The sequence below is a fragment of the Typopeltis vanoorti genome, chromosome 9 (assembly GCF_054136105.1).
Source record: "Typopeltis vanoorti isolate ZY-2024b chromosome 9, IOZ_Tvanoo_1.0, whole genome shotgun sequence".
In the NCBI taxonomy this organism is placed as follows: domain Eukaryota; kingdom Metazoa; phylum Arthropoda; class Arachnida; order Uropygi; family Thelyphonidae; genus Typopeltis; species Typopeltis vanoorti.
The window spans coordinates 107,379,327-107,523,505 of NC_143557.1; the positions used below are offsets into that span (position 1 = coordinate 107,379,327).

General features: G+C 35.8%; 2 protein-coding genes across 3 annotated transcripts; one reads left to right on the plus strand and one right to left on the minus strand.

Moving 5' to 3' along the window:
- The first annotated feature begins 24,027 nt into the window (after positions 1–24,027).
- On the plus strand, positions 24,028–94,466 carry LOC150103396 (ganglioside-induced differentiation-associated protein 1-like). 2 transcript variants are annotated; one of them, XM_090397624.1, is made up of 5 exons: positions 24,028–24,465; positions 35,455–35,647; positions 64,969–65,142; positions 73,621–73,821; positions 89,706–94,466. In XM_090397624.1, the coding sequence occupies exons 1-5, from the start codon at positions 24,400–24,402 to the stop codon at positions 90,020–90,022; spliced, it is 951 nt and encodes a 316-aa protein (XP_090253750.1). In that variant the 5' UTR covers positions 24,028–24,399; the 3' UTR covers positions 90,023–94,466. The 2 variants fall into 2 exon arrangements, with proteins under 2 accessions (XP_090253750.1, XP_090253751.1); XM_090397625.1 differs by having other exon boundaries at positions 35,455–35,641.
- A 45,958-nt stretch (positions 94,467–140,424) lies between these two features.
- Positions 140,425–142,903, minus strand: Fitm (acyl-coenzyme A diphosphatase Fitm). The gene has a single exon (XM_090397796.1). It carries the CDS (start codon positions 142,901–142,903, stop codon positions 141,914–141,916), a length of 990 nt encoding a protein of 329 aa, XP_090253922.1. The 3' UTR covers positions 140,425–141,913.
- Positions 142,904–144,179: the final 1,276 nt, after the last annotated feature.

The following is a 144,179-nucleotide window of genomic DNA, read 5'->3' on the forward strand; positions in this document are numbered from 1 at the left end:
TTCTAGCGTGTAATGTATTGGACAAAACACACCAATCTCCGGTAGACGTACACAGTGGAACATGGTGATTCGATTTATCGGAAATAAATAGTACCAAAAGTCGCCAACAGGAGATATTTTAGTGCTTCAAAATTAATTTATTAGGTGTGACTAATGAATGACTAAATGGCAAATGAGAGACAGCACACATCAATTTCATGACGTTTATTGTTAATTACAAATGCGAAGACAAGCACTAGCATTATTGTTCCACTGATAATATAATTTGACTAACAAAGCACGCTCACGTAAGGTAAGAGGCATCGGAAAGCAGTTCGTCTACGAATGATAAGAAATCTCACAGGCTTTCCTTTTATTGCATGATCGCTCACAACAAACTGGATAATGCAAATTAATGCATTTTACTCGGTAAACAGCGCCAAAATTTCCCTGTTTGCGACTTTTAGTACTATTTTTTTTTCGTTAAATCGAATCCTTATGTTCCACTGTGTACGACTACCGAATATTGGTGTGTTTCGTCCAATACATTACTCGCTAGAGGGTTCTGAACACTTGACGTTATTTTATAATCACCCGGTATTTCTCTATATTCTTGAAATGAATAAGCTTACTTACTTGCCAGGATCTTCTGATACGCTTTCTTCTTTTCCTTGACTGCCCTTTTAATTTCCTGAGTCCATCAAGAAGTTCTGAGTTATGTTTGCAGATAAATAACCACACCACATGCCTCTCTGGCTTAATCCCGGAATGCTTTCTTCAGAACTTTCTAATGAATCCATAAGGACTGGCAATCGCTTTTAAGAATTGACAATCACTTTCATTTCTTCTTGAATAATATTTGTCATATTTGTATCTACAGTTCACTTTTGAAAGCTGCTTAACCTTTACTTGTTTTAAAAGCTTCTTACACACTTTCAAAAGAAAAGTGTGTAAGAAACTCTTTAAAAATTTATTATAAATAAAATAATCAGCTGATGCCGTTTATTCCCTTATATGGAGTAGGCGAGGCCACTTTATCCTATCTAACATTTGGAGACTGAGTGGGAAGTGCAATCTCCACTAGTAGCTAAACAGATATAGCTGGCCCGAGGCTATGACTAATTTACACGGAAAGCAGAGAAGAGACGGCTAACAAATGAAGCCATCTCGCGGTCCCTAACACTAGCCTGGAAGTGGTATTCACACAGCACTAGACTGTCGGAAGAAAGCGCGCCGTGAGTTCGATTCTAGTCACCAACTAGAATTTTCCAGCGTCATAATCACCATGCTAATGATCCTGATCAGTTTATAAATTGCTACGCATATCTTATAACTTAATATATGGTTGTGAAACATATGAAATTATTGACAGAAGAGATAGAAAGGAAGAGTACTACTTATGATATCAGAAGAGTTAAGTCCAGTTTGAATAGAAACACAAGAAAACAATCATGGTAACAATAACCCATGCAGCACTGAGTTTACGTCTATCTGGTGTGAAGTGGAGGTTAACAGAATGAAATATATACTGGAGTGTTGCTACAGACTTGGTGGCTCAGTTCCATGGGACAAATACATGCATCGCTAATTTAGCCTTATAGGTACAAAATGAGCGATCATTATGGGTGACTTTAATTTTCCAAACATTGATTGGGTAGAAGAGACATCTTCTGATAAGAAAGAAGAGGAATTTATTGAATTCATGCAAGACAACTTTCTCAAGCAGCATGTAAAAGAAGAAACTAGAGATCAAAACGTGTTGGATTTACTCAGAGCGTCAGAAGGAGTGTTTCTATCAAGAATATGGCAATTTTACCACCAGTTAGTGATAGTGTTGATACTGTCATTTCTTGGTAAGTATCTAAATATTGATGCTCCGATTAGAAGAGGTTACATGCTGACCTATAAAGCAGGAAATTATGATCAACTTAGAAGAATACTATCTTCTGTCCCATGGTATCAGTTACTAAATGGGAAAAATGTCAGCAATGCATGGGAATCTTTGTAAAAGTGCTTAAATTAGGCGGTATCTGAATATATCCCTAGTGTTCGAAGAATAAATAAGTTGGGAGTGAAATGGATGTGCAACCTTATTAAGCAAAAGATCCACAAGAGGAAGATAATGTTTAAAGAATATCGCGAGAATAAGAGTGAATGGAGTTATGAAATATTATTATTATTCGTGACACCTCCAAGGAGTCCGAAAACTCATCGCGGGAGGACACCTACTGTACAACTCTTTGTTTCCACTACTGCACAGAATACCAATCGCCTACATCAATGCCATCTACTTCCCACAACCACTACCACCACAACTAGTATTTTTTGTCTGTAAATTGCGTGTGTTCTGAAGGACCAATTTGTCTGTATGGGGGATGAAAAGCCCTGCTACATTTTACCTCCTTTGCTTCTTTATAACGCTTTAATGAGATCACACCTGGATTATTGTGTGCAGATTTGGTCTCCCAGGTTCCAAGAGGCTGTGGAAAGGGTGCAATGATGAAAAGATTATAAATATATGAAGCTCAGTCCAGAAAAGTAAAGAGCATTGTGAGGAAAGCTAAATCAGAGTATAGAAAGAAATTGGGCATGCCAGCTAACGGCAATCCAAAGGAATTTTATCGTTATGCGCCAAGCAAAAGAAAGAATGAATTTGGAACAATAACTTTACTGAATGCAGATTATATTCGAGTGTCTTAAGGTAACGAGATTGTTCAGTTAATGAGTGCGATTTTTTGTTAAGATATATCAACGTGGTTTATGCAACATGGTGCACTGTGCTACTTTTACATTGGGTGAAGAGTTAGAGGTTCATGAAATGAGATTGAAGAGCTGTTGCATAATCTAGATAATAATTTGTCTATAGGGGAAGATGGAATATCAGCCCATTTGCTAAAGGAATGTTCAACCGAATTGGCTACCCTTTCACATGTTTGTAAAACTTGAGTCTCAGCTCAGAAATGATACCACAGGAATGGAAGGAATGTATGATAATTCCATTGTATAATGGTAATGCAAAAATTGATGCGTCTAACTAAAGACCTATCAGTATCTCTGGTTTTGTAATGAAGATTTTATAGAAATTGGTAAAAACAAGCATAAAGAAATGGGTAGGCAAACAAGCTATACTCTGCAATGAAGGAAGGTCACGTAATATTGTTAAAAATATAGCAATTTGCTTATATTTTTAACGATATTACGGCCGAGTTAGATAAATGGAATGGATACAGTATTTTAATGGTGGATTTTTCTAAAGCATTTGATGATAACACACGAAAGGCTGTTGCATAAACTGGAGAATATGGGATTGGACTATAAACTCTTGACTTGAATCAGGGGATGGTTGACAGACATATCAAAAAGCGGTATACAGTGGGTGTGAATCTGCCAAATTTAAGGTGACCAGTGGTTTACCTCAGGGTTCAGGTTTGGGCCATTATTGTTCAGTCTAAATATTAAAGACGTTAGGCAGGATCTAACATCAGATATGCAGTTGTTAGCCGTCGATGGGAAGATAGGCAGGGCAATCAGGTATGCTACTAATATTCAGCAATTACAAAATCATTTAAATAGACTGGAAATTTGGAAAAACGAAAATGTCTATAAGTTTAATGTTAGTAAGTGAAAAATTATGCACTTTGGCGTGATTAGAATTCCTGTGGCATATTATATTTGGGGGTTATGCTACAAGAAACTGAAGAGGCAAGGGATCTTAGCATATTAGTGGAGAGGAATTTAAAGTTCAAAAGTCACATAGCAAAAGTTGCAGATACAACTCATACGATAATTGCGATGTTGAAGTGAACCTTAATATGTAAAGATAAGGAAGCCATTTTGCTTCTTTACAAGGCTTTGATAAGACCACACCTAGGTTATTGTGTGAAGATTTGGTCTCCCGGCTTCCAAGATGATAAAGAAGCTGTGGAAAGGATGTAAAGAAGAGTTACAAAGATTATATCCAGATTATGGAATTTAGATTTTGAGGAGAGATTGCGAGTATGTGGATTGTAGACCCTACTTAACAGGAGAGTGATATGATAGAGATCTATAAACTTTTGAATAGGTGTTATAGGATATAAAATGATGAAATTTTTCGTTATATGGAAGGTGGGGATATAACATGGGGTCCATGGAAATTAAGTTTGTTCACAGTCAAGAAAGAGAAAGGGATAAGAGCTAGATTTTTCTTCTTCTAGGTTTTTCTGTTAATAATAATAAGTTTTTAATAATAATAATAATAATAATAATATTTTTATTGATCTCTCAAATGTTTACATATACACAATAATCATCTTGAGTAACATTCAGTATATTATTTTACAAGATTCAGCACTAAGTGCTACATATAATGAGATTTCAATAATACTGATGATAACATAGTTTTTTGGTATTTCTTTAAAATAATAATCACCGTAATAATTTACAATTATATAGTTCAGAGTTAAACAAGTTAAATAATATTACATGTTGTAGTTTACTTTTTTTTTTCCCCAAACTTTGAGAAAGCGTGATTATATACACAGTGTTTACACATATGCAATTAAAATATTATATTTCCTAATTCTCATTAACGTATAATGTAAACTCATTATTTACATAAAAAAAAATCAGCTAACGCCCTTTTATTCCCGTATACACGGAGTAGGCGAGGCCGTTCAGCCCTATCTAACAATTGGAGACTGAATGGCCAGTTCAATATCCATTGTTACTCAATCAGAGATAGTTGACTGAAGGCTTTCACTAATTAAATGGCACGCAGTGAAGAGAGACGGCTCAACAAGTGCCGCCATCTCGCGGTGCCTGACCCTAACACTCGTATTTAATGTTTGAAATAATGTGGGTTCTACGGTCAATTTTCTTGAGTTTACGGGAAGAAAAACCTGATTTTCCGGGAGTAAAAACCCGCTTGCCCGTGCTAGAGATCGACTAACTCGGAAACGGTCGAAAAAGGCTTAGAAAAATTTCTCCTAGTTGCCGAGTGCAATAAATTGTAATGTAAAAGTCTTCCTTTGTATGATCAAATCGCCTTGGTGTGCAAAGGCCACATTCACTGAGCTACATAATTTTTCAATAATAATAATGTTTTATTACATTATTTTTTCTTGTTACATAGTAATATTATATTAATGATATTATCACATAATAATAATAATACTTTTTTTATCATATGTATTTATTTTATTGATTGCTAAAATATTTATACATACAATGAACATCTTGTGTGACATTGCACCTTATAATTTTACAGAGTTCATCACTAAGTGCTGCAATTCCTACATTGGTTTTTCAATTAAAATTTTTAATAATACTTTTTTGCCTTTACATTATGTATTTACAACACATGTTCTTCTAATATTAACAATGAAGCTTGTACAGAATTTTTTGTATACTTTTTTATTTTTTATTTAAAATTTTTTTTTTTTTTAAAGATTGAGAAAGAGTGATTATACACACAAATTTCTGCATTTGCTTATAAGGATTACTTGTAGATGAGCGAGGCAAGTTAATCCCACCTACTTCGAAGCTTGGGTTAGCTTTTATGAAGAGAATGGGATTTAGCCTTCACTATTTGTGTTGTTGCTACTGTTTATGTATGGGATGTAGGAATTGGATGCTAATGATTTGTGATGTGTATATTAGCGTTAATGGTTTCTTAACTTTGTTGGTATATTTTCCAGAGTTGGTTTTTTTTATGTTCTGTAGTTATCTACGTGTTTTAATTTTCTTGTAGGTTGTTGAATTGCGTGAGTATCTGATGTGATCTCATAAAAGAACCGTATGAGTTGTTGAAGGGTGTGGGGATGTAGAGACTTGTTGTTGTAGGTCCTGTTATACGATATGTGTCTCTGTTGTTTCGATAGATGATGTAGAAGTAATTCCTTGTTAATATCATGTAATGTTTCAGGTTTTTAATGCTCAGAATTCTGTGTATCGCCATGTGCTTGTCGGATATTGGTTGTTGCGTGTAAGGTGTCTAGATCACTGTTGACACGATTTTCCTGTGTAGTGTTTCTAATTTTGTTAGGTGGCTGTTTGATGTATTTGTATAGACTGTTATTCCGTATCTGAGTAGGGATTCGCAGATACCGTGATATAGGAGTTTTTTTATGTTGGGTGGAATAATGTCTTTAACTTGGAAGAGTTTTGCTGCGATGATCTGGAGTTTGGTGTGTAGGTATTGTATATGTTTTGTCCATTTAAGTCGGTCTCTATATTTGGAATCTATATAGAGACCGAGGTATTTTGAGTGTGTTACAGGTTTGATTTCGGAACATTGCCAGGTATTTTTGTTGTTAATGCAGCGGTATGTGTGACAATGTATCGATAGTGATGCAGGGCGTATGATTCATGGGTTGTGTATTATCAACATTTGTGTTTTGGTGCCGTTGATTAGAATTGCGTTTTGGTGGAAGTACTGTATGTTGTGATTTCGTTTAGGTCTTGTTGTGCTTTGAAGAGAGCTGTGTTAATGTCTATGTGGATTTCTAGTTGTGCAGTGTCATCTGCGTATTGAAATATTTGACTTCTTATGGATATGTTATGAACATCGTTAATGTATATGTTGAATAGAATGGGTGATAATATGGCACCTTGAGGTACACCGTGTTTAACTTGTATACTCCGACTCTGACATGTACCTATTTTTGCTACTTGTGTTCTGTTTGAGAGGTAATTCTTGAACCATGTATGCAGTGTCCCTCTTATACCTATTGAGTATAGTTTGGTGAGTAGTATGTCATGTTCAAGTGTATCAAATGCTTTGGTTAGGCCCAACAGTATAAGGACGGCGTACTTGTTTTAGTCGAGAGCTTTCTTTATTGCGTTGGCGATGTCATCTAATAAAGTGATGGTGCTTTTTGTTTTCTGAAAGCCGTATTGGTTTTGTGAGATGATGTTGTACTTCTGTAAATAGTTCTGTAGTCTGGTGTGTGTTATTTTATCTAGAATTTTTGAGATGACTGGTAGTGTAGCTATTGGTCTTTTCATTAATAATAATAATAATAATAATAATAATAATAATAATAATAATAATAATAATAATAATAATAATAATAATAATAATAATTATTATTATTATTATTATTATTATTATTATTATTATTATTATTATTATTATTATTCATACTATAAATAAGAAACACGCACCCTAAATACCATACGCACCCTAAATACCATACAAACTTAATGAAACACAATACAGTATATTACTGTGACCTGGTGTGACCTTACATTTACAAACATTGAACTGTTGGGCGTTTTCACATGCCCACAATTCCAGCATATTCAAATCATTTGGCTAGTATTGCATGTCAGCAGCATTCCTGATTATCCTTTCTATCTTTGCATCATCGGTAGATAAATGTACACCCTCTGTCCATAAAGAAACCGAAATTTTCGAAGATAGAAGAAACTAGTAACGCCACCTTTTGTATCTTCTTTGTTGTCGAAAGCGGCAACCTTCATTAGTGTTGTGTCAGCTGTTCATGACATTTGTTTCATTAGAAGCCGAGATATAGTGCCAAGAGTGACAGTGTGTTTTGACGAATGGTCAATCGTCACGATATTCATGCCGTACGCGAAGAATTCTCGATATCAATCGCTTCAAATCCTTACAGATAAAACTCACCATTGACCGTTTAGCCAGGAGGAACGAATTCTTTGTGGATAATGCCCATGGAATCGTAGAAAGAAATCAGCATTGTCTTTACTTTTGACTTCTCCAAGCGACTTTTTTTCAGATGCCCCTCTTCTAATGGTCTCCACTCAGCATGGCGGTTTGTTTTTGACTCATACTCAAAAGATCACGTTTCGCCCCCATTAACGATCGTTTCAAGAAAGTTTGAGTGCTTACGAGCGGTTTTAATGCGGTCTTTGTAGTGTTCAATTCGATACATTTTTTGGTCGTCGTCGGTCAACTTGTAGGGAACAAATCGCGAATTCAATTTAAGAAGGCCCAAACTCTCGGTCAAAATGTTGTGCACAGTTGATTTTGGAATCCCCAAATTCATCTTCAATTAATCTCATGGACGATTTTGCGTTTTCTTTGTTGAAATCACTCACCTTTTGGATGTTAACTTCGCTCAGTCCAGTTTTTGGATGGCCCGGCTTTTTCGTTGTCATCAAGCGTCTCATGACCACTTTGAAATCTCTTAAACCACTCTTAAACTTGAGTACAAGATAAGCATTCATCACCATATGCTTTTTAAAAAATTTGATGCGTTTCGGTAAAACTTGTACCAATTTTAACACAAAAGTCACTCACAGCTCTCTGTTTGAAACTCATTTTCCGCCCGTTCGTTAAAACACACTGTCACTCTTGGTGCTATAACTCCGCTTCTAATGAAACAAATGTCACAAACAGTTGATACAACACTAATGAAGGTTACCGCTTTCGACAACAAAAAGATACGACAGGCGGCGCCACTAGTTTCTTCTATTTTCGAAAAGTTCGGTTTCTTTTTGGACAGGGTGTATGTTTTTTATCAAAACCTTCCCAATGTCATTAATGATGAATGACTTCGGAAAGAATGAATCACAGATTGATTAACAATAGTCGAAAGACTGATAACGCGGTACTTACGCAATGCGGTTTCAATATAAAGCGGTTTACAAATTGTAGTAATCCTTTATCTTTTCATATATTTTTCACTGAGCGACTTAAAAATCAAATTTTATCTTCATTAAATTTGCGTCTGCCCGTATTGCGCATGTAGTTATAAATAGCGAATTTATATTATGGGAAATACTCTTTAGCACGCATGTACTTCAATTGTTTACTGTATAACGTATTTATTGTTTAAAATTTTCTTCGCTTGCTGCCAGGAAAGCGCATTCAAAATCATAAGTGTGTTAATCTCAAGCTGAGCACTGTATTTTCTGGTAACAATATGTAGTGTTTTTTTATGTAAAAAAAAATTATTATTTTTATAGTAATGGCTACTTAAAAAACGAAATTAGTGAATTGATTGATGGAGAAATAGATTTAAATTAGGAGGAACTGGTACAATTAATAGTTGACGTCGAATCGAATGGCGGAGAAAGTTCTGCCGAAGATTCTAATTGTGATGAATCCGTTAAAGAATTCAGTTTGAAGAAATTAGAAGGATTGGACTTGGCAAGAAAGTTGGGAAGTTATTTTACGAATAATGATCACTCAATGGAGCGCTCCGGAAAATTCACGAGACAATTGCATATTTGTTTAGCTCCATATTATGAACTTCATAAAAAAAAATGCAGCATAGTGTTAAGCAAGGTCTTATTACTGACTTCTTGATAACTAAACCAGCCAAAGTATGCAATGAGAATTATACAAATTATGTCCAAGAGATATCAAATGATGACGACGTCCAACCACTCATAAATAAAGGACATCTACGAAATGTTCGTTTTGAAGACAGTGATGATGATGACGATTAAAACATGCACTTTATTTTGCCTAAACATTTGTGCATTATTTGCGATGAAGTTTACGTACAATTTATAATTTTACAAGTTTATACTATGTATTTGTTTCATGATTTATATGTTTTGTAAACTTACATGAATTACTTGAATTAAATAAAATATATTTTAATGAGTATGTCATTAGTGTTTATATAATTAAAAAAAAAACGATTTCGGAACATAACCTTACTTTTTCTATGTGATCTAAGTCTCGCATAACGCGATTTATATAATGCGACATTTCTATGTAACCTAACATCCGCGTTATACGAGGATTACGTGGATATATCATAAGCCATTCTCTTACCCATGCTAATATTTCATAATCCAATCCCATATTCTCCAATTCATGCAACAATCTTCCATAAGTTCAAAAGTATCATATCGTATCCATTCCCCTTGTTTAACTGAATAGTAACCTTAATATAGAAACCTTGAACAATCATCAACATCACTCCAGTGATACCGATAGGTCGACAGTTTATACATCACTCTTAGCACCACCCTTGTGCAATGGAATTACCATACATTCTTTCCACTCCCGTGAAATACTCCCTGTTCTGAGACACATGTTATATAGTCTGTTCAAAGGAATTGCCAGTTCAGCTGATACTCTTAGAACCCGTGCTGATATCTCATCATTCTCTATTGACGAAGTCTTATTCGGTTTGTGCCACAGCTGTTGTACCTCCTCTTCTCCTCACACCTGAGTGTCATTATCCTGTGAAGCTGTAGCAGTGAGTTCAGTGTTTCATATACCAGCTTTTGGCATAATGGGCAGTCATTAGCTGAAGAATCTCTTCTGCATCTATCACCAGCATATGATCTGCATTAAGTAGAGTTATTGTTTCACATTCATTTTTACTTTTATTTGGGGCATAAAAATAGACTTCTTTTGGATGGCCTTTACTTGGCACAGCCAGTTTCTTTTCATACTCAACTTTCCGTACAACAGTTACAACTCTTCTAGACTACTCATTATAATTTTCATAACTGACATTATCCGTATGCAAGCGGTATTCCTCCCAGATCATCTTTTTCTTACGAATTCCTTGCGTAAGAAGATCATTTATTTATTTAACTTCGTACTGAATGAGCAGTACTACTCTTACAATAGTCCTAAAAAGGACTCTAAAGAAGGCTGAAGCCTGTACAAAAGAATTTTCAATAGTATTATCCGACGCCAGTTCATGTTATCATATTAGTCACGCCACGCCACTAGTGTGCCTTGCAGGGCCCTCAAGAAAATCACTAGAAAGTCTTTCTTGGATAAGCCTAATGAATATAAATATAACTTTATAACTAGTGGCACTCCATACTCTGCATAGAGAAAGAGAGAGAGAGAGAGAGAGAGATGGTGGCGCTGTAAAGCGGGGAGCTGCCCCAAGCTCCTCTATTATCTGGTTTACAAGGTCTGAATTCCGCTCATGGTATTGGACCTTGTTTTTATGGCAATGGGTAAGTGAGCGCCCAATTCACTACCTGAGCATCAATTACCCAAACTTCACCATCTGTTCTCATTATAATATCTGGCTTTCTAAACACCAGTGTTGGTTCTGTAATGAGGTTCAACCATGGTCTCTCAACCTTTGTTCTTAAAACGATTATCAGTATGGAGACCACGGCATCATGCCTCTACACTCGAACACCATTAGTGCGAAAGCAACATTGAGATATATGAGATAAAGTCTCACTGTAGTGGCAGACAGCTCTACACTAATGTCATCTCTGCCCCATCTGGCTGTACAGGCCCTAGTGGGCAGGGTATTTATTCTTGTTCTAATTAAATCAATGTATTCATAACAGGAGAGTAATCTGGTGCCATCCCTTACCCACTGATGCTGGGGAGGCACCAGATATGATTCTTTGAAGCGAACACCATCTACAGAGCCATGAAGTAATAACGCCCATCTGTTATGCTCTGCTGATGCAGTCTCAATCTGGGAGCCCTAATATTGTGACCAGCCTTTGGCATGTCTATAGTTCTCTTGAATGCTAGGGCTAAGAACGGCCTCCCTGCAAAAAATTGGGAGGATGATGTTTCAAGTTCTGATATTTTAGATAAACAAAGTCGTGGGAATTAGCCATCTTAGTGATGGAACACTTCAACCCTGCTGTCCTTCACTCTCGCATGAAAGTACGCAATTAGAGTGTCTGGCGGAAGCCGGAGCCACGATCTAACAGCGGAGCGGACAGCCCTGTCCATTTGAAACAGTACCAAGATACAGGTCTTACCAAGGACCAACTTATGATAGTAACGGGATAGAAGATAATAGGATAGAATAAAGAGCCTTTGGTGAGGCTTAAGAGAAGCTTTCCTCAAAGAAGTAAGCCCAGACTCCAAGGCAGAAGGGATAGAAGACCTCCCCTTCAGATTAAACATAACCCGAAGGTATCTCTACTCCTCCCAGAATGGTTAAAGAATGTAATAGCCTAGCATACAGGGTAAACTAAATACTCTCAACCTTTAGCTTCTTGTCACACCCAGAAGGGATAAAGCCTAATTAGCAAGACTTCTCTGCATTAATGGTAAGGACTCGAACACGAAAGAAGTCAACTGCCCAGTCGAGGAGTTCCTGCAAACCTACGAGGCTACGAGAATCAGGCGTCAGCAAAGGCCATGGCATTAAAGAAAGAGGCACCTAGAGAGTAACCAATGTGGTTAGGAAGAGAGCGAAGAAACTCATGTATGATGCAATTGAAGAATAGAGGGGGAAGAGAGAGAGAGAGAGAGAGAGAGAGAGAGGGTCACCCTGTCGTACACCCCGCAACGCGGGTAGGTTGGTTACACAGGCCCCTGTTGTAAGTAAGAAAAAGTTCTGGACATCCCGCAATGGATAGAGCTCGAAGAATAGCAGGAAGGGAGACAGTATCAAAGGCCATCTGGAGGTCCAGGGACGCCATGTCTAGAGGCCAAAGGTGGCGTCGGGAATTAGAAAGAAGAGAAGAGAAGAAAGAAGATAGATGTTCTCAGCACAGCCATCCAAAGGGACAAAGGCTCTCTGCCGGTAGTCATGCTGAACATATTGCTGAAGTCTCCTGACCAAAATTTTATAGAAATTGTCTTAGAATCACTGGAGAAATAGTAATAGGTATATAATGCTGCAAATTTGTGGGTTTCCTTCTTAGGTATGAAGATAGTTCTAGATGCACGGAGGTATGGTGGAATAACTCTGGTGGAAAGGAGAATGTCTATTAAATCTTGCGATATAGGAAGACGCACTCTGCGAAGTCTCGACACTGGAAAACCATCAGCTCCTGAGTCTGATGAATCTGCAGGAAAAGCTGATTTTAGATCTTGGAAAGATACAGGACTGTAGAACTGTGATACAGGGATGGAAGGCAGTACCGAGGGTCAGTCTATTTCAGGAAAATGTGGAGGTGGAGCAGAAAATATTGACCTCCAGAACTTCACAAAAGTCATCATGCTGATGACTTTGTGAAGAAGGTGGAGGAGAAGCACCATCTAAGATCTTCCTGGCACAAATCCCTCTGTTATTCTTATAGAGGGCCTGCATTACTGCATAGGCCATCTTCCTCTGTTTTTCTTGGAAGTCAATATAGGTGAGTGGGTCTCAGGCCGATATCAACGAGGCATCTGGTGCTGGGAGAATTCTTCATAGAGATATTGATCCAGCCCATCCGTAACATCCTGACCCAACAAATGGGCTTGCATAAGATCTTTGAGAGAACTATGACTGTATTCAGAGAGAGGAGAGTGATCTAGAGATAATGCCACTCTAGTGATCAGAGCATCCTCAGCTGATTCAAGATGCTCTCTAGGGGGAGTGATAGACAGAGGTAGGAGAGGAATGGCCAGGAGATACAGAGATATTATCCTCCTCTTCCTCAGGTGGATGTTCAATTATTTCCTGGATCAATAACTTGTAGCTGGCCTTTCTTCTGTGGCATTTGATGGCATCCAACGATCTATGTGGAAGCACCTGAACCAATGTCTCATTAATGTTTCTAATTCCTTTCATCATTAGTTGGACTTCATGGGCGGCGAGAATCTTCTCTTCTTCAGCATTCCAACGCACTTTCTTATGGTCAATGCCTATAGCGGCGTTGGCCTCTACAGGATATTTGGAGGTACGATGAACTCCTGGCCTACCTTGGTGGAAAATACAGGATTACAGTCAGTACAGACGAAGTGTCTTAATGCAGATGTTGACAAACCGATGGCGCATTGATGTCTCTGACTAGTGATCCGGGTATTGAATGTCCATAATCAATGTATTGACGTCTCCTTCTTTTTTTGATGGCAGAGCTAGGACGGGTGACTGGCAGACGACCAAACAAGTCCCGGACTTCGGGATCTACTCTTGGAAAGTTTCCTGTCTTCATCCAATCAGAGTCGGAGCCATCTTCATCTGTAGTATTTTTGCCAGCGGGAAACACAAACCCTACCAGGGTTGCTAGCCTTGGAAGGGAGTAATAGTGTAATGAGCTAGTTAGTCACCAAAGGGTATCCGGGAAACACCACGAGGAGGCCGCTCACTGCCGCACTTGTGACGCATCTCGGACCGGTCAGGGCATAGCCCATTAGGTGTGCAGCCAAGACAACAAGGCTTGCATAAAATTTCTTACCAGAAGATTACACACCTATTTCCTTCGTACGCTATTTAGTCTTCGAATTCTAGGGACAGATTTCTATATTTTATCATTTATGTATTTTTTTAAACGCTTCACATACATTTGTAAAAATTCGACTGTAGCTTAAATATTCCGACCAAAGCACATTACATCGATTTTTTACTTAGGTTAAGTCCCATAAGAATGATGTAAAATTAAACCATGTTTGTCTTTGCATATTTTGTACTAGATGATTTTGTAAATAGCCCTTTGGAAATTAACTGTATATACTCCTTTAATAAGAATATTTCAGAGTATTAAACAATAAAGGCAATGTTTTGCCGCCAGAGCTGTATGTAATAGATCTACATGGCGGCATAAGAAAGGTTGTTTATAAACTTTGTGTATATGAGAAAGGCTTACAAGCGCTGCACCTAAACACCTCCAAAGTCAGTCAGAAAGGTTCAAACAACTTTCCGATGGCCAGCAAATTACAATCAACAGAAAGCTCGGAAGAGAACATAGAGCTGACTGAACTTGAAACTTAAGATGAAAGTATCATGCCGAATTCTTCGGGGGTTACAAACTTCGTGCGAGGTCTCAGAGAAGGCATAATAAAAAGGGACGGAGCCAAGCATATGGGATTTCCCGGATCCAGAAGTCGCTAGAGAGAGTAGGCTGCCTGGTTCCAGACATCGCCAGAGAGACAGAGGTCTGTCCGGTTCCAGACGTCGCCAGAGAGCTTCCCGCTTCCAGCAGTTGCAGAGATAGAGCTTCAAGGCTGCAGATAGGGCTTCAAGTTGCCGAAAGGAGAAGTTCCAATCGCCGAAGAAAAGTTTCCAGTCCAGAGAGATGGATCCTGGTGAGATAGTTGGCGGCAGTTCGAGTTAGTGGAAGTGGCAATTCGAGCTATTTCGAAATGGCAGACAAAGCAGCAGTCATCCAGGTATTTTCGGCTAGCCTAAGCAGAGGAGAAAAGGCGAGGCAAATTACCCTAAGCACCTTCGCTCGGAAGTTTTTCTTTTCGCCGTGGGAAAGCAACCTTTTGCCAGAGCTGTACGAGTCCACAGCCCGGTATGTTGCCGATGAGACACTGCGGATGTCAGATTTCCTGAGGAAGCTCGAGATCTGAATTGAAAGAATTGCCATAGAACTTTTAGTGAAAGACTTTTTGACTGAATGTGCAATACAGAGCCTTTGTAAGTTATATACCTTTGTACAATTCCTTTTATAATGTGTTTTAGTTGAACACTTAAAATTTAGATACTTAGTAACAAGAAGTGTCATTAAGAGAATCTATTGACATTTTTGAAGTTGATATAAAGCTTATAAAATTAACTTAACAGAGAGTTAGCTAACCTCTTTACAAGTAAACTAGGAGTTTAATAAGTTGAATTTGTAAGCAGAGAGTTAATAGGTTTTTGAATTAAAGAGATTAATTAATGTTGGAGTAAAAAGGTTCTAATTTATGCTAAAGAAATGTGTTTTGATTTTTTGTTAAAAGAGTGCTGCCTGTTTGTTTACTGTTCCTAGAAATATTCCTAGAAATATTTTACTTAACAATTGCACTGTTCTTAGAAATATTGGACTTGTGAGCGGGAAACTATGTGAGATAGCCGAAGCGTCAAGTTAAGTAAAAGAATAGATCACGACTGTTTGTGTAAAGTTTTATTGAAGGAATTTGTGTTAGAGAGAGAAATCTGCCGGCCGTATTATTGAGTTTTATGCTAATTAAATAATATTAGTGGCGCAGTCTAAATTAAACAAATTTTCTAGTATCTTAGGCATAAGACTCGTAGTGCGAAGGGTAGATAAACATAGTACGTAATAATATAAGCAAGAAAGATACAGAAAGAGAAAGCGCGCACAGCAAAATTAGAATAATGAAATATAAAGTATATAAATAGAAAATAACAACACACTTTATTACTTTAAACTTTATTTTATTACAATAAAGTGTGTTGTTATGTTGTTGGTGCATCATTCGTTTACACATTGTCGATATCCTGTCCCTGCAACAGCCGATACCGTGGCAAAGAACCAAGCATGCTCCTAATTTGGGCATAATCTCCTGCTTTGTACCTCAGCATGTAACCTTATTCTGAATGGAACATTAGCCACTTCAAGTCACATGATCACTGTCATCACTTGGAGGACGAATAGTGATGTGTTTAACTGAACTTCGCTCTTTGACATTATAATGAGATCTAATACTCTGACCTCGAGTATATTCTGTCACATGCTGCTTGAGGAAGACGCCAGCGCTAAAAGACAGCTATCACGCAGCATGTGCGCAAGATTTGTCCCAACCAGCTGCATTCTGCCGTTGAACAGAGTGTGCAAAGTATGCAGTTTGTGTCCTACTGGGGAGGGCAGCACACTAAACAGTACAGCCCACGAATGCATAATGGCAGTGAATAAAAATGTGTTATTTATGCTTGTATAGTTTTTCCTCCTTAAACATACAGAAAAGATACTACATCTACATTCGGTACATCACATTGTGCCTCCTGGTGGTGAATTTTGGCACTTTCCCCCCTCAGGTATTTCTTCCGTGTGACAAATAATCTATTTCTGCAAAATTTCGCAGCTTTGGATCACTGGGTGGCGTTCTTCAAGGCCTTTAATAGGGATACTTTAATTTTGATACTCTGTATTTTTATTATCACATGAAAATAATGACATGATTCTCATTACATTGTTTACCATTCAGTCTTAATTTCATCTTTAAAAAGCAGAAAAGAAAAGAAAAAAGAAAGAAAGAAAAACGTCCATTTTGCACTGTATGCATAAAATGCAGTTGAGACTGTTCTCACCCCTTAAAGAATGTAACACAAACTCAGACTACTTGTTTTCTGACCCAACCCTACGAAATTATGGACCCAATCTATTCCTTATTCTTATTTAGTTCATTTGATATCGCTCTAAGCATCAACTTCTGCTTGTAAATTGGATACCCTTTTGTTCTTTCTCCGCTTTCTCAATCTTCCAATAAGAAGGTCACCTTTCACTTTCTTTCTTCTCTTAAAACGCTAAGAAAAACTGCTCTGCTATACAAAACCTTTGGTGTTGACAGTTTCCTTTTTCTACTTTAATGGCGTAGCAATACATAATGTATAACGCATTGTGTATCGCGGCACAAATACAGTTACAGTCAGTGGTGAGCTATGGACATTTTAACAAAGGACTCGCATCGTTGAGCAAAAAAAAAAAAAAAAAAAAAAAGCCCTAACGTTGCCCTAATAATACTTATATTGCGACTTTGTAGAGCTTCTGACAGATATGATAATTCCTGTGCGATATCAATCATTAATGCTAGATCTTTTAAAAATTCCAAATTGAGTAGTCGGTTTAAAAAGCCCTTATATTTATCGTTCGATGCAAAATGCTTGCATAAAGCTGGGTAATTTCTCCACACAGCAAGAGCCGTTCGTAAACTGCAAGGTGCCAATCATGGTCCAAACACAGGGCCAATCTTTAAAATTTCGATACCAAGGTCTTTTGCAATTGTATTTAATTCTCGTTGGTTTTTTGGTGATCGATGATGAAAAGCATATAATTTATCCATAAATATTTCAAAATGATTTATTTCTTTAATGTTTTTTTTTATCGAATCGTCTAATGCTAAGTGTAAACGATGAGCGCAATGCCAAATCACAACGTTGGAAAATTTTTGTAGAAGTTTGATCGCAACACGTGATTTGTTTCCTAATATCACAATAACTCCATCAGAACAAAATGTAATGAAATGATTTTTGTATAGTTATCAGAAAACCCATATGAATTTAAAGTAGCAATTACAGCAATTATGAGTCCAAAAGTTAAATAGGGCTAAACGGCCTCGCCTACTCCCTATATACGGGAATAAAAAGGCATTAGCTGATTTATTTTTATTTTTTTATTATAGTATCTGTTATAGCATGTATACATTCCACGGTGGTATTTTCTAGTTCTACAAGATTATTAAACAAGAAGAACAAGGAGCTCGCAAATTTTAGAAAAATTTAAAAAAGGGTTACGCGAACCCCCGCGAGCCCCTTATAGCTCACCACTGGTTATAGTTACAGTTAGCAGAACTACTAGGATTACACTGCACTGCCTCAATAGGTCATTCCAAGAAGTATATTTATACTATGTATATACCGGGTGATTACAAAATAATGTCAAGTATTCAGAGCCCTCTAGCGAGTAATGTATTGGACGAAACACACCAATATTCGGTAGACGCACACAGTGGAACATGGGGATTCGATTTAACGAAAAAATAGTACCAAAAGTCGCCAACAGGGGAAATTTTGGCGCTCTTTTCGAGTAAAATACATTAATTTGCATTATCGTGTTTCTTGTGAGCGATCATGCAATAAAAGGAAAGCCTGTGAGATTTCTTATCATTCGTAGACGAACTGCTTTTCGATGCCACTTACCTTACGTGAGCGTGCTTTGTTAGTCAAACTCTATTATCAGTGGAACAATAATGCCAGTGCTTGTCTTCGTGATTTTCGGCGTAAGAAAAATTTACGAAAATGACCGATTAGCGTAACAAACTTATGAAAACTGATTCGGCGATTTGAAACTACTGGAACTCTAGCAGTGCAGGTAGGCAGGGGACGCAAACCAATCAATCAGTCATGCTCAAGAATTGCACCCTGGTGATGCAGCCACACGAATCAACTTATTTTTGAGATTCTTAGCGAGCATGGAAGTGGATGATGCATAGCCATGGCCATCGCAGATTTTATGGAGTGACGAAGGGCAGTTGCATTTGACCAGTGATATTAACACGCGCAACTGTCGTTTGGGCTGCAACTAATCCGCACGTGTGTCTGCAGATGCCTATCCACTCGCCCAAAGTCACAGTGTGGTGCGGATTTATGGCATCTTTTATCATCGGTCCATACTTTTACGAGGAAAATCGCCAAAATGGACCAGTATCGTCTTCCGTCAATGCTAAGAGGTATGCCAATATGCTACAGAACTTTGTGGTTCCACAACTGCAGCAAAGAGGATGTCTCGATTCGACCATCTTCATACATGGTGGTGCACCACCACACATCGAACTTCAGGTACAGCGTGTTTTGCGACAACATTTTTCTGACAGAAGAATCATAAGTCATGCATTTCCCACGCCATGGCCATCATGATCACCTGATCTCAATCCCTGTGATGACTTTTGGCTGTGGGGATTTCTTAAAAGCCAATGCTTTTAAGAAATGTATCAAAGACATGTACCCGATATTCCAACTTTGAAAGATTGAATAACGTTACACGTGAGACAAATCAATTCCGATAAGTTGCGAGCCACTGTGGAAAATGACGTCCACCGTATGCAGTTCCTGGAACATCACAATGGTGGTCATATTGAACCTCATTTGTAATTAACAATAAACGTCATGAAATTGATGTGCTGTTGTGCTATCTCTCATTTGCTATTTACTCATTCATTAGTCAACCTGCTTAAATTAATTTGGCAGCGCCAAAATTTCCCCTGTTGGAGACTTTTGGTACTATTTTTTCCCGTTAAATCGAATCTCCATGTTCCACTGTGTACGTCTACCGACTATTGGTGTGTTTCGTCCAATACATTACTCGCTAGAGCGCTCTGAACATTTGAAGTTATTTTATAATCATCTGATATGTAAGGCAAAGCAAGGTGTAAAATATAGCTAAACAAAATTCATGTGAAAATTTTGGTAATAACTTGGAAAAATCAATATCTGAAATGTTGCAAACTATTCTCTAGGCTAGGGGTTCTCAACCTGTGGTACCCCTTGTGGGTACATGGTAAAATATTTTGGGGAGTACGCTCTAAGAGCTCAAAAGTCTCTAAGCACTGATACTGATTAATTTCTGAGAACTGAGTGATGAAGCACGGCGCTGTAGTTCATGTCTATACACTTTTGTCAATCCTCCTTCCCCTTCTCCTACCTGAGAGCTGAATCTACCCGAACAACTGATAGCCCAATTAAAACATCCATTCAGTGAATGCGACTTCTTACTGCACTATGTATTTGCTGTGATTTATTTCACTTGCTCTGCCTAAAGTAACTTTTAGTCTTTCTACTTTCAGTTTACTGTAAAGTTAAATGCACGTGTTTCTAAAGTCTTTATCGATATATGTAATTTATGAATACAAAATTTAAAGTGAATATATACATATATGTTTTATATTATTCCAATTGTTATATTATAACTATAGCTTTATCTATCTATACAAGGTGTACGCCAGTTACATACACATTTCCAGGCAGTACGTGAAGCATAAAATGTTGAGAGCCACTGCTCTAGGCTATTGAAACAGCTTAGAAATGAAGGAAAGCGTTCTGTAAAAGGAATCAGAGGTTATGAGTGTAACATGCAATGTAAAGATTAAGATATTCTATATGTCTGGACTGAATACCTTTGAAAGATTGAAATCAAGCAAGAATTGACAGCATGGTGGTAGAAAACACTGAACCAGATTGTAGTCAGGAATCAATATCAATAATCTACTGGAGTAGATGGCATTCTAGCAGAAATGTTGAAACATGGAGGTATAAATTCTGGTATTCTGAATAATGCATAAACTGTATAATTCAGAATGTCAGGTCTAGGTTCTACAGGGTATTCCAAAATTCACGCAAGAAGAAATTTGATAGAAAGCATAGGTTTTTAATTAAAAATTGTAATTTCTTATTGATTCATAAAGTATACAGTATAGGGTTATGCATGGAATAGCATATCGGGCAAATGGCCTCCACGGCTTTGCTGGCACCTACGCACTCTTTTGTCGAAATTTTCCATGACCGTTTTGCATATATGTGGCTGAATTTCGTTGATACAGCGCTCAATTTCCTCCTTCAAGGCGTGGGCTTGTTGGCATAAACCTTAGACTTCAAAAAACCCCAAAGAAAAAAGTCCAACGGTGTTAAGTCACATGATCTGGGCGGCCAATTCCGATCACCAAAACGGGAAATTACACGACCAGGAAATGACTCATGCAGTAAGTGAATTGTTTCTCGGGCTGTGTGGCATGTGGCACCGTCTTCTCGAAACCACATGTCGTCCACAGCCATATCTTGCAATTTAGGCACAAAAAACTGGATTATCATGTCGCGATAGCGAGCACCATTAACTGTTATTGCCTTACCAGCCGCATTTTCGAAGAAGAATGGACCGATGATGCCTCCAGCCCAAAATCCGCACTAAACAGTGACACGTTGTGGATGCATTTGTTTCTCAACAATCACTCGTGGATTTTCTGAACCCCAAATGCGACAATTTTGTCGATTAACGAAGCCATCAAGATGAAAATGAGCCTCATCGCTGAAGATGATTTTGTTCTAAAAATAAGCATCCACTTGTTGTTGTTCCATAATCCATTCAACGAACTCTCTTCGCTGTGTGTAGTCAGTAGGCTTCAGATCTTGAGTCAATTGAACTTTGTAAGCATAAAGATGCAAATCTTTCGTGGGAATACGCTGTAGAAAGCTTCTCGAAATGCCCAATTCAAGACCACGGTGCCGAATTGATGTTCCTGGACTTTCAGCAACACTCGCACGAACTGCTTCGATGTTTTCTGTTGAACGACTTGTTGAAGGATGGTCAGAGTGTATAAGATCACTAATTGATCCAGTTTCCTTGAATTTTTAAATTAATCTTTTCACAGTTCATGAAGTTAAATCACTATTCCGACCATATTTTGTACGAAAATTGCGAACTGTAGCTGCCAAACCTTCATTATTTTTAAAATATTGCTCAACAATGAAAATGCGTTGTTCTTTCGTGTAGCGCTCCATTTTTAATAGGCTGCTGTCTTTTTTTTTTCTCGTTGGCAACACTTTACCGCACAAATGGCGCTAAATTTAAATCTTGCGTGAATTTTGGGACACCCTTTAGTTCCAGGTGATTAGAACTAGACTGCGAAGAGGGAAATAAAACAGAATGTATGAATTCCAGAGAATTTCTCTACTGAGTATTCTGGGTAAAATTCATGTAGGCATATTCGTAGAAATCTGTACTTGCCAAATTATATTCTTATTATTCAAGTGTAAGGAAACAAAGTTCTTCCTTGAAGTAACTTCACTATTAGCTCATTCTACATAGAAAATTTGATTTTATATTATTTGTTTCAGTATCCAGTAATTCAAGCACATTTCTCTCTTAAGATAAGGGTACATACGGAAGTACATGGTAGATAATTATAACAAGCTTCGGAGTCAGCTTGCAGCCGTCCCATGGCATAAGAAATTGCAGGAGACAGATGTTAGCAGTGCATATAATCAATGGGTATAAGAAGGAAGTAATATCGGAATGTATTCATGTGGTCAGAAAGATAAATAAGGTAGGTGTTAAATGGATTAGTAGTAGTATTAAGTGTGATCTTTAAAAAAAAAAAAAACATTATGGAGGATTTACAATGAGAAAGGTGATCAGCACACTCACGAGCAGTACAAAGCTTAGACTAGAAAAGTTAACAGCAGGTTAAGGAAGGGCTAAAGCTGATTATGAGAAGAAGATGAAGAATTTAGACAAGCAGGTCAAAGAAATTCTAAAGAATACTTTTGCTACATGGCAAGTAAAAGGAAGTATGACTTTGGAAGGATAACTTTAGTGGACGCTGATGAACGTGAGGTGGCTAAGTCAGATGTAATAGTAGAATTATCGAGTGACTTTTCAAGAGTCTATCACCCGAGCGAGGATATTTCTGTGTCTTATGTAGCAATAACTGATATGAGAATTGAAGTTAATGAATCAGAGGTACTTAGGATATTGCAGGATTTAAATGCAAGTACTGCTGTACGTTTTGATGGGATAACAGCTCAGGTATTAAGTGAATGTTCATAGGAATTATCAATGGCTCTTATTTGGCTATTTAAGTCTGAGCTTTGATAAAATCCCTAGGGACTGGAAGGAAAGTAAAATAGTTTCTTTGCATAGAGGTGGCTCTAAGACTGCTGCAGAAAATTACAGGCCAATCACCATATCGGGAGTGGTGGAAAAGTTGCTAAAAGGCAGAATCCAGGAATGGGTGGAGATGAATATGATGCTCCATTGAGGCAACATGGTTTTGTTAAAGGTCGGCCTTTTCTTAATGATGTATTAATTTTTTTTATAATAGAGTGACAGCTAAGTTGTATAAGGGGTATGGCTACATAGTGATGCTGCTGGATTTTGCTAAGGCTTTTGACATGGAATACTAAACACAAATTAGAATAAATGGTGATGGACATTCAACTAGTGATGTGGATACGTGAATAGCTCATGGACAGATACCAAAAAGTGATGTATGGAGGAGCAGTGTACGATAAATCAGGTGACCAATGGTGTGCCACAAGGCTCTGTACAAAATATACTATAAACAATTGTAATTTAATTTGTACATAAATCACATAGGAAATGACTTGAAAGGAGATATTCGGTTGTTTGCTGATGATGCAAAGTTGGGTAGGCAATACTTAATCAAGCTGATTTAGAGAACTTGCACGATTAAATTGCCGGACTTAAATAACCTAGCACTATGGGCAAAAGATAATGGACGTCAGTTCAATGTGGAAAAGTGTAAAGTTATGCCCCAATAAATTATTTGGGATTAAAAGATTACAAGCTGTGTTCCGCATTGACGGAATTTATTCCAACAGATTGATGAGATTAGGGACTTGGGATGGGGGAGTGTTGATCTTGGGAGAGTTGAAGTTCAGAGGATATATTGCTAAGGTGTCCAAGATGGCTCATAGGATTACTTGATTATTGAAGAACACACTAACATGTAAATATAAAGAAGTTATTATTCATCTTTATAAGGCATTGATACGCCCACATCTGGATTACTGCGCTCAGGTCTGGTTGCCTGGATTCCTTGCAGATGAGGAAGTGGTAGACAAGATTCAGAGGGGGAGTGATGATCTTCCGCGATGAGTCTACTGACTCCACGGAGATGCTCGTATAATAATAATAATAATAATAATAATAATAAAGTACTCTACAGTATATACCGGTATCACCTAGAAGTGAGTAATCGGAGCGATAACTGTTCAGCAATTAAATGTTTAATACCGTTAAGTATTTGTATACAGGTCTCAGCCAATTATTATTTTGATATTTTTTGATTATTAAAGCATTAAGTATGCATTTAATCACATAATTTCACATACGAACAACTTCCAGATAAAAATACAGTAGACATTTTGAGTTTTTATCCCGCTTTTGGCCTATGAAAGATATTTAGGCTGGTTTATGTAAAGATTAATTTGATTTTCTGATGTATAAAACGAGATGTACGGAATTAAAATCATAAAATTAATTAATCATAACTTTAATAAACTTTTTATCGAAATATTATATTAACAGTCTGTTAACAATTTGTTGTACATTGGTGTCCTTAAAAAAAAATCATCCCTGGGAAACAGCTGATCTAGCGGTAACATGGCTGGAAATAACGATAATGATCTACTGCTTTATTATCATCCTTGGTCATTCTCTTCGCAAAAGGTAAACGTATTAATTAAAAACCTTCTTTGAATATTCTACAGTATTAAATGATTAATTCTATATTGCTGCGCAGTTTGCACGCTATGTAACTTTCTCTAGCCGGCGACAAGTTCAGATTTAGTATTTTGGTTGCAATGTGAAGTCAAATGCAAACTTTAAATTTCTGGTTTTGTCTTGATGTGAAAGTAGATGAATATGATTAACACGGACGTGTTGAATTCGAGTATGAGCTTAAAATTGTCATTTCACCCTTTAGTATTTTAGGGATTAGAATTACGTATCGACATGCCAATGCGGTTCATTTGAACTTACGGTATATGCAAATATTCTTATTTTTTTTCATTAAGATCAATAAGAAAGCTGAAAGTTTCACTTCACAGACTATTGTTTTCCCATGTTTTTCTATGTTCATCATTGATATGACCCACATTAGGAGGAAAGCAATCGAAGTATTATTATTATTATTATTATTACCATGGGCTACTCCAGGAGTCCTTAGACTCATTGAGGGAGGCCCTAAACATCATGTTCACGCAGCTGTTCAACATTCTCACAGTATCTATCATACCTTGCCTTGAACTCACTCACTGTCATAGCACCCACAACAGACTCTGGCAGCTTATTCCACTCATTTACCACTCTAAAAGTAAAGAACCCAGCTCTAACACCCTTGCTAACCACGCTCTTGCCCAGCTTCCATGGGTGCCCCCTAGTTCTCCCACCACCAGTCCTGATCTCAAAAATATCATCTGAATTAATCCTATAGAATCCTTCTAGCAATCTGAATGCATCCGTATTTAATTTTTAATTTAATTTTTGCATCCCTACTCTTGCGAATTTTAAATTGCATATTTAATTTTTGCATCCCTACTCTTGCAAATGTGCCCTTCAACTATTATTTATTTTTCTGTGTCAGTCTGGTCTTAAGGTGTTAATCAGTCTGCATAAAAAGCAAAAATCTTTTGTAACTTTAAGTTCCATGTCCATTAAAATTGCAATCATGGTATTCATGGCGGGTAATGTTAAAAAAAAAACAAAAAAAAACATATTATTATAGGATTCCTTCATATGCAACTAATATAGAAGGATATTTACTTCTAGTACATGGAATCATGACCTTCAAACTGATCTTGATTCATCACTAAACAAATGCTATTTGTTGGGATTGTATTTTCTTCCCATCCTTTTAACCATTCATTTGTTAACAAAAACCTGTGACACCAGGTGGGGGGGGGGGGGGAAGAAATGTAGAAAAAAAAATTTCTTTATTCAAAATTTTCTGCCACATTTGAAATAAGATAATTTTCATACTCTTTTTTTTTCAGGGTTGCAATTTAAACTGAGATTTTACCATGTGTTTCTGTAAAGATTCAAATTTCTCATATGATCATTTGACCCTGCTTGGGTTATCAAATGAGATGCTTGCATAACTGATAGCTGAAGATCTGCTTCAAGTGTTTGATACTTGCCAGCCTGGCTGGCTGAGCGGTTAGTGTATCCGCTCTCCAGCCAAAAGGCTGTGGGTTCGAATCCCGCCATGGGCATGGATGTTTGTGATTGTCTGTGGAAATACTACTGGTGGTAGTTGGCAGTAGATGGCATTGGCATAGTTAATGGATTGAGTGGTGGAGACAGAGTTGTACAGTAGGTGCTCTCCCTCGATGAGTCTTTGGACTCCCTGGAGGTATCAAATAATAATAATAATAGTATACTTTCTGTTCCATTAGTAGAAATATCTTCATCCACATTCTAAGTTTTAGATGATATTTAAGAACTGACAACAGCATACTCTCATAAGGTACCTGTTTCATGGCTGATGGCAGGTATTTTATGATATGTTTTGAGTTTGAACAACAGCTGGAAATGTCAATGAATAGAAGTACAAGCTCTTTCATGGTCTTAGCTTCTCTATACCAGTCAGAGAGTAGCAGGAGTATTCTTTCCAGGAACTCAAGTTTTCACCCAACAAAACAGGACAAACTTGCCGAAAACATGCAGTTATGAGACATAATATTACTGGGCTTGTAGCCTTAATTGCTTTGGGCATAATTTTAACTAATAACTAACTTCACCAAAAGTCACCCATCCTGTAGGAAGCAGATGTTGTTGATGAATGTGTATTACCCTTTAATCATCTTTTAAATATACTGCAATACATGTGGGAGTCAAGTTGTGTTTCTGATCTTCTACACTATATCTGAATTATAAATGATATTTTCTTGATTACAGGAGTGGATGCTTATTTTGTTGCATGTAATTAAGTATTTAAGTTAATGTTTTTATGCATGTTAATTAACATGTATTACACATACATATTGAATAATAATCAAATAATAAAAATAAAAAAGCTTTATTTATCTTGATCTTGTACATGCTAAGTAATGGAAAGGTGAGGCAGAGAAGAATTACTGTTAGGTTAGGAAGCCTCATGGGAGCATCACGTGAGCAATACATGGTGTTAAATGGAGTAGGTGACGAAAAACGAACACATATACATACATGTAATAATGAAATTGTTCACTTTTCTCTGGATTTGTTTGTTTGGAAACTAATAATATACATTAAAATGTCTTAATAATACAAAATGTTATATTCAGGCAATGACAATGAAGGAAAAGAAAGAGTAGCCATAGTATTCAACACAAAATACAAGGCTAATCTTCTTCAATGGCAGTCAGTCACAAGTAGAGTAATGTGGGCAAATATGAGAATGGGGGAACTGGACAATGAGACTTATTTGTGCCTATGGTCCCATAGAAGGTTCTACTAAGGTAGAAGTGGAGGAATTTTTTGAGGTTTTAGAAAAAGCAACTGACACAATGAAAAAGGAAAAGTTGGTCCTTGTTGGGGATCTAAATAGCAGAGTAGGAAATGATTATGAGATATACAAAAATATTTTGGTCCTGAGCAGAGTTGGATTTCTGCTCAGGATATGGACTATTATTACTAACACCATGTTCCAACATAAAAATGTGCACAAATTCACATGGAGAGAAGAGGCAAGGAATATGAAAAGTCTCATTGACTATGTTATTGTTGATAGTGATGTTTTCTCCCTGGTGCAGGACACCAGAGTGTACAGAGGATTTGAAATTGGAAGTGATCACTATTTAGTCTTGAGCAGGATAAAATTGAATTTCATATTGAAAAGAATAACATGTAAGAAAGTTTTAAAGCGAACAAAAGTTGAGCAGCTCCCAGATGTGGACTGTAGACTAAAATACACAAAGATTATTGAAAAAAAAATGATAGAGTTTGAGAACAGGAACCAAACCTTCGAGATTCAGTGGCAAGCCTTGAAGAAAATCCTGATTGATTCAGCCAGAGAGGCATGTGATGAGGTTGTCTGCAAGGATAGAAAAATCAGAACTCCATGGTGGACACAGGAAGTTAAAGAGGCAGTGAAGGAAAAGAAGAAAGAATATCAAAAGTTCCTGTCAAATAAGTTAGCTTGTGCTCTTAGAGAATACAGAGACAAATGCAAGAATGCTAAACACTGTGTAAAACTAGCTAAACAAAAGTCATGGGAAGACATTTTGGCAAGAATATAGAAAATAAATATCAAGAAGATGGCAAAATATTCTGGAGGTTGTTGAAGAAGCTTAGGAATGGAGGAGAGAGTGCTGTAAAAGGAGTTAGAGATGATAAAGGTGACATGAAAACAGGAGAAAAAGATATCCTTGAAGTATGAAGTAATTACTTTGAAAAACTGCTAAATGAAACAAGCAGTGATGACAGCACAGTGATAAAAAACACTGACCAGGCATGCAGTCAGGAATACATGTCCATACCTTTATTATTATTATTATTATTACGGGCAACTCCAGGAGTCATTAGACTCATCAAGGGAGGCCCAAATCATATTCATCACAACTATTTGACATTCATACAGTATCTATCATACCTCGCCTTAAACTCATTCACTGTCACAGCATCCACTACAGACTCAGGGAGCGCATTCCACTCATTCACTACTCTAAAAGTAAAGAACCCAGCTCTAACACCTTTACTAACCACACTTTTGCCCAGTTTCCATGGATGTCCCCTAGTCCTCCCACAACCAGCCCTGTTCTCAAAAATATCTTCTGAATTAATTTTATAGAAACCCTTCAGTAATTTGAATGTCTCAATCATATCTCCCCTCCTCCGCCTATCAACCAATTTTTGCAACCCACAAATCCTCAACCTGTTCTCATACGGTTCATTCCACAGACCTGCTATCATCATGGTCACTCGCCTCTGGATCCTCTCCACCTCCTCCCCATCAAGAAGAAACCTAGGTGACCAAATCTGAGCACAGTAGTCTAGATGGGGTCTTATCAAGGCTCGATAGAGAGGAACAATAACCTGCTTGTCTCTGCTTGTCAACGTATTCTTCAGCAACCAAGTGATTTGATGAGCTGTTTTGGTCACTTTTGCAATGTGTCCCCTAAATTTCAATTCCTTATCTACCAACACTCCTAAATCTCGTGCCTCATCAATTTCCTGGAGCAGGGTTCCACCAATGCAGTAAACTGCCGCCAATCTTTTCACCCCAAAATGCATAACCTTACATTTTGCCACATTAAACTGACATCCATTCTCCTTAGCCCAGACCTCCAATCTATCCAAATCATCCTGCAAAATTTTGACGTCATCTGCATTCACTATTGCCCTACCCAACTTCGCATCATCCGCAAACAAATGAACTGTTCCTCTCAGATCATTTCCTATATCATTTATGAACAAATTAAACAGCAGTGGTCCAAGAACAGATCCTTGTGGCACACCACTAGTCACAGGCCGTCTTGTGGACTCTACTCCCGAGTAAACCACTCTCTGATATCTCTCCGTCAACCACCCTCCTATCCATCTCACCAACCCTATGTCCATTCCCATATGCTGCAATTTACTGATTAGAATTCCATGTGGAATCCTGTCAAAGGCCTTGGCAAGGTCCAGTAGAATCACCGTAAACCCATTACCCTTATCCAGTTCACCCGTCACTGTGTTATAATACGTGAGCAAGTTACTGAGGCATGACCTACCCTTCACAAAACCATGCTGTCCCCGATACAGTATCCCATTTTCTTCTATCCAATCTTGTATTTTCCTCTTGACTATTTTCTCTAAGACCTTGACAATGATTCCTGATATGCTAATCGGTCGGTAATTTACAACAGCAGTCTTAGAACCACCTTTATGCAGTGGAACTATTTTCCCCTCTTTCCACCCGCTTGGGACTAACCCAGACCCGAGACTCAAATTAAACAAAATGGTCAAGGGTACTGACAATTCTTTAGCTGCTTCTCGTACAACACGAGCTGGTATACCATCCAGCAGAAAAAGCCATCAAAGGCTTGAAATGTGGAAAGGCAGCAGGAGTAGATGATATTCGACAAGAAATGCTGAAGTATGGTGGTATAAGAGTCTTACAGTGGTTGCACTGCATAGTTCAGAAAGATTGGACAGAGGGACGAATTCCCGATGATTAGAGTACAGCTCTCAATAGTACCATATATAAAAAGGGAAATAAAACTGAATCTGAGAATTACAGATGTATTTCCCTACTGAGTGTTCCTGGCAAGATCTATGCAAGTATACTTGAGAAACTGTTGAGAAGAATTGTGGAAGAAAAGCTTGGTGAAGAACAAGCTGGATTCAGGCCAAATAGAGGCTGTCAGGATCAGATCTTCACTTTACGAGAAATAGTTGAGAAAGCATGGGAATATAACAAAGATCTGTATTTAAGTTTTGTCGATTTGGAAAAGGCACATGACAAGGTGCCAAGAGAGAAGCTATTCAATACGCTACAGTTATATGGTGTCAATGGGGCATTATATCAAGCAATACTTAGTCTTTATTTGAGTTGTAAGTCAGCAGTTAGAATTGAAGGAAGTACAGGAAGATGGTTTAATATTAAATCTGGTGTGAGACAAGGATGTACATTATCCCCTCTGTTATTCATTATCTATATGGATCACATTATGAAGGAAAGTGGTATTAAACATGATATCAAAATTGGAGATGTTAATATCAGCTCTTTGCTTTATGTGGATGATGTTATACTTCTAAATAAATCTGCTACAAAGTCTGCAAGATTCTCTGACTAAATTGAATAGTTGTTGTAATAGATATGGTATGAAGGTCAGCAATAAAAAGACAAAGACAATGAAAATAGGCAGAATCATTGAAAATGTCAACTGTGTTGTGAATGGAGAACCTGTGGAAGAAGTAAAACATTTCAGCTATTTAGGCATGATTTTTACTGAAGATGGTAAATTAAATATAGAAATAGACAACAGAATCAGCATAGCTGGTATGGTGGGAAGTCAATTGAATAAATTCATATGGAATAAGAGAGAAATTAGTCGGAACACTAAATTAGCTGTATACAAGACAGTGTTCAAACCAGTTTTAACTTATGGATCTGAGAGCTGGGTCAGAAGTAAAACACTTGACCAAAGACTAGAGACCGCAGATATGAAAGTTCTGAGAAAGATTATAGGTGTGAATAGATGGTATCAATGGCAATATCATATTAAAAACGAAGATATTAGGAAAGAACTTGACATTGTCAGCATTCAGGAATGCTTTATCAGAGCTTATCTCAGGTAGTATGGTCACTTAAACAGAACGGGCAAAGAAAGATTAGCAAAACAAGTGTTCGCTGCCAGGTTGGCAGTAAAACGACCCAGAGGAAGTCCAAGATATAGGTGGATTGATACGGTACAAAGTGCCTTAGACGATAGAAATATAAGATCTAATAATGTTGGAGTCTTGACAAGTAACAGACTGATTTGGAGGAAAATTGTAGATAGGAAGTTAGTAACGATGTAATTTTTTTCTTGTAGTACTATCATATCCTGTACACCTCTTGATGGTACATGGCAGGAATTTGATGATGATGATGATGACATATTTGTTGATGCTTTTATCATGTCTTCATTTTTGAAAAAAAAAATTATTTATTATAATTTTATAATTCGATTCCAACCTGGGAATGGTTGTCCAGAACCCCTACTCTTGAAACCAAGCATGGAATTTTATCAAGTCTCTTCCTTAATTCCAAACAACATGTGTGTGCATGTTGTTTGGAATTAAGGAGTTGTTATACTTTTAATAGTCAAAGTGTGAAGTATGCAGGAAATTATTATTTTTTTTTGGGGGGGAGAAAATGTGTGAGCATTGTGTATGGTTAGTTGTCAGACATTAGGAAATGCAGTCATTTTCTAACGCTGGAATTTATGAATAACGACTAATAATCAGAGATTTGTTATTTATGTTGCATTGTAATATTTAAAATGTTCATGATGAACATGGCCACTTGAGAAATTACAATAGGATGTGTTAAGATGATGCATGCCGTGTTCCAGGTCTGCACTTGTTAGATTTTTTGATTAAATCAGACCAAATTTGGTGTAGGATTAAGACTTGGTTTTTATTACATCGTATAGGGATCGGAAGTATTTCTGAGGTTTCTTCCTTTGTGCTATCTTCTTTTTTCAAAGTCTTTTACATGTTCAACATGCGAATCTCTCCAAACCTTCCCATCTGGCCTACATAGCAAATACTACAAGAGTAATGAATTTCGTAAAGTCCTGGTGTTTTCTTGGAAGGATGTGAAGGTTTTGGAGGATGTAAAAACCTTTAAATGTTGGCCTAAAAGCCAATTTAATGTCCATTTTCATGAAGTTGCAACTTTATCCGTAACGTCCTGATGTAAAGTAACGTGATTGCATTCTTGAAATCTGGTTTATATAAAGGGGCTATCAGAGGTGCATTAGGAATTTTGTTAGTTGTCTTCAGTTTGTACCATTGAGGTTGAGAATATGTTTCAGATAGTGCAGTTCTTCACTTTATTTTTTGACGTACTGTTTGAATAATCAGATGCAGTTTGACTATTCAAACACTGCATGGAAAGCACTTTCTTCACATTTCAGTATAAATATTTGTAACAAACAGGACTAACCATGGGTTCCTTCCATATTACCAGCCTAGCAAATCTCTTTATGAAGAATTTATAAAAGTATACTATTGAAGATTATCACCGAAAACCAAAAACTTGATTGTGTAATGTTGATAACATTTTCATTGTTTGGTCAGGAACAAAGAATGACTTAACTCAGTTTGAAGATTATCTGAACAGCTTGAATCCCAACATAAAATTTACTCTTGAACTTAGAAGGTCACAAAAAATTACCATTCCATGGCATTCTTCTTGAAGTAAGCAAAGAAGAAAAAAAAAATTGATGTTTTCAGTATACTGAAAATCTACTGCAACTGGAAGATTTTTACTTGCCACTTCACATTACCATCCATTACAAAAGATAGGTATGATTAAAACATTATGAGATAGAACCTACAACATTTCCTGTACTTTAACCTCTCTACTGGCCAAGGTGGATGAAATAGGGTATGACAGGGAGTTGACACCTGCTTTGACATATTTTTTTAATACGGGTCTAGCACTTCTTGGTCAAGTTCCTAAGGAGTGGAAGGAGGGCAAGATTGTGCCACTTCATAAAGGAGGTGATCGAACTCAAGCATCAAACTATAGGCCTATCTGTGTGTCAGATATTGTGGTTAAGTGTTGGAGAAGCTTGTGAGAACTAGGATCCAGAATTAGGTTGACAGCAATGGTGGACAGCATGGATTTGCTAAAGGGAGGGTCATGTTTTAGTAATGTACTTACTTATTACAATAAAGTGACTGCTTCCTTGGACAGAGGAGAAGGATATACACAGTAATATACTTGGATTTCGCAAAGGCTTTTGATAGATTACCTCATGATAAGTTGACAGTCAAACTATAGCAGATGGGGTTGGATATTAGATTAGTGCATTGGATTGTTGGATTGGAGACTGGCTATCTGATAGGTATCAACAAGTTGTGTATGGAGGAGCGATATCCAGGAAAAGGAAAGTCACTAGTGGAGTGCTTCAGGGGGTCTGTTTTAGGGCCATTACTGTTTAACTTGTATATTAATGATATTGGTGAAGATTTGGATGGAGATATTCAGTTGTTTGCGGATGATGCAAAGTTGGGACGAACCATGAAGAGTAGGGAAGATGTTGTTGTGGCCTTACAAGAAGACTTGAATAAATTGAATGATTGGGCATGGAAATGGGGAGATGAGTTCAATGTTACAAAATGTAAGGTTTTAAAATTTGGAAAACAAAGATGGGATGCAGAATTAATGCTTGGTAGGATATATTGTTGGAGGTGGAGGAAATAAGATATCTGGGGATAATAGTGGATAAGGATCTGAAATTTAGGGGGGACATAGCCAAAATTGTGAAGACAACACAAAGGCTTCTGGGAATGATGCGTAGGACACTGACGTGTAGTAGGGAGATTCTTGTTCCTTTGTGTAAGGCTTTGATTAAGCCACACATGGACTATTGTGCCCAGATTTGGTCACCTGGTTTTTCAGAAGGACGAAGAGATGTTGGAAAGGGTCCAGAAGCGACTGACTAAGGTAGTTTCTAACCTCTGGAATGTCGAGTATGAGGAAAGATTGAGAAGATGTAATTTGCCAAGTCTGGTGGACAAGAGGAAGTGGGGAGATATGATAGAGACCTACAAGTTAATAAGGGGTTGTTATAGGATCCATGCTGGAGAAGTTCTACAGAAAAAAGTGGGAGATCGGGGGAGAACCAGAGGTCATCCCTGGAAACTGTTTAAAGAGGGTGTGATTAGAGGGGTGAGAAGTAGGTTTTTTACGTGCAGAGTTGTAAATAATTGGAATGCCTTGCCTGAGAGTGTGGTGGCTGCAAGGAGTTTGAGTGTGTTTAAGACATGGTATGATGAGCTGTGTGTATGATAAAAGGACCTCCCAGATGAGTCAAAGACTCATCTGGGAGGTAATAATAATAATAGTGAGACCAAATTGCACTTCTTATTCATGTTATTCAACTGGTATTATCGAATCGTATCCAGATTTCGCTGGATGCCTATAGACTTCATGGACGGTTGGGGATTAAAAAAAAAAACAGAGTAAAGAACCACGATATCTTAGACATACTCTTTCTCTCAGTAAGTACGAACTGAAGATGATTGACAGAATTCTTAATACACCTCCCACAACTCCTTTACATAAACAAGATTTCAAGAATGATCATGGTTTACGAAATTCACTGCTCTTTTGGCATTTGCTATGTAGGTTAGACCGGAAGGTCTGGGGAGATTCACATGTCTGAGCATGTTAAATATATTGAAAAAGAAGACAGCACAAATCAGGATTAGCCTTCTGTACAACAAACACAGGCCACTAAGTACTTTGACAATAAACAGTGGCATATGCCATATATTGATCATAACTGTTTTATAAGAAAGTTCAAATAATCATCAGAAATGTTTTGGATCTCCACACAATATAACAAAATCCAAAGCTTAATCATATACCAAATTTGGTTTGCTTTCATTAAAAATCTAACAACTGCAGACCTAGGATATGACATGCATCATACTACAGAATATATGAGTGACAACTAGCCTTTTTTCAGTGCATATAGAGCAATTAATGAAATGTTTTTCTGGTTGCTTGTTTGTATGTACTAATTGTGAAGTTCTGATAACATCTGCTATGTGTAATTAATTTTTGTAGTCTTTGTTTATAAGTTTTGGTACCTCAGATGATGTAAGTCCAATGCCTTATGAAACTTGTTTGGTTACATTGTTCATTTTATTAAAACCGTTATATGTTAAGAAAATTGGTCTCAATACCAAAAATTAACTAAATAACTGCTAAACCACAGAAACATTCATGTTCATGTATAATTTCTATATTGACTAAAACTGTGCATGAATAGTTTTCTGTAGTTAGCCAGTTGCATTCTGTGACTTAAGCTGTACATGCAATTTGGTGATTAAATTATATGTTATAGAATTAAAAAATAAAATTTTAAAAATTCTTTTTTATTTTTCATAAGATTTGTTCCACTTAAATATTAAGTATTAGTTGAAATATTTGTTTATAATACTTACATTTTGTATTACTCATTTCAGGTTATTTTTGCTTTGTATGAAAAAAAGCTGAAATTCAATCTGAAGTTAGTAGACACTTTGAAAGGGGAAGAATTTGAGCCATGGTTTTTAAAATTAAACCCAGAAGGAGAAGTGCCTGTTTTGCAAGATGGTGTGAAAATTATACCTGGATCATCACGCATAATTGATTATCTAGAAGATAATTTCAGTAATGGTAATTTTTTTGATGTATAGTAATTGATATTAATTGTATGTTATTAGTAGATATGTACAGAAAAAGCTTTGCTATTTTAAACAAAAAAATTGTTCTGCAAAGCAGTTCACTTTTATATATATCAGTATTTTTGCTAGTTCCTAAAGAATAAGCATTTGTATCATGAAATTTGCTGTGTGTGTGAGAGAGATCTTTTATTGCAGAGTTAGTGGCTCAAGTTATTCTAGAACATTTATTCTTGCAAATAAATTTATCAGAAATTACATTTTAAGCACCAAATAATTCCGTATTGGCATAATGACTTCATTCTGACAATCAAAGAATATTTAAAAAATACATTATTTTTCCTGCTAACTATACGGGATTAAAAGGCATTAGCTGATTATTTTTATTTTATTCCTACTAAACTTAACATGAGAGGTTTTTCCATTCTACACAGCCGTATCTACCATATCTCACATTGAATTTTCTCTTTCTCTCTCTCTCTCTGTATCTCAGTATCAGTGTTCTCGTTACCTATTCTGGTAATGCATTCCACTAACCCATTGTCTTGCATGCAAAGAATCTACATCTGACATCTTCTGGGGGGGGGGGGGAGTAACCTCTTTTGTCATCACCCACTGTGCTGTGACACTGCAAACAGGTAAAAAGTATGTTTGCATCTGTTTGCAGAGCTAAGCCATGGCATAATTACATTCTTATCCATACTGCTTGTTATTGTCCTCAGCAGGGGCGAATTCTCCAAGCTTCCTATGCTTGCTGCGCAAGCTCATTACTTGAGAAAGAAGTAATATTTATTTGTTAATAAATGCATGCATTTATAAGCATTCCGTTTAGGCTTTTATTTTTGTAGACAGAAGACATCTTAAGCTTGCGCGGCAATAATCAAGCTTTGTGTTGTGTATTGAAGGTCGATGCTTGCTCATCTAGTCAAAGCTACCTTGGCTTGCCCGGTTGTGGGAGTTTCCAGGTCCTCACTGCAGCACTGTGATTTCATGCACATAGCCATTTCCGCTCCCTTCACGTCGTCTCACTCTGTTGCTTAAATATAGGTCATATGCAGTCAAAGTAACTCTAGCCAGTGAGCTTCAGCCAGCCTTTACCATTGTGCATGTTGTTTGGGAAAATTAAGTTGCAACCAACTTTTTATGACGATGTTATTGACCAGTTCATAAAGAATTCTACCGTAGGGTAGAATTTGTATTCAAGTAGGTCAGCTAAATTGAAAAAGATAGAATATCATTTGTAAAATAAATGTTGTATTTGTATGATTAAATGTGCATTTTCTAAATATATAGTTTTAAATGGTCAGTAATTCATTATTCTGCTAATCAGACTTCAATTCATTCTGACAACACTCACACCTCTCACTCCCTGAATGATAACAAGAGCAAGTGTAAATTTCAAGACCAGCATTTGCCCCTGGTCCTCAGTATGGTGGTAATCTTTTTGTTGACTTTCACAATTATACAGGTCAACTAGAAGATTAAACTGCACACTCAGTTTCACAAAGAATTGGGTATAATTAACTAATGTTATAGTACGGTGAATTCCATTGCCTTTGGCCAAAGTGAAAAATGTGATACTTCACAACATTAAACCAACACTAGCCAACAGAGGAAAATTGTTCATTAATGAGTCTTGAAACTAAAAATGAAAATCATTTTTACTGTAGCATATACATTTGGCCAGATACACAAATGCAAAAATTTAGAGCTTAAAGGTTTTTTAAAATTATTTTTAAGTAAGCATTTGAATTAGAAGATGTATTAATATAATGTCATATCAACAGATTTGTGGAGACAGCTACCATTTTTAGTAAAATAATTGTAAAGGTAAACTTTATGTTGGTATATTTAAAATTGTTTTAAATTTATATTCAGTCTTGTATGTCTTTATATTTAGGTCATCATCAGAATAAAAAAAAAAAAAAAATCTAGCATATTTGTTGGTGATATTAATTTTATGTTACTTCTACCCATGAAAGATTGCAAACCTATAGTACTGGGGATGGGCTAAAGTTTTTAGTGTGTATTTTATATTTTACATAGACAAATGTAAGAAAGTTAAACACTGTGTAAAACTAGGTTAGCAAAAGTCATGCGAAAACTTTGGTGTGAACATAGGAAATACCATATTTGCCAGCATATAAGACGCACCGGCCTATAAGATGCATCCCCTTTTTTGTACACATTTTTTAGGGAAAAAACTTTATCCAAGTTCTTATCATTTTCTCAGTTGGGGTGGCCGAAATGCCTCTCTGCAGTCCTGTCACATGTAGCTTGTATGCAATATTGTAGCAATGCCAATGTTTTTCAGCCATAATTTGCCAAGAAATTAGAGAAAATTTAATGCAGAAATTTATCACTGTTCACAACAACCGCGACAACAATTGGAAAGTTTAAACGAACAGGAACACAGCTGTGATCGTCGATGACAGCGCATGTGCATCCACTGAACTCTACGTAACTGAAATGCTCTCACACACTGCAAGGAAGCAAGAAAGAAATTGCATAACTTGGAACAGAGAAAATTTCCAGAAATGAAAGTAATAAAAAACTGAGTACTGGCGTATAAGATGCACCCTGCTTTACAGACCTATTTTCAAAGAAAAAAAAGTACATCTTATATGCTGGCAAATACGGTAAATATCAGGAAGGTGGCAAGACGTTCTGGATGCTGTTGAAAAAAACTCAGAAATAGAGGAAAGAGTGCTGTAAAAGGAATCAGAGATAATAAAGGTGACATGGAAAATGGAGAAAAAGATGCCCTTGCTGTAATGGAGTAATTACTTCAAATAATTTCTAAATGAAACAATCAGTGACAACACAGTGGTAAAAAAAAACACTCAACATGCAATCAGGAATACATATCCATACTTGAAGTAGAAAAAGCCATCAAAAGCCTGAAATGTGGAAAGACAGCTGGAGTAGATGAAATTTGACTAGAAATGCTTACGTATGGAGGTATAATTGCCGTGGAATGCATTGCCTGATGGAGTGGTGGGAGCGAGAACGGTCAGTGGGTTTAAGGAGTGGTATGATAAACTTTGTGTTTCTCAGGGGGGGGACTTCCCCTCGATGAGTCTTGACAGACTTTATGTCTTAGAAAGGACCTCCCTCGATGAGTCTTTTGACTCCTTGGAGGCCTGAATAATAATAATAATAATAATAATAATAATAAAAATCTTACAGTGGCTGCACTGCACAGTTCAGAAGGCCTGGACAAATTCCAGATGAGTAGAGAGAGAGAGAGAGAGAGAGAGAGATGATTTCAGATGATTGGGAAGATGGTTTGACATAGTACCCATATATAAAAAGGGAAATAAAACTGCATGTGAGAATTACAGAGGTATTTCCCTACTGAGTGTTCCTGGCAAGATCTATGCAAGTATACTTGAGAAACGGTTGAGAAGAATTGTGGAAGAAAAGCTTGGTGAAGAACAAGCTGGATTCAGGCCAAACAGAGGCTGTCAGGATCAGATCTTCACTTTACGACAAATAATTGAGAAATCATGGGAATATAACAGATCTGTCTTTAAGTTTTGCAGATCTGGAAAAGGCAGAGAAAAGCTATTCAAAACACTACAGTTATATAGTGTCAATGGGACATTATATCAATCGATACTTAGGCTCTATTTGACTTGTAAGTCAGCAGTTAGAATTGAAGGAAGTACAGGAAGATGGTTTGATATTAAATCTGGTGTCAGACAAGGAAGTACATTATCCCCTCTGTTATTCATTATCTATATGGATCACATTATGAAGGAAAGAAGTATAAACCTGATATCAAGATTGGAGATGTTAATGTCAGCTCTTTGCTTTATGCTGATGATGTTATACTTCTAAATAAATCCACAAGTCTGCAAGATTCCCTGACTAAATTGAATAACTGTTGTAATAGATATGAAGGTCAGCAATAACAAGACAATGAAAATAGGCAAAAGCATTGAAAATATCAACTGCATTGTGAATGGCGAACCTATAGAACAAGTAAAACATTTCGGCTACTTAGGCATGATTTTTAGTGAAGATGGTAAATTAAATATTGGAAATAGGCAACAGAATCAACAAATCTGGTATGGTAAGAAGTCAACCGAATAAATTTATATGGAATAAGAGAAAAATTAGTCAAAACACTAAATTAGCTGCATACAAAACAGCTAATTTAGTGTTTAAATCAATTTTAACTTATGGATCTGAGAGCTGGGTTAGAAATGAAACACTTTACTCAAGACTAGAGATCACAGATATGAGAGTCCTGAGAAAGATTAGGGACATGAACAGATGTCATCAGTAGCAATGACATATTAAAAACGAGGATATTAGGAAAGAACTTGACATTGTTATCATTCAGGAATGTGGACATTCACTACTTCAACAATTTCATCTGCCTCCATTACCTCTCTACTTGCCATGCATTGAAAAAACTCTTTGGCCTTTTCTTTGGCCTTTTGGGCTAATTTCTTCTCATAATCTGATTTTTGCCTTTCTTATCATGCTGGTTAGCTTTCTTGCCTGATCCCTGTATTGTTCATGAGTCAGCTGGTCACGTATCTCCTTATATACCCTCCATAACATTTTCTTTGTTTGCAGCTTATGCTTAATGATAGTACTGATCCATCTAACTCCTACTCAATTTACCCTCCTGACCTTGGGTTATACAGTGTGATATTGCTTCTTCCAGATATCCCTTAACTATTTCCCCATGCACCATGAACATCCTTCCCTTGCAGATCTTTATGCCATGGTACTGCTTCAGGCTGCCTCCTAAGGATATCAAATACCACTTTTTAACTGAATTTCCACATATTTTGATATCTCTCAAGTCAGGAGCACATGATCACTTTCCTTAATTGCAAGCAATGGGGCCACCTTAGTTATGGTCTTCTGATCCGATAACAAGATCCAGCACTCTTGTCCCATCTATCAGATTCTGCTTCAAGTATTATCTCTCGGTAAGTGTATAAATTCCATCTCCTTCCTGCTATGTGATCTTTCCTCCTTGAAACCTGTATCTCTGAATTTGAAGTCCTCATAACTTGACTTGCATCATTGTACTAATGTGCTGATGCATGTCTTCCACATCATCCCTGGCACCCCCAATGCCAGATTGTTAAACAACTTCTAATTTTTTATTTTGTCCTATTGGCCTCAATCTCACACTAGATTGAGTCTCAACTACTTGACTGACTCCTACTCTTGTTGACTGCAATACATCTGCTATCATCAGCAGTACCCTATCTCTTGTCCAATCTATTCTCTCCTCCCTGAAAATACTAAATCCATCACATTCTGTCCCTGTAACTACATCATCAGCTGTTAGCCAAGTGTCATTGAGGCCTATAACATTTGGCAAGGTTGCACTAACCAATGCCAAAAAATCCTTCTCCTCCTTGTTCCTGATACTTCTGACATTAGTATATAGAAACTGCAGCATCCCTGTAGTCCAACAACTATCCTTACCTCCTGAATTGACTACTTTGTTCAATATTTTTGCTTGAGAGATTAGACTGCACTTGTTGTTCATTCTGACACTCATTTGCTTCATCAAGCTTTCATACATTTGTTTGCATCTGCCCTAATTTCTTTAGTTTTCCTGACTTTGTGCTTCCACATGCTTAGTAAACAACTCTCTCTAGACAACTAACTCTGAATCCAATTAAGTGCAGTTCATCAGCATTATATAAATCTTTACATCCCTCAAACTCAGGCCATAGGTCCAGAAACTCTACATCATTCCTTCTGCAACCTGTGTATTGATTTATTAGCTATTATTGCCCCACCCCCCCTTCTCAGTTTGCATAATAATCATAGTGTTGCAGCAGACTCACAAACTTCACCTTTTTGCTATTCTTTCTCACTTCAGCTATTTAGGGCACAGTTTTTAGTTTAGATGGCAGATTAAATTTGGAAGTAAGCAACAGAATAAGCAAAGCTGGTATGGTTGGCAGTGAGCTGAATAAATGTATATGGAATAAGAGAGAAATTGGCCAAAACATTCAACTAACAGTATACAAGACAGTGTTCAAACCAGTTTTAAAACTGGTTTGAAGAGTTGAGAGTTGGGTTAGAAATAAAGTGATTGATCAAAGACCAAGATATGAGCGTTCTGAGAAAATTAGAGGAATGAACAGATGCCATCAATGGTAGGATTATATTAAAAATGAAGATATTAGAAAGGAACTTGACATTATTAGCATTCAAAAATGGGTGAGAGCAGAGCTAATCTAAGGTGATATGGCCACTTAAATAGAATGGGTGATGAAATGTTCGCAAAGCAGGTGTTTGATGCCAAGATGGCAGGAAAGAGACTCAGGGGAAGACCAAAGTCTAGGTGAATTGATTCAGTCAGAAGTGCATTAGAAACACGGAATGTTAAATATGACAGTGTTGGAATGCTGATAAGTAAAAGACTAATTTGGAGGAAAATTTTTGATAGGAGATTAATTGTAATGTAAACTTAGTGTCATCATAGTAGCCTGAACACCTCTAGAGGGTACATATCATGAAACTGATGATGGTTATGCAGGTTCCTTTGGAGAGTCCAAGAAATTTGAAATGAATGACTATCTTATAATCATTCATACCAAAATATCTATTATATTTTTTCTTGAACACATTCACTGATGGCATACTCAATGTCTAATTTTAGTCCATTAGGTACACATTCATTGCATGTAATTAGAAGCATCTTAACCTTTCATTCTTTTCAGCCTTAGATTTCAGGGATAACCCTGAGTTCTTTCTCTAGCTACCATAAGCTGCAAAATGTCAGTTGTATATACAGTAAGATTTTGCAAGTGTAATACACGTGAAATCCCCCCACCTTTCCATTCCTCAGACTTTGAAGACCACAATTCCATTGTTAAATAATTTATTTATATGATTTCTTGACTTATACTTAATTAGTTGTTTGATTCAATCCTTTCTTATTTAAAACCTTATTCAATTAAAATCCTACCGGCTGTTTTATCGTTATGTCGTTGCTTTGTCTTTATTTTACTGCTTTATATCATCCTTTTCTATCTTTCTATCTCTCTTTTACTTCTTCAGATATTGGGCTTAATATGCTTACATCTAGGATTGTTTCCTCTTCGGATACTGGCAAATTTATATTATGCTGCGCCAGCCAGTATCCTATAGTAGAAAAGATCCTTACTCAGGGAGACAATACTAGATTATGAGGCGTTCTTACACAATACTTTACTTTAACACTGCCGTATAGATTCAGATTATTGCAGTCGTGACCTAAATCCATAATTATATACACTTCCTAATTCCTTCCCGCCAAAATAGGTTCTATTTTTATAAGTGGTAGTTTGGAATCGTAATCAGGCATGACTCAGGTTTAGGAAAATATGACATGTTTATTGGAATATCTAAACAGAATACACAAAAAATTCATACACTCAATTTGACTCAATACTAAATAAAAAGGACTCGAGTTAAGAGGTTAACATATTCTAAATTAAATCAAAGCTTATGAAACATCTTAAAACACGGTAATTGAAAATTGGGATAGATTGCAAATGATATGAAGTTAAGCTAAATTTCCTTTCTGCAATGCTATTCATATAAAAAATTTAGGCAAACATTCTTATGTTACTCAGTTACTAAAAATCCACAATTCTAATCTCGTTAAGTTAATCCTATCACATACAACACAAGGATCTCTTCTAAACAATTCTTCTTATTCTCAAAAGAGGTTAACTTTCTAATTAGAGACTGTCCACAAAGTTCCTTAGAATAATGTTCTTAATTTACATTCACATATAATCTTCTCTCTTCTAAGGAATTTTACACACAAAATAGAAATTTTACTGTACCGAACTTTTTCCCGCATCTCTCAGCACCACGTGGACGTCTGGTTACTTCTTGTCTATTGCCTGTCCTTACGGCAACGTAAGGACAGGCAATAGACAAGTGTTTCAGGATACATTTTGATGGGACTTTTCAGCGATGGCTTGATTCTGCTAGGACTGGAAATTTTACCTTCAGCTATGCGTAGAATCCTACTCCATTCTCAAGAAAGCTCGCTGTCCGACATCTTATCTTAGCACAGATGCTTCATCCTCCCCCCCCCCCTGCGCTTTATGCGAACTGGCCGCTAACTTCTGAACCACCAAGCAGGAAAACGATACAACAAGAGAGAGGCCCCGATACGGCGCTCGTCCCCTTATATTCTTCGTTAGAGCGCCTCCTTTTTCAGAGTCCCTTTTGCACACGACCTATATCTTTTCATCCCTTGGGTTCATCTCTTGCCTTCCCGACGCTGTTATGCTCTTGGATTCATGGAATACGCGTCGACATACATTCTGTGTAAGCTACTGCTGCCGGCATTACGCTGGACACATGTATTTTTTTTATACTTTCTAAGAATTATTTTTTTGTATACTTTCTAAGAATTATTACTTAGTAACTATCTGGTGACTCACAGTTATTCTATACAGCTTAAGTGAGGCTTAAAATTAATATTAACAAAATTCCTCCTTTAAAACATTCTCTAATTCGATCTTAGTATAATCACAACAGATTAAAATACATGGAACATAAAATAAAAATTGCAATTTTATACATAAAGTGAAGAAGTTTCACTTTTAATTTCAGCTGATGTGCAGGGTATTTCTCTTTGTTAGTAAGTTTAGTATGTTAGATTCTGAATGAATGATTTCTTTGCAAGATTCCTTCGTTCAGGATCTAACACCATGGACCAGTTATCATCTGTTACCTACCCCTAGATTTCATTTACTATCCCCCATTTCCATGAAATCTGTGTGTCTATATCTCTACAGTAGTTCAGATGTGGTTTTATCAGTGTCTTGTAAAATGAAACAATAACTTCCCTTTTCTTAGAAGTTAAGTAGTGCATTTATCTGCTGCAATGGTAAGCAATGCCCTTAAACTTTGACTCTCTGTCCCTCCCCCCATAAGTTTCTAACTTTATTGACTACTAGCAGCAAATTCTCATTAATATAATACATTTACATTGTCTTTCATCCAAAATGCATATTCTTTTACTTGGTAATATTGAACTGATGTGTAGCTCAGTAGAAGTGGCGTTTGCACTCTACAGCGCTTGACCGCACGAAGAAAGGATTTGGTGGTTCAAATCTAGTCGCCGACTAGAGGAAATTTTTCTAAGCCTTTTTTCGGCCGGTTCCCAAGTTAGTCGATTTCTGGCACGGGCTAGCGGGTTTTTCGTCCCGTAAACTCGGGTTTTTCGTCCCGTAAACTCAAGAAAATCGACCGTAGAACCCACACTATTTTCAGACATTAAAAATATTGTGTTAGGGTTAAAGACCACGAGATGGCGGCACTAGCTTGCCGCCTTCTTCACTGCATGCCGATGAATCAGTGATAGCCCTGGGCCAGCTATCGCTCTTATTGGCTACCAGTGGAGATTGAACTGCCCACTCAGTCTCCAAAAGTTGGATAGGGTAAACGGTCCCGCCTACTCCCTATATGGGAACAACATAGGCGTTAGCTGATTTTTTTTTTTTTTAATTTTTTTTTTATTTGTTATCCTTTGTGCATAATTATTGATCTGTTTCAGTCAACACAAGTATTCTGAATCACCTATGTCCAACTTAGTATCATTAGCAAATAACTGGATATTACCCTATATACCAGGCCTTCTCAAATGGTAGGTATTTTACAGGCTGCCATTTGAGAAGCCCTGATCTAGAGGATGATTAGTCTAAATCTAATATGATTACTATTCATAGAAGTTATTTTGAATTTGTCACCAAGCTGAGGGGATCTAAATTATAGTAATAAGTAATATAACCAATAGAGTGTAGCTTCTTGCTGTCATGATGAAAGTCGCTTCTTGAGAGAGTAGAGAAAAGAAGAATAGAAAATTTGTTTTGAATTCTTGAATTTGTGTCATTTGTATGGTAGCAGCTTATTTAAAATAATTGTTCACATAAATGAAACAAAATGAAATATGCTTTTTTGTTATACTTAATCATTATCATGTGTTAATTTATGACACTGCATTCTAGCAAACCTTGATTGAGTTTCATGAACTGTATCATAATTATTTTATTTATGATTTTATGCAGAACATGCAGTTTAATTTAACTGTGCACCTGTTTTTTTTTTTTTTTTTTATATCTGAAAGTGTCACTTCTCCCACTGACTGATAATTGGCCTGCCAGTGATTCAGCAATCAAGGTTAATGGCCCTTACTTAATTTAATTGAGATATCCTGCTCTAGACCATCCCAGCATCATTAATATACAAGTTAAAGAATAATGGCCCAAAGTCAGAATACTATGGTTCACTACAGGTCATCCACTTTTTTTTTTTTTCAGACTAAGAGCTTCTCCACACAACACTTTAATACTTCTCAGTCAATCACTACTGACTGAGACGTGTTTTAATAACCAGTGGCGGCCCATACATAAGCACTGCGACACTGCAGCACCCCGAAGGAAAAAATGAAAAAATTAAATTTTGTTTGTGTTTATAAATAATAACAATGCTTACAACATTATATAAATGCAGTACAACATGTTAAAGGTTACAGCTTATGTGTTGACATTGATTGAATAGTTAATAATTGGAATTGTTCGATTAACGCTTTAGATTACGAAACAAATGCATTTTGATCTAACGGCGATATTCATTTGCTCTTGTCATTGCACATTACGTCATTCCGAACTGTAACTGCTCAAACGGCAGTGTATTTTTAATATGCTTACGCACCTTATTTCTGTGAGATATGAAACGTTTATTATTGGTGCGTGTGCGTGGTGAACTATTTTTTACAAATCTTATTTTATTTTGTTAAAATAACATAATTATTTATTTATTATAGATACAAGGCTGAATTATGACGAGTATCACTGTTGAAAATATGAAAAGAATTATATTTTTTCAATTATCGTTACACGAAACAAATGCACTGCGATCTAACGCCAATATTCATTTGCACTTGTCATTGCTATTGATATGAAACTTTTATTATTGGTGTCTGTTTGTGGTGAGGATGAAATATTTTTAATATTGATTAGGAAAAAAAATTTTTTTTTTTTTTTTTTTTTTGTATATGCAGCACCCCCCACTTAAAATTTTCACCGGCCGCCATTATTAATAACATGGACTTGTATTAATAACCATTTTCAGAATCCTGTCAGATGGCATGGAAAAATCCAGAAGTATCATGTTATATCCATTCCTCTTATCCAACTTGTTATCACCACTCTTTTCTACAAAAGAGTAGTGATTACAAGTTAGAACCTGGTAACAAGATAACACCTGGGCCGATTATGAAAATCAAGACCTACCTTTAACAAAATCTTGCTGTTCTCTTTAGATGTGATTCTAATCAACCATTTCTAGTACCTTTTCATCAGATATACTGCCTGGTATGCAATTGATTACTTCTGTCCTAGTTTCAGCTTTGAATAATGGATAATCTTGCCTTGACAATCTTGGTTCTTTTTTCAAATCATTAGCAATCAGATGCTGAAACTTCATCTAGTCTGACTGCTGTATTTGAATTAATTGTATTTGAATTTTATTAGTTTTAATACTTCTAATTCTTCTATCTTTACTCTTTCTTCCATGTCCTTGAGTTAATGGATCACTCTGGAATGAACTGAACACTTAACAACTCAGCTATTTCTAGGGCATCTGAAAGTTTCCTGCCTCCTTCATTCACTATGGTTATTCTTCCACTTGCTATGTAGTGATAAAATTCTCAGATTTCCCTTGGCTTGTTTGGCTAACTTATTTTCATAATCCAATTTCACCTTCTTCATGATGGGCATGACTCCTGGCTTGCTCTTTATTAATACTCTTTTTAAGTCTTGTCCTCACTCTTTCCATAGCATCAGATCCTCTACAATCTCTCTCTCTCTCCTTTTTTTTTTTTTTGAGAATGCAGTTAGATATAGCTTCCTTCAGACAATCTTTGAGTACTTCCCATTCACTGTTGATTTCTTTATCATGCAGTTTTCATGCCAAGTCAGCTACCTTTTCACTTTATTATATCACTTATAGTTTTATATTTTCACAAATGTCCTTTCTTAGTAGCCATCATATGCATTGTACCTCCCAGTTCAAACTACACAATCACTTTAACCATTAGGAGGCATAATGGTCGCCTCATTTATAAACGCATTCTCAACAGAAGCTACCATTCGATCCACTGTTCTTGTATTGTGAGCCCCTTCCTTCACATGCTGTTTAAGGTAGCTGTTTATCAGCAGTTCTCCAAATTCTTTCTTCTGTCTTGTCTACATCCTCATAATTGGAATCACCCATAATAAGTCCTCCTTGTATTCAAAAGATTCATGTGTTAGGCATTTTATAGAAGTGATGTCATTATTCTAGGAAGGGTTAGGAGTAAGAGTCATTCCAGTAAGATAAGAACCAAGAAGAGAGTGCTTGTCTTGACTTTTAAGATGAGTACTGTGAAAGATAAGAGAAGAATTTTTGCAGGGAAAAAAACAAACACAAAACTGTGTTGTGAAAGCATTGAGGTGATTAGGTTGTTATTGCCACATTGCAATGGTATGGAGAATAGTATTTAGGACACTTATTATAGATGATCTTAAAATTTAGGTATATGAGGAAAACGATGGGCAGAATCTCAGAACTCTGAGGAACTGCCATTTTGCATATATGAATGACCTAAGATGCCGGGATTCCAATTCCAAAAGGAAGGAGGCAGACCATAAAATGGGAATTTTCTGAGAAGCCTTCAGTGTCAAAGCCTATCAAATTCCTTTGAAATGTCAAGTGCAACAGTACAGATTTCCCTAAATTTTTCCAATGCTCAGGTTCAGAGGTGAGTAGATCTGCTATGGATCTTGATTGTCAAAATCGGGGTTACCGATTAGCTGAGAGTTCTCTAGGTGTTGAAGAAATTGGGTATTGATGACCTCTGAGGAAAGACCAGTTGAGTACTGGTCTTTAGTTTTACTCAGTCAGTAGTTTAAAGGTAGACTGCTTTTTTTTTTTTTTTTTTGGAATTGGCTGTATATGGACTTGCTTCTATGCTGTAAGGTGAATGCCAATTGAGTATAATATGGTATAGAGATGAAAAGAACAGTGCTGTTTCAGGAATATATCCTTTGAGCACAATTGGTGATATTCCAGGACCAGAAGCTTTTCCAATATCCAAATTTTTCAAGATTCTTCTTCTGACTTTCTGGTGGATAGTCACAGGAGGCATACTATGCAGTGTTTCAGGTAAAGAGAGAGGTGATTTGCCTTGGTCATTTATTCTGAAGTTGGATGAGAAGAATTATGCTAGGAGATTTATTTTTAGGTGATGCTGCAGTAGTACCCATTTTCTGCATTTAGCCCTGTAATGTGGACTTACAAATGCTGTAAGTTTCCATGTAGGCTGTGAATGAATTTGGAGTTATTTTTTCTCAAGCCACTTGAGAAAAAAATATGATAAGCTGTTTTCTTTCTTGGACTGCCCAGGCATACTTTCTGAAACATGGCTAAGACAAGATAAGAACTTTGAACAGTGTGGGAAATGAAGACTTTCATTCCAATGTTGATATCTTCTGTAACAAGATTACAGCAAGTATTTGAATCTCAAAGAACAGAAATGATTGTGTGACCATGGAAAGGAGGAGTAAAAATCTCTGAGATCTTTCCACTTTGCATTGTTCTGTTGCCAGAATACATGAGGTTGTGAATGGCTGAGAAGGGGGGGGGTTCCACTGGATGATACTTAAATGTGAGTTTGATCTGAGTTACCAAAAGGCGTGGTCACCTCAACTGTATATATATATATCTATATATATATATATCTAGAAGGAAAACTGATTAAGAAAAGATCAAGAGTAATGGATGAGTGGAGAGGATTGTCAGGGGATGATAGGTCAGTGCTTACAACAAATATCTCTGCTTCTTCTTTCTGAGTGGTCAGTGGAGTTGGAGAAATGGAGCCAGTTAGAGTTGTGGACATTAGTACCAAGGAGATCACTTCAGTGTTAGGGAATTTGGATTGCATGAAATGAAACTTCAAGGATAAGAAATCAAAGGTGTCAGCATTGTCTTTCAAAATTGGAAGAAACTACAGAAACAGCAGATGAATGATACATATTGAGGAAAGGAAATCTTAAGCTGCTGAAAGTGAAAAAGGAGAGATTCAAGATCAATTATCCCACAAAGAATATCAGATCATACAAAAGCACCTCCCTTGTGGCAGAAGGAATCACACAGGATGTAGTTAAGATGGGCAGTGGTGGTTGTGACAGAAAGTCAAACAGAGAAGGAAAGGTATGCATATATGCAAGTGATGTGCACATAATTTAGGTTGGTGTTTATACCATGAATGTTGGTGAGTAAATCGGGTACAATTTTTTTTTGTAGTTTTTAATTTTTGGGAGTAGTTCGTCTTTTAACTGCAGTGACTTTATACTTATTTAGATTTCCAATCATATTAATATTTTAAAGGAGAAGAGATGAAGAAAGGAGAACATACAGTCCAAGGAGAGAGAGACTCAACATGTCCCTCATACATAGAGCATCTAATCTCTATGCCATGCAGTGACCTTGGCAGTGTCTCTTGCATACCACAGCTTCCCTCCAGGCTTAACCATGCAGTGTAGATGGTGGTAAGATTGTGTGCCAACTGATCGGGAAAACTTCTAGATTGTTATTATTGCATAGGCACCTCCACAGAGTCTGAAGACTCACCATGGGTGACTCAAATCATCCATACACATACAAGGTCTATTGTACCTCTCCTTGAACTCATGAACAGAACATAATACATACAACTGACTCTGGCAGCCCATTCCATTCATCACTCTTACATAGTTTTGGGGGATGATCTCTTGTTTGCCCCACCCCCTTCAAGCCAAATGCTGAAATATTTTCTCTGCATGAGTCCTATAAAACTTTTAAAAGTAACTTAAATGTTACTATCACACCCCTCTTTTCACCTAACAACAAACTTTTGCAACCCATAAATCTTCAATCTATTGTCATAGAGTGCATTCTGTAGATCAGGGTTTCTCAAACTTTTTCTACGATGGAACACTTCACAAATCCTGATATGTTCACGGAATACCTTGATTAGTTTGTAATGTATTAATTAATAATTAATTGGTAATTTAGCTCATTTTATTGTTAATTAATAATTAATCATTAATGATTGATAATTAATTATTAATTAATTAAACATCAATTAAACCAACATTCAATTATTTTGTGCTGATTTTCATTGACATATCCCATTCTGATCACCAAAAATTTAGTGAATGCAGATTTTTTCTCCTGTGTGCTGGTTTTGTAGGTTAGGTAAATATAAATAAAATAAATGAGTAAATCTAAGCGTTAAGAATAAACAATCATTTATTGTCAAATGTTAATTAGTAAAAACAAAACACGTAAAAATAGTAAAAGTATGTTGAATTTTTTCTTGACAATTATTCATAAGACTATTACACTTTTTTATAAAATCTTTATCAAGTAGCTTTATTTTTATCCTCCTACATGTTTCGCCAATCTGTTTCTATTGGCATCCTCAGGGAATACAAATCAGTAAGCACAAAATGAAGGTTACAAACTAGGTTATAACCGATGGTTCTAAATCATACAAAAATTGGTATTGTGCGTGTCTCGTTAACGTGATTTATTCGTGATGACTCATGACGTAATTGTTATGAAAGTTCATTTCTTTGATGTTTAATGATCTGACAAAAGTTTTCCAAATTTCTGGTAAAATTAGACCTTGATTCTTGTTTAGGTTTTCAGTTTTACGGGCGACTGTAGCTGCTTCTTTAAAGGTTCTTGAATGGTAGTTATCTTCTATGTATGGCATAAGGCTCTTATCCCACTCAATGTGATGGTTAGTAGAGGCAAAGTGGCATGAAAGGCCTGAAATGTCTTGTCTGTTATTTCTGACATATCCTATGTGTTCTTTCATTCTCGTTTCGAAGCTTCTAGATGTCTGACCTACGTAACTAATACCACATGAGCAAGGAATATTATATACTCCAGAGTATTTGTAGAATGGGTGAGGATCTTTCGGTGATCTTAAAAATTTCCGAATAGTATTGATTGGTTTGAATGCCACTCTGATCTTGTATGGTTTTAAAAGGTTAGCTAATTTTTTGGAAAGGTTGTTGACAAAAGGAATTGTAATTGTACTGATGTATTGGACGTCATCACGTTGTCGATTTGGTATATCAGTAAATAGAATCTTGTTATAGAGTCTTTTAGGGTAACCATTTAAAGAAAGTTCTCTGGATATTGTGGTTAATTCTGTTAGTAGGTCATCCTTGTCTGTCGTATACTGTATAGCTCTTTTCTTGAGACTATGGATAATGCTAAGTTTCTGAGCTATGTGATGAGCTGAGTTGAAATGGAGGTAACGTCCAGTATTTGTAGGTTTTCTGTATACAGATAGGTTGATACTATTATTGGATTGTTTCTTTATTAAAATGTCAAGGAATGGCAGTTTTTTATCTTTTTCCATTTCTAATGTGAATTTGATGGTATTGTGGAAACTATTGATTTGGTTGAGGTAATTCATTAGTTCTTCTTTTGTATGATCCCAAATGATAAAGATGTCATCTACATATCTGTACCAAATTTTCGGTTTTGGAAAGATCTGGGTTAAGATTTTTTTCTCTAGATCTTCCATGAATAAGTCAGCACAAGGAGGTGAGAGGGGACTACCCATAGCTAATCCAGTGAGTTGTTTGTAGATCGTTTCTTGCCAAATGAAATAGTTAGAAGTTAAACAGTGATTGAACAAAGTAGTGATGTTTCTTGGGAACAATTTGTCTAAGATGTTGATGACTTCAACCACTGGAATGTTAGTAAACAGAGATGTGATGTCCAGGCTTGCTAGTATATCCTCTTCAAAAATAGGGATGTTTTTTATTTTATCTATAAAATGTTTTGAGTTTTTAATATAAGTATCCGAGACGTGAATGTGTTGTTGTAAAATCTTCGCAAGATACTTGGATAGTTGGTAAGTGGGAGAATAGATTCCATCAACTATTGGACGTAATGGAATACCTTCTTTGTGAATTTTTGGAAGACCATACAATCTAGGAGTAAGTGGGTGCATAGATTTTAATTTTTTTATAATTTCTATAGGCCAATTATTCATTCCACGTAATAATTCATTGGTGTCATTATGATTTTTAGTGGTAGGATCTCTACTGAGAACTTCATATACAGACCTATCAGATAATAGATTTTTAATTTTTTCTTTATAATCTGAAGTATTTAATATAACTGTATTATTACCTTTGTCGGCTTTGAGTATGATGATATCTTTATTATTCCTTAATTTGAGAAGCGTTCTTCTTTCCATTTGGTTAGAGTTGGTGTTAGGAGATCTTGACTGAGCTGAAAGGATTATGCTGCTTTTTAATCGCAAATCATTAGCTGTGGGAGCTGGTAGTAATGAGAAGGCTTTTTCTAAGTTGCAGATGAACTCTATTTTAGGAATGACAGTGGGTTTTAAAGCAAAGTTGAAACCTTTTTTGAGGATAGAGATCTCAGGTTTACTTAAAACGTGTTTTGATAGGTTAATTATCACTTGCTTATCTGGTAGAGAAGGTTTGCAGTTGTTATGATTATCATACAGTAAATTAAATTTATCAATTTGTGTCCTTTTGCTGTGATTAGATGTTTTGGTAAAACTGTGGTTAATCATATTGTCTAATAGTTGCCATGTCTCAGCGTCAAGATTATTAGAGATATCTGTGAATAAATTATAGCACTGTGAGTCTATTTTGCTAAGCATGAATCTCGTATGGCAAATTCTTTCTCTAAGAAGAGCATACGAAGTTCGTTGGTAAATCAAGTTGGCCTGTCTAGTTTTATAAAATTGTTTCAAACGAAGAAATTTTGGGATCACGCTATTGTCTCTACATCTTTTTAAAAAAGTCAGATGGTTTAAATACCTAGCTTTTTTGCATTTTAAACCTTCGAGATTGCGTACCTTTTGTTTGGTGAACTCGTTGATCCTGTTCATTATGTTGAATTTTTTCTTGACAATTATTCATAAGACTATTACACTTTTTTATAAAATCTTTATCAAGTAGATATTATCTTTATTATCAAGTAGACTTTATCTTTATCAAAAATCTTAACCCAGATCTTTCCAAAACCGAAAATTTGGTACAGATATGTAGATGACATCTTTATCATTTGGGATCATACAAAAGAAGAACTAATGAATTACCTCAACCAAATCAATAGTTTCCACAATACCATCAAATTCACATTAGAAATGGAAAAAGATAAAAAACTGCCATTCCTTGACATTTTAATAAAGAAACAATCCAATAATAGTATCAACCTATCTGTATACAGAAAACCTACAAATACTGGACGTTACCTCCATTTCAACTCAGCTCATCACAAAGCTCAGAAACTTAGCATTATCCATAGTCTCAAGAAAAGAGCTATACAGTATACAACAGACAAGGATGACCTACTAACGGAATTAACCACAATATCCAGAGAACTTTCTTTAAATGGTTACCCAAAAGATTCTATAACAAGATTCTCTTTACTGATATACCACATCGACAACGTGATGACGTCCAATACATCAGTACAATTACAATTCCTTTTGTCAACAACCTTTCCAAAAAATTAGCTAACCTTTTAAAACCATACAAGATCAGAGTGGCATTCAAACCAATCAATACTATTCGGAAATTTTTAAGATCACCGAAAGATCCTCACCCATTCTACAAATACTCTGGAGTATATAATATTCCTTGCTCATGTGGTATTAGTTACGTAGGTCAGACATCTAGAAGCTTCGAAACGAGAATGAAAGAACACATAGGATATGTCAGAAATAACAGACAAGACATTTCAGGCCTTTCATGCCACTTTGCCTCTACTAACCATCACATTGAGTGGGATAAGAGCCTTATGCCATACATAGAAGATAACTACCATTCAAGAACCTTTAAAGAAGCAGCTACAGTCACCCGTAAAACTGAAAACCTAAACAAGAATCAAGGTCTAATTTTACCAGAAATTTGGGAAACTTTTATCAGATCATTAAACATCAAAGAAATGAACTTTCATAACAATTACGTCATGAGTCATCACGAATAAATCACGTTAACGAGACACGCACATTGTCACGCACAATACCAATTTTTGTATGATTTAGAACCATCGGTTATAACCTAGTTTGTAACCTTCATTTTGTGCTTACTGATTTGTATTCCCTGAGGATGCCAATAGAAACAGATTGGCGAAACATGTAGGAGGATAAAAATAAAGCTACTTGATAAAGATTTTATAAAAAAGTGTAATAGTCTTATAGTAAAAGTATATTGCAAATTAAGTTCTTAATGACTCCGATGTTTTTGGGTCTTTGAATTACAAATTCTTTTGATATCAGACACAATATTAGAAAGTTGAATTCTCATATTTGGTGTAGCGTCGAATCTGTTCCTGGACTTTGATTTGGTTGCAGCATAATATGAAAATCCTGCCTCGCATAAATATGTCGTTGTAAAAGGAAGTAAAACAAAAATAGCTAGTTTTGACATGCTTGTCCAGAAATCATTTATTGGCAGTTCCTTGTATTTTTGTTTTAAATCAGAGTCACTAATTAAATCAATTAGATTTTCATAGTCACTTGCGCTGAAGCCTGCTGGCTTAGCTGTCACTGTAAATGGATTCAGAACCCAGGAATTGTCCTCACTGGATTTTGGAAAATATTGCAAATGGGTTGATTGCAAGTCATGCAAGTGTTCTAAAATTACATTAGATATTTCTTCATTTACTTTAGAATTTATTTCAGTCAAAAATTCATGCAAGGTGGGAAAACAATCAAAATTATTCTGTTCAACTTAAAAAATTATTCCTATCAAAAGATGCAATTTTATCTCTTGTATTAAAAATTGTAATATTCTTTCCTTGTAATGATAAGTTAATTTCATTGCACTTTGTAAAAATATCTGCCAGATACGCAAGACTCATCAATCATGAAGAATTTGTTAATAATTCAATAAAATTTTGTCGTAAATTAAATGACATCAAGAAGACCATTAATGCACAACGAAGTTCAAAAAGCCTCAATAATGCTTTTCCTCTGGATAGCCATCTCACTTCGATATGTAATAAAAGTGCGTTATGGGCACAACCCATTTCATCGTACAAAATTTTAAATAATCTGGATTGAAGTGGTCGAGATTTTACATAGTTGATCATTTTTTTGGCTTCATCCAAAATAGTTTTTAAATATGTACGAATTCTTTTTGTTACTAGTGCTTGTGTATGCAAAACACAATACCTTTTGGTGGCTCTTGTAGCTACTTGCAGGATATGTGTTACAACTCCCTTCCTCTTTCCTACCATTGCTTGAGCACCATCTGTACAAATATCAATACTTCTCCCAACCGATTTCCTGTTTTGCAATATAATTATTAATACAGTTGAATATATCTTCTCCGGTAGTTTTTTCTTGATGATATTCGAACATGAGTAAATCTTTTTCAATACTTTTATCAAATATGTAACGAACAAACACTAGTAATACAGCGAGTCTTGCGACATCTGTAGATTTATCCATTTGCAGTGAATATTCACTGCAGTCTAAGTCGATGAATTAGCTCTTTTTCTATGTCAGCAGAAAGATCTTTGATGCGGTGTGAAACAGTATCATTTGATAATTGTACTGCATCTATTTTTTTAGCAACCTGCTCGTTTAACATGCATGATACAATGTCTTTCACACAAGGCTTAATGAGTGTCTCACCAATGTATGAGCTTCACCATGAAGTGCAATGCGGTAACTCACGCGAAAAGACGCCTTTGTTGCATTTTCAGTTGTGGCAATTGTAGCCATTTGAAGTTTAAATTTTTCTAGCGAGTCATGTCATCTCTTAAAAAAATGTATATATTTTCCTTTGTAATCAGTGTGTTTCGTTTCGAAGTGCCTACGAAATTTAGCTGGAGCCAAAGAACTGTTTACTAGTATTTTATTACATAAAACATCAGGAGCATGTGTATTGCCAATACACGTAAATCCATAATTTAAATAACTTTCATGGTACTTCCGTTTTGGTCCCTTCTTATACGACACTTGTTCTTTAATATTAGCTTTTGAAGAAACCACAGTTTGTAATTCCATATCTTCTCCAATCATATGAGTAGATGTATCAGCAGAAGTACTTGCTCCTCCTTGTGTTAAAGTTTGTCTTTAAACAAAGAATCCATGGCTATGTTTTCAATAATATTCAAATTCCAATATTTGTCAGAGCTATAATAAAAACAAATAGAATTTTGTTGTAAAGGTAACTTTAGTATAAAAAACAATAAGATTATAAATAAGAAATGTCGAATAATATAAAAGTAAATGAATAATGCAAAATAGTGAAAAAAGACTGCAACACACAAAAGTAAATATATGAATTGTAACAATACTTTAATAGATTTAGTTTAATCCTTTATCCCAGTGAGAGCAAACAAAGTTTGCGCCTGAAAATATCTTCAGGACTAAATATAGTGTTGTACTATCTTATCCAGTAAGTAGTGCAACACCAAGGCAACTCGTGGCAAAGGTGGAGCAAGCTACCAGGCACTTCTAACCCAGTATATCTCCCATAATGCAAAACACATTTCCTATCCTATGTGGATATGTATACTGTTATGCATTAAAGGGATTGGCCATCTACCCAGACTAGTTTCGACCTTTATTGAGGTCTCTTCAGTGGGAGCCAGGCCCAGAGCTGGAGATACCAGGCAGAAGCAGTAGCAAGTCATCTGTGCCTATGGGAGTTGCCAAAAGGTTTATCACCTTTTTTAAAAATTACTCTGGATTTAGAGAAAGATGTTGAAAATTTATTTATCACTAGGTTAGACTATAATAGATTTAGTTTAATCCTTTATCCCAGTGAGAGCAAACAAAGTTTGCGCCTGAAAATATCTTCAGGACTAAATATAGTGTTGTACTATCTTATCCAGTAAGTAGTGCAACACCAAGGCAACTCGTGGCAAAGGTGGAGCAAGCTACCAGGCACTTCTAACCCAGTATCTCCCATAATGCAAAACACATTTCCTATGTGGATATGTATACTGTTATGCATTAAAGGGATTGGCCATCTACCCAGACTAGTTTCGACCTTTATTGAGGTCTCTTCAGTGGGAGCCAGGCCCAGAGCTGGAGATACCAGGCAGAAGCAGTAGCAAGTCATCTGTGCCTATGGGAGTTGCCAAAAGGTTTATCACCTTTTTTAGTTGTATCACCTTCTCCAGCTCTGGGCCTGGCTCCCACTGAAGAGACCTCAATAAAGGTCGAAACTAGTCTGGGTAGATGGCCAATCCCTTTAATGCATAACAGTATACATATCCACATAGGAAATGTGTTTTGCATTATGGGAGATACTGGGTTAGAAGTGCCTGGTAGCTTGCTCCACCTTTGCCACGAGTTGCCTTGGTGTTGCACTACTTACTGGATAAGATAGTACAACACTATATTTAGTCCTGAAGATATTTTCAGGCGCAAACTTTGTTTGCTCTCACTGGGATAAAGGATTAAACTAAATCTATTATAGTCTAACCTAGTGATAAATAAATTTTCAACATGTAACAATACTTGTAAGAAAAGTACTAAACCGTATCAAATAATGTAAAAGCAGTTGTTCAGTAACAAAAATTAAACAGTTCGAAATAAATCATATATTAATTATAAAATTAGTTAAAAGAGTAAGAAGAATTCTTTTATTTTTTAAAAGTCGCATCGCCTACTCCCTATATACGGGAATAAAAAGGCGTCAGCTGATTTGTTTTTTTTTTTACGAGGGCCCGATCCCAAGAAATTTACTCGTAAATACCTTTCCAAATTTTTTTAAAGTTCATACATTAACATAAGTATTAATAATTTATTATGGCATAATTATAAAGAGTATTAGTACACTTATGTATATGGTGTGGCATGTTGACAAATATAAATTACATTTAAATTAGTTATCAATCACTGGATTAATGAAATGTTGTAGCATGTCGCAGTTTATTCAGGCAAACATCATTAAATTAATTTGTGCTGATTTTCATTTACATTTCCCATTCTGATCACGAAATATATTTATAATATTATTATAAGTACTTACGAGTGAATGCAGACTTTTTCTCCTGTGTGCTGGTAGTTTTCCCCTCCTTTTTGTACATCCTGGAGATCGCTTTGTAGGCTTCAGGTGGATGACTCACTATCTGTTCCGTCACAAACACCTTCAATAAGAGATTTCTCAATACCAAAATTAAACAAAGTGCGTTGTCTCTTATTCATATCAGATTTTAACTCTGTAATCCTATTACTTTTAAAAAAATCACAGCACTCCGGTTTCAGAACAAGCACTTACACACTGCAATACGAACTTGCGAAGAAATTATTCAGTAGTAATAGATTTGAGAACCAGATACAGACTACCTTGATCTTCAATTTCAGTGGAAAAATTTGCTGATTAGTCACTGATATTTGCAACGCAGATGTTATTTCGTTCAGTTTTGAGAACACGCCACCCATTGTTGTAATCGGCTTGTAGGCAATTTTTATGATCGGTCATAAACGGCGGTATTCTCTTTCCCGATTGTTGAAAGATTTCAATGTGGGAAAATTAACAATAATTCATGAATACTTCCATGTTTAAAAATATGCTGCTTGGTCACTGACATTTGCTACATAGATGGCATTTCCTTCATTTTTGAGAACAGAGGATATGCCATCACTGTTATAATCCGCTTGCAGGCAATTTTTATGACCCGTCATAAACAGTGCTATTCCCTTTCCCAAATGTTGAAAGGCTTTCTATGTGTGAAAATTAACGATACACAGATGTTATTAAGTGTTCTGGGTCTGAGCTTTTCGACATATTCACGAATATTATCCTCCTCGGAATATTTTTACTATAAAATATTTATTCGTGAAAAATGCTTAGAAAACTAAAATGACAAATTTCAGAACTTCTCGCGGAACACAGTTTGAGAAACCCTGCTGTAGATGATTCATCATCTTGGTCGATTGCCTCTGACTCCTTTCCACTACTTCCTTATCACCAAAAATCCCAGATGATTAGCCCTGTGCACAGTAATCCAGATGTGGATGTATCAAGACCTTATAAAGAGGAATGATAACTTCCTTATCTCTGCTTGTTAGTGTGTTCTTCAATAACTAAGTACAGTAATGCCCTGCTTGCAACACTTTGCTTTACGACAGGAGACAATCCACTTATACTATGCCTTTGAGCAGCCAAATTATATGATACTGCATATGCTTATTACAATGGTTTTCGTGAAATGATGCTCTCATAGATCAACCAATACCCAGTTTTAGTGAACTGTTGTTTTTGATGTCATTGCCCACTACATTTCTGTCTGTTTTGGTGTTTCACTGAAAATTATAAGATGATTATAACTACAGTCAACCCTTCAACAATGTGGAGTTAAGGGGCTGACCTCCCCTCCCCGAACAGTTGAAAATCTGCGTATAACTTTTGACTCCCAAAGATTTAACTACTAATAGACTACTGTTGACTGGAAACCTTACCAATAACATAAACAGTTCATTAACATATATTTTATATGTTATATGTATTTTATACTGTAATCTTACAATGAGCCTCCGTAGCTCAGTCGGTATAGGCGAAGTCCTTTGGTCGGAAAGACCTGGGGTCGATTCCCGTCAGTGACGAGAGGAACCTTTATCTGATCTCTTTCAACTAAAGGTGAGTTTAGTCGGTCTCATATGGAGGTAGAGGGTTTTTTCACCCCGAAACTCGGGTTTTTCGTTCCTCAGAACAGGCAAACCAGCCCAGTGAACACACACTTCTACAGACATAACACTCTCCTGGAATAAGGAGTATCCAACCTATTCTGTAGGGATTTCAGTTTCGAATGCCTACATGGTAAAGTGTGGGTCTATGCGAGAATGTAATCAGGACAATCTTACAATAAAGTAAGCTAGAGAAAAGAAAATGTTAATAAAAAAATCATAAGGAAGAGAAAATGCATTTACAGTACTATACTGTATTTATTGATACCATAAGTTTATCTATTTATAAGCTGAATCATCTGTTTGTCAGTACCTACATCAATGTTGTCTTATATGATACAAAACACTGTAGATGTTGTATGTGTTATTAATACTAGAAATGAAAAGATAATGTGCAAAAGAAATTCATATTTATTTGCAGGTATAACGATTCATGCATTAATAATGAAGAAGCAGTGGTATGATTGCTTTATGGTAGCCTAGTGTAATCAATATGATTGCTTTGCAGTAGCCTAGCTTATATGTTGAAAGTTTATTTTTCACTTGGTTAGACTATAATAAATTTAGTTTAATCCTTTATCCAAGTGTGAGCAAACAAAGTTTGCACCTGAAAGTATCTTCAGGACTGGGGTAAGGTGGTACAACACCTTGTCAGTATCCTGAAGTAAGGTGGTACAACACCTTGTCAATATCCTGAAGATACTTTCAGGCGCAAACTTTGTTTGCTCACACTTGGATAAAGGATTAAACTAAATTTATTATAGTCTAACCAAGTGAAAAATAAACTTTCAACATCTTTCTCTAAATCCAGAGTAATTTAATAAAAAGGTGGCACACCATTTGGCAACTCCTATAGGTGGAGATGACCTTGCTAATGCTTCTGCCTGGTATCTCCACTTGGGCCTGGCTCCCACTGAAGAGACCTCAATAAAGGTTGAAACTAGTCTGGATAGTGGCCCTTCCCATAATGCATAACATTATACATATCTGCAAGGAGATGTGTTTTGCATTATGGGAGATACTGAGATAGGAGTGATGTTGGCTTGCTCCACCTTTGCATCGAGTTTCCTGGTGTTGTACCACCTTACCCCAGTCCTGAAGATACTTTCAGGCACAAACTTTGTTTTGCTCACACTTGGATAAAGGATTAAACTAAATTTATTCTAGCTTATATGAATGAATTATTATAGGAATGAATTGTTATAAAATTTTTATTTTATAATAATTAATAACAGTTAATTTTATGCAGTTATGATTTAACTACATCTTTATGTTTGCTTACATTTCTTTTGACTGCGAATGCACCATGTATGGTCTGTAAGTTTTGATAAATTTTGACTTTTTATAATTGTGTATATTTTATAGTAGTAAACAATAAAATAGACTAGTATCTACATATATTTTATGCATTCATGCCATACCTAACTTTTTCTTAAATGTTTTGATATTTCTAGGCCATGCAGTTCATCTGTAAGTTTTTTTTTTTTTTTTCAAATTGTCACAAATCTCCAAAACATTTTCCAATATATTTATCGAAAAAAAAAAAATCGACATATAAGTGGACCCACTCTGTTCAAACCCATGTTGTTCGAGGGTCAACTGTATTATTTTATTTTATTGCTGTTAATAATGGCAGATAAAATTCAAAGTAAGGACGCTGTTGCTTCCAGTGAAAAGAAGATGTATATCCTATTACATTACATACCAGGATTAAAGTTATTAAATTTAGTGATGATCTGTTTTGAACACTGAGATAGGCTGCAGGCTAAACTTTCATTTCACTACTGTTGTTATAGTTGTTAAAAACAAAGATAAAGGAGTTGCCTTAGTGAAGTGAAAAGTACTACACTGGTTAATACTACATTTGCCTGTAAACATTACAGTCTTATTGCTGAAATGGAAAAGCTTGTAATGGTGTAGACAGACAATCAAACTGGTTGGCACATGTGCCCTTAAGCCAAGCTTTTTCGAATAACTTTTTTCATTTGCAAAAGTTATTCAAAATATTTTGATTGTGTATGTGACGTATAAATGCTTTATTTATGTCATTTGTGCATATACTCTATATGACATTTTTAAAAATGTTATTAAACCATTACATGCATCTTTAAAAAAAGGCAATGAATTAGGTGGTCACTCGAAACTAATGTGTTATATGACTGTAATCCTATAAGCTACTTTGGCAACCTTAGCAATATCCTCCTCTAAACTTGAACTCTAGTTAAAATCTGCAGAACTGTTTTAGTTTCGGTGATAAAGAAAGTGATGGATCTTCATAGTATGTAGGCTTCCCCTTGAATTATTGCTTAAAATCTGATTAAACAGAATGTGCTGAAGTTGATCCTGCACCAAATCCTTTACCATATTTCTAGTATTTTAACATTTCTTTCTTGATAAAACTAGTTCTACGATTCCTGGTGCCATTCAAATATACTGTCTTTCTCTCTCTCTCTCACTCACTTCCTGTTTCCCATTCCATCTCATCCTTCCTTTCTTTTTATGTCAGGTTCAGTGGTGACAGGCCACTTAACCTGATAGTAGTAAATCCTGTCTGCTGTCTGTATATTATGTGTGTTCTTCTGGCCAGTTTAGCAGGATAGAAAATTCCCTTCCAGGAAGAGAAGCTATGATAAAGTATTTTTTTGCATCATGTTAGCAGCTTAATTAATACATTCTTCATGCTTTAATGAACCTTCCAGGTGCGTGTAGTTTCCCTGACTATTCATTATTCACTCTTTCATTGAACAACACTTTCTCCAAGAACCATTACTAAACTCATTCAAGTGCACTCTATCTTGATTACAGGCGAATGGTTTGGTTATATTCATTTGGTTTACCAAAATCATCACATTGATCTACTTACTTCACACTATATCTCCTACATTCTGTGAACTGAATCACTCACAATCACAGTTCTGTGCCTGAACTCATTCCTGTTGTATAGTGACAAGATGCTCACCATCTTGGTTCCATTGCCCTTTTTTTTTTTTTGCCTTACTGAACGTCTCTTTCATATTTATCATAGTTTCTTTCATACCATACTTATCTCCTTTCAAATTATTTATTTATATTTGCTGTTATATCCAACCAACACAGTCTTATCGCCCACTCCTACTTACATATAGCTTATTGTGATATATATATATAGAGAGAGAGAGCTCTTCAGTTGTCTCACTAATTTGGCTCCTGGAAAATACACCTGTTTTTGCTTGTTTGTTGCCCAGCAAATATAATCTTAGACATAACTTTACAAATTATATAAATTAAATTGCCTTATTTAAAAATCATTAATGCTCATTAATACTGACTCCCAAATCTATCTCTGTGTTGTGTAATAGGAACTTCAGTAACTCAGTCAGTTTAGGTGATTCCCTTTGGTTGGAAAGACTTGGGTTTGAATCTTATCTGGGACAACATGAAAAACCTTTATAAGCATTTTTCAAGTGATAATGAGTTTACTTATTTTATACAGAGGTGACAAGGTTTTTTTACTCCTGGAAACTTGGATTTTTCATCCTATGAAACATACAAACTAGGCAGTAGAACACATGCAATTGATATCCATGGTACGCTATGCAAATAGGATTAACTGTCCTATCAGAGCATTAATGCGTATTTTTGTGCACACACACAGATTGTACATATAAATACATCCTTTCCTATTTGTACTAGATTCTGCATATATCAGTTTATTCATGGCATTTCATCACCAAGTTGACTTATCTTTTCTGAATCTTAATTCTAGCATTTTAACCACTTTGTTCAATCATACCTTGTTGAATATTTTAGAAATCTTTTCTATCAAGGTCTTTCTATCTTCAATGGGCATATCCATCACTGATGATGACATTGCTACTACAGATATTGTAATCCTGAATATATAATTAGCTTTTAATTAACAGATATCTAGAGATCATTTATTTGCACTGATGCATATCCAGCATGTTTAGATTTGGAATCATATGCTAGATTCTGATGGTTAAATTTCTGAATCTTAATTCTAGCATTTTAACCACTTTGTTCAATCATACCTTGTTGAATATTTTAGAAATCTTTTCTATCAAGGTCTTTCTATCTTCAATGGGCATATCCATCACTGATGATGACATTGCTACTACAGATATTGTAATCCTGAATATATAATTAGCTTTTAATTAACAGATATCTAGAGATCATTTATTTGCACTGATGCATATCCAGCATGTTTAGATTTGGAATCATATGCTAGATTCTGATGGTTAAATTTTTCTAAGCATCACTTAGAATTAATTATTGATTTTTTTCAATTTTTTCAAGCAATAGCTGTTTATATATACACTAGAGATTACAAAAAAAAAAAAAAAGAAGTAAAATATATAAAAAAAATTTGGGCCTTTTATGCTTTCTACATAGGCATCTAAAGAATTTTACTTAATCTATGTGAAATTTTATGGTATAGTCTTGCATATGATATGAACTTCATAAGCTATCCTCAGATACACATATCATTTATTTTAAGATTTTTTTTGTTTCTTTTTAAACTTCAATTAAAATGTGAAAAATTTCAGGAGCCAATATGAATATGCTTATTATGCTTTTAGGAAACATGTCACGTTTATTTCCTGCTAAAGGCACAAGTGAGTATCATAAAGTAAAAAAAATAACAGAACTAGTAGACTCTCTATGTATAGAGATCATTACATATGGCTGCTATTTCTTTCCTGAATACACTAAGAATATGAAGCTAACAACATGTGAAAGAAAAGCACGGATGAGTAAGTATGTATGAATATATATTTTTTTATTTCCTTTTATGTGCAAAAGTTACCATGAATTTTCTCGACAGTTCTTAAGGAATGAATTCAACCTTGAAGTAACTGTACTACTTAATGATTTAATTAATTTAAGAAAAACTCGTTTAATTGAAATTTAAGAAGGAATTTTTCCTTAACATGAATCGAAAAGTAGTACTTGATTTTCTGAGTTATTTACTTTTCAGTTTGTTAGGTATAAATTCTTTCTTAAACTTTTTTTTATTTTAACTGAATTTTCTGTGAATGGCTTTTAATTTTTCTCTTGGACTGAAATTAAAAAGTCTGTTGTCTCATTTCTTCAGAGATAAGATGAAATTTATTAATTTTTCTCTATAAAAGCAGTTACAGTAATCCTTCAATTATTCATTCATAGTGGTAAAGCAATTTGTCAATTGATCAAAGGTTGATCAGAGGTTTGGCAAATAGCATCTGGCACAGCACCAGATGTTATTAGTTGACACGCTAATCCATTCAAAGGTTGGTTAATTGAAAATTTGTTCATTTGAAGGTCATATAATTGAGGTCAGATGTGTGTATCCTCATGGAAGATGTATCAGATACAACACAGTTACCGCATAATTACTAGTTGCCTGTTAACAATTTTGCATTATAATGCAAAACATTACCAAACATGCTAAACATTGTGTGGAAAGGTTTATATGTTCATTGCACATGTTGATTGGATTTTAATGGTATAGATGCGAACACAGATTGATAAGAAAATAACTATTTATTGACTTAATTGCTAATATTTTGCTGGTATTCTATCCAGCGTCTTCAGAGCACACAAACAAAGTTTGTTACTGTACTGCAATCTGGTGTAACTGTGGGACTAGTATGAGCAATTGTAATGTGCAACACAAAGACTAAAGTCCTAATTAGGCACCATCTAAGTTAGAAAAAAAAATGAGAGAGAAAGCACGTATTAATTTGGTCTTAGGATGACTGTCTCCCAAATCTTTGGTAGGTTTATACAACCTCAACAAGTATGGCTGTATAAATCTACCAAAGATTTGGGAGACAGTTATCCTAAGACCAAATTAATATGTGCTTTCTCTCTGTTTATTTTATTTTTTTTTCAAGTTAGATTGCGCCTAATTAGGACTTCAGTTTTTGTGTTGCATGCTACAATTGCTCATACTAGTCCCACTGTTACACCGAATTGCGATTGTAACAAACTTTGTTTGTGCGCTCTGAAGATTCTGGATAGAATACCAGCAAAATATTAGCAATTAAGTCGATAAATAGTTATTTTCTTATCAATTTGTGTTTGCATCTATACCATTAAAATCCAATCAACATGCTAAACATTCTTAAATTATCTTCTCTTTTCTTTTAGGCTTACACAGTGATCCAAATGCATTTTTGAAAATTATGGAGACAACTACCGTGTTTGAATACAAACTTTAGTTTAATATAACTTTAGTTATATTAAACTAAAGTTATATTAAAATAAAATTTAATATAACTGAAATAAAATTTTAGTTATATTAAACTAAAGTTTTTATTCAAACACGGTAGTTGTCTCCATAATTTTCAAAAATGCAAAATAAATTATCTTCTCTTTTTTAACAGCTTAATGGACTTTTAAGGTCTGCTACATTTCTCCATCTGCCTCTATCATAGGCCTCATCCAGAGTAAAGTGTTTCAGCTGTGTTAAGTCTTTTATTATCTCATTCATCCATCATACTTGGGGTTTTCCTGCAGGTCTTTTCTTGCCAGTTTTATTTGTAAGCACTTATTTGATCAACTGGCCATCTGTCCTCCTAACATAGACTAGCCACTCGTTTCTCTTACTTATAAATGGTAGAATGTTGTCTTTGAAACAGATTTTGTAGTTCCTCATCATGTCTTCATTCATGCAGTCCAGTATTCTTATTATAAGTTGATCCAAAAATCTCTCTCAATAGTTTTCTTTCAAATGTAATAAGTTTTCTACCATCTCACTTTGTTGTTAATCATGTTTCACCTAGAGTTTTATAAAGTTCCTTGTATTTTAGCTTACTGAATGCTATGAATACTATAAGAGTACTATGAAAAATGGATTTTGATTTTTTCAATAGAAAAATGTAGATTAATAGAATTACTACTTTTTAATGATTATTCCATGTACAAGAAACAGTACTGTTGATGAATAAACTTATAAGTTGGGAACAATGTGCTCTTGAGACCAAAATGGTAATTTTTAAGTCACTTTGGGCTTCTGATAAGTATGATGTTTATTTTAATTCAACATTGAAATGATCTACCAACCCATGGCTTTCAAGTAAAGAATTGTACATGTCACAGGTTTGAGTTTATGCTTATATCACAGATATAGAGTCTGCACCTCCTGTTGGGGGATTAAGCTATTTGCTTTCTCCTTAGTACTGTGAATAGAACACTTGCTATTTGTTTTCTTCATAGTACTGCAAAAGCCACTGAATTAGCTGTGCAGTTTCTTGTAGGTGTAATTTTGCATTGAACAACAGCAGGAGCAGCACCAGCCTACATTTATATGTGCTTGTGGTTTTTCTATTTTTAACATTTTAAGATGTCATTTTGGTTAGTCTATCTTTAGTAATCTCATAATTGCTTAATAAAGGCTCACTATCACTGGCTAAGATAAAGACCTTCAGAAGGATCCAATTTAATATGCAGTTATATTCTGGCTTTTAATTATAGGTAGGTATTGCTTTGCAGGTTAAGAATGTGATTTGTCATTTCATAATGTCACAGGTTTGAGTTTATGCTTATATCACAGATATAGAGTCTGCACCTCCTGTTGGGGGATTAAGCTATTTGCTTTCTCCTTAGTACTGTGAATAGAACACTTGCTATTTGTTTTCTTCATAGTACTGCAAAAGCCACTGAATTAGCTGTGCAGTTTCTTGTAGGTGTAATTTTGCATTGAACAACAGCAGGAGCAGCACCAGCCTACATTTGTAGGCTGGTGCTGCTCCTGGTGAACGGACGTGCTATCGGAGAGCTCCTGAGAGATTTGTGATTTTTGTTGATTTATTGGTGTTTTGGATTCAATTTAATGGACTTAAGTGTGTAATTTTGGTATATTATTGGAGCTTTATTAGCGTGGTTAGTGTACTAAAGTGTTTTATAACATAATCTATGTCGGGAAGTCGCCGCTAGATGAATTCGTAATGTGTAGTGTTCGTGCAAGCTCCAGATAAGATAAGTATCATTTTCAGTTATCGATACAAATTACTTAATATTGTGTAGTTTTGTTTTGTTTGCCTTGCGTATTTTAGTGCGTCTAATTTTGGTGTGTTATAACGTATAATTTGACAAAACACGTTGCAAATAAGGATGGCACCTGTGCGAAGGAAAATGGCGGCCAGTAATGAAGGTTTGCCATCGTTATCAAAGAACGGTAGCATAAAAGAAATGAGTCAGTGTACTAGCTGTGAAATGTACGCTTTGCGGAGTGCGGTCGGAGTGTGGTTAGATGATAATAAAGGATTGAATGTGTGTAGAAAATGTAGGGAGAATGAGGAATTGAAGTGTATTTCGGATCGTGAGTGTGATATTTTTGTCAACCTTCAGAATGAAGGAAATAGGGATATGACAAGAAACGGCAAGGTTGTACATGAAAATTGTGAGAGTGTGAATGTAGAAAGTGTGAATGATAGTATAAATAGTTTCTCAGAGAACAAAAAAGATGAGATAGATGCATTGAGTGAGATCGCGTTGTTGAATAGTGCGATAGAAAGAGCAAAACAGCAGCTATATTGCATGAACAAAAGTAGACTGAATGAACCAACCAATAATAAAAGGTATGACAGGAAAAATAGACGTATGAATGTGAACATGAACAAAATGAAGGATAGAGTGCTGTATGGAGACTCGTTAGTACGAGGTGTGTTAGTAGAGGATTTGACAAAATCGTACCAACCTGGTGCGACCATAAAGGACGTAACTGCGTCTATTAGAGAGCAAAAGGAAAGGGTGAAAGAAATGATTGTTGTGGCAGGTACGAATGATTTGAAAGGAGATAAAATGGAAATGATAGAAGACCTGAATGAATTGTTTGAGGTAGCAAAAGAAAAGAGTGAGAGAGTTAGAATGATTAGTCTTTTGCCACGGTATGACAGTGAAATGTTTAAAAGGAGGGCTATAATTGCGAATGACTTTATGCGTGGGTTATGTATGACGAGTGGTGTCGAATTTATGGATGTGTGGAGTGAGTTTGATGGGCGAAAGGATCTATATAAGATGGATGGCTTGCATTTGAATGGTTACGGTGTAAGAAGACTTGAGAAAGTGTTGCTGAATGTAGTGGATGTGCAAATTCAGGGAAACTAGATTTGTTAGGGGGGGGGAGTAGAGATACCGTCCTTATGGAGGCAGTTGAACGTAAGAATGAATATAATATGCCAGAGCAAATAAGGACAACAAATCTGAGTGGGATAGTTAATATAAGGCATCAAGGTAGGGTTGGGGCTAATGGGGGTCTTAAATTCATGTACACTAATACTAGGAGTATTAGGAACAAGAAGGAAGAGTTTCTGGCCATGGTTGGCACTTCCAGACCACAGGCTATTGGTATTAGTGAATCATGGCTGACTGTAGATGATATAACTAGTGGGATTGAATGTGATGGGTATAGTGTGTTCAGGAATGACAGAGAGAATAAAATGGGGGGAGGAGTATTGTTGATGATAGCTGATGAGCTCCAGCCAAGGAGAATAGAAGTTGAATTGCAGGATAGAGAAAAGAGCACATTTGAGGCCATTTGGTGTGAGATTGTGGCTAGCAGAACTAAATATACAATTGGGTGCTGCTATAGACCAGGTGATGGAAAAGATGGTGGTGACAGTATGCACAAGCAAATAGAAGAAATGGGTGGAAGGAGGGTGATTATTATGGGGGATTTCAACTATGGTCGCATTGATTGGAGTGAGGAGAGGACACACGGGAGGAAGGAACTGGATTTTATGCGGTTATTAAGGGATAACTATCTGCGACAGCATGTAATGGAAAATACTAGGGGTCAGAGAGTGCTTGACCTAGTAATTACATCTGAGGATTTGGCTGTAACAAATATGACCACATTGCCACCAATCGGTGAGAGTGATCATAGGGTCTTAACTTGGGAGGTGGCTAAAGGTGTAGAATTTTCAATTAAGACAGGGTACATGTGGAATTATCGGGCTGGAAAGTATGACATGCTTAGGAGTTTGATTGGCTCAGTGCCATGGCATGTACAACTGCAAGGACTAGAAATTGATAGTACATGGGAGGTAGTTAAGAAGTGCTTGCATGAAGCAATGGCTGACTGTATACCTAGAGTCCGAATAATAAATCAAGTAGGGGTTAAATGGATGAATAACACCATTAAGCTTCAGTTGCAAAAAAAGAAACAACTATGGAGGGAATTTAAGGAGAAGGGTGACCGGCAGGCACATGAACGGTATAAAGCGCAGGCCAGAAGGGTGACGAGTGTGGTAAGAAAAGCAAAAAAGGATTACGAAAGAACATTGGCCATGCAGGCTAAAGAGAATCCTAAACAGTTTTTTAGATATGTAGCAAGTAAAAGGAAAAATGTACATGGCAGATTGATTTTAAAGAATGCTGATGGTAGGGAGGTAACTGAATCAGTTGAGATAGTTGAGTTACTGAGTGAGCACTTTGCAAAAGTATATCATCCAGGTGGTGACATTGCAGAAACGAATAAACCAGTAGATTATACGGGAATTGTGGTTAATGAAGTGGAGGTGAGTAGTCTATTGCATAACCTCAATGTCAATACATCTGTGGGATTGGATGGTATACCAGCTCGTGTTGTACGAGAAGCAGCTAAAGAATTGTCAGTACCCTTGACCATTTTGTTTAATTTGAGTCTCGGGTCTGGGTTAGTCCCGAGCGGGTGGAAAGAGGGGAAAATAGTTCCACTGCATAAAGGTGGTTCCAAGACTGCTGTTGTAAATTACCGCCCGATTAGCATATCAGGAATCATTGTCAAGGTCTTAGAGAAATTAGTCAAGAAAAGAATACAGGATTGGATAGATGAAAATGGGATATTGTATGGGGGACAACATGGTTTTGTGAAGGGTAGATCATGCCTCAGTAACTTGCTCACGTTTTATAACACAGTGACGGCTGAACTGGATAGGGGTAATGGGTTTACAATGATACTACTGGACTTTGCCAAGGCCTTTGATAGGATACCACATGGAACCCTAATCAGTAAACTGGAGCAGATGGGTATAGATATAGGGTTGGTGAGATGGATAAGAGGGTGGTTGAAGGAGAGATATCAAAGAGTGGTTTATTCAGGAGTGGAGTCTAAAAGACGTCTTGTGACTAGTGGAGTGCCACAGGGCTCTGTTCTTGGACCACTGCTTTTCAATTTGTTCATCAATGATGTTGGAAAGAATCTGAGAGGAAGTGTTCACTTGTTTGCTGATGATGCAAAGTTGGGTAGAGCAATTGTGAGTGCACAAGATGTCAAAATTTTACAGGATGATTTGGATGGTTTGGAGGACTGGGCTAGGAAAAATGGATGTGAATTTAATGTGGCAAAGTGTAAGGTTATGCACTTTGGGGTGAAAAGAATAGCAGCAGTATATCGTGTTGGTGGAATCATACTCCAGGAGATTGATGAGGCCAGGGATTTGGGAGTGTTGGTGGATAGGGAGTTGAAGTTTAGGGGGCACATTGCAAAAGTAGCTAAAACAGCTCACCAAATCACTTGGCTTCTGAAAAATACTTTAACATGCAGAGACGAACAAGTTGTTGTTCCTCTGTATCGAGCCTTGATAAGACCCCATCTGGACTTCTGTGCCCAGCTATGGGCACCAGGGTTTCTTCGTGATGGGGAGGAAGTGGAGAGGGCCCAGAGACGAGTGACCAAGATGATAGCAGGTCTGTGGAATGAACCTTATGAGAATAGGTTGAAGATTTGTGGGTTGCAGAAATTGGACGATAGGCAAAGGAGGGGTGATATGATTGAGACATTCAAATTACTGAAGGGTTTTTATAAGATTGATCCAGAAGATATTTTTGAAAATATGACTGGTGGTGGGAGGACTAGGGGCTATGCATGGAAGCTGGGCAAGAGCGTGGTTGACAAGGGGGTGTTAGAGCTAGGTTCTTTACTTGGAGAGTGGTAAATGAGTGGAATAAGCTTCCAGAGTCTGTTGTGGGTGCTACGACCGTGAATGAGTTCAAGGCAAGGTATGATAGATACTGTGTGAATGTTGAATAGTTGTTCTTGACATGATGTTAGGGCCTCCCTCGATGAGTCTGTCGACTCCTTGGAGTTTCCCGGAATAATAATAATAATAATAATAATAATAATAATAAGCCAAGCAAAAGTTTATATTTCTGAATCAGAATTTAAGTCTTTAGCTAACTTTGTCATGTCTTGCTATATCTTAGCCATTCTCAAGAGAAGTGGTTTTTGTCTGTCATAATGAGTATTTATTTCAAACTGCACTTCCACTACCTTGAAAGCAACTTTGATGACAAGGTGGTAAAATGTTTTCATGGTTAATCATATTTTCTTTTGTAAATAAAAGAAAATATTCACTATTTTTTTGTTTTAGCAGATGGTGCAAATGGTAAAGTTCCATGCTCATATTCATACCTGATAACTTTAGTTTAGTTCCTAACAAAGTTATTCTTACTCCTGTAACTATTGACTGCTAAATTATTTAAGGAATTTACAACATATACTGGAATATATTAATTAAAAGAAACTTTAATAAATACCTCCTATATTTCGGCAACGTCACATTGCCATCTTCATGGGAACAATACAACTATGACATGTGCATGCAGGCATTACAAAAAGAAAATGACGCAGAAGAGACAAAACTACTGTTATTCCTAGAGTCCTAAAATTTGGGATGCAAGCTTCCCAAATTTGGGGCAGTCTCATGCATGCACCCAAATTTGTTCAGGTTTGGAAAGTTTTTTAGAGCTGAGGCTGATTCCACGAACAGTCTTTCATATTTAAATTTGCTGCAGTGTACTAACATGGCTTTCTTCCAACGTATTCTGTGGCAGGTATCCAGAGCATGGTCTGCAAGCCGAGAGTGGTTGTATTGGTGAAACTGGATGTAGTCTTTGTGTTCCGAAATCCTCACATTTGCTGTCCTGCCTGTTTGGCCAAAGTAGGACAGTTTACAGCTGCAAGGGACCTAGTATACCCCAGGGATTTCTAGGGGAAGTGGCTGGTCTTTGGTGGAGCGGATAAGGGATGCCAATTTCTTATATGGTTTGTAACAAGAAGTCAGATGACAATTGTCAAAAATATAATCATTCTCTTTACACCTGTAGTGTATTCTGTAATATCCTGATATCTTGAGAAGATTTAGTTTCTTGACCACCCCCTTTCCTTTTGTATAATCAGTTTTTTGAAATTTTAATATAAATTAATTCTTTTTTCCTCTCCACAAGAATTTAAACATTTAAAATGAATTTTTACTTGATTTCAGAGAAATATACAATCCATATGGATTTATGTGAAGAATTTAATGAAAAATATCCAGAGTTTCATGATCATTATATTTCAAGGCAGTCAAAAACTCAGGAAGCCCTTTCTAATGTAACAGATACTGGAAAAGTAATGAGAGCTTTAGCACATTTGGAAAATATAATACATAAAGTAGAACGTGAATTTACAGCTCGTGTTGAGGGTAAGTAATGGTCATCATTGTTTGGGACGAATTACAATTCAATTATAAAAATGCATAAGAGAAGAATGATAAAGCTATAATTTATTAGCTGTTGTTTTGAACATGTGCTAATAGTGTTATTTGATAATTGTTTTTATTGGGACTAAATTGATATTTTCTTTCTCTTCATTTTGGATTATCATATTGACATATTGATGCCAGAACAAGAATTACATGATTTGTCCTATGGATAAGTAATAATTAAAGAAATTTCCATTTGGTTGCACTAATTGCTAATTTTAATAAGAAACAAGATGGATAACATTTAACAAATATTTTTTTAAAATGTGTTTAGAAACCTTCCCTGCATCTGAGAAAACTTACATCCTTTTTTCATCTGTTTACATAAAATTTCAATGTGTTTCAGAGGGGAAAAAATGTAATAAAGCAGAAATAATAAAAGTGAAATCAGATGTTAAAACTGAGGAAGAAAATATTAAGGAGGAAAACTCATAAGTATATTTCAATAATGGAAGTAGAAAAAGCCATAAAACATATGATGAGTAAGACTGCAATAAAAAAAAAAAATGCTTAACCTAGAATATTACAATATGGAGGTATTAAAGCAGGCATGTTAAACACGTGGTGTTGCGTCTCTTCCTTATCACAACTATTTTAACCTTTTATGCTATATCTCCGTAATACACTCTATCGGGTAACACGTTGTACCTCTGATGGACAATGGAATTTCCTCGAGATCGAGGCAGTACCAGAGTATCAGAGTGTCCGAGATTTACCCCTTGTAAAAATCCAAGAAATTTATTTGTTTCGTTGCGCCACTTAGCGCTATTAGATTATTAGATTATTAATATTAACAACCAAGAGGTAATCTCAGGACAGTACTTAATGATACCTATCAACTCTGCAGACGTGGCCAAAATATACCCGTTTCTAATATCCCGCATAGGTTCGCATTAATATTTTATAAGCGGTGCATCGGATTCCAGAAATCACAGAAAGTCTTTGTTAGAATCAAAAGCAAGGTTTATTAATTCTCAAAAGTAGATACACTTAATAACATTAATTCAAATCTCATCTTAAGGGAGATCCATACAAAGCATAGAACATTCAAACACTACTATTATACTTATAACATATTATGTAGCAGCTATCTAAAGTAAGAATGCATTATTTATGTATTATTATCACAGTTATTCTAAAACTCCGTAGCTCTGTCAGACTACTCAAGATAACATTCATATCTTTCACAACCTCTTTATAATTTGTCAATTCATCAATCTAAACATATCCCTAATTTCATTCAATATAAAAGCGAACTTTAACACATCGACAGACAATAAGACTAAATTCAATATCCTTCTAAAGTGATAGCAATACAACCTTATCCTATAGCATTAATGTTCCTTTTTTACAACATATTAACGTGGCACAAATCTTTCATTCATATTCAGTGAAACACAAACAAAGTCTACTTATCTTCCCCTATGGTTCTTTATTACATCATAGGTTCACAGGAAACTGGCCTTCTGTGGACAGACGGACTTGCTTTTTCTTCGCGGAGATACTGTTGCCGAAACCCGTGACTGCCTTAATCGAAATCCCTCCGGTACGGGGCACTGGCACCCTACGCCACCACGAGAGATGAACACACAGGAGATCCAGGAACAAAAGAGCCTTGTTTCAGGGTCGCATGACCCTTATATTTCCCTCTTTTCTTCTCGGCGTTTCTTGCCCCATTCGATGTTCAGCGAACTCTCACGTGCTATTACATCACGGCGTCCATTCTCTCCCCCGCTATCGCACGTACGCTGATGTCACGTTGTTTGCTTGGGGTGAGCCGCTCCCTCGCGTACGGCTCTGTAACCTTTGGACTTGACTCCCCCCCAACTATTGAATTTGTGCTTACATTCTATAATTCTTTTATACATGTTATTCTATAAAGCTCTGATAATGTTTTACATTTTCAATATTGGGGGTGCTTAAGGGTCAAAGCTGTATAACTGAGAGGAGACCTCCACATAGCCTTTAAAGGAATGCGGAGAACCGACCAGGGCTTCTGACCTAATGTCCAATCCTCACCTTCTCGTGGTGCACCCTGTTGGGTATCTACTTGGATACTGAACGGACGAGGATGGGCTGGCAATTTGGGATTTAGCCGACCAAATTGCATTCTTATTGGTTAAACCAAAATATAGAATGATGGTACAACATGACAAAATTTCATGCCGGCTGGGGCATCGCCCGGTTAAACAAGGCCCCGTTGTTTTCGCCAGGGAACCAGGGCGAACAGCGAAAAGTCAGCTACTGGAACATATCTGAAAATAAACCCCAACTCAACATCACCAGAGTTAAAGATCGGTACTATCAACGTAAGAAGCCTGAATGGCAAAGAAATGGAGCTAGCTGAGGAATTAGATAAGTACCAGATCGACATAATAGGGGTGACTGAAACAAAAAAGACCAGAACTGGTGAGATCTTTCTGAGCAATAAATACAAAATGTTATATTCAGGCAATGACAATCAAGGAAAAGAAGGAGTAGCCATAGTATTCAACACAAAATACGAGGAGAATCTTCTTGAATGGCAGTCAGTCTCAAGTAGAGTAATGTGGGCAAATATGAGAATGGGGAACTGGACAATAAGACTTATTTGTGCCTATGGTCCCACAGAAGGTTCTACTAAGGTAGAAGTGGAGGAATTTTTTGAGGCTTTAGAAAAAGCAACTGACACAATGAAAAATGAAAGGTTGGTCCTTGTTGGGGATCTAAATAGCAGAGTAGGAAATGATTGTGAGACATACAAAAATATTTTGGGAAAATTTGGAGAAAAGAGCAAAGCTAATAATAATGGCAAATATCTGTTGGATTTCTGCTCAGGACATGGACTGGTTATTACTAACACCATGTTCCAACATAAAATTGTGCACAAATTCACATGGAGAGAAGAGGCTAGGAATAAGAAAAGTCTCATTGACTATGTTATTGTTGATAGTGATGTTTTCTCCCTGGTGCAGGACACCAGAGTGTACAGAGGATTTGAAATTGGAAGTGATCACTATTTAGTCTTGAGCAGGATAAAATTGAATTTCATATTGAAAAGAATAACACGTAAGAAAGTTTTAAAGCGAATAAAAGTTGAGCAGCTCTCAGATGTGAACTGTAGGCTAAAATACATAAAGATTATTGAAGAAAAAATGAAAGAGTTTGAGAACAGGAATCAAACCTTGGAGATTCAGTGGCAAACTCTGAAGAAAACATTGATTGATTCTGCCAGAGAGGCATGTGGTGAGGTTATCTGTAAGGATAAAAAAATCAGAACTCCCTGGTGGACACAGGAAGTTAAAGAGGCAGTGAAGGAAAAGAAGAAAGCATACCAAAAGTTCCTGTCAAATAAGTCAGCTTGTGCTCTTAGAGAATATAGAGACAAATGCAAGAATGCTAAACACTGTGTAAAACTAGCTAAACAAAAGTCATGGGAGGACTTTGGCAAGAATATAGAAAATAAATATCAAGAAGGTGGCAAAATATTCTGGAAGTTGTTGAAGAAGCTTAAGAATGGAGGAAAGAGTGCTGTAAAAGGAATTAGAGATGATAAAGGTGACATGAAAAGGGGAGAAAAAGATATCCTTGAAGTATGGAGTAATTACTTTGAAAAACTGCTAAATGAAACAAGCAGTGATGACAGCACAGCGGTAAAAAACACTGACCAGGCATGCAGTCAGGAATACATATCCATACTAGAAGTAGAAAAAGCCATCAAAGGCTTGAAATGTGGAAAGGCAGCAGGAGTAGATGATATTCGACCAGAAATGCTGAAGTATGGTGGTATAAGAGTCTTACAGTGGCTGCACTGCATAGTTCAGAAAGCCTGGACAGAGGGACGAATTCCCGATGATTGGAATAGAGCTCTCATAGTACCCATATATAAAAAGGGAAATAAAACTGCATATGAGAATTACAGAGGTATTTCCCTACTGAGTGTTCCTGGCAAGATCTATGCAAGTATATTTGAGAAACGGTTGAGAAGAATTGTGGAAGAAAAGCTTGGTGAAGAACAAGCTGAATTCAGGCCAAATAGAGGCTGTCAGGATCAGATCTTCACTTTACGACAAATAGTCGAGAAAGCATGGGAATATAACAAAGATCTGTATTTAAGTTTTGTCGATCTGGAAAAGGCATATGACAAGGTGCCAAGAGAGAAGCTATTCAATACGCTTCAGTTATATGGTGTCAATGGGGCATTATATCAAGCAATACTTAGTCTTTATTTGAGTTGTAAGTCAGCAGTTAGAATTGAAGGAAGTACAGGAAGATGGTTTAATGTTAAATCTGGTGTGAGACAAGGATGTACATTATCCCCTCTGTTATTCATTATCTATATGGATCACATTATGAAGGAAAGTGGTATTAAACATGATATCAAAATTGGAGATGTTAATGTCAGCTCTTTGCTTTATGCGGATGATGTTATACTTCTAAATAAATCTGCTACAAGTCTGCAAGATTCTCTGACTAAATTGAATAGCTGTTGTAATAGATATGGTATGAAGGTCAGCAATAAAAAGACAAAGACAATGAAAATAGGCAGAATCATTGAAAATGTCAACTGTGTTGTGAATGGAGAACCTGTGGAACAAGTAAAACATTTCAGCTATTTAGGCACGATTTTTACTGAAGATGGTAAATTAAATATAGAAATAGACAACAGAATCAGCAAAGCTGGTATGGTGGGAAGTCAATTGAATAAATTCATATGGAATAAGAGGGAAATCAGTCAGAACACTAAATTAGCTGTGTACAAGACAGTGTTCAAACCAGTTTTAACTTATGGATCTGAGAGCTGGGTCAAAAGTAAAACACTTGACCAAAGACTAGAGACCACAGATATGAGAGTCCTGAGAAAGATTATAGGCATGAACAGATGGCATCAATGGCAATATCATATTAAAAACGAGGATATTAGGAAAGAACTTGACATTGTCAGCATCCAGGAATGCGTTAGCAGAGCTAATCTTAGGTGGTATGGTCACTTAAACAGAATGGGCGAGGAAAGATTAGCAAAACAAGTGTTCTCTGCCAGGTTGGCAGCAAAACGACCCAGAGGAAGACCAAGATATAGGTGGATTGATACGGTACAAAATGCTTTAGACAATAGAAATATAAGATCTGATAATGTTGGAGTCTTGACAAGTAACAGACTGATTTGGAGGAAAATTGTAGATAGGAAATTAATAATGGTGTAATTTTTTTCATGTAGTACTATCATATCCTGTACACCCCTTGAGGGTACATGGCAGGAATTTGATGATGATGATTTAACCTCAATCGTGAATGGCACAAAATATATACTTATTTCACCTTTTCATAACAGAACACACTTGATATACATAATACTTATTTTACACTTAGAGGCAATTTACTGTATTTATTTCCCTTTTTTGTTTGGAAACCCATGTTAGATTGTGATAAGATAGGAGTTCACAAAATTCCACTCTACCACAATCCAACCGTGGGCTGCACGAGGCCCGCCGACAAGTAACATGTGGCCCGCCAAACTTTGTAACCAATATGGTTATTTAACTTTTGACAACACCGATTTAAATAAACATATTTAAAAATTAACATTTACACTTAAGATTAATTTATACGCTAAACTACTCTGCAATTTTAAAAAATCTTGTTACACCACTGCATAAATATCGAATTTTAATGAGCAAGTCTATACGCAGCTACATCTGCTGACCACAGCAATCGGAGGCTAGCCGTTAGCTATTTTCAAGTCGTAAGAAAGTGTAGTGTTTTCTTTATGATTAATAAAGAATTTGTAAAAATAATATCGAAACCTTCAAACAGTATGAGTAAAAAACGACTGAAGAAGAACATCGCAGTTTTCAAGCAAAAATAGGAGTTATAATATTTTTGTATTCAAAGGAAAAAAAAATATGCCTGATATCTAGAAACTCTATTGCAGTTTGCAAAGAATATAATATTAAAAAGCATTACGATACAAATCATAAAGAAAACCATGACAAATATGTTGCGAAACTTCGGGAAGATAAATTGTCAGAATTAAAGTTGACACTTTAATAGTAAAGTGTATTTACCAAACCTATTGAAGATAATAGAGCTATGTTAAAAACCAATTAATCACATTTAATTGCAAGCAAGTCGAAACCATTCACTGAAAGGAAATTTATTCGCTAATGTATTATTATAAAGCAGTTGAAGGGTTGTGTCCTGATCAATTAAAGAAATTTAAAAATATAAGCTTATCTCAAAATACCATTAGTAGCAGAATTGATGATATAGCCGGGAACTTAAGGAATCAAATAAAATCAATAATTCCAACATTTCAGACCTATTCCCTTGCAATTGACGAAAGTACGGATGTACGGGATATCGCTCAGCTGGCTGTTTTTATTCATGGATGTGATATGACTTAAAAATAAGTGAAGAACTTCTAGAAATTATTCCCAAGCAAGATACAACCACTGGAGTTGATATTTTTGATGCCCTTATGGAAGTTCTGAATGAATACAATTTACCATTAAAAAAGCTAGTTTGTCTTGCAACTGATGGTGTTCCTGCCATGACCTGGTGTTGTTATAGGAGTTGTTACAAATTTAAAAGAAAATTCAAAGAACAAGGTAATAATAACTTTTAAAGCTTTGAATATTGGACATGTCCTAAAAAATGTCAGTAAAATTGTAAATTATATTCGTCAACGTGGGTTTAATCATCGCCAATTTAGTAGCTTTCTAGAAGATATAGAAAGTGAATATAGTGATCTACCTTATTATGCAGAAATTTGATGGTTTTCCAATCATAAAGTTTTAAAGCGATTCTTCAAATTGCTGGACGAAATTACTACTTTTTTAAGAATCGCTATGTGGACCTGGCTTTTTCAGTTGTCATTACAAGTCACCTTAGTCAACTTAATCTTAAGCTACAAGGCAAACATCAAGTAGCTACCATGTTATTTGACAATGTTAACATTTTCGAACAGAAATTATTACTTTGGCAAAAACAAATTCAAAAAGAAAATTTATCCCATTTTGAACATTGTCAATCATTATTACAAAAATCACCGAAAATTGAAATTTTGAATATGCCAATCAAATGAAGTTATTAGAAAATGAATTTGAAAGAAGATTTTAAGAAATATGAAAATCAGTTTCGCCTATTTACTTTTCTATCGACTGATGTTGAAACTGTTGGTGAACAATTTACAGTTGGAGTTAATCGAAATTCTGTATGATTCCGTATTGAAACAAAAATATATGGATGTTGGAATTCCAAAGTTCTATGATTATTTATCAGTCGATCGATACCCCAATGTGTTATGTGCAATTAGGCATATTTTATCTATATTCGGTAGCATATAGATAAAATGTGAACAACTATTTTCAACTTTAAAGAATAAGAAAACTGCGGAGAGATCAACATTAACAGACCAGCATGTGCAATCAATATTGAAAATAACTACAGCTCAACAAATTCAACCAAATTTTGAAGATTTCGTTAATGAAAAACGTTGTGAGGTTTCTTCAAAAAATATATGTGTAATTTTATTTAAATATGTAAACTTCATATTTTATATGTATTTTTGTAACATAGTTGTACTTTGTAGAAAGTTTTTTACCTTGGGTATATACTATGAGCTAAGTTTTTAATCCTTTTTCCCAAATAAGCAAACAGACAAGTAAGTCAAGTTTGCGGCTGCACGTAGTGCAAGTCTGAGGCAACTCGATGCAAAGATGGAGTGTGGTAAGGGAATGTGCTTTGCATTAGGGGAAAATACCAAAAAAAGTGATCGGATCTTACTCCACCTTTGCATCGAGTTGCCTCAGACTTGCACTACGTGCAAGTGCAAACTTGACTTACTTGTCTGTTTGCTTACTTGGGAAAAAGGATTAAAAACCTAGCTCATAGTTGTACTTTGTACTTATATACTTTAATGCTAATATTAAAAAATCTGTTTCCTCATTATTTCGAGATTTTTTTTTGTTGTGGCTCGCAGCTTGATGTATAATTCTTAATTTGGCCCTTGGAGGTAAACGAGTTTGCCATCCCTGTATTAAAGTATGATGTTGTCTGCACTATATATTATTATTATTATTACAACTACTACTCCCTCCATGGAGTTGGCAGCCTCATTGTGGGTGATTCATTCAACTGATAATATATTTATGATACTAAATCTCAAAATACTTAATACTCTCTGTATTAACAACATATTCTGGTAATATGTTCCACTCACTTAATTCTCTATGTAAAAAATCTACTCCTTATCTTACACTCTTACATAACTTCCAGGAATGGCCTCAGGTTCTTCCCCTCTCACCTTTTACTCTTTTTTATAATCCCCTTTGGATTAATCCAATAAAATCCCCTCACTAACTTAAATGTCTCTATATCACCTGTTTTTCTCCTGTCCACCAAACTTTGCAATCCATATTCCTTCAACTTCTCTCCACCAACATTCTAGAGTCCTGATATTGGCTTGGTTACTTGTCTCTGGACCTTCTCTAATGTTTCCACATCACACTGAAAACCAGGTGACCAAATCTAACTACAGTAATCCAAGTGTAGTCTGACTAGTGTTTTATACAGTGGCACAAATCCCTACATGTTAGTATACTTCTTATCATAGTGGCACCACAATGTACAATCTTTGCAACACTTGCAGTGTGCTCTCTAAACTTCAGTCTGCTGTCAACTATCACTCCCAAATCATGAATCTCATCCACTTCCTGCACAGAGTCATCAATATAGTACTCCAAAATGCACTTGCACTTATTAATATTACAACTACAGCCCCACTCCTCTGTTTAAGTCAAGAGTCTATTCAAATCTTTCTGAATGGAATTAACATCAGCAGTTATAATTCTCCCCAACTTTGCATCAGCAAACAACTGAAAATTCCCAGGTCAGTCCACATGATATAATATTTACAAACAAGTTAAACAGCAGGGGACTAAGAACAGAACCTTGAGACATGTCACTAGTTACCCTCCTTTTTTGAGATACTGTTCCATCATACATAACTTGCTGGTATCATTCAGAGGCAATCACCAATCCATCTATACAATAAACTACAGGAATACCTCGATTATCGCGGTTTATAATTTGATACCAAAATTCCAATTATTGCGCTCCAAATTCGAATTATTGTGGCCGCGAGATGTAACCCACTACATATGCAACCAGTTCGAGTCGCCACTCTCCAGGTATCGCTCTCTTGTAGCGCTTCGTTTTTATCTGACGACGCCTTCTCACCACTTATCAGTAACTATTCGCCCTTGCCTGAAGTACATGTGGATATTTATTTCTCTTGTTATTTACCCCTACAATGAATGCTAAAAGAAACAAGGATGATTTCAAGTCTACAGCTATCAAGAAGAAACGTAGAGTGTTCAGCTTAGAAGATAAGTTGCATATGATAAATAAGTATCAAGCAGGCATAACCGAAGCCAAAATTGCAACAGAGTATGGTCTAAATGAATCAATGTTCACCATATTTTAGACCACGCTGCAAACTCTAGGGCTTCGATCTAGGACTAAAAGAAATTGAAAAAGGTGATGTTCAGGACCTGGCTTCAGTCACATGATAAGGAGCTGGATGATGAAGACCTAATTAACCTCGAGAGAGAACGTGCTTACGATGCTGAAATCGATGATAATGACGAACAAATTGACTTGGCACCGAAGGAATTTACCCTCGAAGAAATGGACGAAATGTTTAAAATTGCTGAAAATTTTAAAGAAAAAATCTTGAACAGCGATCCTAATCTCGAGTGATCACTGACAGTTTGTCAGGAAATTGAAAATTCCATCTATTGCTACAGAGTTTTATACGAAGAAAAAAGAAAGAAAAAATTCCACCAGACAACTCTACACCAATTTTTATCCAAGAAAGAATAATTGTATGTACTGTATGTACTTCTTATATATAAATAAAGATTAAAGAATAATCTTGTTTTTCTTAATGAAATTTCATTTTTTACTTAACACGTTTAACACATTTCTTTTTTACTTGATATATAAAATTTAATTAATAGATTTGAAAAATCCTTGGCATTGATCACCCATTTTACACGCATTATTTATCCCGATTATCGCGGATTCGATTATTGCAGTATTTTTCGTGGCAACAATAACCGCGATAATCAAGATATTCCTGTATTTTATCATCCTCTGCAGCTTGTACACCAACTTATCATGTGGTAATCTTTCAAACACTTTTGCAAAGTCCCCAAGAATATCGCTGTATACGAATCTCTCATATCTAACACACTCATTACCTTAGCATAAATGCAAGTAAATTGCTAAAGCAGAACGTACCCTTTACAAATCCATGCTGACCATGATAAAGAATGCTATGTCCATCAACCCAATTTTGTATTCAATTCCTAACTAACTCTTCAACTAATCCTAACTAACCTCTTCAACACCTTCACTGCAACTGCAATTACACACACCGGTCTGTAATTGGAAACTTCTATCCTAAAACCATGCTTGTGGAGTGGCCTATTTTGCCTTCTTTGCACTCCTTAGGAATTTACCCACAGCAAGACTTTCATTAAATAACTAGGTCAAGGGGATAGTTAACTGTTGTACACATTCCTTAAAAAAAACGTTGTGATATATCATCCATTCTCATAGCCATCTAACATATAACCCAATTAACACCTGATACACCTCTGATTTTTTCACTTCCAATTCTCCTAATACTTGCCTCTTCTACATATTGCACAGCATCATTTACACCAGTATGATATACTGATAAAGTGCTCAGTAATTCCACTATATCCTTTGCAATGGTCACTCTGCTTCCATGGCTATCCATCAGCGTCATGCCATAATTATTCTTCCTCTTGCTTGCCTTATATTGGAAGATTTCCCTTCCACTGATTGGGCATACTAACCCAATCAGTGCAACAAACTCAGCTCTCTTATTTTGAATACTCCTTACATTTGTATGCAAACGTAACATTTCCCATATATATACACACACACACAATTTTGTTCAAAAGTTTTTAAAGAAAAGCCACATCCTGTGATAGAATTGAAAGTCTGTAGGAACTAGTGTTATAGAATTAAGAGTTAAATAGAGTAAATGGCAACTGCAGGTTGCATTTTCATATAAATACTATTGGAAGGAATGTTTTCAGAGATACAGGAACAGTACGAATGATGAATAATACTAATACTTAACTTGATATGTTCAGTGGCATCTACAATTCTGCCAATCTCCATGAAACTAATAACATTACAGATGTGTTCAGCAGAACAGAAACCACAAAGGTACAACAAAGATTGGAATGAATCATTAGGATTGCCACTCATCTGGTAAACAAGGTCCAGAATTTTTAAGAAAATTTTGGGTGTGTCTAATCAAACTGCTCCTTTTCTTGAACTGATTACTGTTTTTATTTTGATCCAAACATCTGCACCAACTGAATAATTTCTGTGAAGGTTTTCATCCTCATTCTACTTGCAATCCCAGACCACTGTTCAGACCTTGTTTTGCCAACAAGTTTGAAAAAAAAGGAGACTTAGACAAGGTTATGGTCTGAGTTATCAAGAGGTAAGTGGACATATCGAGTATATTATTTATTAGAAGAAGTGGTTAAGAAGAGATCAAGTGTATTTAGAGAGTGGAGGGGATTATCAGATATTCTGGTGGGTGGGTGGACAGCTTGTGAAAGATTGTCGGAGGTGGCAAAATATCTCCATATCTTTTCCATTTTGATCAGTGGAATTGGAAAGGGAAGCCAGTTTCAGTTGTGAATATTTGAAGACCCCAAGGAAGACAATCTCACTGTTTTTGTATTTAGACTATAGAAAATCAAGTATCAAAGACAAATGAAAAAGACCAAAGTGGTTATCAGAGTTAGGAGCACACTAGACAGCAAATGAAAATGTAACTAAATGCAAAGAGTGGATTCAAGGTATGGTATTCTGTAATCAGAGATATTATTTCTGGTAAATGCACAGGTTCTATACTTGTACTGTAAAGAATCATGAAGTTTGGAAAGTTAACGTAGTCAGTAGTTGTTGAGGCCATCAGTTGAGATTTTCTTAAAAATAAACCACTTAAATATCTTGGTGGTGTGCAGCATTTATACTGAGACAACATCTGTGAATTGAATATGGATGTTTTCTTGGAAAGGCTTTTGTTGTTTTTGGTTAGAAGTTAATTTTTTTTTTTTTTTTTTTTTTTTTTTTTTTTTTTTTTTTTTTTGAGGAAGATTTTTTATGGCCTGCACTATTATCAAAATGATTTATGATGATTTGCATGATTGAGTGTCAGGAAAGAGGAAATTAAAGAGTTGGAGAATGCAATGTTGGGTGAGAAAGAGAGAGACTTGCAGACATACACCATACATACATACAGAACACACAGGTTACATTTTATATTAGTCACAACTGTAGTGGACAAGGGCATGTACAATGATTTTTCTAGATTTTGCAAAGATGTTTCTAGAATACTGCATGACATGCTATTCTGAAATTGAAAGGATGGATGTGTTATGTCATTGCTTTCTCTTTATTTTACTGATTTATATCTTCCTATTCTATCTTTCAATCGCTAATCTACTTCTTCAGATATTGGGCCTAATACACTTACATCTAGGATTGTTTCTTCTTCGGATACTGGCAAATTTATATTATGCTGCACCAGCCAGTGTCCTATAGCAGAAAAGATCCTTGTTCAGGGAGACAATACTAGATTCTGAGGCGTTCTTACACAATGATTTATTTTAACACGGCCGTATAGATTCAGACTGCAGTCGTGACCTAAATCTATAATTATATACACATTCTAATTCCTTCCTGCCAAAATAGGTTCTATTTTTATAAGTGGTAAATCAGAATTGTAGTCAGGCATGACTCAGGTATAGGCAAATAAATCATGTTTATTGGAATATCAAAGCAAAATACACTAAAGAAATTCAGGCATTCAATTTATCTCAATGCTAAATAAGGAAACTCGAGTTAAAAGATCAACACACTTTAAATTTAAATCAAAGGTTATAAAGCATGTAAGACACAGTGACTGATAAATGGGATAGATAGCAAATGATATGGTGTTAAACTAAAATTCCCTTCTGCAAGCTGTTCATATATAACTAACATTCTAATGTTATTCAGTTACTATAAGTCTACAGTCCTAATCTCGTTATGTTAAATCAATCACATACAACACAAAAGACCTTTTCCAAACAATTCTTATTCTCAAAAGGAGGCTAACTATCTAATTAGTCTGTCCACAAAGTTCTTTAGAATAATGTTCATAATTTACATTCACAAGTAATTTTCTCTCTTCTAAGGAATTCTAAACACAAAATAGAGTAATTCTACTTTACCGAACCTTTTCCGACGTCCTTCAGCACCACGTGTACGTCTGGTTACCTTTTGTCTATTGGCTGTCCTTATGCCAGCGTAGGGGCTATGCTATCTTCATATTTACTGCTGATCACAGACTCGATTCTTTGCGTCTCAGGAAACATCTCTATTCCTCTCGATGGGACTCTTCAGCGAGGGCTCGATTCTGCTAGGGCTGGGAAATTTCACCTTCAGCTCTGCGTGGAATCCTACATTCTCAGGAAAGCTCGCCGTCTGACTTCGTAGCACTGACACTTCATCTCCCCTTACTCGAACCACCCAGCTAACTTCTGAACCAGGAACCAGGAAAAACGATAAGATAAGAGAGAGCCGATACAGCGCTCATTTCCTTATATTCTTCGTTCGAGCACCCCCTTTTTCGGAGTCCCTTTGCACATGACCTGTTTCTTTTCTCCCCTTGGGTTCATCCCTTGCTCTCCCCTTTGCTGTTATACTCTTGTATTCATGGAATTTGTGTCGACATACTTTCCACGTAAGCTACTACCTCTGGCGTTACGCTGGACATGTGTAGTTGTATACCTTCTATGAATTGTTACTTAATATCTATCTGGTGACTCACAATCATTCTATACAGCTGAAGTGAGGCTTAAATAATATTAACAAATTCCTCTTTTAAGACAATCTCTAATTCGATCTTAGTATGATCACAATAGATTAAAATACATGATACATAAAATAAAAATGCAATTTTATACATATGTGAAGAAGTTTCACTTTAATTTCAGCTGATATGCAGGTATTTCTCTTTATTTGTGTAGTTTAGTATGTTAGACCCTGAATGAATGATTTCTTTGCAAGATTCCTTCATTCAGGATCTAACAGATGGCTGAATAGTCAGTTGGTAGCTTGGATGCAGAAATGGTTGCAAATAGAAGCCACTATGAAGGAGAGCAGTGCTTAAAGAGAAGGATGACAAGTATTGTATCATAGGATTCTGTTTTGAGACTGCTGTTCTTGCTTAATTTATATATAGATGTATTGATATAGTTTGGAGTTTGAGAAAATAGATATTGAGTTTGTAAATTATGCTAAATTGGATGGAGTAGTGACAGGGAGCTCTGGTATACATTTCTACAAGATTTGTGCATTGGGAAGATGAATGGAGATTCCGATTCACTGTTATGTGCAAAGGCCATGCACTTTGGACAGAAAAGATGGGATGACTTGTATCGTGTTGGTGAAGCTTGAGGATAGAAGAAGTGAGGGGTCTAGTGGTATTGGTGGATGATGAGTTGAAATTCGTGGAATGCCTTGCAAAAGTTCTAAAAGCAACTCAGAAAATTTTTGCCATAATGTAAAGGACATTTTATGTAGAGATAATGAACTAATAATGTCATTTTATAAGGCACTGGTTATGCTATATCTGAATTTTTGTGCACAGATCTGGTTAAATAGATATATGAGTTATAAGACAAAAAAAAGTCCAGAGACAAGTGACTAAGAACTTTCAGGACTCAGGTTTGTTGAGTATGATGATGGATTGAAGGAATGTGTTCTGTTGAGTTCAGTAGATATTTCAGGAGGAGAAATGATATGATTGAGATGTATAAGTTGGTGTGAGGAGTCTTTAGGAATATATATGGGGATTATTGCATAGGACAAAAGGCAATGGGAGAATGACAGACCATGTGAAAAGTAGTAAATTTGTGTATTGAGAGTGGAATGAGTTTAATGGATTATTGAAGTGGGCAGTAGGTATAAAGACACTAAATGTATGACACGCATTGTGGTCTGTATAAAGTTTGACCTCCTGCAGTGAGGGTTGTTTGACTGCCTGCAGGTCTGAAAATATTAAGACTATAGGTGTCATACTATTTTTTAAAACAGTATTGTAATTGCTGTTTAAAGAAATGAGTTCTTTCAGTTGTGTTAGTTAAGTATTATAAATGCAGATTCTTATCCTCTTATGGGTAAGAATCCTTATTTTTGTGTTTGTGCATTGTACGATGAGTATTTGGACCAGATAGATTAGTATCTCTTTTTCTGTGCTAGTAAAATATATGCAAGAATCCAGGGGAAAAAAAAAAAAAAAAAAAAACTAAGGAAAAAAATATAAAACTTGAAGCAGTTTTATCATTATTATTGTTATTTTTGGTAACCTCTGTTGAGTCAACAGACTCATTGTGGGAGGCCCACTATATTATTTTAATTATATTATTCTAATTAGATAGTTAAGTGTTCACAGCAATTTTTCAGAAATTTTAAATTTCAAAACATTCAAATTATTTGAATCTTTTTTAAAACTTTAGTATCATAGGTATCACTAAGTTAATATCTATTTTTCCTTAAAAGGTTAACTTTATTGTTATTATTTATTTATTTATTTTTACTCTTATGTACTACGATTTTGAGTATCTCATTATATACAAAGCATGGCTTTTAGTATATATATTCCAAGTCAAAAATAAGCATTTATACATTAGTTTATAAATAACTGTTATCTAATAAGTTTTATTTATTTTTACTTTCAGAAGAGAAGGATTGGTGGTTATGTGATAAGCAGTTTACAATTGCTGATATTTATCTTGGTCTACTCCTGGAAAGGGTTACTGCTTTAGGACTCTGGGAACGTTGTGCTTATTCATGTCCACATATAACACAATACTTTAAAAAAGTTCAAAAACAGGAATCCTTTAAAAAAACACTGAACTACAACTTTAGATTCTTATCAAATATATGTAGCCTTGATTTAAAGAAGAAGATAGCAGTTATTGCAAGCGGAGCAACTCTAGTAATAGGTTTAGGAATTATTGCAAATGTTTTATATCGACGGCTGAAAATAGGATGAGGAAATAACAAGTGGGACAGTGGATTTAACTACAGCTGTCTGCCAGTTGATTAATAAAATTGCAGGATATATTCACAAATTTATTTTACAACTTCAAATTGTATCAAAAACTGAATGATGCTTCAGCAATATGATTTCCTGCATACAAAGCATCTCGCACAGTTTTGTTGGCAATCACTTGTAATATGTGAATTCAATACAGAAAAAACAGTGTCCCTTTCAGGTTTCATGACAATTCACTGAAAAGTAATTCATTGAAAAAAGCAGTTCACTGAATAACAAGTGAAATAACAATTTACTGATAATTTCTAAGTTCCTTTTCAGACTTTACAAATACTTGTCTATTGTGAAATGTTTCAATGTTAAATCTGACTGTACCTAAGATGGAGACCACATAATTCGGTGTCATTGAGAATTTTAATAATTTTGTTCTATTTTAGAACATTATTTTGTGATATATATGTGCTACTTCATGGTAAACCTGATGATAGATTCTTTGATACCACTAGTATTTTAACTTCACTAATAGTTTATTGTTGTCATGACATGTCATAATGTGACAAGCACTTCTGTAAAAATTAATATTTAATCAACTTGAGTGGAAAATACTTTTTATATATATATTACAGATTCCTTTAGGTTTTAATTTCTTATAAAAATCCCAATGTTGTGACATCTGCTAATCAATTAGCCCCTACCAATTTTAGTCATTTTGTTTTATTCTTATGAAACATTATTTACTCTTGCTGTAAAAAAAAGACTAAAAATTGACTACAGTCAGTAGTCAATTTTTAGGATATCTTAAGTACTTTAGAATTATCCTTACAGAGTTTTATCCTTAAAATAAGCACTCTTTTTTTTTAGTGCTTATTTGCAGTTGTAAGTTACATGATATATATATGTTTCTTTGAGTAATGTAACTGGGTGGATATAGCATTCCTTTGTTATTTGGTTTTTCCCTAAGAACATTTTTTGCCCTTTCTTGGAACCACTTGTCCTTTACTCTTATCTTGCAGTGGCAGATTAAGGATTCTGATGTCCCTAATCAATTCCACACATGAGAGGTTGCAAAACTAATAGTACATCCATGATGCCTGTGTGTGTGATGGGGATAAAGTATAAATTCAATAAGAAACTAAAACTATTGTAATTGAGCATTTATAAGTCTTGTTATATTAAAATGCTATTCATTCTATAGAATGAATAGCATTTGAATGTAACAAATTGCATATATTTACATTGTGCTTTTGATATAAAATTATTAATTCTTGAATAACCCAGGGAAGTCATTAAATTAATTTCATTTGCCAGCAACAAAATAATTTAATTTTATGTTCCTACTCTCACTTCATTTTCTCTTTCTTTTGATTAATTTTTTTTCTTTTCTTTTTGTTTGTTTTCTATGAGCACTTTTCAGATGCATACATTGAGAATGAGTTGTTAATTATCAGTATCAAAAGTAAGTGTCTTTGCAACCAGAAAAACAAGGAGTACAACAATGAGAAGTTTTTTAAAAATAATTTGCTGTTGACAAATACGTTAATAGTCAGTGAACTGCAGTGGTTAACACCTTCACTGATCTAAATACTATATATGCTGGAAAGATTTTTAGGTCTCATTCAATCACTGTTTTGATGAAACTACCTTTCAATTCATTTTTCAGTGAACTGCTTTCTTCAATGATTTGCTGCTTTGATGAATTGTGGATTTTCAGCATAATTAAATGATTATTATGTGACATATCCAGGAAGTCCAAGGACTCATTGCAGGAGGGCACTCTACTCTGCCTCGCTAAATATATCTCACCCTCTCCACTATTACTAATTCTTCTACTACGACACTATTACCATCAACAGTATTTATATTATTTTTTTTGTCAGTAAATTGCATGTGTTCAGAATCGAATTTGTCTGTACATGGGATGAAAAAAAACAAGTTTCCGGGAGAAAAAATCCTGCTACCTTCGTATGGGATTGGCTAACTCACCTTCAGTTGAAAATATCCATATAACTGATATAAATATAAACCCCTCATCATGATGAGAATCGAAACCAGGTCTTTTCCAGTCAAAGGGCACAATGTTTTGCTATTCTTCCAATTGCATTAGGGAGGCACCATTGATGTTAAAAATGCTGTTATCATTTTTTAAAAATTTATATTATGTATTTATATTATCTAAATGTCGTATTATGATGCATGTATTATAGAAACTAATAAATACACTGTTAGGAAATACAACACAAGTGCAAATGCTATATGTGATTTTAAAAAATATAAGCATTTAATATTTTTAATATATTTAACATAAAAATATACATATTTAATATGTATATTTTTATGATCTTCAGTGTTTCCTAATAGTGCATAGATTTAACAGACATATGCTGACATCTAGATGATATTTTTGTATTTTTAATATAATTTAACTATGAAACTAATATATAGTTTATTTCCATTTTCACTGTGATTATGTGGAATTCTGTTTTAGTTTGGAGGTAGTTAACAGCTGCTAATATTAGCATTAAACTCTATAAACTATATAAATTTTAAGTGCTTTAATCATTACAACTCTTGTTCAAAATGAAGATTTCAGAAGCTTCATTTTAACTTGAACTCCACTTTGAACGTTTGGGGGGTAGCGTTTGCAACAAATGCAACTGCATACATCAGAAAATATTTAGAATTAAAGAAAAATGACTTCACTTGCTGGTGTTTCACATGAAGCTACATTTGGTCTCATTTTTTTTATTATAGTTTGAAGTTGTAAGTCATTAGTGGATGCCTTATATTTTGATAGTTTCTTTTATAAGTTCCTTTAAGTGCATGTTTACAACTGATATTTTGCATGCTAAAAAATTAGCACAAATATTCAAAAATCAGCATGCAAGTTAGTTTTTAATTGATCATTTTAAATTTGCATATTATAAGATATCTCTAACATAACATGTACTGTAGTATGATAGTGTTAGAGTATGAGTGGTTCAATAAATTTCTGTGTAAATTTGAGAGGGATATATGTACACACACACATCCCTCTCAAATTTGTTTAATGTGTTATGCAACATTGCTGCATTATTTTCTTTAATAAACTACTTGTTTAATATTTTTAAATTAATTTCTTTTTTATATGATAAAAATCAGCATTTAAGTTGGTTTTTAGCTGGCTGATTTTAAATTTATAAATTATAGTAAATTTTTAAATTATTTAATTTTTTGAAATCAAAATAAAATTTTATCATCATTTGATATGGTAGTACTGGAATATGAAAGGCAAAGGAAAATCAAATTCATGATAATTATAATATTATACAATACACACATTCACTCACTTCTTTCTTCCTTAATAGAATTGTTTAATTGTTATGAAATATGATGTACATGATGTTAAATTTTTCAATAAACTAGTTTTCAAAATTTGTAATGAGTAATAATATAATAAATACTAATATACAGTGATCTTCCAATTTTCTGACTTTCAAATAACCAAATTTAATGAACCTTGAATTAGTCACTTTGTAAACCAACTTCTCTCATAATGCCATGCAACTTGGATTAACAAGTGATTAAATTATCTGACCAGCAAATTGATTTCTCACTGTTGGCAGATAATTGACAGGTTACTGTATAGTATTTCTTATATATTATGGTGAATGTTTTGATTACTTTTTATGTTACAGATCAAAACTATAGTTTATATTCACATTTGTTGATAATTATAAAAATCTTTGCATATTTGATAATCTTGATTATGTACAAAATCTATAAAGAAATTATAAATTAGAATTCCCCTCCACAAAAATGAGAGATAATATTGGACATCTTATTCAGTCAGTGCTGAATTTTATCACTATTTTTAAAATAAAACTTTTGTACTAGTTTTCAGTTTTGTCTTAAAAATTCTTTTCTTTGCGTCTACAAAATACAAACTACTTTTAAATATGATTGTTTTTCTAAGAATAACCTATGGAAATTCATGTAGAAATTTAGTATATCATTTGCTTTTCATTCAGTGGGACCTGTATTTTTTCTTATGCTTCATTTTCATCTACATTAGCTTTTCATTATTGATGGTTTTTTTTTTATTTATCTTGCAATGTGCTATAAGTTTTTCATTTGGGAGACTGTAGCTGATCACTCATCTTACATCTGTAACTTGAAAGCAGTCTGAAAGAATGAGTATAGCAAAACACAAACAAACATGAAATAGGTACTGTAGGCTACTTTTAAACAAAAATAATCTTTGAAGCAGTAGTCTCCAGACATCCACTTCATATTTTATTTGCATATGACTGTTTATAATTGTATTGTTACACACACTGCAAAATAAAAGATGCCTTGCATAATTATATGTATTATATGCAAAATTATATTTTTATGATCTTCAGTGTTTCCTAACATGTTTTATAAAAATCATAGCATATTTTGTAAAGAATAAACATGCTAATAAAATAATATCGTTAATCTGAGTAAATTTGTGTTCCAAATCACGTAAGATTTTAAATTAATTTTCAAATATTTAGATTAAGTTAATTTTTTTCTGAAAATTAATTTTAATTTTCAAGAAAAAAAAATTACACTCGTGATAATTGCTGATGCAATCACAAATAAACTTTTGCAGAACTTTCTTGAGAGGTATTAAATAAAGCAAACAAAAGCTGCTTTATGAAAGGCCGATTCACTTTTATAATCCATAATAAAGCTTAATGGTATAACTGACACTAAGAGGGAAAAAATATAAACAATCACACCACCACCCTTCTCAACAGTATAGCATTCTCAAAACTTTTACTCACCGAGCCAGGGCTATTTGTTCAAATGACACAGCCCTCGAAAGTGAGTAATGGCTACAGCCCATATAAAATAGATAAAATATTACATCCCAACCCCATCCCTCCTACACCCAACACACACGATCACAGCAAAACCATTCCCATTCCATACGTTAATAGCCAAAGTTCTTTGCAGATATGATCTCCATACCACTTTCAAAACCTTTCATTCAACTAGCTACTTTTATACATTTTCCCAAAGATCAACTACATCTTCTTGAATGTCTGGGAGTGTATAAAATTCCGTGTGCCTGCAAGTTAGTCTACTTTGGACAGACTGGTAGATCAGTTAACACATGCCTTGAAGAATGTAAAAATTACATCTAAGATCATCTGTATGGCAAGTTGGGATTGGCAGACCATGCTTTACTCCTCCACATATGATCAGATGGAGAAAAACATCTTTTTTATATAGAAGTCGTTACAGGTTTAAGAGGCTATTCTTAAAATTAGCATCAGCTATAAAGCACTCTCCTGACCTCAACAAGTATGGTTACATCAATTTACCAAAGATCTGGGAGACTATCATTTTAAGACCTAATAGCCAGGCTTCTCTGAATTAACTTTGTAGTTATTGAGCCATAGAGGTACCACATAAGGATATTAGATGTCAGTTACAATTTAAATAATTTAAATTGTTTCCACAATTACTTGGTTTTGTTTTATTGTGCTCTGATGATGCTGGGTAGAAAACCAGTGAAATGTCAGCGAGTTTAATAAATGTATTTTTTCCTCTTGGTGTTAGTTATATCGCTAAGCTTTATTATGGATAATGAACAAAACATATAACCCTTTCTGTATGAATTATCTTTGTAATGCTACACAATTAGGTAGAAGTTAAATATCTTTTCTTGGAAATAAAAGGTATTAGTTGAATAAACTTGATATGGATTTTATTTACATAATATTTTTAGCCAGTATCACTCTATATTGTGTATGTATAATTTACACTTTTTCATTGTTGAATCTTCTGATTTATGTTGTAGGTGTTAATTTGAAAGTTCATACTGAAGATGCCCTTGCCATTAGGACAGAAATTCTATACTAATAAAAATTATTTAAGAAAAATTATTATTATTAACCTCTGACCTCCATGCAGTCAGAGGTTAATATGATGCTGGGTAGAAAACTCAGTGAGTGTCTGTTAGGTGACGAGAATGCAGTAAATACCAATGATAAGATGGAAAATGTTATTAATGTTGAATGTGCGGCCATGGAAATAAATGAGAACAAAATGGACATTAATAATAAAGAAATAGCACGTTTAAATGTTATCCTTCATAGGACAAAGTGCAAAATTGAAAAATTGCAGAAGTGGCAAGAGATTAGCACGACTGAAAAGAGAAAGAAGCAGGGGTTCTGAATGAATAACAAATAAAGACCGACCGAACAAGCAGTTAAGAAGAAAATTATGTACTGAGACTCATCAGAAGAGTACTTAACGAAAGTATGACAAAATCCTGATTCCTGTGTGCAAAAATTCATGATATTACCCACACCATCTGGATACAAAAAGGTAAGTTGAAGGAAATGATTGCCTTGTTTAGTAAAAATGATTTGAGAGGCAAGAAATATTCTATGAGGGAGGATGTAAAGGAGTTGTTAGAAGAGGCAAAACTGAAGATTGAGAAGGTGAAGATTGTCAGTCTCCTACCACGATAGAGGCAAACTGAGGAGGGAGGACGTTGGTAGCCAATGAGTCTACATGTAAATTGTGTGAAAGGAATGATGTAGAATCTGTTGATCTATGGTCTCTGTTTGATGGAAAGAAGGATTTGTACAATGCTGATGGACTGCATCTAAATTGCTTCAGCATTAGGTGTCTGGAGAGAGAGCGCTTTGTTCACTGAGCATGCTGAAGTACAAATTCAGGAAAATTTAAGCAATTAGGGCGGAAGCAAGTGAGTCTGTGTGAAGACACCCATGAGGTGAGTGAGTGATTGCTAGAATGATGCAAGTATGGAATGTAGTCTCTCAAGCAAAAATATTGAATAGGATAGTCAATTCAGGAAGTAAAGGTGGGTGGGACTAAAGAGATTCTGCAGTTTCTATATACTAATGCCAGAAGCATCAGGAACAAGAGGGAGAAGATTTTGGCATTGGTTAGTGCAACCTCATGCAACATTATAGGCATTAATGAGACTCTGGTTTTGGATGAAACATTAATGAGATTTCCTACTTTCCATCCTACCTTCAGAGAAGGTAGGATGGAAAGTAGGAAGCTAATGAGTGCAGATGAATTGCAACCAAAAAGAAGAGGAGATAGGTGGGAGGGTGGTTATTTATTTGAAACAATCTGGTGTGAGATCAAGGCCAGTAAGACAAATTATACAGTTGGTTATTGCTATAGGCTAGGGAGTTCTACAGATGATCTGGAAGACATGCATCATCAAATTAGCACAATGAGTAGAGGCCGAGGGATTATTATGGGGGACTTCAATTATTGATATATAAACTGGAAGGAATGAAGATCACATGGCAGGAAGGAAATAGAATTTATATACGTACTAAGAGATAATTACTTAAGGCAGCATGTGCTGGAGGGGACTAGGGATGGGAGGGTATTGGACCTGGTCATAGGATGAGAAGAGCTACCCATAACAAAGGTGACCACATTACCTCCAATTGGTGAAAATGATTATGCAATCTTGACTTGGGAAATTGACAGAAGAGGTATATGTGGAACTACGAGGGAGGTGATTACGACAAGCATAGGAAGAAGCTTAAATCTGTGCCATGGCATAAAACACTGCAGGGTAATGATGTTAGTAGTGATGAGGTAGCAGTATTAAATTCTATACTTAGAATAAGGAGGATTAATCAGGTAGGAGTTAGATGGATGAATAATATTATTAAGCATGAGCTGCAGAAGAAGAAAATGCTGTGGAGGGTATATTAAGAGAAAGGTGACCACCAAACTCATGAATAGTACAAGGCTCAGGCAAGAAAGGTGACTAGCAGGACAAGAAAGGCAAAATCAGATTATGAGAAGATGAGATTATTTCCTCTAGCCAAGGAGTCCAAAGGAAATCCCAGAGTTATTTCGTTATGTGGCAACTAGGAGGAAGAATAACTATGGAAGATTAACCTTAATGAGTGATGATAGTCACAAGGAGACAAAAGCAGATAAAATAGTTGAGTTACTGAGTGACTGCTTTGCAAGGGTATATCATCCTAGTGAGGTTACTGCTTTAACCTATGCAACAGACACTGATGTGGGAACAGAGATGGATGAATTGGAGGTTCTTGGGATATTGCAGAATCTCAATGTAAATACAGCTGTGGAATTAGATGGGATATCAGCGAGGGTTTTGTGAAAATATGCAAGGAAACTGGTAATGCTTTTTACTAAGCTCTTTAATTTACCATATTTACTCAAATATAGCTCGCACTTTTTTCTCCAAAATTAAAGTTAATAAATCGTGGTGATATATGGTATATCACCACGATGGTGATATACCATATATCACCATCGTGATATACGGTATATGATATACCATATATCACCAAAGATATATGGGGATTTTTGGAAACAAGTTTTTCAGGAAAAAACTAAAATGACGTTTATAATTAAATCCTCAGTATTTGTTATAATTTATAATTGCTCACATTATTTATAAAATGAATGCATTTAAATGTTAATTGTTAACATTATTTACGAGATTCACCGCTCATCTTCACGCTCACCTTATTTGAATTTTTTAGTGACAATGCTTCTGTAATTAAATTAATTATTTCTGGCAAAATCATGTCAAACACTCTCAAAATCCATTTGCGCAACAGTTCTAATGATGGTCTCTTCTTCTTTTTACTAACTTCTTCTCATTGAGAAGAAGTTAATGCCCCTCACTCCCACATTTCCTCTACTGGTTGCTTCCATCTCTATGCATATGATTGATACGGTATTAACAAAAGATCACACGAGTCATTGACAAAGACAAACCATTTGGTCATAGCATCAGAAGAGTTGATAATAACTGAGATTACATCTCTCCCACCAGTTGGAGAGAGTGACCATGTGGTTTTGACTTGGAAGATGAATAGACATGCAGGAGTATCAAAGAGACGGGAACATATGTGGAATTATAAGGCAGGTGATTATAATAGTCTTAGACATCAACTTGGGGAAGTTTCATGGAGGGAGGAATTGGAAGGCTGGGATATCATTAGTGCTTGGAAATTGTGAAGGAATATTTGTTAGCAGTATTCCACAAGTGAAGAAGAGAACACAATGGTGTAAAGAAGTGGATGACAAACTATTAAACAGGAACTGCATATGAAAAAGAGGCCATGGAAGCTATATATAAGGAGACAAGTGAAGAGCAGATGCATGAAGAATATAAGACACAGGCCAGGAGAGTGACTAGCATGGTAAGGAAGGCGAAACTGGAATATGAGAAGAGATTGGCCCAAATATCCAAAGAAAATCCTAGGGAATTTTTTAGCTATGTGGCCAGTAGGAGTAGAAATGATTATGGGATAAAAATGGGAATAGAGTGACTGATGCAGAGGACATAGTGGAATTGTTCAATGAACACTTTATTGGTGTATTTCATCCTGGAGGAGTAAATTTTAATACTAGAGGGATAGGGCAGGTTCGAGGTTTAGAGATGCAGGAGGAGAACGTGTTCCAAATACTGAGTACTCTGGATGTCAGTAAAGCTGTGGGACTGGATGATATTTCACCACGAGTTTTAAGAGAATGTGCTAAACAATTGACAGCTCCTTTGACCTGCTTTTCAATAAAATTCTGGCTATGGGAAAGATGCCCAGGGAATGGAAAGAAGGCAAGATAGTGCCATTGCATAAGGGCAGTAGCAGACTGGAAGTGTCTAATTATTGGCCAGTTTGTGTGTCATCAGTAGTTGTTAAGATCTTGGAGAAATTAGTTAGGGACTGTATACAGCATTGGGCAGATGAGGGTAATGTTATCTGTGAGAGTCAACATGGATTTGTGAAGGGGCACTCTTGTTTTAGTAATATGCTAGCCTTTTATAATAAATTTACAAGAGCAGTAGATGAGGGAAAGGAATATACTGCCATTTTCTTGGATTTAGCGAAGGCATTTGACAGGGTGCCACATGATAAGCTGATATTTAAGTTGCAGCACATGGGTTTGGATGTCAGATTGGTCAACTTGATTCAGGATTGGTTGTCCGATAGGTATACGGTGGGGCAGTTTCAAGGAGGCAGAGGGTTACAAGTGGGGTCCCAAAGGGCTCAGTACTGGGACCTATATTGTTTAACCTTTATATCAATGACATTGTCAGTGGACTGCAGGGGGAGGTATTCAGTTGTTTGCAGATGATGTGAAGCTGGGAAGGGTTATTAGTAATAGTGCAGATGTGGTAGCCCTGCAGGAGGATTTGAATAAGCTAGACAGATGAGCAAATGAATGGGGGTATCGGTTTAATGCAGCAAAATGTAAGGTCTTGAGGTTTCGGACACCGATGGGATACTGCATACTCTGTTGGAGGAGCTATACTGGAGGGAGTAGTAGAAAGTAGAGATCTGGGGTTGATGATTGATAGAAACCTGAAATTCAGGGGACATATTGCAAAGTTGGTGAAGGTAACACAGAGGATTGCTGCAATAATGAGAAGGATGCTGACCTGCAGAGATAAAACAGTTATCATTCTGTTGTATAAGAACCTGATCAGACCACACTTAGACTATTCTCCTCAGATTTGGTCCCTAGGATTTGAAGGGAATAAATTAACTGTGGAAAGGGTACAAAGGATTAGCTGAGGGAATGTGGACTGCAGAGTTTGGTGGATAGAAGGAGTGGTGATATGATTGAGACTTTTAAACTATTGAGAGGTGGTTACAGGGTTGACACTGGGGAGTTCTTTCGCTTGGTTGAACAGCGGGAAGGAGTGATGACAAGGGGCCATCCCTGAAAGTTACAAAAGGAAACTGTGAGCAAGAGGGTGAGGAGTGGTTTCTTTGCATGGAGGGTGAACCGTGGAATGCATTGCCTGATAGAGTGGTGAGAGCGAGAACGGTCAATGAGTTTAAGGAGTGTTATGATAGACTTTGTGTTTCCTAAGAAGGACCTCCTGCAATGAGTGTTTTGATTCCTTGGAGGCCTTAATAATAATAATATGCAGTCAGGCTTAACAGGATTCTTGCAAACGGTGGCTATGATCCAATACCAGCATGTAAATGCAGGAGTGAATATGTTAGGATGTACCTTAATGCAAATGAACAATAAAAATATAAAAGAGTTCCTATACATGATAAAAAAAATATTTGGCACAATTAATATTATTATTATGGACTACTCCATGGAGTTCTTAGACTCATCGTGGGAGACCTAAACATCATGCCAAGTACTATCCAACATTCACACAGTATCTATCATACTTTGCTTTGAACTCATTCACATTTGTTGTACCAACGACAGACTCTGGCAACCTGTACCACTCATTCACCACTTTCCAAGCCAAAAATCTAGTTCTGACATCCCTAGTTCTAACTACATTCTAGTTCAGTTTTCCAATGATGGTCCCCTAGTTTTCCCACTGCCAGACCTGTTCTGAAAAATTTCCTTCATATATCTTGTGAAAACCCTTCAGTAATTTGTATGTCTCAATCATATCACCCCTTTTTCTGCCTGTCAACCAGTTTATGTAACCCACAAATCTTGAACCTGTTATCATAAGGTTCATTCCAGAGACCTGATATCATCTTGGTTACTCGCCTCTGGATTCTCTCCTCCTCTTCATCCCCAAGAACTCAGGTGACCAGATCTGCATGCAGTGGTCAAGATGGGGTCTTACCTAGGCTCTATAAAGAGGTATGATAACCTGCTTGTCATGGAATTCTTCAGTAACCAAGTAATCCAATGAGCTGCTTTAGCCCCCTTTTGCAATATGTCCTCTAAATTTTTAACTTCCTATCCACTAATACCTCCAAATCCCTGGCTTTATCAATTTCCTAGAGTACAGTTCCATCAGTTTGGTACATAGCTGGTAATCTTTTCACCCCAAAATGCATCACTTTACACTTTGCAAAATTAAACTGATATCCATTCTCCTTTGCCCAGACAGCCAGTCTATCTAAATCATCCTGCAAAATTTGGATGTCATCTGTATTAACTATTGCTGTCTCTCCAATTTCACATAATCAGAAAACAACTGAATAGTTCCTCTCAGATCCTTGCCTATATCGTTAATGAACAAATTAAATAGTAGCAGCCCAAAAGCAGAGCACTGCTAGTTACAGGCCTTCTACTGGACTTTTCCTGAATGAATTACTCTCTAATGTTCTGCAATTTACTGATTATAGTTCCATGCAGTATCCTGTCAAAAGCTTTTGCAAAAACCAGCAGTATCACTGTAAACCCATTATCTTTATCCAATTCAGTGTATTAAGGTGAGCAAGTTACTGAGGCATGACCTACCTTCACAAAACCATGTTGCCTCCTGCTCCCCCCATGCAGTATCCCCCCCCCCCTTCATCTATCCATTCCTGTATTTTGCTCTTGACCAACTTCTCCTGTACCTTGACTATGACTTCTGATATGCAGATCGGTTGGTAATTTGCTACATCAGTCTTGGAGCTTCCTTTATGCAATGGAATATTTTCCCCTCTTTTCACCCCCTTATATATATATATATATATGACACTTTTCTAGTTTTGAATATATCTAAATCATTTCACTTAAAATTTGGACTGTTTAACAAATATATATATATATATATATAAATAATGTGATGGCCTGAAAATATTCATCAATTTTTGTATGTAAGTTATTCTTTTTTTGCATTTCAGACTCAGTTTCATGTCAATACTTAATTAGCATTAAAGTAATTTTTTTTTTGAACTATGAATAATAATAATAATAATTGAACAATGAATATGTCTTAATAATGCCATAGTCAAGTACTATTAAAACTGTGCATCTGTCACATGGTGTGTTAATGGATACAAATTGGCATAATGCAAACATATTTTTTTTTTTTTATAGTTTTTTAATGTATATCAGTCCCACAGATGAGAAATGGGATATAGCACATCATTGCATGTGTGTTGACATTTTTCTTGAAAAGCTGAAGCTGTAATTGTTGGTGAAACACTTCGTGAGGAAGGAAGGTTACTCCAGAAGAGATGCAGGTTTAGTGCATTTTTGCAGTTGGATTGTGAAAGGGATCTTGGATAACCACCTTGTGTTTTAAAAGTCAAGGAATGACTTAACATATGGAGCAGTGCTAATGGAAACATCTGTAGAAAATATCTAGCATCGAATCACTTTCATCTGAATAGCATCAAAAATTTTTTAGGGAGGTTTTTAGTGCATCATTCCAAACATGTGAATAGGAGTCTAAGGATGGGCAGATTTGGAATCTGTATGGAATAGCTGAATATGTGAAAAAAGGTGGCATCTTGAATGGAAAAGGAAGAAAGGTATTGATATGATGTATTTATGCCAAGAAAAGCTAGAGGTAAATGCCATTCCAAGGACAGAGAGAGATTTTATCCTGCCTGGTAATTTCTGTATTATTGAAGTGAAGATCAGTTGGGCCCACTGTTTCTTTGCACGAAAACAAGGTAGGACTGCATTTTGTTAACTTTGAAGGTAACTAGGCTATGCTTACCTTATTGAAGAATAGTATGGAGTTTCAGTGAAGGTAATGATTGCATAAGAGCTTGAAGCTTGGACTGTTTGAGCATTATAGGCTTTGTATAATGAGACATGTGGATTATTTATTTATTCTGCATTTCTGCACAATAAATAAATAATCTGTACAATAAATTAATTTTTAATGTAGTACATGTGATGATTCTATAACAATGAATAGGAGAGATGGAGTGTACCAGCAACAGCAAAACTGTGGATATGATTATTGGTCAGTGAGAAGTCATTTATGTAAACTAGAAAGAAGACAGACAATAGAACAGAGCCCTGAGGTACTCCTGTATTGGTGGAGAAGTTTGAGAAGGAACCATCCACCATGACATGCAGTGAGCAACCAGGGAGAAAACTGGCTACTATATTATAGAAAGTGAAAGGTAGACTAAAGGATGATAATTTACCCAGAAAACTTACATGCCAGACACAGTCAAATACACTGAGCAACATGTATTTCTCCAAACCTTTCTATAGCATGTTGGGTTATGTAGACTAAAGGGATCTTGGATATAGAGTGGCATCACTGATTAACTGGTGGGCTTCTAGGTAGTGAAAACATTGAGTGACCTTTTTCTCATTTTGGAGAAGACTGTGGTGAGGGTGATGGGTCAGTAGTTGGATAATTCCCTTTATCAGAATTGGCTGAATATAACTGAAGTCTTAACAAAATTTAGTGAAACAGATAAAATTAACATCATTGAGTAGTATTTAAGCATCCCATGATAGTGATAACTTTTTTATATGGTCTTTCTATAAAGAAGTTAAGAAACCACACTAGTTTGATTTTTGGCATTTGATGTAATTTTTGTTCCTCTTGCAAACTTGGGAATTGGCCAAAGTAAGATAAACCACAGTGCAAAGGATCTAATAAACACCAGTCAGTAGAAGGTGCTTATCCTTAACAGGACCTAAAAATGAAGAATACTTTTTAAAAATACTGAATGCAAGTTGAATGCAAAAAGAAGTATCTTGGCTAGTACCCAGAGATTACTGAAGAATAAGGAATAGCCACATGGTTTCTTCTTGAGTGTTTGGAGATGGGATAGTTTACTAGTTTATGGCCTTATTATTCAGTTATAATTAGATTGTACTGATTGTATTATGGTTCACCCCTGCATATCTTCATATTCTCATCTATTCAGGACAGGATGAATGTTCCATGGATTCTTTTCCTCCACTGGGTTCTCTCCTCTGCCAGCCTTCCCATTTGTTGGTATGAGGTCAAGCCTGAGTGGATCTTCAAGGCCTCATGCAATCTTCTTGGTCTTCCTCTACTTCAGTTGCTCCCAACCCCTCTGTAAAGAAGGCCATAATGCAGTCTTTCTTGGCACATCCTGTCTACGTGCCCAAACTACTGTAACTGTCTTTTGTGTAGCCTATTTAAGATGTTATCAGTGTTATCCAACTCTACCCTTACTTTATCATTTGTCCATTTCAGTCCACTTTATGCACTTTGATTCAAAAACCTTTTAATCTGTCTTCTCCTTGTTTGCCAGATTCCAGCTCTCTACAGCACCACTAGAATGATCATTGAGTTGAAGAGTTTAGGCTATGGCTAATTTTTTTGTTTCTCCACATTTTATTCAACTTATCATTGCTGACCATCTTAGACTAATTCTGTGCTTGATAATTTTCATATAACTTGGGTCTTCAGTGATTAATGATTCGAGATAATTGAAACTGTCCACTTGTTCTATTCTTTTATTATTTATTGTAACATTGACATATTTTTTTACTCTGCCTGCCTGTTACCATAAATTTTGTCTTATTAAGATTTATCTCTGAGTTGTTTGTTGTTGGTTAGATTTAGATCAGAAATAATTGATTTTAGGTTTTCTGAATTATTGGCTATCAGAATAATATCATCTTCATGTTTTAAGTGGGTGATGTTTCTTTCATTGACCTTCCAGGCAATTCTCCAACCATCTCTTCAAGTAACAGGTTAAACAAGTAGGGAGAGAGAGATGGTAGCCCTGCATGCTCTTCTCTGGCAAGGGATTTTAGTTAATTATTAAAGAATTAGTTAATTATTTAGAAACTACATCAAAGCTAAATTCTATTTAAGATAACATAAGAGAAACATTCTTTCATATAGTTAGTTTTCTTACAGTAACAATGATGTCCTAATTTAACATGACAATTGCTATATTAGATTTAAGATTCTGATTATCTACAGTTGTTTATAGTTAACTCTTAGGGTCGAAATGTCAGGAAATTAAAATAGTTATAACACTGTTGTGAAGTCCATAATTTCTAAAATGAAGATTGCATCACTGGTTCCTCTTCCGTTTCTGAATCCCGTTTGTTGTTTTGTCATTGCTTCTTCATACTTTTTTTTAATTCTGTTCTGAACGATTCTAATAAATATCTTGCAAGCATGGCTCAGCAGTGATATGGGTTTAGTTGTTGTATTTTCTTTTATCTCCTTTTATTATGTATTGGGATGATTTTACTGACTCTCCAGTCATCAGGGGTTTCCTCTTTTTCTAATACTAGATTGTATAAATAGCTCAGGTATTGTATAGTCCCTTCTCCTTCTTCCCACAGTTCTTTCGGGATACTGTTCAGTCTAATAACTTTTCTTTCTTCATTGATTTTATTGCATTGATAATTTCTTGTTCTAGAATTTTTGGTTTTGATTTTCTGCTTTTGATCTCTTTGTGCTGTGTGATAGGCCTGATAGGGATATTCTTATTTCTGAGAAATTGCAAAAAGTGTTTGTCCAGATTGTTTCCATTTCTGTTGGGTTTGCTGTCACCTTGTCACCATTGAGCACAGTGATGGGGTAAGAGGAGTAGCTCTTTGTAATTTGATTGATTGTTTTATACAAACTTCATGTCATTTTTTTCAAATGCATCTTTGCATTTTTCTGCTCTTTCATTCAGCCACTAGATCTGTCTTTCTCTGCATTTTCTGTCTATTGTTTCTTCAGTAAATCGTAAGAGATTATGTTTTCAAGGTATTTTTTGCTGATAGTGAAACTACTAGTTCCAAAATGCCTCCAGTCATCCATACATTGATGTATGGATGACTGGAAGCAAACATACTGGGTTACTCTTTTTTGGAGTAACCCAGTATGTTTGCTTGCTTACTCCAAAAAGAGCAACAACATATGGATGACTTGTAATCAGTATGGAGAACAGATTTACAAGTTTCCCTGTAATCAGTTTTCTATACTGGTGCTTATATGCTGGATTTTTTTTAAAAGTAGGTTGATATCTATTTTGGCTGTAAGGAGTTCATGATCTATATCCATATCTAATTTCTTGAGGGTTTTTAATTTTGAATTGAGCATTTCCACCTTTTATTAATTAATATATATTCTATGCAGTTCTTGATTTCTCTGATGGGTGTGAGGTCCAAGTATATTTATGACTTTTCCTATGATAAAGCATTGTAGTTGGTGATAAACAAGCCATTTAATCTATAGAAATTTAGTAGCATTTCTCTGCTCTTATTTATTTTTCCTATTTCAAATTTTCCTATAACATCTGTATAAGGATCTGAAGGTTGTCCAACTTTTGCATTAAAATCTCTTAAAAATATCAGTATGTCTCTCTCTTGTTTGTATCATCTATTTTTTTCTTGTAGTTCCAAAAAAATCCGTATATTCTACTTCTTCATGAGAATTATCTGTTGCATACACTTGGATAATTTTAATATAAAGGTTATTTTCTTTTGTTTTAAATCTGATGGATAGGATTCTTGAAGAGATGGGTCTTATATCAGATGGTGTTTATGAGATGTTTTCTGATTATAATTGGAACTCCTCTGTGCTGCTGATCTCTTCTTCCAGATTAGTACATTCTTCCTTCACTTAGGTCTACCATACCTTCGTCCATCCAGTGTTTCTCTGAGTCACATTTCATTTCACATTCCATTTAAAATTCCATTTAGCTCCTCTTTGAGTAGCCTCAGCTTACCAGTTTTATGCAGTGTTCTGATGTTTACAGTTGAGATGTAAAAATGACTTCTTTAGGATCGATCACATATCCAATTTTTCACCTGTCCCCCTGTGGTTCTGGGTTAGGCACATTAGCTTCCCTGAATGCAGTAGTATTGTTGCTATTTCAAATCCATGGAACTGTTTGGCAGAATATTGTAATCAGCTTGTCAGTCCTCTGTTGCAGTTGCAGCAATAACCAGTACTTGGCTAGAGTTGCCAGCCATCAATTGGGCTATGCCAATTTATCTGCCTACCAGAGCCTTCTCATTGACAACACAGTTATTCTGCTTAGCAAAGGTACTCTATGGTTGTTGCCCCCTGTAGAGAGCATTTTATAGCAGAGTTAGAGCTAGTGCTTATATGGCAGCACTGACTTCCCATGCCATAGTGCTGTCATAGGATAATGTGAGGTTTTAGTTAAGGAATTGATAGCCCTGCTTTCCCACATTCTGTTAGTTCATGACTGATTATTTGTTAGAGTTGCCTCTGCTTATTTCTCAGCTAAACTCCATATCTGGAGGTCATTTCACAATCTGCCACCTGGGGATGTGCTCAGTAGCAGTCAGCTTTGCCCTAAGCACACCTTCATATTCGGTTTGTGAATCCTTCTGTCATATGTGCTTTTACTATTGCTCTGTCTTTTAGATCATATTAAATGTTCTCGTGATTTGCTGGACAAACATTCCGTAAATGTTTTTTTCACATTTACATTTTACATTTTTACAAGTAACTTGTATGTATTCATATACATATTTGATGCATTCAAGTTCCTTTTATTGATAGACTTTTTAAACTATCTTCGGGGAGAGGGCTTATAGCAAATTTGTGTGCTTAATTTTTTTCAAATCATATTAGGAAAACAGTGTAGTGAATGAGTATTTTCAAAAAATGCTTGTGTCAAAGTTTATCAAATTATATATATATATATATATATATATATATATATATATATATATTATCACTGATGAGAGGGTGCAAGGCCTGTAGCAGAGGAATCTGTTGATATTCTTTTTGAAATGCTGGAAGTTGTAATCTTTGGGGAATGTTTCGCAGAACTCAGGTAGATAGAATTAAAGATGAATGGGAGTATGCAAGAAGATCATAAATTAGCCATCCTACCCTCTTCTGAATAGCACAAGAAGTTTTAGAGAAATCTTAAGCGGGTCACCAAAAACGTGAGAGCAGCATTTTCCAAAGTTGGGCAGATTTGTGATTTGTAAGTAGCTAGACAAAGAAAAATAATACACGTTAAAAAAAAAAAAAAAGGATGGTAAGTTTTTTTGAAGCTGTGGATGCTATAGAAGTCAATGTGGTTATGCCAGGAAAAGTAGGAGTAAGGGGTCAGTCTGTGCAGCGAGATCTGGTTAAGCTGTGCATTATCAATGGTAAGGGGAGAAGAACTAAAGTCATTTTCATGAGAAAAAAGACAAAATTCTTTTTTGGAAGCTTTGAAGGTGACTTAGTTATATTTTCCATTACAGGAATGGTATGGTATAGAGATCCGTAAGTAAGCCACTGATAGTAGATGATCTTGAAGCTTTAGAAGTTTGAACACTGCAAAGTTTGTCATAAGAGTAGGAGGTATGGAGGATGTTATCAATTCGATGTTATCATCCTCCATACCTCCTACTCTTATGACAAACTATTTTTGTTGAAAAAAATAGTTTTCAACAAAACTAAGAATAGGGTTTGAAGCTAGTGAGAGAAAGTTATTTATATATATGAGAAAGAGAATGGGTGAAATAACAGAGGCTTAATGAACATCTGCATTAACAGAAAAATCTGAAGAGAGAGAGAGACCCTACACTATAACATGCAGCAAACAATTCGAGTGGCAATCCATTTCACAAAGGTTGGAAGACAAACCACTGTAACATGATAGTTTGCTGAGAAGCCCTCAATGCCATATGCTATCAAATGCTCTGGAAATGTTAAGTGCAACAGCAGGTTTCTCCAAACCCTTCCATGGCATGTGGGCAGTGTAGGAGAGAATGTATGGACTTGACTGGCAGAATCCATATTCATTGATTTGTCTGACAGATTTCCAAATGTTGAGGAAGTTGACCATCGATGACCTCCATTACTTTACACAGCACTGATATAACAGCAACAGTTTGATAGTAAATATTTGTCTCCTTTTTTTTAGAAATGGCTGTGTATAATATAGAGATGTTAAACAACAGGTGTTAGTTCAGAAGCATATCTCTTGAGCACAATTGGTGGGAGGCAGTACCCCACCAATTGTGCTACCATCTAGAAGCCTTTTTGGTATCTGGATTGTTCAACATTTTGAGTACTTTCTGGTGGTAGACTATAAAAAGTATATGATGCACTGTTCCAACTAAAGTCAGAGGTGATTTATCTTGGTCATATATGTGCAGAAATTGGAAAAGGATGATGTGCCTTAAATCCATAAATCCGATATTTCCCTTTACCCTATAGTTGGTAGTATAGACAGTTCAACTTATAAACTTGTCAACAGTGTACTAAGTCACCTCCCTCCCCACCTCCACTGGTAACTCCTTTCCTTTAATAAAAAAAATTGTCCATATCAAATCACTGGTAAAAAATCACATCCTTAAAAATTTGGACATCATGTCACTTTATTTACTAATGTACCACTAACAGGCACTCTTGATTTGATGAGGTCTAACTTCCCTCTGATTTCTTTGAATTATTCAGATTTGCTATGTATGTAGGTTACTTTATTTAACAAGGAAAAATCAAGCAGATTAATGGTACTGCAATTGTTTCCTCACACCTCCTCCAGCTAACTTTTGCACGGTATATTTTGAGAACAGAGTACTCATCACAGATACTTTCAAAACCCATAGTGTGGTTACACTTCATTGATGATGGGTTTGTCATTTGCCCCCATGAACAAGACACTTTGGATTCTTCTGTAATTTAACATTAGAAAAAGAATCAAATAACTGTTTGCCTTTTCTTGAAACATTAGTTACTCACCTTTCAGATGGTCCACTATCTTCAATTTATAGAAAGCCAACAACGTGCACAGGAATATCTATATAACCAATCACATCATCATCCAGCTCAACAGTATGGAATTCTAAAAACACTTGCACATAGACACAGTGCTAATTGTTTTAGTGATGTAGCCCTTTCCACAGAACTCAACTATCTTTGCCATACTTTCTTGCCAGGAGTTCAGTTTTTTCCTTAGATGATGTTGCACTGGCATCTCGTGTGTGTGTGTGTGTGAGAGAGAGAGAGATGGTAATACTGATGGACAGAAATTGCTCAACAGCTTTTTCAAGGAACCAAAAGGCCCAATTGCCATTAGTACAGTTGGCAAATTTTTTATATTTAGCCCTTTCAAATTAAGGCTTAGCACTATTAATGATTGATTTGCAAATGTTGGGGCTTCACTGTATGAAGCTGGAATTCTTGTCTCAAGCCACTTGTGAAATGCTGCTGGTTCTTTGCACACCTACTGGGAAAGTGTGAGTTAGATACTGAGTGCTAATTTTGAGCAGAGTGAATGAAGATGATCATTTCTGTCACAACTAATATCAGGATCTGGAGTACAGAAACAGTAATATGATCATGGAAAGGAGGAATAAAGCCTCAAGAAATCTTCCACCTAGTATTGTTGTAGTGCCAAAAGATGTGAGGCTGCAAATCATTGAGAGGAAACCATACTACTAGATCTAGAGTGCTGAGTGAGTGTAGAAGATTGTTGAGTATTCTGGTTGATAAATAAACAATTCACTTTAAATCACTGCTTATAGCAGATAGCTCAGCATCTCTTCTAGTTTGGTCTGGAGAATTGGAAAAAGGAAGCTAATTAGAATTGTAGATATTAACATCACAAGATGACTTTCTGTTCTGGTAGTTAGACTGAAGGAATCGAGCTTCAAGGATATTATTATTATTGTGACACCTCCAGGGAGTCCAAAGACTCATCGAGGAGGAGAGTGTGGCAACAGCATCGAACGATTTTCCCCTTCCAACAACTAACCATGCTCAAATTTGCTTAACTTTTTGCGTGAGCCATTAGTAGCCGAGGCTCTACCAATCGACCAACCTTATGAATTGAAAGAGGTCAGAATGATTTTCAGAATTGAGGAAGCAGCAGAGATGGCATACGAATGATACATAATGAGACAAAGATATCTTGTGCCACAGGAGATCAACAAGGAAATTCAAGATTAGGCATCCTATGCCAAGGAATATCAGACACCATAAAAGCACAAGTGTCACCTTGTAGTGGAAGAATCAGAGTATAGTTTAGACAGTTGAGACAGTAATTTGGAGTTCTGTAAAGGATATGAGGTTGAATTTGAATATTTGTAGATGATGGTGCACATAATTTAAGTTAGTGTTTATGCAGTGAATGTGGAATTTTTTTTCCCTAAGCTTTTCTTGAATTTAAAACTTTTTTGAGGGAGGTTTGCTTTTTATTTTAACTGCAGTGACAGTATATATCAGAGTTTATTGTCAAGATGATGTTAAAGAGGCAAAGAGAAAGAACAAGAGTCTAATCCTCCCACATCCTGTGGGAGGATTAGACTCTTGGATATCTTGCCCATACAAAGAACATCCATTCTTCATGCCATAATGTGGTCTCAACAGCCTGCCTTCCTCACATAGCCTCCCTTCAGGCACAGTATGATAGTATAGATGGCAGCAGGATTATGTGTCAGCTGATTGGGAAGCCACCTAAAAATGTTACCAACAGATTTGATCCTATATACTGTCTAGCGGCCAGTCTGCTCAACTGCCTTATTGCTGTAGCCTCAAAGATGGAGGGGCACTCTGGATTTCCACAATATGTTTAGCATATCTTGAAGGGTTTCACTCACATTGTATGTAGGTTTGGGTGGAGAGCAGAAGCTGGAATCCCTGATTCAGGTCTCTAGTAAGCAAAATGGTGGGGTTTCATCAGGCATTGAGTGTTATTTCCACCTCCTAATAGGTCTGGTTGGCATTTTCTCTAACTAGGAAGGTGAAGGATTATTCACTTATAGCATCCGAATTTCTTTGGTGGAAATGGACCACACCTCAGGTAGGTGGGGTTGATTTGACTGGTTGTGCTGTATATTGCATGTCACTGGTTCATTAGTGGTCTTAAGTGTATGCTATTAATAGTTTAGTTTCAGATTAACTATATTCTGTGTGCTCTTTGTATTATTATTATTTTTATTGACCTCACATATGGAAAGTCACAAAACCTATAACAACAGTGCTATGGGTGGGCAAGTGAGTACAGAGAAAGAAGGAATCAGCAAGTTTCTTGAAAAGGCTTAGGATTGTATTCATTGTGAAAAAACAGCATGGGGAGGGCTGTTCCAAAAAATAGGAATGAAGGAAGAAGATGAGAAGTTAGAGAAATGCTTTTAAACTATATTGTATTTTTTGTATTGTATGTAGAAGGTTCTTCTGGATGTGATAAAGAATTCTTAGGGAGGTTTTGGAAGCACCATCCCAAATACTGTGAGAACAGTATTCTAAGGTTCGTCAGATTTTGAGATTTATGTGTTAGGAGTTGAGCAGATGAGAAGTAATGTTTTGAATTAATACCAGGTTTTTGAGAGGCTGAGAAGGCTATTGATGTCATATGTTTATGCCAGGATAATATCTTTGTAATATCTCATTTTAAATAAAGATGTTAATTGTAAATTTTAAGAATTGTTGACAGTTCCTAACCTTGAAATAATATTAGTAATTTGGAATTAATAAGTCTTCTTATGAATTTAAAATAAAAGTACCAATGTTACATTTTTGTGTATGTGTTATGATTTTATGATGTACAGTGGTATCTCGCTAATCCGAACTGCGGTTTGAAAGAAAAAAGTTTTATTATGTATTATTATTTTGTGTACTATTATTTTTAATTATTATTTTAACTATTATTATTTATTTTATTATTATTATGGTACAGTATTTTTTGCATACTGTCGATTGTACGGTTATACTGGAGGACTAATTTGATTAATTGTGTATTCACGTTTGCTTTTTTATACTGTACAGTACGTACTGTATTTTCGGCATGAATCACAAATATACACAAAAAGAGGAAATTCAAAACGTGCATAATTTGATTAAAAATATAAATCCAGATGTTTGTGAAATTTATAATTTCACAAACGTTGCGGAATGGATTACAGATAGAACCCAAAGTGAATTCGAAATCAAATCAGATGATGAAATTATAAATATTATGCTACAAAATGAATTAGAAGATGATGAAGAACTCGAAGAAAAAAAAGTAAAACGTGAAGAGGCAGCTGACAGTTTTAATATGTGTATAGAATGGACTAAGCAGAATGATAAGCCATTGCACAAAATTTTGTTGCTAATGCAGCTCTGAGAAGAACCATTCGAAAAAAGTTTTAGCTTCAAAGAAGCAAAAGAAAATCAGAGACTTTTTTACAAAGAAATAAAAAAAAAACTTTTTTTGTGTTATTTTGTGAAACTTTTTTGTGTTGTGTACAAGAAAGTGATATTTTTTACATAAATTAAGTTACGTACTGAGCTATGCAATTTTATTAAATCAGAATCCTCAACAATACAGGTACATACAAATTAAATTTTTTACTAAAATAAACTTGTGTACCGTATTATTATTCTTTTTTTGTTTTACTTTACAGTAGCTTTTTTCTATCGGTTAATTTATTTACAGAATTAAATTGATATACCATTAGAATCTGATTATTTTTGTCTTAAACGCTAGTTATTGTTGTCTCTTGGGGAGAAATTCCCTAATCCGAACGAGCACGGCTTTTATTAGTTCGGATTAGCGAGATACCACTGTATATTATTTTTCTTATAAAATAGCTTTTCAGAATGTTGTTTACATGTTATGAGTATGTAGAAATTATTTTTATGGAATAAAATTGAACTGCCTTTTACTTTTTTTTATTTAAAAAAAAAACATTACTTTTGTAAATTAATGTATATGTTAAATGGTTAGAAGGAACATCTTCAAAATAGCAATGATATGAATTATTTTAAATATACTTGTTACTAATCCCATTATTACATTAATTTATATCACTTAAGTTTGTTATTGTTAAATATATATATAAGAGAATTGAAAATAATTCAGTCAGTTTTATATTCTAGTTTAAAACAAAATTTGAGATTATGCTAAAAAATGAAACTCCCATACATGTCATTAAAAACTTTAAATGAGCAATCAAACTTTTAGAAATATATACAACTGTTTTTGTTATCATTGAATCTGTGATAATTTGTTCATGTATGTATGTGCACTTTGGAAAAGTAAATATGCTATTTTAGATACATGGAAGTATTTTCTAAATTCAGATGTGCATACCTAAACACAGTCTATACATAGAAAATATTACCTTAATATATCAGGCATTTTCTTTTTACAGATATAAGAAATTAATGTGCCATTATTATTATTCTGGATCTCCATGGTGTCACAAGACTCATCATGGGAGATCTGCCTTAGGCAACCTAAAGTCTGCTGTTCACTGTCTGCACTCTCAAGCAATGCATTCCATGCCTCTATCATTCTCCATGCAAAAAAAAAAAAAACTTTTTACCCTCTTGCTCACTACTTCCTTTTACATCTTTCAGGAATGGACTTTGTCCTTGTTTCTCCCTCTTTCTATCATCTGAAAAATTTCTCGTGTCAACTAGCAAATACCTCTCAACTTAAATGTCTCAATCATATTCCAACTTCATCTTCTATCCACTAAACTTTGCATGCCCTCAGTCTGTCCTTGTAACTGTAGAATGTTGGTTACTTTTTTTTTTTTTTTTTTTTTATCCACCACTGTATCCTCTTTAAGATTTATTTCATTCCCTTCAAATCCTGGTGAACAGATCTACCTGGAATATCATGCTTGATATAGAATGCAATTACAGCTTTATACAGTTGAACCACCACACTTTTATCTTTCTTGAAAAGAAAGATAAAAGTGTGGTGGTTCAACTGTATAAAGTCTATAAACTGTATAAAGTATGTCCTCTGAACTTCAAATTTCTATCTACAACTGCCCAAAGATCCCTTACTTCCTCCATGTTTTCCAGTATTAACACCAGCAAGCAAGTTTGAAGCAGCCCATCTGTGAATCCCAAATTTCAAAACCTTGCATATAGCTGTATTAAAATGATATCCCCCATTTATTTGTCAATCTTTCCAATTTATTCAAATCTTGAACAGCCACAGATGAATCTTGATGGATATGAGCACTATTGCTAATAACCGTTTCAAGTTTCACATCATTTGCATTTGAATATCTCCCTGTAATTCAGTGATAATATCATTGACAACGACTGAACAGTAGCAGTTCCAGTACTGAACCTTGTGCAACTTCAATGGTGACCTTTCCTACTCTCAAATACTGTTTCCCATCCCACATACAACTCGGATATCTATCCAAGTGCCAGTTTCCTATCTAATCTGCTAACCTGATACCTAAACCATGCCATCCTGTCAAATGCAATGCTTTTGCAAAATTCAGAAAAATTATAGTGTATGCAATTCCCTGATCCAATGTTCTTGTTACTTAATTATAAAAGGCAACCAGATTACTTCAAGTACATCCTATAACAAATCCATGCTGGTCTTCATAAATAATATTGCTCTCATCTACTCATTCTGTATATGAGTTCTTACCAAATCTTTACAACTACAGGAGAAATACAAACCAGTCTATAGTTTGACACCTGCATTCTACCACTCTTAGCCAATGGCACTATCTTGTCCTCCTTCCACTCCTCAGGAACTTAATTCACTCGCAAAACTTTCATTAAACAGCCAGGTCAATGACATGATCAGTTTCCTTAGCACATTTCTTTAAAACTTGATGAAATTGTTCAATAATCCCACTCACAATGAATCTGGTGCTCAGTATTCAGAATATATTCTCTTCAGTTCACTTCTAATTCCTCTGGGAATAAAGATTACCAAGATGAACTACACTAATATAGTGATCATTAAATAGTTTTACTACATCATCATCTGCATTTGTCACCTGACTACTATCTCCATCAAGCAAGGTCATTTGTCTGTGATTACTCCTCTCTGACCACATGGCAAAAGAATTTGTTCAGATTTTCATTGGAATGCAGTACAAGTCTTTTATCATATTCAAATTTTTGTGCGTTTTTCTCTATATTACATCTTCCTGAGTCTTATACTGCTCAGATGACTGTTCCCCACCTCTCTTTTTTTTTTGTGTTTTACCCAAGAACCTCAAAAATTCAGTTTTTCCCTTATTAATGTATCATCTACTCAGTTTACATTGATATAATTAAAGTCTGTCCATAATGATCACTCATTTTGTACTTACTAATTTGCCTAAACATTTCCTGCTCATCGCTAACTATATTCCTAGTCTGTTGCTACATCTCACCATATGTTCTGTCATATCCACTTCTATATCACAGCATGTAATCTCAAAGCCATTACTGCTATTTCGCCCCTGATTCTCTACCTCAAGAGGGCATGTTCAGGAGGATAGGGATGCAGAGGGCAGTTCATTTGAAACTATTTGATATGAGATAGAGGCCAACAGGACAAAATATGTAATTGATTACTATAATAATCAAGAGAGTATAATGGAGAATGTAGATGACATACATTAGCAAATTAGCATGATGAGTACAGGTTGAATAATTATTCTAGGGAATTTCAACTATGGGAACATAGATTGGGAGGAAGAATGATCACAGGGAGGGAAGGAAATGGAATTTATATAGCTGCTGAGAGATAATTACCTGAGATTGCATGTAATGGAGGGACGTGAGATTCAAGAGTATAGCATCTGTTCATAATATCAGAGAACTTAGCAGTAACCAATGTTATCCACACTGCCTCTGCTTGTGAAAAGCAATCATGTGGTGTTGATATGGAAGAAATTGCCAGACATGAGAATTTTCTGTTAAGAAGGGATGTATGTGGAATTACAAAGCAAATGATTATGACATCCTGACGAGTGAGGAACAAACAGCCATGGTGCCCACCCTAATAAGATGTAGGACCTCCTTTCACTCCGATCACTGGCAATTCTACAGGGCATACCTTCCACAAGCATATGATAGCGATATGATGGGAATTTTGGACCATTCTTCCTATGGGCATGTGATGAGGTCCTGGACTGTTGTGGGGCAGACATCTCTTGACCTCACCCAATGGTCCAGTTCATTCCACAGTCAAGTGTGTTGATGTTCATGGCAACAAACCACAGATACAGCAGCAGCCTTATAACAGTGCACATCTTTCTGAAAGAGACAATGGTCAGTTCTTTAGAAATGACACAAAGTAGAAAGCATTGCATTGTTCAGAAACCTCTGAGTTCAATGTTCGTGGCACCACAAATAGAGGTCTGACTTGAGGTCAAAAGGATATCATTATGAATTTTGTATCAGGGTTATGCATTGTGGTAAGAGATGTTCACTGAGCATCCACCACACCTATCCATCTTCTTGATAGAGGGGGTTGCTCCATAACACAGCTTTCCAAGCTTCCATGTCCCAATGTACATGCTTTTTGCATCTGAAGATGATGCTGCATAATGGTACGACTGCATATGGCAGTCCTACCATGGAAACCCATGTTGTGAGACTCAGTTCTGACTTTTGTGCAGATTCATGTTCCAGTCAATGCCTGCATTCTGCAACTCTGCATTCAACATGTCGGCTGATGAATGGCGGTTTTTACATATTATCCTTTATAGCAACCTACTGTCACATTCAGTAAGTGTAGTAGGTCGTCCACTGTGGGTAGCACTTGCAGTTGACCCACAAGAAGTTGGAGTTGACCAACAAGCACAACTGATTGTTGACCCCTAGGATGGTCCAATTTGTCAACAATTTACTGAACAGATAGGTCTATAACATGCCATCCTATCACAATGCCTCTTTCAAACTCTGACAATTCCCTTCTTACAGTCATTTCAATCAGACAGTTGCACATCCTATTCCTCCAATTTTTCAGGCTACAAGCATGTGCATCATGCCATTGACTTCTTTCCAAGCAATGGATATACTGATCAGATTATTAAAATATGGAAAACAGCAATAATACAAGGTATCCTGTTAATCAGAACTTTTATCAGTTCACTGCTGTAGGCAGATGATCAGATTGTATTACAAGACAATAAAGATGACCTTCAAAAATCAGCTTATGAATTTAAAAAAAAAAGTCATGGCATTCAAAGGTTGCGATCATGTTAGATCAGAAATAGTCACAGAGAATAAAATAATTGAACAGGCAACATAGTTTAATTATTTAAGCTGCATAATAACATATCTAAAAGATAAAGACAGAAATGAAAAAATAAATTTTAGAAAATGTGTGGAACAATTAAAAGGACGCTGAACAAAAAAACAAAGTACATGCTCTTTGCACCATATTTCTGAACTGTATTATACAGTTCCGAAATATGGACTGTTGAAAAGAAATATAAAAGTAAACTACAATCTGCAGAAATGAGATTTTTAAGAGTAGTTAAGGGATGCACAAAATTGGGTCATGTAAGAAATTAAGACAGCTAGATATATCCAATGTAAATGAAAAGATAAAGGAATATAGAAAGAAATGGAAAGAACATATATTGAGGATGGAAAGATACTGGATACTAAAACAGGACATAAATATAGACCAAAGAGAGAGAGAGAGAAGAAGACTAGTTGCAAGATGGAAATACCAGTAAAGCCAGAACAGACAAATGCCTAATCCTTGAAGAGAAGAAGCATTGAAAACTTTTCAATTTGACTAGATTTTTGGCTTGGAAGGTGATAAATGGGTTGCCAGAGATGGTTGTGAATAATGGATCTTCTGTGATGAGTCTTCTGACTCCACAGAGATAGCTGTATAATAATAATAATAAGCAAGAAGATAGCTTGAAACTTCTCTTTTACCTGAAGACAGCTGTTATTAGGTTATCATTTCATCTGTTCTGATAGCATAACACAAACTTCAAGCATTGAACATAGAGATATTAGCTGCAAAGAAGAGGAATCAACAAATTAAAGAACTATTTCAGTAAACTTAAAAATATCAATAGGCCATTGAACAATGCATTTTATTTGATTATATTTACTGTTGAAATGCTTTTCACTTGGTTATACTATAAATTAAAGATGCCAAGAAACTATATTCTTGGTTTTATCCTTTATCCAAGTGTAAGCAAAAAAAAGTTTGCATGTGAAGTCACTTCACAAACTGGGCTACTTTATATAGAGGCTAATGACTTCATATCAATTGCCTTAGTATCACCAGAGGTCAGGCCAATAGTTTTAACGGTTGACAAGATCAATGTAATTACATACAAGCTCCACTACAATCTACATACCATGTAGATTGTAGTGCAGCTTGTTTCTTTGTGTATACTCCAGATGATGACCTTAATGTGAAGGTCGAAATGTCAAGTTTTTATTTTGGTTTACATTAAACTGAAGTTTTACTCTGGCACAGTAGTTGTTTCCATAATTTTTATGATGAAATGTATAGAGAAATTGGCTTAGTGAGCAAGAGGAGAGTGATCATTATGGATAATTTTAATTATGGTAATATTGATTGGAATGAAGAGATAGCATCTGAGAATTAGGAGAATGAATTTCTTGACTTCGAGGAGATGTATCTTAATAGGTATTGGAGGCACACAAGGATTAACAGTCTTATATCTGATCATACCATCCGAGGATGTGATTGTGAATGGTGTGTCTAATCTTTCTCCATTTAGCAAAAGTAACCATGGTGTGATCACTAGTTTTAGCTAATGGCTGAGAACTTCAGTAAGGAAAAGAAATATGTAGAACTACAAGACTAATGATTATGAAAAACTTAGGAGGCAAATGGAAGCTATTGCATAGAAAGAGGAGTTGGGTGGAAAGGAGATAGATGGGCATTGATTAAGAGATTTAACAACATCTGAATGCATTCCAAAGGTAGAACTAAAATGGATGGAAAAATGCAATCTGGAAAAAGGTTTTATAGAGGAGCATAAGATGAAGAGTAACAATCAGTTGCATGAGGGAGTACAAAGAGCAGGCCAGGAAGCTGACTTGGTTGGTAAGAACAGTAGATGTGCAGTATGAGCCGAAATTATTCAGGCTGAGAAAATTCTGGAGAGTTCTTTTGATATATGGAGAGTATAAGAAAAGAATGATTATGGAAGGGATATTAGTCAATGAAAATTGTTGATTGGTAACTTCTACAGAGAATATAATTGAAGTATTCATTGAGCAATTTATCATGGTATTTCATCATGATTGTGAATGAGCAGGAGGTGTATGAGGAATTAAGTAAACCTGGTGTTAATAAGGCGATAGGACTTTATTACCAGATATTTTGAAGGAATACTTCAGGGAATTAACAGACCCTTGGCATACCTGTTTAATGTGAATATCTTGCAAAAGGGTCTCAAGGGAGTGGAAAGAGGGTAACGTACTGGAGAGGGTTAGATTTAGAATAGGTTTATTACTGGAAGCTCATGTTTTAGTAATCTGCTCATGTACTCCAACCAAGTAACAAATTCACTGGATAAGGGAGATGCATATACAATAACATACTTGGATTTTTCAAAGTCTAATAGACTGCCACATAACAAGCTTGTAACTAAATTGGAATGGATGGGTATCAGGTGGGTTGTGGTATCCCAAAAGAGGAATGTCACTATTTGTGCATTACAAAAGTCTGTGACAGGCCTAACTGGAGATATGTAGCAATTTGCAGATGATGTGCAGTTGGGAAGAGCTATGAGGATTAGAGCAGATGTTGCAGCCTTAGAGGAGAATCTGCAGAGACTGTGAGCAAGTGAGTGGAACCACCACCAGTTGAAATGTTGCAAAGTGTAGGATTCTAACATTTGGTAGTCAAGGATGGGATGCAGAATATACTATGCAATTAATGAGGAAATCTTGAAGGAGGTGAAGAAAGACATGAAGTTTATGGATATTGCTAAAATTGTGAAACATCACAGCAGATGAGGAGGACCTTAATATGTAGAAGCAAAAGTTATGGTTTTCAGGTGACATATGGACTACCTCCTGTGAGCAACTTGGTCAACTGGTTTTCAAAGAGATGAGGATATCTTAGGAGCTAGAGAAGATTCACTATGCTAGTTCTCTAGAATGTGGGATATGAAGACACATTGAATGAATGCAATTTGCAGAGCCATGTTGAATAGGAGAGAATATATGGTTGAAACATATAAGTTGTTACCAGATAAACGTGGAGAAGATTTTTATATAGTATGGGAGACGAGGCCATTGCTGGAAGCTGTATAAGGAGGCAAAAAAAAACGAGGAACAAGTTCTTGGCATGGAGGGAGTGGTTCGTGGACGGAATGCACTTCCTGAGAGTGCAGACTTTCCATGACGGATCTTTTGAATTCATGGCAGTCTAGTGTTTTTAATAATACTTTTTTATTTATTTTTTACTAATAATTTGTGGGTTAAACAAGAAAAGCAGTAGTTTATAGAACAAAGTTAAAAGTTCCCAGTTTAAGGTTATATTTCCAAACAGTATCAAAAGATATGGTGAAGGAATCCTCATATCCGTAATATATTAAATATAAAAACAAGAATACGAACTATGAAGTTAGTCTACAAAATAATAATACACTACCACAAACCTAAAATTTCCCCCCCTCCCTGCAAAAAAAAAAAAAGTATGGAGGAAAGATAGGACAAGAACACTAAATTCTTTTGCCTCGTTAGTTATAAGGAAAATAAAAGTTTTCCTTATAGCTCAGAAAATGTAGAAAGCTATAAGGAAAACTTCCAAATTTTCTTACAGCTTAGAGGCAAAGAATTTTTATTTCACCAAATTTCTACATAATGGATTAGAAATGACCATGTACATGTACAAAATCTTTTGAATAATGACTTTGACAAAGTTTTTTTTTTTAATCAGCAGCATCATTAAATGAGCAAACAAATAGCAGAAGAATGCAGAAACTGTTACATTTGAAAACAGATATAAAAACCTATTCCGTTATAAAACTGTGCAAAAGAGTTAATGTATGATTTAATACATGCATAAAAATTCATTTAAATAACTTAGTTCAGAATACTTCATAAAATATTTTTATTTAGATTGTAAATAAAAATATTTATTTGTAAATGTAATTTTCAGCCACCAGCATGAGATGATGAAAATATCAAGAGTTTAATAAGTATGATTGTTGTCAAAACATGCAAGTTTTATTGGTCATGGGTTGAAATGGAAGAAAACCAGAGTTAATATATGATTCTCGTTAAAAATTAGAAAGTTGCAAAACAACTCCTTCAAAATACTAAAATTATCCTACTTGCTAGCATATATATATATATATATATATATATATATATATATCCCTGGATTAAGACATTTCAGACTTGCTATATGCATTACTACTGCATTACTTGTTTAATTTATTCTATTTATCTTTACTTAATTTTTTTTTTGTTATACCAACTACTGTGTTTTGCAGTGTTTATGATCATGATACTCAGCCAAAATTATATAATAAAAACACGGATCACATTGTGAAAGGAAGTGACATTAAATTTGATATCAAAGTTGGATAGTTGATCTCAGCCATTTTCTTTATGCAGATGATGTTATATTCCTAAATAAATGCAATAATTAAATGGAATAATTGCTGTAACCCATGAAGCAATAAAAAGACAAAGGGTATGTATATAAGGCAGGAACAGCGAGAAAGTATAGTCTAAGTAAAATATTTCAGCTGTTTAGACACAGTTCTTAGTAAAAAAAATTCAAATATGAAATAAATATGAATAAGAAGTTGATATAGTAGGAATCAGTTGAATAAATTTATATATGGAAGCTTGAAATCTGTGCAGAAAATTTTAAAGAAATACAACCTCTGCAAACCATGTTTTCAAGTCTCACTTGAATCTAGCTACCTCTATCTGCTGCACTAAGGACCAACTGTCTCCCCTCTGTCCCTGGTGTATATAGAGTTCCATGTTCCTGCAATGGACAAACAGCAAGATCAACTGCATAGAAGATCATAAAAATGCATCTGCAATCATGATTTTGATGAATCGGACCTTGCAGACCATGCTTTAAATACAGCTCATAGAATCAACTGGAAAATAGATCACCATGCTCTATTACAACAAATTTAGAAGATAAAGACTGTTTTTAGACTTTGCAGCTGCTTTCAAAAATCAGTCTAACCTGAATAAATATGGTTACATAAAACTTCAAGATCCCAGTTTACATCTGAGGCTGCCAACAGGTGCCCCACCTAGTTAGGGCTCAAGTCTTTCATTCACTTAGTTCTGTATTGCCTTTGTGCATATGTGTCTGTACAAATTTCATATTGGTTAGCATATCCACTCTCCAGCCAAAAGGCTGCAGGTTCGAATCCCATCATGGGCATGGATGTTTGTGATTGTCTGTGAAAATATTAGTGGTGGTGGACAGTAGATGCCATTGGTGTAGATGATGATGGCAGTTGTAGTTGGTGGATTGAGTGGCAGACACAGAGTTATATAGTAGGTGCCCTCCCTTGATGAGTCTTTGAACTTTTTAATTGACACCTTATCTTTAAAAATAAGTTTTTTCCTCCTGCTATCACAGATCTCTTTTTCTTTGCGATTCTGGATGTTTCTGTTAAACAGAGGGTACCTCTCTAGGTTCTCAACTCCCTCACAAATTTTTTCACAGAAGATTTTGAAAAAGAAGCTCTTGATTCAGCTCCTCTCAACTTCTATCTGGGTAAGATATGTCAATGATGTGTTTCCCATTTGTCCTCATAGCTCAGACACATTAGCCTTCTCTGTCACCTCAATAGTTTTCACTCTAGAATCCAGTTTATAATGGGGAACACATTATAAACTGGATTCTAGTTTATAATGTGTTCTGATGAGGCCTCTCTTGCAGCAGAACTTGATCATACACACCACACATTCTTATCTAATACAGAATCAAAATAATAATAATCAATCCTTCTCCCAATTCATGATCTTCTCTTCAGAAGGATTTTAGCAATGTCATGAAGTTCAAGCCATGTCAGAAAAAATAGCCAGAATCTTAAAGAAATACAACCTTTGCATAGCTTTCAAGCCTCACTTGAAACTAGCTACCCTTGTATTTCACAAGGACCAACTCTTCCTCTCTCAGTTTCTGGCATTATAAAGTCCCTTGTTCTTGCAAGTTGGTGTATGAACAAAGGAAGTTCAGCCACCATCTTCTGGCATAGAAGAATATAAAAAATACCTGCAGGCCTGACTATGGTCAGTCAGGCATTACAGATCATAATCTGGATACAGCTCATTGAATCAATTGGAAAACAACCACCGAGCTCCATTACAGGAAATTCAGAAGATAAAGACTGTTTTTAGAATCTGTAGCTGCTCTTAAAAATCAGTCTAACCCAAATATGGTTTAGACTGACTTTCAGGATCAGTGTGAATCTCATGTTGCATCCCCTGAAGATCTCTCTCTGACTGAGATAAAATATTGGAAGAATTAAATAGTATTTTCAATCCTTTCTTACTGCTGTTTTATTCCATAAGTCTCTAACATGAGACACTGATCCTGGGCCAGAAAATATTGCACAGATAATACAGCATGCATTGGAGAATTGCTATGGTGAATCACCAAGTTATCTGTATATGCTACTTTTCTGGCAAACATCCTCTCTTAACTGCCTAGAGAGAGAGAGGGGACAAAGTAATACTACTGGTTGATAGTTTAGACAGGAATGAATTCTTGAAACACAACTCCTTCACTGTCAAAGAAACAAAACTTTTATGTTTAATCAGACCTGTCTGCCTTTGTTTGGATGCAGATAACAGACCCTTATATTGGCTGTTGAACATTTCAGAGATCTCTAAAGAGCAGCTTAAAGGAAACTTCATGCTGTTTTTTGAAATCATTCTGAAAACTACCCAATAATAAACACCTAATCTATATATATATATATGTGTGTGTGTGTGTATAACCTTGCACAACTCATAGAATATTAATGCTGTGCATGGAAATAAACTATATCTGTGAGTAGTTTGAGTCATTGTCAAACCATGGATAGGGTTTGGAATTATTATTACATAACACCTCCAGGGAGTCCAAAGACTCATCAAGGGAGGTATTTGCTCTACAACTCTCCATCTCCACCAACCTTCATCACCTACACCAACGCCATCTACCACCGACCACCACCACTAGTATTTTCACAGACAAACATCCATGCCCATAGCGGGATTCGAACCCGCAGCCTTTTGGCTGGAGAGCAGATATGCTAACCACTCGGCCAACCGGTTAGATTTCATCTTAGTCACTGAGACATTGTCATGGGAACAATTTTAAAAGTGCAGATTTAAAAAATCAACTTAATCTTAATAAATATGGTTAAGTTATTGACCTCAAACTCTATCTATCCACAGATTTGCATATTATAGTCAACTCCATTTCTCTTTTCATTTGACAAATTTGTAATGCTTAAACAGTCAGAACTTTTAGATCTTCTACAATATGCATAAGGTTTAATGGAATACATACAGCACATAAATAATTAAACAATGCTTTTAATCAATCCTATATTTCATCTCAGTCACTGAGACATCATCATGGGAACAGTATTAAAATTGCAGATTTAAAAAATCAACTTAACCTTAATAAATATGGCTGTTAAATTTCCCAAGATTTGAGAAACTTTAATTCTTGGGTCTCCTGTCCAACACAGCTAAGGCTAGCCAACAGCACTGTACTCAAAGAGGTGTCCCCTCATAGGACTTCAGGCTTTCAGCCTAATCTTTTCCACTTATTTTGTAATTTTAATATTGTTTCCCTGACGATGTCTCAGTGACCAAGATGAAATATAGGATCGATTAAACGTGTTTTTACATGATTAATTATTTATGTGTCGTATTTATTCTATTAAACGCTATGAGTCAAACCAGTAGGGAAGTCTAAATAGCTTCTACAATATGAGTCACTGATCCTGCATTTCAGTGGGATGAGGACAACCTCATTTTCAAAGCCACCAAAACACAGTCCAACACTTCTCACATAAATGATCTTGCCTCTCATTACTTTTAATAATACACAGATTCTCAGATCTATCAGCTTTCTTTCTTGGGCTGACATTTACCATTAACCTTTCCTGACATAAACATAACACATAGACATCATTCTCATTCTCCAAAAAATTTGGCATCCCTTTTCACTCAAGATGCTATTTTTCAACTTGAGCTATGTATTATGTATGTACTATGTATTAACTATGTAAAAATCCAACCATGGCATAATGTTGTCATATTTGGGGTGCACAATACAAATCCCCCTTTAAAATTCCTAATCAATAACATTATGTTGTTGTTGTTGTAAGGAGGGAAGTTAAACTAATTAATGATCTCACACACAGGCATTCCTCTCATTCCTTCAATTTCTACTAGGCCTATAACACAACATATGCAGTGGCTGCTACCATTCATTTCCAGTCCAGAAGCATATCTGCCAAATCTGCTTCTCCTACTCCAATCCATTTGCCTGTAATCTCCAGAACAGACCTGTTCGAACATTCCTGAAGGACTGTAACATGTAACTGTTCCATGAATGATAATAAAAAATAAATAAAAATGAGAAGTTACAGCTGTAAGTGAACTAATTATACATAGACAATTTAGAATCAAGACATAAAATGGTAAATGTAATGTCATATTAGAATGTGAGTTATTTAAATAATTACTGGTAGCTAAAAAAATGTCTTATACGAAAAAATTGTATTACTGAAAATAAATGAGTAATAAAAACTGAAGGTTATCTGGAAAATTCATTTGCCATATACAAGGGTGGTCTGAAAAGTTTTCAGCCTTGACCATAGATGGCAACACTATCAGCAAGATTTTTTTTTTCTAAGTTGGTACATCTGTCATAAGCATCCATGTGAAATTGCAAGTCATTCTATCAAGTAATCAAGTAGTTTGTTTTATACAGCTGTCTGAAGCAAAAGCATTGTCTGTATTCCTTGAAATGGATAAAATTGAGTATAGTGCAGTTATAAAGTTCTTTGTAAAAGAAGGTTTAACCCCAAAATAAATTCATTCGAAGTTCAAAAAAGTTTATGGGCACTCTTCTCCTTTATTTTCGACAATTCAGAAATGGGCTGATGAGATAAACGTGGCCATACCAGCCTTGAAGATGATTCACGTGAAGGGCATCCAAAAAGTGTAACACCACCAGAAATCATTGATCAAGTGAACGATATGGTATTGGATGACCGGCAAGTCAAAGTGCATGAACTTTCTGAGGCATTTCAAAACGTATTATATATTTTGCATGAAGAATTGCAAATGAAAAAGCTTTGTGCAAGATGGGTGCTGTGATTGCTCACAGCAGATCAAAAATACACTTGCATGAAAATCTCTGAACAATGGTTGGAGCGTTTTAGCAAGAATAAAACTGATTTTGTGCCTTGATTTATTACTATGGATGAGACTTGGATTCACCATTACACACCAGAATCCAAACAGCAGTTAAAAACAGTGGACAGAAGCTGGTTGTTCAGCACCAAAGAAGACAAAGTTGGTTCACCAACACCAATGCCATGACCTTTCCATCAGCAGGAAAGGTCATGGCATTGGTGTTTTGGGATGTTATTATTCCAATCTTTTAACCAGACTAGATGAAAAAATTCATGAGAAAAGACCCGGTTTGCAGGGGAAAAAAAATCATCTTTCACCAGGACAATGCACCTTCCCACAAAGGTGTTTTGGCATGAGAAAATTAAGGAATCTGCACTGTGAACTGTTGGAACATCTACCCTATTCCCCAGATTTGGCTCCCTCTGACTTGTATCTCTTCCCAAAACTAAACCTCTTTCTCACTGGTCAGCGTTTTCTTCGAATCAAGGATTGCAGCTATAGAGGGGTATTTTGCAGATCTTACTGAGAACCACTACAGGTACGGGATAATGGCGCTGGAGCATTGCTGGAATAAATGTATTAGTCTTAAGGGAGATTATGTTGAAAAATAAAAATAATTTTGAAATTATAAATTCATTTTTTATTGTTAGGCCAACAACTTTTCAGACCATCCTCATACATTAATAGTTATTTGTTCATTTCTTGTTCATTTAAATTCATAGTTTGTTTAATTTATTCTTTTTTTCACATCTTTCTTTTGTGTTCTTCTTGCTGGTTTGCCTGTTTTACAGGATGAAAAACTAAAGTTTCCAAGGAGGGAAAAACATGCCACCTCTATATGAGACTGGCAGATAGAGATAATAGGACAGGGAGGGGTATTTCTTAAAGAACTGCATGCAACAAGGTTAGGAATTCAAGGGCAAGGCAGGATTAAGAGAGAGGGAGTGCATTTGGGCTATTTGATGATGACAGAGGCTGACAACACAAGATATATCTATTTGGTTGCTGCTTATGTGCTACGAGCTGCAAAGGAAGATGGCATGCATCACCTCGGTGTGAACAAGGTTAAGTAAATATTATGGAAGACTTTGACTATGAGGACATAGACTGGAAGGAGGAAATGAAAAACAAAAGAAAAAAAATTATGCAGCTGCTGAGAGATAACTACCTAAAGCAACAGGTAATTGACAGGCCCCTGGGGATAATAGCATTACAGGATTTGTAGCTAATCACAGCTACTTTCATTCTAGTTGGAGAAAGTGAATGCATCTTAAGTGATTTTCCTGACCTCGGAAGTGGCTAAGCATGGAATTTTCAGTTAAGGATTACTGTATATGTAAAAATACAGAGCTTGTGATTAAGATGATTTTAGGAAGCATCTTGAAGCAATGCCATTGCATGAGATACTGCAAGGAAAGGATGTCAGCAGTTCATGAAGAGTTAAAGTGGTATCATGAACACCACTTTAACTCCCACCATAAGTGGTTGCAGTTAAAGTAGTATTCTGTTGTGGAGGGAACATGAGAAGAAAGGTGGTCAGCAAGCTCATTAGCAGTACAAAGCAGGCAAGAAAGACTATTAGAATGGTAAAAAAGGCCAAATCATTTTATGAGAGGAACCTTGCTCAGCAGCCAAAAGAAAATCCCACAGAGTTCTTTTGCTATGTAGCAAGTAGAAGGAAGAACAATCATGGAAAAATAACTTTAATGAATGCAGATCACAGGAAGTAATAGAAGCAACAAAAAATAGTTGAATTACTGAGTTATCACTTTGTAAGGGAGTATTATCCTGGTAGGGATAAATCAGAAAGTAATGTGAGAGGAGCCAGTGTAAGAACAGAGGCGGATATACTGTAGATGCTGAGGATATTACAAAATTCCAACATAAGTACAGCCAGTGGAGCAGGATGGAATATTGGCCCATATGTTTATGAGAAAGCATAAGAGAACTGCCAGTGCTCCAACTAGGTTGATTAATTTAAATCTCAGTATTGAAAGTCATAATATTGAAAGGCCATGAAAAGAGTTGCAAACAGTTTTATTACCCAAAGGAGGACAAGGAAACTACAAAACAGGTAGCAAATTACTACCTCTTCTGGGACACTGATTAGTGTCCCAGGAGAGGTAGTATCAATTCCTGATATGATCAATACGGATGTACCAGATACTGCTACGTGATTTAAATTAAGCATTACACACAAATCCTATCATACCTCTCCTTGAATCTATTCACCATCAGGGAACTCAACCAATTCTGGCAATTCATTTCACTCACTCACCATTCTCCATGCAAAAAATCTGGTCTGCACACAACTTCCACAAATGGCCCCTAGTTATCTATTTCTCATATACTGAAAATTTTCACTTGTTTCAATTTCATAAAACCCCTTTAATATCTTAAAATTTTCTATCATGTCCCCTCTTTTCCACCTATCAACTAAACTTTGTAACCACAAACCCAGCATATCCTCATAGAGAGTATTCTACAGACCTGTCACCATTTTGGTCACTTGTCTCTGAATCTTTTCACCCACCTCCTGGTCCCAAGAAACCTAGATGACCAAATCTGTATGCAATAGGCAAGATGTGGCTGAATCATAGCCTTATAAAGAGGGATAATAACTTCCTTATTTTTACTTTTATCATGTTTTATTACGTCCAAGTAATTTGTTGAGCTATTTTACCTACTTTTGCAATATGCCCTCTGAACATGAACTCTTTGTCCACCATTATCCCTAAGTCCCTAGCCTCATCAATTTCCTGCAAACCAATACCATCAATATGATACACCATATGCAACCTTTTCAACCTGAGTATAACCTTACATTTTGCAACACTAAATTGACAATCATTATTCTTTGCCCACAATGCCAATTTATTTAAATCATCCTGCAGGATATCTACATCACCTTTATCAACTACTGCTCTCCCCAGTTTTGCATCATCAGCAAACAAGTGAATATCCTCCCTCTTAATTCTTTTCCTGTCATTGATATACAAATTAAAGAGTAGTGGCCCTAGTACCGAACCTGAGGTACTCCACTAGTCACCATCATTCTCCTAGACTCCACCCCACCATTTCTTATTCTCTAGTGTTTGTTTGCCTCCCCCCCCCCCAATCCATGCTATCATCAGCCTCATATCCATTCCCGTCCTTTCCAGTTTTTGTAATAGTTTTTCATGTTGTGGTATTCTGTCAAATGTTTTGGCACAGTATCATGGTGTAGCCATTCTGTTTATCCAATTCTGCTGAACTTTATTATAAAATGTGAATAAGTTACCCAGACAAGACCCTTTACAAAGCCATGCTGCTCACTAGAGTATTGCATCCCTTTCCGCCCACTGTTGTATTTTACCTTTCACCAATTTTTCCAATACTTTAACAATCACTCCTGATATATTACTTGGTCTGTAGTTTGCTAAATCTGTCTTGGAGTTACCTTTATGCTAATCTTACCCTCTTTCCACTCCCTTGGAACTCTACCAGAAATGAGACTTAGACTGAACAACTTCGTCAGAGGCAATACTAATTCTCTTGCATATTCATGTAATACATGGGCTGATATGTCATCCAGTCCAACTACTGTGTTCACATTCATATTTTTTAATATGCTGAACACCTCCTATTCATCTACCTCAATGTTGATATGCATTTCTGTAACATCTGTACCATCGGAAACTGTAAAATCACCACTGGATGATACAATCACATGGAATACACCTTTGCAAATTAAATAACAATGGCCTCAAAACAAACCCTTGAGGCATGCCACTAGTGATCTTCCTCTTCTGGGATATCACTCCCCCATACACAATCTGTATAATAAAATTAGTTTAATCCTTTATCCAAGTGTGTTATCCAAGATCACACTTGGATAAAGGATTAAACTAATTTTATTATACTCTAACCAAGTGAAAAATAAACTTTCAACATCTTTCTCTAAATCCAGAGTAATTTATTAAAAAAGGGTGGCACATCATTTGGCATCTCCTATAGGTAGAGATGACCTGCTAATGTTTCTGCCTGGTATCTCCATTTGGGCCTGGCTCCCACTGAAGAGACCTCAATAAGGTCGAAACTAGTCTGGGTAGTGGCCCTTCCCTTAATGCATAACATTAGACATATCTGCAAGGAGATGTGTTTTGCATTATAGGAGATACTGAGATAGGAGTGTTGGTAGCTTTCTCCACCTTTGCAACGAGTTTCCCTGGTGTTGTACCACCTTACCCCAGTCCTGAAGATACTTTCAGACGCAAACTTTGTTTGCTCACACTTGGATAAAGGATTAAACTAATTTTATTATACTCTAACCAAGTGAAACATAAACTTTCAACATACACAATCTGCTTAAACCTATCTCCAATCCAACCTCATCTGTTTCAATTTAACTACTAGTTTGTTATGGTGGCAATCTATCAAAAGCCTTTGAAAAATATAAATATAGTACTGTATATGCATCCCCTCCCCTTGTCAAATGTATTTGTCACACTGTTATAAGCAAGCAAGCAGATTACTAAAACACAGTCTTCTTTTAACAAACCTATGCTGTCCATTAAAGAGGATTCTACTACTGTCCACCCAGTTCTGAATCGTTGTCCTCTAACTTCTCCAACACCTTGACCAAAACTCCAGACAATTAGATTGGCCTATAATTCAAAGTCTCAGTCTTATCCCCCCCCCCTTTATGAAGCAGCCAATTTTGCCATCTTTCCACTCCTTTGGAACCTGGGCCAATCTAAGACTCATGTTAAAAATGTAAGTTAAAGCTCTTGTTAACTCCCAGGAACATTCCCACAAGACACATGGTGATATCAAACCATCAAATCCCATGGCATTGTTAACATCAAGTTTGCTCAATTCATCATATGCCTCCTGCTTACTCATCATCATTAGCCCCCCCCCCCCCCCCATTCACACTACTCTCAAGTTCTGCATTATGCTACGGATGGAATACTTTAATGAACTGCTCATTAAACACCTCTATTATGCCCTCCTCAGTGCTTATCATCCTCCCATTATCATTTGACCACAATCTCTTCCCATAATCCAACATCATCCTCTCATAATTATTCTTCCTTCTACTGGCCACATATTGAAAAAACTCCTTAGGATTTCTTTTATCGTCATTTACAAACTGCTGCTCATACCACACTTTTGCTACCTTTACTAAGTGAGTACTAAGAGAGAAATTACTTAAGTTACTAAATTACTAAGAAATTACTCCCTTACTAAGAGAGAAATTAGCCAAAACACTAAATTAGCTATATGCAAGACAGTGTTCAAACCAATTTTAACTTATGGATCTGAGTCAGAAGTAAAACACTTGACCAAAGACTAGAGACAGCAGATATGAGAGTCCTGAGAAAGATTAGGGGCATGAAAAGATGGCATCAGTGGCAGTATCGTATTAAAAACGAGGATATTAGGAAAGAATTGTCAGCAACAACCCAGAGGAAGACCAAGATATCGATGGATTGATACAGTAAAAAGTGCCTTAGAAGACAGAAATATAAGATCTGATAATATTGGAATCTTGACAGGTAGATAGGAAGTTAGTAATGATGTAAATTTTGATATAAATTTTTATAGAAAATTGTAGATAGAAAGTTAGTAATGATATAAATTTTTCATGTAGTACTATCATATCCTGTACACCACTTGAGGTTATACATCAGGAATTTGATGATGATGAAGATTAAGTGAGTCACCTTCCATGTTTGCTCTTTATGCTCCTCATGTAACAGATTATATCCACTTGTCTTGTCTCCACAATGCTCTTTTCTTCCAGACTGCACACTTCATCTCTTCAGGCATCCCTTTTATACCTACTTTATTTAATCTCCTGACCTTTAGAATACACTCAATCATTGCTTCTGCCAGATACTTTCTGAGTAGAGGCCATGCAGCATTGATTTCGTTCCCATGCAATTCCTCTGCTGCTATGATAAGGGATGGTTGTGCTGCTGTATAAAGTATCGGTTAGACCATACTTATGTCATGTTTAATGCCATTTTCCTTCATGTGACTTATATAGATGATGGCTAACAGTGAAGGTGTATGCACTCTTTTCATGCAAGTGATTTTGCATCATGCCGTTTTCCTGCATATCATTCCTAATACACTGTCATATCCAGTGGTGAGCTATGGAAATTTTAACAAAAGGCTTGCATCGTCAAGCAAAAAAAAAAAAGAAAAGTTTGTGTACAAATTCCAATCAAAAAGTATGAGAGGATAATCAACCTCTAAAGGCTATCATTTTTAAACAAATATTTCATGATCTAAACATGAAATATTTGCAAACAATCAACTGTGTTAATTTATCTTACATAAGAAAAACATTTTTTAACTATCAAAATATAATAAGAATGAAATCTTTTATAATCTTTTATAAAACATTTGATTGGCTACTGGTTTTACCATACGATTGGCTACCAGAAGGGAGAAGAGTAAAGATAGCGCATGCGCTTATTTTATTTTCAAACTTGGGTGCATTCGTTATAGAGCAGTTGAAACAATAATTCCAAATAATCTATACACTGTCGAATAAACTAATTTTTGTTAGGTTACTGTATGAGTTTGTCAAAAGGCTCGTGCGAGCCCCTTATAGCTCACCACTGGTCATATCTGTTTTCCATACTGAAAAAAACTAAAATACTGATCCTTGTTACATTTCCATGAATTTTTTTGATGAAGTCTTATAAGTAAAAATCCGATTCGAATTTCTATTAGGCATGGACCCAAATAATCCATATTTTTTCTTAGTCTCTTCTCAAGAATGCTTGCATAAATCTTACTTTTTGCTCTGCTTTCCCTAATAGGATTCCCTGTGGTATCCTGTACCGCATTTTATGCAACACAACTGTTTCTTTATTATAGAACATGGGTAAACATGGGGGATACTCCCTATTAAGTATCATATTCAACGGCAGCAAAAGGGTAGCCGGCCTAGTTGCAGAGTGGTTAGTGTATCCACTCTCCAGCCAAAATGCTGCAGGTTCGAATTATGCTATGGGGCATGGATATTTGTGATTGTCTGTAAAAATACTAGTGGTGGTAGTGAGCAGTAGTAGATGATGCAGTTCGCTGTGGTTGGTGGATCGAGTGGTGGAGACAGGGAGTTGTAGAGTAGGTGCCCTCCCTCGATGAGTCTTTGGACTCCTTGGAGGCGTCACATAATAATGGTAATAATAATATTATTCCTATCTATGAATTCCTGAATTCTGCCCTTACTCAATTTTAACTTTTTAATATGTTAGCCACTACAGAGGAAAAGGTGATATTCAATCAGAATGTGCTTAAACATTGGCAGTATAAGAAATAAAATATAAGTTTTGCCATATGGTTATGCTACGTAATTCAGAAGACCTGGTCAATGTTAAATTCCAGATGAATAGAATAGAGCTGTCATAGCACTCATCTATAAAATAGAAAAGAAAACTAAATCTGAGAATTAGAGGAATTTTTCTACTGAGAGAGAGAGAGAATTCCAAGTAAGATTTATGCAAGCATTCTTGAGGATGTCATATCTGTTTTCCATATTGACAAAACTGAAGTACTGATCCTTGTTACATTTCCATGAATTTTTTGACTGTGTCTTATAATTCCATTAAGCCTGAGCCCACATAATCTCTAAGTTTCTCTTCTATATTTTTTCTTAGTCTCTTCCCAAGAATGCTTGCATAAATCTTACTTGGAACTTTCTTTCTCAGTAGAGAAATTCCTTTAATTCTTGGATTTAGTTTTATTTTTTATTTTTGAAGATGACTGCCATGACATCTCTACTCTAATCATCTGGAATTTAACCTTGACCAGGTCTCCTGAATTATGCAATGTAACCATGTAGCAAAATTTAATTTATATTTTATTTCTTATACTGCCAATCTCTGAGCATTCTGGTTGAATATCATATTCTCCCTGTGTGGTGGCTAATGTAGTAAAAAGTTCAGTAAGAGCAGAATTTAGGAATTCGTAAATGGAAATATGATACTCCATGGGGAGAGAAAGCAGCACAGCTTTGTTAAGGATATGCAACCTTGCTTTAGTAATTTATCACGTTCTATAATAAGGTGACAGTTCCGTTACATAAAACAATTACCTGTACAGGATACCACAGGGAAAGCAGAGCAAATGTGGAGGAATATGAAGATGGTGAAAAGAGACATTGGCTAATTAGACATCATAATATTATATGGAGGAGTAGAAACAGGACACTGACAAATAACTATTGGTGTTCCACAAGGTTCTGTACATGGTTCATTGTTGCTTAATTATACATTAAAGATATTGGGAATTATTTAAGGGAGAAACATCCAGTTGTTGCTGATGAAGCTAAACTGGGAAAGATTATAGTTAGCAAAGATGATTTGAAGATACTGTTGGATGATTTAAAAGACACTTGTGTAGCAAAAGAATAATCTTTGTCAGTTTGATGTAGCAAAGTGTGAGGTGGAATAAAAATATTACAAGCTGTGTGTGTTACAAAGAGGGAAACAAACTGCCACAAAATGCTGAGGCTAGGGATCTGGGGAGTTAGTGGACAGAGAGTGAAGTTCAGCAGGCTCTCAGAGGTTCACTTTGTTGTCAAATGTTAAGGAACGTAATAATAATAATTAGTATAGGTAAGGAAATTATTGCAACTCAAATTTATAAGGCTTTTATACATCCATATATAAAGTACTATGCAGCAGATCTCTTTTTTTTTTAAAGGTAATAACCCAGTAAATGAATGTTTAGTTCATAACAATAATAATATTACTATTATTACGGGCAACTCCAGGGAGTCATTAGACTCATCGAGGGAGGCCCCAAATCATATTCATCACAACTATTCAACATTCATACAGTATCTATCATACCTCGCCTTAAACTCATTCACTGTCACAGCATCCACCACCAACTCAGGGAGCGCATTCCACTCATTCACTACTCTAAAAGTAAAGAACCCAGCTCTAACACCTTTACTAACCACACTTTTGCCCAGTTTCCATGGATGTCCCCTAGTCCTCCCACAACCAGTCCTGTTCTCAAAAATATCTGAATTAATTTTATAGAAACCCTTCAGTAATTTCAATGTCTCAATCATATCTCCCCTCCTCCGCCTATCAACCAATTTTTGCAACCCACAAATCCTCAACCTGTTCTCATAAGGTTCATTCCACAGACCTGCTATCATCTTGGTCACTCAGCTCTGGATCCTCTCCACCTCCTCCCCATCAAGAAGAAACCTAGGTGACCAAATCTGGGCACAGTAGTCGAGATGGGGTCTTATCAAGGCTCGATACAGAGGAACAATAACCTGCTTGTCAACGTATTCTTCAGAAACCAAGTGATTTGATGAGCTGATTTGTCCACTTTTGCAATGTGCCCCCTAAACTTCAACTCCTTATCCACCAACACTCTTAAATCTCGTGCCTCATCAATTTCCTGGAGTACAGTTCCACCAATGCAGTAAACTGCCGCCAATCTTTTCATCCCAAAATGCATAACCTCTTGCATTTTGCCACATTAAATTAACATCCATTCTCCTTAGCCCAGACCTCCAATCTATCCAAATCATCCTGCAAAATTTTGACGTCATCTGCATTCACTATTGCCCTACCCAACTTCGCATCATCTGCAAACAAATGAACTGTTCCTCTCACATCCTTTCCTATATCATTAATGAACAAATTAAACAGCAGTGGTCCAAGAACAGATCCTTGTGGCACACCACTAGTCACAGGCCGTCTTGTGGACTCTACTCCTGAGTAAACCACTCTCTGATATCTCTCCGTCAACCACCCTCCTATCCATCTCACCAACCCTATGTCCATCCCCATATGCTGCAATTTACTGATTAGAATTCCATGTGGTATCCTGTCAAAGGCCTTAGCAAGGTCCAGTAGAATCACTGTAAATCCAGTTCAGCCGTCACTGTGTTATAATACGTGAGCAAGTTACTGAGGCATGACCTACCCTTCACAAAACCATGCTGTCCCCGATACAGTATCCCATTTTCTTCTATCCAATCTTGTATTTTCCTCTTGACTATTTTCTCTAAGACCTTGATAATGATTCCTGTTATGCTGATTGGCCGGTAATTTTCAACAGCAGCCTTGGAACCACCTTTGTGCAGCAGAACTATTTTCCCTCTTTCCACCCCCTTGGGACTGACCCAGACCTGAGGCTCAAATTAAACAAAATGGTCAAGGGCACTGACAATTCTTTAGCCGCTTCACGTACGACACGAGCTGGTATACCATCCAATCCCACAGATGTACTGACATTAAGGTTCTGTAATAGACTAGTTACCTCTACTTCATCACAATTCCAGTATAAGCTGTTGGTTCTTCCATTCCTGCAAAGTCACCACCTGGATGATATACTCTTGCAAAGTGCTCGCTCAGTAATTCCACAATATCGACTGATTCGGTTACCTCCCTACCCTCAGCATTTTTTAAGATCATTCTACCATGAGCATTTTTGCTTTTACTTGCAACATATTGAAAAAACTGTTTGGGATTCTCTTTAGCCTTCATAGCCAATTTTCTTTCGTAATCTACTTTTGCTTTTCTTACCACCCTTGTTACCATCCTGGCCTGAGCTTTATACTGTTCCTGCGCTTGATGGTCACCTCTCTCCTTAAATTCCCTCCACAATTGTTTCTTTTTTTGCAGCTCAGGCTTAATAGTGTTATTCATCCATTTAACCCCTACTTGATTTATTATTCGGACTCTTGGTATACAGTCAACCATTGCCTCCTGCAAACAGTTCTTAAACCACCTCCCATGCACTATCAGCATCCAGCCCTTGCAGTTTTACATGCCATGGCACTGAGCCAAGCACACACCTAAGCTTGTCATACTTACCAGCCCGGTAATTCCACATGTACCCTGTCTTAATTGTAAATTCCATTCCTTTAGCCACCTCCCAAGTCATGACCTTATGGTCACTCTCACCAATTGGTGGCAACATGGTCATGTTCGTTACAGCCACATTCTCAGTTGCAATTACAAGGTCCAGATAATATATAAATTAATTAAATCTTTTTTTTATTCCACAATAAAATTGAGCAATAAATTAATGTTTCCTGAGGAAACAAACTTGTAGTAGTTAAAAATTTTATTTTCAAAAACTGATTTTCATAACGTGTGTGTGTGACACACATACACATATACAGCACACTAATAAAACAGTCAGTGAATTAGACCTAATCATGTAATGCAAAAATTATGCATCCTAGGACCAGACTGAAAACAAGAAAAAAAAAAGTGTCCAAAAAGAAAGTTAATAAAGGAAACTTTCAGTAAATGTAAAGTGGATGTTTATTCCATATAGCATAATTTAAAGTACAGTAGTATAGTTTAGTGGTGCATGCAGGAGAACTCCCAAGTCAATTTTTATCTGAATGAAGAAAACTGCTCCTATTTCATAAATAAAAAACAATTTAATTAAAACATGAAAAAATCATTGGAATAAGGAATTTACTTAGTATACTTGAGAAAAATCTTTCATTTGCATTTTAATGCCAAAAAATATTTATAAATATGTTACATGTGACAAGTAAAAATTGTAACAATAAATGTTCATAATATATTACAAAAAAACACAACCTTAAAGAAAACATGCCAGGTGCTGTTTTAATTTCTCCTTTTACGGTTAACATTAACAGTCCTTTAGCACATGAAGAAGATAGAAACAGTAGTGAACATATTTTAAATTGTAAATATGTACTTAACAAAATATATGCAAAAAATTTGCACAGTATACAGGGTGTTCGGGATAAATTTGACAGTTTCGTAAGGAAAAAGAAAATCTTCTTTGTATCTATTAAATTTAATGAATTGACAAAAAAACATTACAGGCAGAGTTAATTACAATACTATCAACAAGATTTACTCAAAATAACCACCATTAGCATCTATCACATCTTCAATTCTGCTTCGGAACCTCGAACAAGCTGATGCTACAGTCTCCCTGGGAAGGGCCGCAAAAACTGTTTTAATTTTATCCATTAACTGGGCTTTTGTATTACTGTAAGTGCGATTGGTGTCTTTTTCAACTGCGCCCCATACAAAATAATCCATGGGGTTAAGGTCTGGGGAGTTTGGAGGCCAAACATTTGGACTGGTGAAGTCGTAGAAATTTTCAGACAACCAGTTTTGACTTTTCCCAGAGGTGTGGCAAGGGGCCGAATCCTGCTGCCATACATACGGCCTACCATTGGCTACCCTTGTTATCCAGGGCTTGACTACAGTTAGCAACTCCACGAACAAAGCCCGAATTCCAATGCCAGGGTTCTTCAACACCTGTTCCTGCAGATTTGCGAGGAATTCTGCTGTACGAACGCAATCAGATCGTCTGCTAGGGATCTTTCTTCTTGCTACATCCTCGTAGTCACCATTTCAAGTCTCTAGTTCATGCCTGATTGTTTTTACTGTATTCAGGGAGCATTGGGCAGCAGTCGTGATATCATTATTTTGATGGCGGGCACGAATCATCATGATACAAGTTATTCTCTTCCATGATTCAGGTGGGTTCCAGCTATCCATCCTTTCTGACATCTTGCATATGAATGAAGAAGGGTCCAAACTTTTAAATGAAGAGAAGTGTGTGTTAATACATGTAACTTACGGAAAAATATAATTAATTATAAATATGTCAAATTTATCCCGAACACCCTGTAACTTCTTTTATGTCAGAATGTATATCTTTTACTGAGGTTTTCTTTTAGTTCTTACTGCATTTTTTATCTTTTTTTCTTCATGATGATCTTAAAATGTATTAAGTTCAAAGTGCCACATACAAGCCTAGTTATTTATCATAGGTGGGACTGATTATTATGCGACACCTCCAGGGAGTCCAAAGACTCATCGAGGGAGAGTGTGCCAACAGCATTGAACAAATAGGCCCCTTCCAACTACTAACCACACTCAAACTTGCTTAACTTTTTGCAAGCCATTAGTAGCAGAGGCTCTACCAATCGACCAACCTTTGCTGGCATATTAGTAAAAATAACTTAAAAACTTTTAATGAGACAGTATAAAATAACAGCATACTATATTAGAATTAAAACCAAATCGAAACCTTTCCCTGAAATATTCTGTATGATGGGAATCAGTAATCCATAAATAACCTGAAGACTTTAAAGTTTGAATAAATATTATCCAATGAAACTCCATAACATCAAATGATGTTTAGCTTTAAAAAAATAAATATTGTATTTACAATATGCTGCATGTCAGTGAATTAAGGAAACTCAACACAAGAACACTGCAAAATACTACTCCAGATCACAGCTTCTCTTCCTCACTCATCTTTAAGAGACCATTGGACATAATACTATCATTTTCCTAATTTCTTAAGTTCTTATTGAAGTGTTTAATTTCACACCTTTGCTAGCATTTATTTTTTTAATTATAATTCTTGGTAATTTACTTCTCTCTTTAGGATGTTCAGAAAACCAGCTGGATTTACACACCCATTATTATTATTATTTGGTAACCTCCATGGGGTCAAGAGACTCATCGTAGGAGTCTAATAAATATGTTGTATTATGTTGTATATACAAATAGTGATTCAAAACATAGTTGACAACGAAAGGAACAATGAACAGAATTATCCAAAGATATGATACTCAGGAGAAAAATAAAATAAAATAAACAATAAATGATAACTAGCAAATACAATATTTCGATTAAATAAATAATAAAAATTAATTTGAGCCACAAACAGCACCTCACTTTAAGAGGTAGGCAACTATTAATGCACTTTTTGTCAATTTTTACATACAAATGAAATTAAATCTGTGTGTCAATCTGTGTGCACCTTCATTTTATTTATTGATTATCATCAATAAAACCAAGGGCTTAGCAAAAATTTATTGCAAGAGGGCGGGAAAAAAATCATAGTAATGGCTCAATGTATTATCAAAGGAAAGCAACTAAATTGTTTAATTGTAAATTCTAACATCCCTGTTCATTAAGTGTAGAACAACTGAAGGAGAGCAATATTGTGCATGATATGCATTATTTCTTGTGTTCAAATTTGTTTGAGGATAACCGTCACATAAATATACTGAAAATAACCAAACATGGGGAGTAAATAAATGACATGCTTAGTCAGCATGACTTACAAACCAAATTTCCAAGGAAACCAAGTAAATATATCATTTAGGAAAGGCTCATACCGGTTATTGACATTTTTCGTGACCTTATAGGATTAATATCATATTTAAATGGTCCATCACCTGGCAGTCCTGGTGATAACTCTGAATAGTACCAAAATCTGTATGTTATAAACCATGTAACTATAGCAATCAACCCACCAGCAACTTTTTGTGCCATTGAGTGAAAGTATAACACAGTACACACCAGCATAACATCCCACAGTACTTCCAAAACAGTCATCACAATAAACAAGGCCTTTATGTAAAGCGTATATTGTTGATAAGAATTCCTCAAGTGTGTCAATTCAGATTCTGTAATAACTTTTAAGGGGCTATCCTCATCGAACTCTTCATTTCGTAAGAGCTCACCTATTCTTTCCCACCCACGAATGCACTTTGCCTCTTCCATAAGAAGAAGACTACAATAAATAAGTAAAAACGCATGTCCTGATATATCAAAACCAATCCACCTGTGCTTATTTTTCAAGCACAAAGCTCTTGTGGGATACTTCGAATTAGTACAAGTTGAGGTAAATTTTTCAATCGAACCAAACAGTGATGTCCAAACAAACCATACGACGGTTCCAACAAGCATACGAGTAACATGTTTTCTTACTAGTTCTTTTTTTCCGCAACAATACGTCCAGCTTGTAAGAAAAACAAAAGTTCCAACAATACAGAGCGTCCAGCCCCATCCATACTTAACAAAATACTGATTGAAAAAATTGGATCTTGTTGAGAAGTATGACCTTGGTAACGGGAAAAAGTCAGTGATTAAAGATCCAAATACCAGCGCCACAAAATAAGCACCAATTTTAATTTCTGGTTCTACCAACACAACTTTTCTGCAAACATGCAAAATTAACATCAGTGTCATCTGCCGTAATGTAGTAGGTTCCGGCAGAGATTTTCGTCCTGCCGATGTACCTCGACGAGAAGGTGGGCTTTGCCACTTCGGAGTAGTTGGAACAGCAGCACGCTTTTTAATCGCCATGTTTACTTCACTTATAATAAAGAACACGAGATGTCGCCGTACAAATATGATATCTACACAATTATAAAAGTGCCAAACTATATTTTACTAAGAGAATATCACAAACCTTTATATCGATCATCACAAGTTATTATTATTATGATTGAGAAAAAGAATGAGGGAATGATATTATATGGTGAGTAATGTTATGCTTATCGATCTTATGCTTATCCATAAAATAGCGATAATAACACGAATAATGTCTGTTGTGACTAGTAGTAAATAGTTTTTGCTACGAAAAACAAACGGTTTATTTTTAGAAGAGGTTTTTATATATGGAAGAACAGCTACGCAGGTAAGTCAACTGAATTTACGAGGGCGATACGCTAGGCCCGCTGCCATTAGTATCGCCATTATTGTTTCATATACTTGATAAGCAACTGTATATTTATTACTGTGTTAAGGACAAAGCATGTCCTGCTCCACGGAGCAGAGTCTGGATCTGGCCATGGATACGCCATACGAAGAACTTAATTTCAAAGAACTTCTGGCAATATTTAAACATGCAGGTAATCTACTCCACACCAAGTGGCCAGGAAAAGTTGTAATTCACCAGATAAAAGAAGTTGATACAGATGACCCTCAACTCTCATAACTTCTCCCTAGCATTCCCCAAGACAGCGCCAGCGAACTAGCAACACAGCTGATGACCATCCCCTTACAGACCATAGTGATTACCAGGAGGTCCGCGCAAGCAAGAAGCGCAAAACTGCAGCATCTGAACTACCCAAAGTGGATGGAATGGAAGATGACGGTCCTCTTCCTGGCTCTCCTCCCTCCACTAGAGAAAAGATACCTCCGATTATTCTGCGCGAGAAGCAGAAATGAATGTCACTAAGGACTATGATGTCCAATCTACAGATCTCATATAGCTATGCGAAGAATGTCACAGATGGTATCAAAATTCAACCCAGGACAGTGATGGATTACCGAAGACTAACAGGTGAATTGAATGCCAGAGGCATCCAGTACCACACCTGTGCACTCGGATTGGAGAAAAACCTCAAGATAGTGTTCAGAGGTGTATCTGAGGATGTATCCACAGAAGAAGTGGCTGCAGAACTGCACCAACAGGACTTACCACCCATTAAGGTCAGTAGAATGACCAAAAAAGACAAGACTCCAATGTCTCTGGTAATAGAGATCAGTCCAACTTATAAACACATATACAACCTGACGTCCATCTGTGGACTGAAAATCACCCTAGGACCATTAAAGGAAATAGCTTCAACAGGGC

Coding starts and splice junctions, on each gene's coding strand:
- Fitm (XM_090397796.1), bottom strand. CDS start 142,903: ATGGCGATTAAAAAGCGTGCTGCTGTTCCAACTACTCCGAAGTGGCAA.
- LOC150103396 (XM_090397624.1), top strand. CDS start 24,400: ATGGCTGGAAATAACGATAATGATCTACTGCTTTATTATCATCCTTGG. Junction 35,648..64,968: donor AGAAGATAATTTCAGTAATG/GTAATTTTTTTG, acceptor TTATGCTTTTAG/GAAACATGTCACGTTTATTT. Junction 73,822..89,705: donor ATTTACAGCTCGTGTTGAGG/GTAAGTAATGGT, acceptor TTTTACTTTCAG/AAGAGAAGGATTGGTGGTTA.